At 39.6% G+C, this 101,057-nt stretch overlaps 3 protein-coding genes across 4 annotated transcripts; 2 read left to right on the forward strand and 1 right to left on the reverse strand.

The window, feature by feature from the left end:
* The first annotated feature begins 7,764 nt into the window (after window positions 1-7,764).
* Window positions 7,765-64,907, forward strand: LOC137284597 (galanin receptor 2a-like). Of its 2 annotated transcripts, none has more exons than XM_067816478.1 (2): window positions 7,765-7,804; window positions 63,415-64,907. In XM_067816478.1, exon 2 carries the CDS (start codon window positions 63,469-63,471, stop codon window positions 64,570-64,572), a length of 1,104 nt encoding a protein of 367 aa, XP_067672579.1. In that variant the 5' UTR covers window positions 7,765-7,804; window positions 63,415-63,468; the 3' UTR covers window positions 64,573-64,907. The 2 variants fall into 2 exon arrangements, with proteins under 2 accessions (XP_067672579.1, XP_067672578.1); XM_067816477.1 differs by lacking the exon at window positions 7,765-7,804 and adding an exon at window positions 55,321-55,410.
* A 10,864-nt stretch (window positions 64,908-75,771) lies between these two features.
* LOC137284596 (E3 ubiquitin-protein ligase ZNF598-like) lies at window positions 75,772-85,238 on the reverse strand. Its single transcript, XM_067816476.1, has 6 exons — window positions 84,886-85,238; window positions 82,768-83,010; window positions 82,157-82,365; window positions 81,249-81,478; window positions 80,939-81,038; window positions 75,772-80,027 (listed from the first exon to the last, which is right to left on the reverse strand). The coding sequence occupies exons 1-6, from the start codon at window positions 85,042-85,044 to the stop codon at window positions 78,026-78,028; spliced, it is 2,943 nt and encodes a 980-aa protein (XP_067672577.1). The 5' UTR covers window positions 85,045-85,238; the 3' UTR covers window positions 75,772-78,025.
* A 189-nt stretch (window positions 85,239-85,427) lies between these two features.
* On the forward strand, window positions 85,428-99,063 carry LOC137284598 (synaptogyrin-2-like). The gene is made up of 4 exons (XM_067816480.1): window positions 85,428-85,561; window positions 89,210-89,429; window positions 90,200-90,357; window positions 92,084-99,063. Exons 1-4 carry the CDS (start codon window positions 85,439-85,441, stop codon window positions 92,276-92,278), a joined length of 696 nt encoding a protein of 231 aa, XP_067672581.1. The 5' UTR covers window positions 85,428-85,438; the 3' UTR covers window positions 92,279-99,063.
* The last annotated feature ends 1,994 nt before the right edge of the window (window positions 99,064-101,057 follow it).

Consider the following 101,057-nt stretch of genomic DNA (forward strand, 5'->3'; position numbering starts at 1 on the left):
TCCGTCAGGCTTATGCAATGGCGTGACGGCGACAGTACTAGGCATGGCGCTGTTCCCAGTTCGCTTCAAACTATTTTGGTTATTTACTGTATTTTGTTTCTTTGAAAATGGGCCGTGTTTTTACCATGAGGATATAAATAATTTTGAGTCTGAATCTTTGTAATTTGCATGACTGTTCGAATAGACTGATCAGGTACAGTCGGAAGGTTTCTGTTGACCATTTTACATAAGATCTCTTATATTAGCTTACTCACCATCGCAATTACCAACAATGCTTCAACACTTCAAGGACAGTAAATAATTAGAGATGAAAACGCGTACATGTAACCATTTTTCATAAAAAGCTCAGGTGAACAGAATCAAAGGTTTTGGATCGAATGCTGTAGTTCATTTTGAATACCATCAATGACTGCCCCCGAAGGTAATTTTAAAAGCAACATTTACAATTATTTGACGAATGTATAACGAACTGACCGATATATCGAACATGACCCCTGCTACGTGCAGTGTATTGTAGTCGAAGTTGTTATCACGAACTTTGGTGATGAAGAACTAAAATTTGTGAGTCCGTTTTAGTCTTAGTCGATTTTACTGAATTTGGTTTGTGAGAGTAGATCATTCATGCAGATCATGGATTCTGTGATAGCTAATAGGCGCTGACTACATAAGAGTCATGACCTGAATAATTCCACATGAACTCCCCTAAGTGTAATGAGTCAATACATTATCTAACATTCAAACACAATGACTCTCCCCCCCCCCCCCCCCCCCCCCTATGCATTTGTATGAAAATATAATCCCGTGGAGTATTGATAAAATCTAAAATTAAACATGATCCTTAATGTCCTTGATATGCTATCACTGATGTGGGAAGAACTTAATTTTATACCAATACACCAGATACAGACAGAACAGATACAGAGTGAGTTGTTCACCAATCAGCAGGTGTTAGTCTTTGCCTCTTATATCTAAACCTCTACTGTCCCAGCTCCATGTACATAATACAGTCAAGTATTAACTGGTAAACAAGGAAATACGCTTTAATGTTTAATAATGTGACACAAATGTGAAGGTACTTGGCAGCTCCCATTGATACGAATCCAGGCGCGTTGCAAGACATTTTATGCGTGTAGGACCGACAGGTTGCAAAGCACATATTTAGATGGTATTAAGGGCTAGCTCAACCTTTTCAACAACAATCATGTGTAAACCCTGACTTTGATGATGATAGCTGCGCCCCTGGAATCATCGCTGTATTTCACAGCTACTCTGATAATACACGGTGTCAAAATTACGCTGACGTGTGTGTGTTTTGGTTGAAAGCACAATAGCTGCAAATTTAAGAACCCTCTTCATGACAGTCCTATTTTTGTTTAAAAGATACTTTGTGCAAATATATTCCATTTCATACAATGACATGGGCATTGCTTCTGTCAGTGATGTCATTAACAATACTCTTTTTGCGAATTATCTCTATTTCCAGTGTGGGAAAATAGTCTACTTCTGTCAAACATATACACTGATTGAACACTTGATGGCATGCTGCGCCACGGGGATTATTTTCACACAAATCTCTCAGTGTTGGCAGCAATTTATCGATTTTCACCCGGAAACAGACATTTTTGCGCACCAAGTAATGTTAGTAAAATCTCAAGTTTCTGAGACACAGTGGGGTCTAGATTAAAATATTTTTCATGAAGGAAATGAGCTGTCATCGTGTTGAAGCTAGAAATGTCTACTTCCTATGACTGTAAATCGCTTTTTATGGTTGCTGTTTGAACACCATACAATTTTAAATCACAGAGCTATCTAGGTATTATGGAAATTCGAAAGGATCGAATCAGTTCTTTTTTTTTGACTCTCGTCGCTAATGGTGTACGTGAATATATGTTTTTCATGATGGCTGACTTTGAAACTGAAAATACATGAATGTCATACATCACATACATAACTAGAAAACCCCATATAAATATTGCGACAGCTGCAAATTACTTCCAAACATATGCTTCGATTCAGATTCACTGGTTTTCTGTTTAGACCTCAGACGACACGAGCACAAAGTCACTGTGACATGAATATGCACAAGCACAAGATCAATCATTGTGTGCGTGATCCTGGGTTTCTGAAGGACACTCCTTCCTCGAGCCCAAAACAGGAACCTAATCACATTATCAGTTTTATCACTGTTAGTCTTGTAATACGTAGACGCTGTCGACACAAACTCAGATGAACCACTACAAGGTGATTGCCCAATGTATAACCCACGGCCTCCACTTCCTTGCTGCATCGGTAGATATGGCACTAGTTGTTTGTCTTCAGCGGCAATATCGAATTAGTGCATTATTACACGATATGAATATTGACAGGGGAGATTATGTAAACACACCTTGCAGCTCTTGATCATTTCTACCCATGTATGCCAAGCAACATCGGAAACAATAGATGGCATGATCTAATCCTTTAGAGGTCTTCGCCAGCTGCCCAAAGGGAGTGTCCGATATTGATAGCCGAGTCGCTGGCTGCCACTCTACGTATTTTATACTGGCATAAGATCATAAAACGGAGATTCCGATGGATAGCAGTTTCTAGGAAGAGAGTTATGATAACACGAATCACACCGGATTATTGGATGATATTGCAGTTCCAAGAATAGGCTGATTACCACACAACAAGGATGGACGTTCTTGATAAGAGGTCTCGGCGGACCCGGTGACATTTGACGATGATGGCTGCAACAGAGATGATAAAGCTGCTGGATCCCCGAGGATGTGAATCTGACGAAGGTCGGCGATAGATGAAGGTTCTTGCCTTCTTGTCGGGAAGGAGATATACTGTTACAGGCAGAAGAAGCTGCGTTAAGAGTTTCATGAAAAAGTATTACTTAAACAGGTCACGTTTCCAAACCTTGATTTTCAGTGCGCGTTTATGTCGATGTTATATTTTTTCCATGTCGGAGATTAGCAGCTCAACACCAACTTAACAATATATGTAGCTGCCCGTTTTTTGTCAAGCTTCATGCACGTTATGATATCAAAGTGCCACCAAGACACACACACAGACGCACATAACTCACATACATGCACATATCTCACACACACATCCCTCACACACGCGCACATTCACGCGCTGTCACACGTGTCAGATACACTATGGGGTTTCATGCGTTCCTGTAAAAAGAAACAATGGTAATGGACTATGTTATTTTGGTTTAGAGGAATCTCAATACTACATATTTATTGAAGGGTAGTTTACCCTTGTTTGGACACAGGGTTCCTTTACTTTGTGGATAGGGAATTGAATTAGGAGCTGAAGGTGTGACGGCAATGCTGCCACGCCCCTTTACCTTGTGCACGTCACACAAAATTAGTGTAATATTTCTTCTTCTTCTTCTTCTTCTTCTTCTTCTTCTTCTTCATCCAGACACCCTCGACTCCGTCAAGCACGCGTATCTCGTAAGCATAGCACTAAATGACATTGCATGCTGAATTCAATATGAACGTTAACAATGATTCAGAAACTACAATAAATGTCCTTATGTCAAGTCACCTTCCAGACTAATATCACGATAATCTCCGTCCTTGCTGCCAGCATCTTAGGAGATGGCTGCATAATAGGCTTATCTGCCTGCAAACTCCCGCAGACAATTGTGAAGTCATATTGTGACACAGCCTGAATGTGTCTGGCAGTCAGTGGTGGTTTATTTCCATTGCAGTGATCTATGACGATTAAGCGATAGTGACTTTGTCTAGCAGATCCAGCCTTCCGTACAGACCCGTGAACAAATATATCGCATACAGTCCATGCACATACAGATAGTTCCCAAGTCTAGACTACTGCTCTTTCAGGAAAGTTATAAATGGTTCTTATCCCCATTTCCTAGTTTCATAAGATAATTGAAAAACGCCCCTTTCTGTATAAAACACTTCGAGATTAGATTTTCGACTATCTCAGAGCCAATAGCCAAATTAGACGTTAATAATGAGGGAGAAAGTTGGTAACCTACGTTCAAAGTTTATAGCATCGCTTGTTCTTTGGTGATATAACCGTGAATCAGAGATGCTGGCACAAACAAGGGACACAACTCCAACGTTAATTCGTTGTAAAAAAATACCCTCGTCTATAAAACGGTAAACAGCTGTACAAAATACATAAAAGGGTGACATATATCCTCTTTTGTGTCTTCATGAGCACTAATTTCACTTTGAATACTTATGCCCCAAAGTTTCAAATTTCCGCAAACAAAAAAATCCAAACCTTTTAAAGGTTCGTGTTTCATGTTTTATAACTGTGAGGTGGCCGAGAGTGCGCATCCAGTCATCCCACAAGAAACTGTTGAAGCGCCACGAAATGTGATTACAATGTACATTATTCATCATTATTTGCATGGTGCTGCTCTGAGACAGCGCTCCTTGCTTCTAGCACAACCACACTCTGGTTTCTCTATGATGTTCTTATCTTATTACGACCGAAACAATCATTTGCATCTACGGCTTATCAAGTGACCGTTCGATTTTAACAGAAGATAGATTCATATAATGTACATTTCTTTTAATAGGGCATGATTTTCTGTTTTATTTTGAATTCATTTTACGTGTTTTTAATGGTTATTTGCAGCTGGCCAAATGTGTGGGTTTTTTTACAAATTTGTATAAAAAATGAAATAAGAGTGATATTCTTTCAGCTATCTGTTAACGAATTTCGACAATCTGACAGTGAAATAGAAAATTACCTCAAAATGTATCCGGTGGTATTTCATACCAACGATGCATGTATTTTCGAGAGAAATCTCAATGTTGTTTACATAAATGTTCTAAAAGCGATATTTGGGGTTCTCTTCACAACATGCTCTTTTGAAATATATTTTTGTTGTTTGTTGTTTATCTGAGACACTTTTGCCCCGGGCGCCGTACGATGAATTAGACGAATTTCCGTATGGTTTTTAGCCATCATGGATGACCGGTGGTTACGACGGAACTGGAGCTATGGACAGTTTACGGACGCCGTAGACCCATCGCAGTGACATGTGATACAGTCATTAACATCGCACTCATCATACCAGTTCCGTGAAGGTGGCCTTCAGTTAATGGAATCTGAACCCGACAATCCAGTCACTGTCAATATCAATATGGGAAATGTGGATACGATGATATCATTTATCAGAGCTGCTGAACTGTCAGTCGCCTCTCGTAGCAGGCATGTGTTGCTGGAGATAAATTCTGACCCGGATCTTGACAAAAGTATTGAAACATGTAATGATGAAGGCACCAAAGAGTAACTGTAACATTCTAACTGATTCATTTTGTTACAGATTCTAGGGTCTGTATATCTATTGTTTTTCAAACGCTGTTACTAAACGAGACACGCCCCTATATGGATGGAATAGTGCGAAATGCGTCGTAAAACTAAACTCATTCACTCTTTCAGATTCCTAAGCTTGTCAACTGTGTGTTCCTGAGAAAACGCACGCCTGGAGGGAACTACAATAAAAGTCTCAAGAAAGCATTGTTCCACTGATAAGTATGACTTACATCTAAGCTTTTGATGGGTTTATCAAATTCATAATTAAGTCCTTCCTAGGTGGGGTATGGTATTGTAACGACGAATGTATTTTAAATGGCATGCTTGCCGCTTATTCTTCTTTCTTCTTTGATCTGTGGTGAAGTAGGTTGATAACACTGAGTCGTAGCTGCGCTCACAATATCGATCACTGGACTGCCTGGTATTGCTTGTAGGCGTACGCCAAGGAGGGCATGTAGGCGCACGTCTATGGAGCTATAATGTAAGGAGTACAGCCAACATCGATGTCGGTCATCTCACACTGATTGTTACCATGAAAACGTGAGAGACTGGATTCAAGATCAAGTCTGTTGTTCCTGGAGCTTATCTGACTAACAAACACACTGAAAATTTGGCACCACCTGTATATTCGCAACACGTACATAAAACTTCTCGTGGTGACCACGGTGAAAGTGTTTTTTTCTGACCTGCATGATCCTTTGTTTATATGATTTGAATTGTGCAATTAAAACAAACCACTGTTTTTCATTTGCCAACACGTTTGTACAAGCATGGCCCTGGAGTGTTTAATATGGAATTTATTGGTGATTGTAAAAATTTTAAAATATCATCTTGCGTGTCTTATACGATTCAAAGTCAATACCGAGTGCAACCTGCATGTTGCTGTATGACAGCTAGCACCCTCCTCCTCATGCCCCTTGTTAGCCTCCTAATCCTCCGAAGGGCCAGTCTACGGACTTCGCCGTGTAAAGCAGCTTCCAAATGGGCCAGGTTCTATACAAGAGCATCCGTTTGATGCACACGATCATGTCCATGGTATGCTCAAGAGGGTTGAGATGAGGCTCATTCGCGAGAGAGTGCTAAACTTTATGTTCTTTGTATATAGACTGTATGCGTGACTCTTTTCCCTGCGATCGTAGCTCGGTGACTCGTTTCCATGATTTCCGATTATATTGGACCCGTAGTGTTACATATGACATGCTTTTTAACGGGACGCTGGACAACATTCACTCACTCACTCAATAGTTACATATAAGTACGAGTACATCCTAATCTGTTCTGACGGAACATTGCATCTTAACAGGAAAAGCTAACTTCATACACCAGACAGATGGCACGTTCTCGACAATCACAGTGTCACCATGACGGCACCACATACTCGTATCTGTTTCCGATGATTCTCAGAAGCCGCCAATTCTTGTCTGTAAACAGGACACTACATGTTGCAAAGAATAAATAAAAAAAACATTTAACAACAATGGAAACAATGGGAAACAAAATAATGCAAACTCACGTGCTCACCACAAACACATAGTACCTGCAACAGGCTAATCAGGTAAACTGCATAGTTTTGGTTGTATATCACGTATCCTCAAGGTCGACGTCGTTTTGATGGTAGTAGTAGTAGTAGCAGTAGTAGTAGTAGTAAAAGTAGTAGTAGGGCAGTAGGCAGTGCTAGTAGTAATAGTAGTAAAAGTAGTAGGGCAGTAGGCAGTGCTAGTAGTAGTAGTAAAAGTAGTAGTAGGGCAGTAGGCAGTGCTAGTAGTAGTAGTAGTAGTAGTAGTAGTAGAAGTAGCAGTAGTGCTAGTAGTAGTAGAGTAGCAGCAGCAGCAGCAGCAGCAGCAGCAGTAGTAGTAGTAGTAGTAATGGTAAAAGTAGTAAAGGCAGTAGTAGTAGTAGTAGTAGTAGCAGCAGCAGCAGCAGCAGCAGCAGCAGCAGCAGCAGCAGTAGTAGCAGCAGCAGTAGTAGTAGTCCAGCTGTGTGACACTAGCAGTAATTTTCGAATTTGCACCAAACCATCCAGTGACTGACATTATGAGCATCGGTTGATAATTGTCATACAGTCAGTTAAGTCCCTGTCGCACACGGCCGCTATATCGTTTGTTCACTAACACCAGTTAGTAACAAACGATTAATCATTACGACAAGCGACATTGGAACAGTTTGAAAAAAAAACAATAAAATAACCAATTTAATAAAATATGTCTTATTATATTTTTCTCCACCCACCAACCATGGTTTTTCACACATAAAACATGAAGGGCAAACATATATATTTTAGAACATATGACGTAACAAACAGAATTACTCACACGAATAGTAGTTAAAAAACCGGCCGTGCCTTCGGATAATGAGAGCTTGTACCCGGAAGGGCAACAATCGATGTCAGTTGTAAATGGTTACAGTGCGTCAGGCAGCGGCTAACTACGCCAGCTGTCTCATACAGCCCAAGTAATTCGGACAGTGTGGAGATCGAAGCTGGTAGATAGCGGCTCGGTACCAACTGGTGAGTAGTCATGTTCAATTTGTTACTTTAATTCCTCAACATTGAAATTCAGCACACAGTTCTGACCAGCCGAACATTCTGTATAATTTACAGAGCTGTGTATAATGACGATACGGAAGGTATTGGATATTTTTAACATCCTGACTAGACGTGTATGAAATCAACCAACTGGCACCTCGCGGGACTGTACACATTATATAGATGAACACTTTAGTGCTGTCTTCACAGGAGCAATGAGTTTGTTTGGATGTTATGATATGCTGATGTTTGTTTCTGTTTTGTTATGGGAAATGTTGTTTTTTAAAAAAAGAATTCTATGTGTTATTTTGAGGTGCTATTTTTAGCAATTCTTTCTGAAACAAGGGTAAGTTCCTGAAACAGTTAATTATTTACATTGAAAACATCTTTTCGTTACAGATTCATACACTTGTGTCACGCTGTTGTGAACGTTGTTCTATTCTGGGCTGAAATACTTAATTGGAACAAGTTGACTTGTGTAACTGCAGATGTTACTTCCGTTTAGAATTGTCAAGCACGAAATACGATACATTTGTTCACTAACGCACATATATTGAAAATCAATGTGACATGACCAAGGCATAGTTAGCATTAACTGCGACTGCGTGCACACGCACACACACGCACACACACACTTTTCACAAGCTCTTTAGCTGGATTGAAGGTTGAAGCCACAATTAGCCGTAAGACATTTTTATGGACGTAATACTGTTCAAACTGTCGTTTACATGTATGTTTGGGCAGTGTATACCTGCTGAATGATTACCCACTGTCAAGTAAGTTAGTAGTAATCAATTAGGCAATGCAAAACAGATAAGGTCAACGCAATGTGATGAAGATATTAAATAACGTGAGTCGATATATAGCATGAGATATTACTACTTTATATTGAAGAGACTAACAAATATTGTTGTTGCAACATGTAAAGAATTTATGCCAAGATGAGTAAGAATACTTTGATGATATTTGAGACCTTGATCATGAGGTGAAATACTTCGATACAATTCGGATTACTGAGATCCATTGGATCTATGATATTGATCTATTGATCTATGAATCCTTGATTGAGTTATCAGTACCGGAGGTAATTCCAAGGTATCGTTAGTCGGTACCGGAAGTGCTGTCAAGGTATTATTAGTCGGTACTAGAGGTACTCCCAAGGTATCACTGGCAGTACAGGAAGAACGCACTTCCGAGGTATCATTAGTCGGTACAGCAAGTACATCACTGCCATCACTGCCTGGATAAAAAGCCTTGGTGCGTGGCGTGAGCTTACCTCACAACGCCTTTTTTTAGTCTTTTTAGCAAATTGTGTAAATGGCAGGTGCTACCGGTCGAGTTGGACAAGTTTTTCGCAGGCACCTGGTGTCGTCAGTGTTTTTCAGTGATCCATATATATAGCCCACTTTTTGGACTTCGACACTTAATGGAACCAGTTTTGGCAGATACTCTCCGCCATCCTCTTGTGTCCGTTATTGAGAGACCATATGTGGGTAATTAGAAAATAGTTATTACTTCAATAATGATAGACATATTCCAGAAAGGACTTTGGGCAATACGTGGGTACTTGTGGGACATAGCACTCGTGTATGGCGGCCACCATACTAGTGCGGGTACTGCCTTAAAAAAGTAAAACAGGCAATCTACTTACAAAATTATTGAAACTGTACACAACGATTTGAATCAGTGAAACATCAGTTTCACTCTGGTGTGGAGTTCTGTTCTGTCATTTGTTGCTATATCATTATAACAGAGGAACTGTATGTATATGTAAACATATAACGAGGTGAAGTATATACAGCGCGTGATGTGTTATATCATTAATTTAACAGTCAGTGTTTTGGATCAATTGTTTCAAATCTCATGTTTTGCTTTTCTGATGCAATACTGAACGGTAAAAGAACTCAGGCCTTTTTGGTCAAGTTTTTATATAAAAAGACATAAACATGAACGCTTAGTTTTGTGAGATTTCATTTATCCGAAACTAGCGTTTCTTTGATGTTCAATATACTATTATATGTACTAATTAACACAAATAATTGCTAAAATTGTTGCACATTTAACACAGGCCTTCGTGAAAAACTTCGATTTCCAATGAACTTGCAATCAAATTTCTCGTCATGACGTCCTCGAGAAGTGTCACCGTATATGTTCGAACAATGCAGCAATAATGGCATGGCTTCCTGAGAAGCTGTGATGTGTAATTACCAGTGGTCATGGCTGTCAACACATGGGTAACCCAACAATAAGGACGTGAGAGGTTGTCATTTGTCTTTCCGGCATGTTACAGAAACACGACAACATACGGGCACCTGACTGTTTCTACGACGTGAGGTATTTCAGTTGTGAGTTTGATGCTCATGGTATTAGAATTTGTCTTCAGCAACCCATGCTTGTCGTTAAAGGCGACTAACGGGATCTCAGACTTGGTTGACACATGTCATCGTATCCCAGTTGCGCACATCGCTGCTGATGGTGTTGATCAATGGATTGTCCAGACTCGATTATTCACATGAAGGTGGAATATTGCTGAGTGCGGCGTTAAACAACAATCACAATACATAATGAAGATCACGAAACACTATAAGCGAAAACCGTGCATTATTGCCATTGTTAAACATTGTTAATCAATGCTTTGCCGGATTAGTGAGTGAGTACGAGTATGGTTTTACGCCGCTTTTAGCAACATTCCTACAATATCACTGCGGGCTTCACACATTGTATCCATGGGTGGATTCGAGCCCAGGTCTTTGGTGTGACGCTTTAACCACTAGGCTACCCCACCGCTCCTTTACAGGGTTACATGTGATTAACATTACTCGCAACCTATCAGTCAACAAAAGCACTTTTGTTTTTAACTTGCACCATGTGTTCCCGACTGTGTGTTGCTTCGGGGCGCTAATTTATTTATCTGTGCATGTGGTGGGACAGACCTCTCACCTCTCCTCCACGCGAGCACCTGGTGCCGTCCGTATTTGATAGTGATTCATACACAGATTGTCATGATACATGCATATTTGAAATCACACAACTGATAGAACTGAAACTCATTTACCCTATTTTAACGGGATCCTTATGAGTGAGTGAGTGAGTGAGTGAGTTAGTTTAGTTTTACGCCGCACTCAGCAATATTCCAGCTATATGGCGGCGGTCTGTAAATAATCGAGTCTGGACCAGACAATTCAGTGATCAACAACATGAGCATCGATCTGCGCAATTGGGAACCGATGACATGTGTCAACCAAGTCAGCGAGCCTGACCACCCGATCCCGTTAGTCGCCTCTTACGACAAGCATGATCGCCTTTCATGACAATCATGGGTTGCTAAAGGCCTGTTCTACCCCAGGAACTTCACGGATCGGGTTCCTTATGCACAAGGAAATGGTTTTGTTGGTCTATTTACTACGGACGTTTGTTTGGAACTGGGCGCTAGTCTGAGTGTGTTAGTGAGTATGGTTTTACGTTGCTTTCAGCAACAATCTAGCTATATCCACCACCAACAGCCTTCCCACATACCAATGTGAGCAAGACTGCTTGTCTGACACAGCACAGGATAGGTGTATTATGCGTCCTTAACTTTTCGACACATTTAGAATGCTTAGTTACTAGATATGCTAACATCGATTGGTAGCATATGTGTGAAACGAAACAAAATCATTAAAAAGAATTCCGAGAAACTAATAACAAATGTTTCGGAGAACATTACTCTCTCGCGTGTGAGCAGCATACATCATTGGAAGAGGGTTGAGTTTTCGTGGCATGGGTGGCAGATGCAAATGGCCAGGCGTGTCTGTTGCTAATGGAATGGTGGACTTCCATGACAATGGCCATAACATGTTCTAGTACTGACTGTGACTATATTTCCCACGGATATGTCGAATAAGGTCGCCAGGCTTACAGATATTTCGTGTCGTCATTTTACATTAGTTCCGGATAGCACCAGTTTAGGCCAGATCTCTTACTGAGAATTTTGTATGGTGTTCTAGGATTTTGAGTGTCAATAACCCAACTTGCCAAACCCAGTACAGGATACTTTCAGCCTAGATAAAGTGAGCTTCTGTTTGAGTTTCAAATAAGGTGTTAAATACAAATCTGTGGTATCCTTACAAATCGTTGACCTACTTGTCCCCTTCCGGTAACGATGGTGTGGTTGGGTTGATGACACCTGACCGTGACAATGCAGAAAATGGCTGATTCATACAACCCCCAGTTTGAAATATTTCACTACCTTCACAAGTCAACTGTTGGTTACGTGCCATTCTTTCCACCGCCGTTAATATTGAGAAAGCTAACAGGAACCCTAGATAAACCTACAGAAAGTTGCTCTGCAACCTGACACCCAAATCAAGACCTGGCAATAAAACATTCTCCAGTCGGCAACACTGACGCCAGTCCCCTATAATAATCATCATCATTGTAGAGGTTTCCAAGACACCCACATCCCACCGTTCTCATTTCCTCAGATTTGTTAAAAAAATAACGCCAACTGGTATGAAGGAGAGGGCCCAGACGCGACCCTTTAACCATTAGCCTTCAGAATAATTACATTAGTGCTGCCCATTTCACTTAGCCTCCAGCCATCACTGCTCTAGATAAAGGTACCACAGCTCGAGGTGGTCCATCTGCCTCATCTCATGTCTTTATGCCATTAGACGATAAACTATCCCCTTGTAGGTGTCAATGGCGGATGGGAAACCATAGTTCTTGAAATGATACTGGGTCGCGAATTCTGATATGATATTGAACGTAGAGGCTGGTCACGATCATGTTCTGACGATTGGATTACCAACAATCATTCATCATCGCCTCATATATCCCCTAGGAATATGTTGTACAAATTCCATGAATTCCGAACTATATCAAATGACAAATCGTAATTATATCATAAAACCAGTTATCTTCGATCTGTCAGTTTTTAAAACGTAGCTTGTGCAATCGCGAACGTCATAATCCCTTCTTTTTTCTTTTAGATTTAGATCTTTTGTCTCCATACATTTGTGTTAGTCTTCTTGACTTAGACATCGGATGAGGTGGTAGAATTCTCTTCTATTTCTGTACGTGTCATGTTTCTGTGGATTGATACAAGCATCGTAAGCTTCTTCAGGACAGCAGCTCATTGGTCATCTGCACATTTTTTTTTATTTTAAACACACATATCCATATCCTTACGAATTAAGGCAAGTCATCCTTTACAAACTATAACGAATGTTAAATTTACAGTTTGTGATGGTTTGATATTATCTGTTTCTACATAACGTGTACCAATGCAGCTCTTTAAACATGCATATATTCTGCGACACTTTAGCGCAATGTTTCTATCTCCATGATAATGACTTTTGAAAAAAACATCATAGAATATCCAGCACTCGTGCTTCCTGTGCTCCTACGTTGCTAAACATATGGTATTTCTGTACAGAGAAACGTGATAGTCGTTTGATGAAATATATATGTAATTCCAATAGAAATAATGTCATTAAGCTCTGAATTCGGAGCTCATAGTTATTGTGATACTGTCACATCTACTAATGAACGCGTGGGACTGATTTAGTCCATTGTTCACGTTTGCAAATTGGAAAGCCTTGCTTTGATAGTGGACGTGAACCACGTGTGATTCGTGCGAGGTGGCAACATCATTAGAGACACAGTCCTCTCAATCAGCGTTGCCCAAGGGCGAGGTAGAATATTGCTTTTATTGATTCGATCAGAGCGTAACGATTGCAATAACACTGTATATCCACAACCGCGTGTGTTTCAAGAAAGCCATTAGATACTCATAAACATTAGATAGGGCCAATGCATGGCTAGGTTTAGAGAAGTGAGTGATTTAATTGTTACTGGTTTATTAGCGGTGAATGGCATATCCCGTTAGCAACAACCCTGACCTTTCGTTATCGTCCTTGACCTTCCGTCACTGGCCTTGACCACATAATCTCAGAGAGTAATTTGTGGTAATTACTTTTGCTTGTCAATGGTGTTGACACTGAAATCATGTATGCTTGATATGATCGTCATACTGTATGATAATGGTATGGAAGGCCAACCATTAAGGACATCAACATGAATATTCAAACAAGCTTCCCATTTAAAATTGGTCTTCAGCAACCAGTGCTATGAGGCGACTTACGGATGGTTACTCTCGATGACCAAGTTAATGCATGTCAGACTGCCATTTGCGTTTGTCTATGCTTGTGCTGTCAGTCAGTACATTGCATGTCCCAGACTCGATTATTACAGATCTTTGTCGTATAACTGAAATACTGCTGAGTCAAAACAGACAAATAGGAGCAAACGTATAATTCTACGTTCGCTTGTATTCTCTTACTGTGGCATTCAAAATACATGGTTATATCTGAATGTTTTTGGTATTTTCATGTTAGGTACTTTTAGTGTTATCATGCATAACACCTTAGGTATTACCAAACATGCTTCTGTTAGTATTATCATGCATGGCACCTTTGGTATTACCAAACATTATCATGCATGGCGCTTTTGGTATTACAGTGCATGACACTATTGGTATTGTTTTATTCAAATTACGTTGGTATTATCAAGCATAGCATTTTTGATATTATCAAGCTTGTTAGGTTTGGTATTTTTAGGCATGGTACCTCTGCCACTTTCCAGTATGGTACATTTGGCAGTATCATTAGACATGCATGGTTTATATGAAAATACTGTAAAAGAGAGATGTAAAACCACGTCCGCTAAAGAACGTTTTCATACAGTTATGTTACGACTGTTTGGATGCAGGACAAACAAGAGACGGAACATTATACCCAATGAAATTCACATCCATTCACGTTTTGTTCATCCACCAGGCAAACACCAGCCTGAAGGGCAGTCTTTTAATACGTAACATCAATAGAAACACGAAAGTCATACAAAATTAAAATGATGGGAGATTCAGGATCTGAACCTCAGACAAATCAAGACTTTATTTATTCAGGGGATTCGCTTTACAGATAGGGTTTAGCAGAAGGGGAGATAATATGGTTAGGTGGACTGGGAGACAGACATGACAACCACTAAATACCGGATATCTCCACTCCTGCTCTGATGATTGACCTGAGTGCATTTCCCTATTGACTTCCGGTGTCAATATTTGCTCCATGAGGATGACAGGGCAGCAGCCTGACGCTGTCCTTATTGTTTTTGCCATGAAACTGCCCAGAGAAGTCAAACGTTAGACAGTGATATTCTCATTTCAAACCATTGCAAACCGTGTTGAGCGGCTGGTATCCCATCATCACAGCTCTGCAGTGGTCTATAAATACATGCTCTTGATATAGTTGGAATCGTTGAATCAACTCTTATGAATATGGAATTGTTTTTGTCGCATTGGATTACATTTGCAGCAAGATTTTAAACAGGAATGATTTCGACCATATTTCATTTCAGATGTATTTAATTTCAGTGTATTTGTTGCGTATCTGTAACGCCCGAAAAATTAAGATCACATTAAAATGTATTTCAACTTATCCTAACAAAGATAAAAAAGGAAATTGCAGTAAAACCAAAACTTCAAAACCATAATCATCATATAACTCAAGTGAAGCCAAAACATATAGTTATACTTTCTGGTAGCTACCGGGAAATAGATCTGGCTTATTCTTTCAAGGTTTAAATACTTCATTCCCAGCTCAGTGGTGTTTACATTTCTAAAAACAATCTCTTGATGTGTTGATGAGGTGTCAACGTAAGTGAAGTCGGAGTTCAGCTGCCAGCTATCAACTTTGCTTGTACTCATTGCCCTTCCCGGCCGATGGAAATTATTGATGGCGTTAGAGATTTCGCATGCACGTATAAATACTCTAATTTTACTGTTCACAAATTGAAATGAAGAATCAGACATATTAAGAGAGTAATCATCTCAGTTTCAAATGATCTTTAGCTGAACAAATGTCTCCGTTGACATCAAAGAGCAGATCAGACTATTCATTAAAAGCAACCCGTCCCTTTGTCAGCCGAACCTCAATCATAGAGACAATGATGGTTGCCTGTGTCCGCATCCATCTTGCGATCACAGCAGAAAAAAGGTTTTGTGACTCTCAGAATGTATTGTAACCAGATGGACGTGAAATACCTTTTTTGTTAGGTGGTTGCAATCTCCATCCTAATTTCACAGTGTGACAACACACTCTGGAAGAATGTCAAAAATCACAAAAGCTCTCAAAGTCGCAGATGCTCAAAGCTGTTAAATCGCGACGTGCACACATGGAACGCGTAGAAGATTGCCGTCAGACATTAGAGCGTGAGTAGTCTTTTTATCCATCCCCTTGAAACAGTCAGATGCAGTCGCACACCCATTTGTAACGGCATATTTTCTAGGTGAAATGTCAATTTCATAAAATCTTAGTCAGTTCTTGGATCACTAGCCCTAAAACTAAGGCGCAACAGTCGGGCTTCTGTTGTAGACGAGTCTTGGCCGTTATATCTTATAACACCGCACTCAGCAATACTCAAGTCGTAAGAAGGCGGCCTGAATATATTCGAGTCGGTACTAATGACTGACATTAAGAGCACTAATATTTGATGACGTATAAGACGGCCTGATCCCGTTTCACGCCTTTTTCAAACAGGATGGGTAGCTTTAAATCGATTTTATATGGAATCCTCTTGTCATAATAGGTGTAGCCGCACACTACGTGTCTGACTCTTTTGTTTATGCGAAGTTGGCTGAGGTGTACGATCCTATAAATGCTTCCTATAACTGTTGTTCACTGGTCCCTCGATGTTCATGGCCATGGGCCGATGTACCGTCGATGTTTGTTTATGTTCATTCATGAACATAACAGACATCGGCTCTACATCAGCCCGTGCTGTGGCCAGTATACTTAAATTGTATGTTGTGTGTCTCAATGGATCATCATAATCCTCAGGCAGAGGTAGTTAGTATCCACATATTCAACGTAATACTGTAGGGCTGCTTCCATGTTCTTGGGAACATCCTGGTCATTTGGTAGCAAACATACTTCCGGAATCGCTCTTCATTCACATTATGCGTTGATCTACTAGATTATGTAACTCCCGACGTTAATACAACTTGACCCTTACTCTACTCTAATAAGAGAAAGTCATTTCATAATCATGTTTACAAAGATATTTTTGTAGTACATGTATGTTACAAAGGTAATGGCCAGAGTCAGCAAGCAGTGCCTGAAGGGGATTGGATTTTTTGTTGACGATATCATTGTGTCCTAATTCGTAGGCAGATGCGCCTGATTTTAATCACTGGATCGTTTACTCCAGACAGTCTACCGACCGCCGCCGTAAAATTGGAATACTACGGTATATAAAGCATGAAACACAGAAACCCATTACCATAAGACGTAATATCGTATTTCTGATTTGAAGCCAATTACCTCACCTTTTAATAATCAGTATGCAATAGCCCCAATAGGTTATGCTTTTCCCCAGAGGTGAAAGGACCTATCTGTATCCATCTCTTGACAATTTTCCAAGCTGAACTGGGAACAGTTCAAGGCTGCTTCAGTTCCTGTTGCTGTCGCTACTGCAAATTAATGCTGGGAGCTTTAATGGCTACCTCATCAATAACTCCGACTGAATGGTGCATTGTAATCTGATTCTGTTAAATGTTGTTAATAATACATTATTCCTTTATCAAAACACTGGGCTTTCTTTCTGTGGAACTCAAAACATGTTATCCATCCTTGTTTTATAGTGACTGTCGCTTCAGAGATTCCACATTGATGTTTCTCTCAATCATGCCATATTATATTATGCACTGTCAGACAGAAATAAATGTAATTTCAATATTAAATACTTTAGAGGACATACTTTTTACTGATCTAATTGGAACTGACAACGCAAGTTCACGCTCAGAGTCCTGAATGCCTCCACATGTCAAGTCCCCTTCAGGAGATGCTAATATGTTCCTAAAATATCGATATTTTAATGTTGCTGGCACGAATGCAGTTCGTGGAAGGAGAATGTTACCTCGAGAATCAAGAGACATCAATACATGTTGAGAACACTTTCAACAGCATTCAAGCAATTTGCCGGAATCTTGGAAATATTCCTTCACTCGCTTATCAACACTGTTGCCGGGAATGTACGCGTGATGTCTGTGTAACCAATATTTATATTTTTATATGTTCCTATCATCTAATTTGTCCAATTTCTGTACAATATTGTAACTTTCCTGTACACGAAAATATATACAAAACGAAAACATTACCGAAGTACTTATTTAGTGGGAACTGAACATCCTAATTTTAACAACCTAATCCTGTACTTTCCACATTGATTAAAACGAGCACTAGTGCGTGCGCATGTGTGTGTGCGTATGTGCGTATGTGCGCATGTGCGTATGTGCGTGTGTATGGTTTGTTTACAAGCGGTGCGGTATAAGGCAAAAGAGACTTCCATTTTGAGGTAAAGTGTGTTGCCGGTGGGGCAGGAGATGTTTACCCTTTCCGCGACCACCTGGTGTCATCGCTGATTTTCAGTGATCCATATCATTTTCAGAGTTATATACCCTTTACACCAAACGCAATTCGTTCCTGTGGATGTTGAAGACTAGGTATCCAGGTGTACTGACGTTTTGTATGTATTAGTGCAGCAAAAACGGGCAAAACTGACCTCTGCTAAAATTGTGTGGATTCGTGAGTAATTGAGTACGTTTTACGCCGCGTTTAGCAATATTTCCGCAATATCTCGGCTGGGGACACCAGAAATAGGCTTCACACTGTGTGGGTTAGTAAGTATGGAGGCAGAACAACAGTCTCTTTAAATGAAAAAAACATTTCAAGATTTCTGGTGTGCATGTATCAGCTACGTCACCCAGCCTATAATTATACTAGTGCAGAAAAGTCGCATCTTGGACGACAGCAAGTTTTTCAAAAGCATTCATTGCCTACTTTAGTGTCTATTTTGATGTAACAAAAACAGCAGTCTGAAATGCTCGTAACGAAATTTATACGGAATTTTACAATTATTTCCGCTTGTCATAAATAACCACGCGTTTACATCATTTGTTAGTGTGCAGTTAGTATTTGGATGTTTTGCCAACTATAATTTCGTAAATTTTTACATTAAAATATAAAAAAAATCCAAAGCAACAAGTCAGTAATTACACAGTTCATGCTCTTGTCTAAAATCAACTTCTTCAGCCTTGGACGCAATGAATATATATGATTTTCGAGATGAATCAAGTTTGTAATTTCACTTCTGTCATATGTCTCCAGAGAAAATTATTCGAGAAAAAGTACAGAAGAAAAGGAGGTGTTTGCGGCGCCAAGTGTTAATTATTTGTTCAATATTTACAAGTATTGCTATTCTGAAATGAAGAATTTGAAAACGCAATATTTTCTGCACGACGCTGGGGGCAGGTAGTTTGGGGAAAATGACATCTAAAAAGGGAAACTGTTATGGAATCTAAAGTGGAATGACTCCACCAGTTTCAAGTTCATATCAAGTGCACTTTAGGGAAGAGCCATGACGCCACCAGTTTCAAGGTCATGTCTAATGCACTTTAGTGAAGAGCCATGACGTCACCGGTTTCAAGGTCATATTTAATACACTTTCGTCAAATGAAACCCAGTGGACACGTCCACAAAAAACCTTTAAATTCAAGAAATTTAACATTTCGTTCATTTTTGGTGAACAGTGTAGCCGACGTGTCTTATAACAATAATTTCTATGATCGATTTCAAGGACGTCAATGAAAAGTGGACAGAAAAGTGGAGTTTTGAAACACGTGTAACGTTTGATCTGTGTTTAGCTTGAGATTATTGCAACAATATTTTCCCAAGAATCGACATCTTACTTTTGAACAGAGAACAGACTGAAACTAAGTAGGGTAATTCATAAAGGGCATATTATTGTCTTGCGCGGAAAGTGGAACACTACTTACTGTATTATTGGTTTACTGACACATCGATCTTACGGAATCCTAGATCAGGCCGTTTTGTTTGCTGTTTAACGTCGCCACACTCCAATATTCCAGCCATATGCCGGCGAGCTGTAAATGACCGAGTCTGCACCAGACAATTCCGTGATGAACAGCATGAGCATCTACCTACTGTTACGAGAGTGTATTTTCTGTAAATTGTAATATTGATTAAGTGATAATTATTATTGGATCACGTTTACTGTTTTGAGTGATAGTTATTATGGGTCATATTTCGTTTCATAAATGTTCAGTGCTTTTCATACTTTGACAGCAGGCTTTAAAGTTGCTCTTTAGAGATACCTCCCTTTGACTGAGTGTTTTGATTAGTTGTGCGTACTTCCGGGAAACTACCAGAAGTTTCTTCTTTGATGGCCATATCACAATGATAGTGACTTTGTATATAAATACTGGTTGTCGTGTTGAAATGGATTAACTGGAGTACATATATCTGCCTGCCTCGCCCTGAACGCTTGACCTACATAACCGCTGCCCAGCCGCTTGCTATGTTACATTCTGTAAAACTGTTTCTCACTCTCACACCAAAACTTCGGTGAGTTGACATTATATTGTGACCCATTACCTTAGATCTGACTTAGTTATATTGTACATGAAACCTCTCTTGTGAATCTTTGTATTCTAGCCTTTGTTTGCCCAATATAAAGTTATTGACTTACCTTTTTATAAACCTTTTTGTCACGGCAAATTATTCACCGTAACATCACGTAATCAGGACAGGTGTCAACCAAGTCCGCGATCCTGACCACCCGATCCCTTAAGATCCCTTATGACAAGCACTGGTTACTGAAGACCAATTTTAACCCGGATCTTCACGGCTAGACGTAATCAAGCTGTAAACATTTGTGTACAGTTGTGTACTATTACTTTGTACAGTATACCATATCCCAATAGAGTGTAATGAGAAGAGGTAAGATCCCAAAACTGACAGTCTCCGGGTGACGTAATTAGGGAGGCGTTATAATCCTCTGTCAGAAATCGGACAACTCGCTGGACTAGCTAATAGGTGTGATAATCTAACTGCCAGAAATGGGACTGCCAGAAATGACAGTCTGCCGACTGCCAGACACTTCGCTCGAGAATACCAGCATTTAGGCATTCGTGTCGTAAACATAATATGACATGGGCACATGTATAATATCCCCTATTTATCTAAATACGAAATAGATGAGGGGTTCTTTCTGGTGTTGTTTTTCAAGTTCCAGTTGAAAAACCACTGGACAGGACTTGTTTTGTAATGGTTAGAGAACGATGTAAGTCAGATCATTGATATCCCGAAGCTAATATTTGACTTCTAAGCAAAATTACCCGCTGCAGACTTTGCCGAGGAGATATTCCGATTTCTGTGCATAAAGAAACAGAGCTTCATTGTGCCTTAATGTCTTTCCTACTGCTGTTGTATGGATGATCAATAACGATGTCTGGTATTTCACATATTGTTCTCTCAGTAAACTTCTGATGGCATTCGCTTTCAGTTTTCACAATTTGCTGTCAACCTTTGAATGTCAGGAAAGCCTAATAAAATGGCGAAATTATTTCACATCTCCACTACGAAATGTCACAATCTAGTGAGGAGACCAATCACATTACCCAGTCTTCGGTACAAGCTGCATATATTCGCCATGCCAATGATCCTGTGTCAGACGCTTGCACATAAATTGTGACATCACCAGACGCACAATCGTCCTGTTTGCTCACAAATCAAGATACAAACAGTTCCACAAGACCATACATAACTAAAGGTCATCATACAAGTATCGCTTTAAGTGGTGTTCTATAGACTGTCACATATGCATTAGCAAGATATTCCTTTAAAGGCATTTCTTACAGTTTATATCCTGTCCAATCTCCGCAATCACGCTACGTTCATGGTATCATAAAGAAAAAATGGCTATTGTGTGTCATTCTGAATGGATACCCGTCCCTATTATAGGTAAATGGTTCAGCGATGATCATTGCCAGTATCTTCCATAATCCTTGAATATATAAGCCATCAACGAGATAATGGGCCGTCTGACCTTTACATGTAATGGATATTGGAAGGAGATCTAACCGCACACACGAGGGTAACAAATACTATTGGTCATCACATATCATATGGTATTATTCAGTTAGCAGGCGTCCATTCTGTAATGACTGATACCCTGGGTACCGTTTGATAAAGACGTGCGTGCTATTCTGTCGTGCCATGGACATACTGATATTTCACAATAGCCACCACAGATTCATTTCTACTTCCACTGATGATATCAGTAACTAAGCATAGAAGTTCTGTGGCTCAAAAGAGTAATTTGATTGCACATATGTTTTAGTGTGGGTCTGATATATGTTTTAGTGCTGATAACAAACTGGTGAAAGGATTTATCACAGGATTTGAATATATTACATTGGATAAGTGATGGTGAAGCCATTACATGTCTAGATAATGTTTTTCCTCATCTTGGCAGAGGTCCAAGTGTGTCAAGTCACAAATCTATCACGCTTGGATTCATCTGTTTTGGATACGTCGAAAACATTTATTAAAGTTGAACTTGTTTTCGCCGGATTGTTCACGACCTAAGTGCAGTTGGTGCCACATATGCGTTCCATTGCATTTCCTTATCAAAATATGTCCCAGTGACCTACTACCTAATGGATCATCATCATCATCATAATCGATTTTTCGAGGGAATATAGTCCCAGCGACCTGTTTCAATAGGTAATTTATGGTTTGCAGTTTTAAATTTGATAAAAATATTACAAGGCTTTGTTCCTAGTTTACGTTCCTGTAAAGAAATGTCGTAATGAGACTTCATGCATTCCATGATAACAGCTTTAGAGGAAGATGCTGTGGTGCTATTAAGCAGTTGAAACGTTTTATCTGAAATTCTACGTTGGACAACATTTTTGAACTATGATAAGGAAACTACATCTTGAGATTGCCATATATTGGATATACCAATATTGTCCAATATGTTTTTAATTGAACTATTTATAGTTGTGGTTGTATTGTATTGAGTCTGTTAATGATATTTAATATAGCGCTGATAACACAGAATTGCATTTTCCTGGTACTATTCTGGACCAGAAGTACAGCATGCGGAGTCTGATTTTATCAGCAAGAGGTGATCTCCAAGTACACTATACAACATAAATGTTGGGGTACATGCTGACGTATTAGCTTTAAAATATATCTAATAAAATCAGTTTCTTTCAATTGCTTTTACATTTTCTTATGCCCATATTTTGTTCCCGTAGAGCAAAATAGGGCAGGTAGTACAATCAAATAAATAGTGTTTACATTCTATTGACAATTCAGTATTTCGTAATCGCGTGTACAACAAATGCATTGCTTTAGTGGCCTGAGTAATATTAGATTTACTGGTATTTGCATAGGAACGATTGCTATTGAAAACAACGCCAGGGTATTTACATTTGTTTAGAAGCATGATGTCATCTTTTCCTTGTCATGTAAATTATAATGTCCTGTCTTCTTACCAAACATTACAATTATGGTCTTTTATGTATTTATGGATAATTTGTTTTCTAAACAATAGTTGTAGAAAAGTCTAACGAAGTTTGTAATTTTTTGAATCATCTGATAATATGACAGTATAGTCACAAACAGTCGAAGAAATATGTACAATTATGTTATTCTCATCAAGTGCTACTGTTACACCGTCAACATTATCTCTGAAAACTGAATTTAAAGTCATTTAAGTACAGTGCAAGTAGTATGGGGGATACATGTTCTCCTTGTCGTACACCATTATTGCAAAGAAAGTGCTGGAAGTCATGGCCATTGTGTTCTGTTTATTGATTTTATACCTTGGTACATCGATTATATAACATTGAATATATTACCACTGATATTGCAGTTTAGGATTTTCTTCCAAAGAATTGGTCTACTAATCTACTAATATTCTCAAATGCCTTACTAAAATCTATGAAGGAGCGAAATAGTTTACGCTTACTTTTCTGGCTGAATACCTCGGGTGGTGGGAGTGTGCATCCGAAAAGAAGGGGGTAAAGTTGCAAGTTTTAATAGGTCACTACTGCATACAAAATAATCCACAGTAGTACAGTTTTTCTAGGTAAACTTGCTTTTCTCCGTGTCATTGTAGAGTCTTCCGTTTACAATGAATAAATTATTACCTATGCACAGTTTGATAAGTCTATGTCCAGAGTTGTTAGAGACTCACTGTTAACCATGGCAAGTCGGGATACCGTTCTGTTGTAGTGTAAGTGCTTCATTCGTAGAAAGGTCCAGGCCTTCATCCATTTCCGTTCCATCAGGTGTATCATATGTTACACAGTTTAGGTATTGCCTTAGCACGAGCACTAACATCTCCAAACATTGGTGGAATTCTCTCTGTTCACAAAGAGTTCTCAAACTCAATCCCACGTCATATGTATGAATAATATAAAGCGAATTGAGAACGTCTTCCATGTGTATTTTGTTACCAACACTAATTTTATAAATGACGTTACCATTACATTTGTATATTTATATCTCATAATTACTTGCTGTTTCCCTTATTTTCAATTATTTTGTGTTCGGGTTCGCCTATTTCGATTCTGAGAGAGAGACACGTTTACCTCCCGGGTTTCCGTATAAGGACACTTACTCTACGTCAAGGATCAAAGGGAAAGAGCCGCAGTTATGGAACAATATCAACTTGAGAAAATGGCTTGTAGATGTCTCAAAGGTAAGGTATTGTCTGATCTATACACAGGTCTACATTATTTATGTAAGGTAAATGAAAGTGCCATTTTGCAACTGATCCTGAAAGCCTGGTTTTGGTAATCTTCGACTTGTTATGGTTGCACATAGGCGTAGTGGACATTGTCACGGAGCAGCGATTTACGTCACGAACATCTCAGAATAGCCCTTGACCAAATACAATGTCTTATCTCTGTCTCTGACTGGTCAAGCGGTGTTGAGAGAGGTGTTGTCAACACACGACCTCATCAAGAGGCCTTAAGCAACAAGAAGGATGGTTTCTGGCTCAGACATCTGGCTGCTTACAGAGGTCTATCAACTTCCTTGCAATAACTGGGCCAGCTGTCAATGACCTGTTACCACATCGAGACTCCTAGAGGACTCTAGCTCTTCACTCATTACTCAACCCATGCCAGGATCCGCTAACATTTGGTTCGAAAACGGATTACTGTCATTTTTGCTTAAGCAACGAACACCCCAGCACTTAACACGTGGCGTTTTCTATGACTCATGCGTACGTTTCCTCCGCCATAAAACTTATACTTTCTCCGGACATGTATGAAAACAATTCCCGCATTTTGATGATCATTACATATAGTATCAGACCTATTAGTACACGTGTACCGGTAATATCGACTAAACTTTCCATGTAATGCACAACTGGTACTAATAACCCTCTGTTTATTTCCATAATAATATTTATTAACTATCAAGTTAGAAATAATCCAGTTCATAAAAATTGAATGTTCATTTGATCAAATACAAAATCCATGCACATCCGTGCAATCAGTTTTTACTCTCACTGGTGTCATCCGGACTGGTCATTCAAATTTTATTGCGTCGTATGGTCGAATGCGAAAAATGTCATAACTGATTACTGTTGACATCATTCGACATTCGCGGGTTTTCTTAAAGATGGCAATTGTTAATTTTTCTATAGACTTGCAAATTAACGGGTGACATACAAATTATGCACTCCCACTATAACAAAACTCGTGTAAAAACTCCTATACTTCTATTGCCCTCAATGTACAAGAATTCTTATATTCGTTTCGTAAAATCTGACTCATACTATGTTATCTCTGTCACAAGACAAACCATAATTTGGCAGTTTAGCCGTTCCAATATGAGAGGGCAGACATGATATCAACCCATAAGTGTACGTCCCAGAGTCACAACACACCAAGAGGATCGCTATTTGCAGATTATTGACCTATGCAAGCGAAGTTGACGATTCCGTCATAGCCACGTCATTGGGTCATCACGTAGGGCGATTCAGAGCGACAAGACGAATTCATGCTGCTGCCAATCGGGCCCGCCGACCGCTGCGTGGAATGGCCTTGACCTTGCAACATCGTAGGAACCGTCTGCGGAGGTCTTCACTACGTCGCTGTTTATCGTTACAATGTCATTTTAGTGATAAAACACATGTTCTTCAGTGTGCTTCAACATAGATTTTCCATTTCATCAAACGGTGGTGTTAGTATCATCTTACTGGAAGGAACACAACCGGTGTACTTTCTTTTGCTCCTCAGTTTATATGAAGCGTTATGTGATACTGGATAACGTACCAGCTGATCCAACTATGTAAGGCTGTATAAAAAAATAATATTTCTCGGGCACATTTTTTTCAAAAGTGACGACAGCGGTAGAACTTTTTTTTTAAAAATTGAGCTAAAAAGTGACGAGGGGCGAGCACAGTTATTTTATAACAGAAATACAGCTTGTAAATTTTAGCACGTGTTAATGAGTTGTAGATTCAGTCACACTCGTTCTTACAGGCATTGAGTCTTAAAGTGGACAAATTGGTTCGACCGGGACGCGGCAAAGTCAACATTATGTTTTTTAAATGGCAATAAAAAAAAATGTTATACGCACGAATAAAGGTGACGCGCCGATGCCCGTGAGACATTTCACTTTTTTATTTAGCCTAACGTAACTCACCAACCATGCTCCGGGGACCACTGCCGACATGGAACCAGGTTTTGACCATAAAATAACGTTTTCCACGAATGTATCGATCATTGTCGGTTGCCCCCGGTGTTGACAAACGCATAAATAATTTAAATGACAATATATTAAACGACACAAATGACTCTCTAACTCCTGCTCATGGCATTGCACAATTCTCTCCCACTCACTGAAAGTAGACCTTAATTATGCAACATCTAATGGGTCCGTCAGAGCATGCACGGTAACTGAATATATTACGGTGTTCATTATTGGCTGACAGTCCAGTGATTGGTTGGAGAGATTTAAATAAAAATAAATTTGAATTTATTTGTTAGATTTAACGCTCCAGCCAATTGCTAGCCGCAATCTAGCCATTGAAAAATGTACTATTTCTTTAAACAATTCAAATGGCTTTACGCATATCAATGATAGACAGTTAATAGCTTACACGGTTACACTAGTCATGTATTATTGCTATGGTGCGGTTGTCTTAAGATTGTATTCTAGATTGTATTATATATCTTTTTATTTATCCTTATCTTAAAACCCCTTTAAAATCAGCATCCCTTACTCCCAACAACTACAACATACCAACTCACTCTCACCCCATCCACCTATCCCGTACTCACACACTAACGACTCCCCAATAATACATGGACAATCCCGAATTGAGCCTTGATTAAAAATGAGCTAGCGGTATCAACGAGAGTGTGCCTTGAAGTATTTTTAGATAGTCCATCCGTCAGAGTATCTTCAGTCGACAGTACTACATTGTGAAGACCCGGTATCTATCCCATTTGAACTCCATCCAAAGCGGCTTTGATCGCGATCACATGAAACGGCTTTATACCTTGGAGGTTAAGATCAAACCAATTTGAAAAAAATGTTTGCCTGAAAGAGCAGTGCTTTGAAGACCAAACTTGAACTATAGACACATTGCCAATGACAAAGAAGGAGGCAAATGCTTATACTGATTAAATCGTGTTTGTTACTGTCTTCCCAATAGCTAAAAGCAATACATGCTTGTGAGTAAAATTACACGATGAAACTACATTTAGTGCGTTTAAGATGTATATCCTCAGAGAGAGTAGTGACAGTGCAGCGTGTATTATGTTTAGTCGTGTGTAGTGTTGATATAGACCGTATCACGGTAATTCTCAGCATTCAAATGTTTAGTTGATTATTGTTGTATTGATGAACACTATAGACGATCCCGTTAGTTTTTTCATCGCTAAAGACTTATTTTCAGATGTTTAACCTGTTTTCTTCCTATGAGCTTCTGGCACTAATCTTTTTTGAACTGGAAACGCTTTCGCTTTTCGCCCAAATGGAAAATGAAAAAAATATTAATAAATCTCCTTTTCCGACCCATGTTTCAGAAGACCATTGGTTAATAACATCGCTTCGAAAGAAATACCATCAGTCCAAATATGTTATATTAGTACGGTAATATACCCACTCTACAGCTCATTGGCTTTCTGATTACCTCTTAGTAGATAAAACCTTTAATAAAGCATAATAAAGATAAAATCAATGAGATGTTGACATTACATTATTCGGTTCAGCGGTTGGCCAGCCTGATGTCACTATTGATGAAGATTAAGTGGTGCCTGACAAGTTGGCTAGAACAGCCCTGCTTATTAATGCCATGCGATAATGTTTCAAATACTAGTTTGGCAGAGTGGCAAGGATGGAAGTCAACATAAATACTAGTAAGAACGGCTTCTATAGAATACTGTCACAATAGCCTGTTTCCGTTGATGGCTATGGGCATCTCAGCATCGACTCCCATTAATATATTTCCATGATGGAAGGATTGGAGCCTATATTCACCTCTCGTTCAGAGTCAGCAGTCTCTGTTTGGACACATGTCCACTATGTTTTGTCATAAACCTAATGGGCACGATTTTCATCATGGTAACCAGTGGGTGTGTTGATCCGCGATGAGAGGATGATTGTAATAATGGACGTGGTGCTAAATCGTACAGTGTCTTCCGTTTAGCGGTGTTTTTACTTCAGATTGTCAAAATGCATTAGCGTTGTGTGTGTCTCATGACCAAGCTCATTGGCGTAAATATTGGTTGGACCCTAGACTGCTAGGGACCAGGAGACCCCTACGATCTTAAAAGCATTTTAGTTGTGCTTGAGTATTTTTATTTTTGTTGTTGCTTTTTTGGAAGCCTTGGCGACGTTTGAAGACAGAAAGCTGGTCAACTATTCTGAGACGGGCTTCTCTTCTAAATGAGCTGGGGAGGTGGGGTAGCCTTGTGGTTCGCTCGTCACGCTGAAGACCCAGGTTCGATTCCACACATGGGTATAATGTTTGAAGTCCATTTCTGGTGTCACCGCGATATTGCTGGAATCTTGCTAAAAGCGGCGTAATCTAGACTCACTCTAAGTGAGCTGAAGATACTACCAGGCCTCAACTTGGGAAATGACCCATTGGAAGCTAGCCGTGAAACAAGAGAGGAGAGGGTTGCTGGTTCTTTATGTTTATTCAAGCAAATGTCTCAGATTGAAAAATCAAGGACTTTATACCCCACAACTCTACTTCTTTAACATTAACACCTCTTCTGGTGTTATTTCAAAAAGCAAGATCTACTTTATGCTGTCCAAATTTACTATACCAAAGTTTAGATGATAAGAATATAATTTCGATGTTACAAGTATTGATTTTCATGAAGGTGTAGCCACGGTCAAGCAGGCGCCAGTTGGTCATAAATATCTATGATTGTGGCATTTACGACAGGAGAAAGGTAAAATGGTGATTTCAATATTGTTCAACAAAAGCTAATTTTAATTTCGTCGATGGTAAAACATGCACCTGCTGGTAAAAGGGATATCTTTGAAATCTGCACTTGAACTGATCTACGGATGCGGCCATTCATCAAGACACAAGTCGAGGTTGACACTTTAATATACTGACACAGCCGCATGAACGAGGCACTGTTGAGCTCTCACGTGCAAATATACAAGAATAAGGCGTGGAATAAAATAGGATTTTCGTCAAACACAGTGTTACAGTGCAACGTTTTAACACTCTCTCTCTCTCTCTCCCACATGTTGAGTACGTCGTGTGCCGAAACCATACTACAGTCGTCCCTGAAACTAATAGACGTTGATTAACCATCAAACGGCCCGCACCACGGCTACTCAGTTTGGTGGCTTCGTTACAATTCCGATGATACTGGTATCGCCTTCCCACCCGTCGTGGTGTTTCACAAGGTGCTTGTTTGTTTCCGTTGTTATGTAGTAATGGTGTAACAAAAAGATCCAAAATGACTGTTTCTTCGGAGAAAACACAAACACTCTTTTTTATCGTAGGTTGCAGAATGATGTGAACCCATAAAATCGAACTATTCGCTTTAAAAGGGAAAGATCCCTAGAAGACAATATCAAGTGCAGTATTGTTACCATGTATGGTAATGCTCGTTTTGTGTAGCAGTATCTCCACGTCTTAGACAAATGAGTGTCATTATGTTTTTACGATACTTTGTCAATATTCCAGCTATATCATATCTGGGGACACATCGTGCCCATGTGGTGAAGGGCTTCGGCGTAACGATCGTGCAGTTCAAACTCTCGAGCACTACACTACATAGCCAGACCAACGTGGACGCCTCAATGCAATGTGATAAAACATCGTTATTAACTCATCCACTTAAGCCCGCAGTGGTATCCTGTTACCATAAAAGCAATACAGTGATTTCTGGTCACGTTTAATAAATCACTTGAAACTCTAATATGTGTGCAGCTGGCGGTGTACTGGTTTAAAAAGTGTATTCAGTGTTATCCAGTTATTTGCTGGAAAACTGAGTCAAGAACAACATGCCCTGATCGCAATGGTGATTGAATCAGGCCTTTCGTCTTACACCCTGTTTACCCACTTGTAGGACTTTAGTTGTACAGACCCGTGAAGATCCGGGTTTTAATTGATCTTCAGTTACCCGTGTTTCTCGTGAGAGACGACTGACGGGATCGGGTGGTTAGACTCGCTGACTTGTTTGATACATGTCATCGGTTCCCAATTGCGCAGATCGATGCTCATGCTGTTGATCACTGACTCGATTATTTACAAAACGCCGCCGTATAGCTGGAATATTGTTGGGTGAAGTGTAAAACTAAACTCACTAACTCCGTCCTGGTCAGTACTAACCCCTGTTGGTCAGTTGCTTTAAACTGACCGACATCTCTTCTAAGGATTCTGCACTGTGGGATAAGGAATGGACCACTGGTCGCCATGGCCTTGTCATTTCCAAAATGTATGTTTTCGCACACAGAAAATTGGTAATGTTATCAACTATACGTCAATCTCTGTACTATAATATAACGCCCTGGTGCACCAAAATATATGAGCCATCCCATTATTAAGTCAGTTTGCAACCTCACAACTTTAAAAACAGACAGAACACAATGAACCTTAAACAGAAAGGAATGCTAATCGTTTCAAAAGGAACGTTTCAAGATACGCCAACATTAAATTCTTGATGACGAATAAACTGTGGAGACAATCAACATTGTCATAAGTGTTTGAAAAAAATGAAAAATAACAGAATTACTTGTCAAAAGATAAACATGTCACATATTGTCGAATACATGATTACATGAAATAGTACATTATTTCACTCCTACTTATTTATGTTCTCTGTGGCGAATAAATTGTTGATATGGTTAATATTGTGAACAGTGTTAAACAATAACAGAGTTATCTGTTGAAAAAGAAACTTGTGACATGTTTTTTGGTGAATGTACATATTAAAGTTCTAAAGTAAAGGTTTAAGTGACATTACTTACTCCTATAGGTTTAAAGGAACATATGATACTAAGAACTGAACCAGGTGTTCCTAAACCCATCAAGGAATAGCAGTCAGATCCTTGCTGTTCTACGTAAATGCCAATTAGCTCAATACTCTCCACTGCGAACTGGCCCCTGGGATGAAAAAGCACTCTTAAACTCCACCTTGTTATTACTTTTCCGCTTATTTACATCACGTGGTAATCTCGTAGGGCGCGTGACCTCGAGATGTCTGATATCGTCTGCCCATCAACGAGCAGACGATAGAATCCGCCTTTCATTCGGGCAAACAGAAACGGTCACAATAGCCTTTTAGTAGACGGGGAGCGGTTCGAGCACATTGTGAAAGGTAGGCAAGTTTTCTGTATGCGTTTGTAGAGTTAATTGTGGATATATGGTTTGATCATCTGCTGACTTTAGGTTTGTCAAACGAAAACAGGCAGACGAGTATCAATGCTTGTTCTACAGGACCTCTCATGTTTACTGAGGTTTTGAGGAATTGTTTGAACGTCTGCTCTGGTGTATCTTTAGATATAGCAATTGACCAATTTCTTAATGGCACATTCATTTATAAGATGCGTTGAAAGTATTCACATTTATAGACGGGCGTGGTTACGATTTAAACTATGCTGAATCACAAACGTATGTTGTGGGTCCACCCAGCAACAAATATACAAAGTTCTTGTCCAAATCATGTTGAATCAATGACCTGTGTAGACTATACGGCACCTGATAGTCTCCCTTCCATAAACATTGGTCATATTTTAAACTGCTGGTCAACAGTCCCCGTCCCATTCCTCTTGGACATCACTCGTGACTCACCCAGGGAAATGTCTCCGACACTTGAGACTTGGAGCGTTGTAACTGTGCTGGGACAACTTGTGACTGAGGCTCGTAGAAACAGCATGCACGATCGTATGTTGAATACCGTGAAATGTAGGCGCCAGTGTAGGCTGTTGGAATAATGCTTGATCAGCGATATACTTGAAGTTTTAGCTAAGGTCTAGGTCAAATTACTACGGATTTTGAAAATTCGATTCACGTGCATAAGGAAGAAGGAAATTCCAGAAGGAATTTCAGTAATCTTTCAATTTATACTTTCATTCTTGACTAATTGTTCTTGGTGCCGTTGCACGTACGTAGCTACGACTGGCGTCTTTAATTAAAGCTTTGACGTCTTTAATTAAGGCATGGCAGTTGTAGACACCTTAAGGCTAGCGTCGCTTTGTACAACGGCACACTACACCTCTGAATAGATGTGTAGATATGTAACTTTACTGAAGGAAAATACACACACACACACACACACACACACACACACACACACACACACACATACATACATACATGCATACATATTAGTTGTTCACTGGTCGCGAGACAGTTGGGGGCCTTCGGGCCTTAAGTGTCACATGCTTATAAAATACGGGTATAACATATAAAATAAGACATTAAAATGGAGCATCCGACCTTGTAGGCCAATGAGACACGAATAGGACATTAAAATACGAAAGTTAAAATGATCAATATTAAAGGGCGATTATCACAAAGGGGAGTGCTGGTGTCTACGTCTGAATATTTTTGTAGTTAGGCAACTTAGCGGATTATAAATATCCTTATCGGTCATAAGTGTGATGAACTGGTCTGCTGGGGTTGATTGGATGAAACGATTGTGTTTGGAGATCATAGTAACCCAAAGTTCATATCTCAAATCGGAATACACGGGGCAAGTTGTTAGGAAATGAACTTCGTCTTCAACTACGTTTATATTACAAAATTGACAGATTCTATCTTCTAGGAGAACTTTGGGTCGGGCGAATCTACCAAGTTCAACTTGCAAGGGAACATACTTGTCCGGTCAGGTAATCCGATGTAATCTAGTTTAAGTCTTGCGCTTGGGTTGCTGGCCCGTTATAGTCAGTTTCATTTAACTCAGTTCAGTTGTCAGTCAATTACTGGCACTTACCCACTGAGCCAACACTGTTCCACTGATAAAGTGACATGTCTTTTTCCTTAAGGTGGAGTGTAAGTAAGAGATGGGTTTGCTTTATGTCATTGCAGTTATTGTAAATGCACAAGTTCCTTGTTTCTTTCCTAACTGTCTTAGAGGTCACTATTAACTTTACTTTGGTTACCAAATTTGTAATAACAGTGACAGAGTCCACAGAGACCAATCCTCTCTGTACAGAGCCAGAACCGAGAAAAGACCTGCTCTACCACGACACTGATCTTCCATAACTGATCTTCCTCCTAACATCGGACGGCAACTGAGACTAGATGCTCATTTTCACGACCCACTCCATCGAGTTATTGCAATTTAGCACATCCCACAGAGAGAAACCCTTTACATAGAAACACGATTCGTATCGAATGCTGTCATATTTAGGACACATAAAAAATAGTGGAATACATCCTCTGGACCTTGTGAGCAGGAGCAAGTAGCATTATCTGAGAGGAGACGATTATATCTGTTATTGCATCCCAATCGAAGGTGGCAGTGAAATTATTTGACAGAATCAGCTACCAAAATTTAGATCGAACGTTATGTTGGTATTAACTTATGGTTTGATTAGATTCTTACACTGTCCAACAGAGGAAGCATTTTCCGCATTTATAGGTAGTTCATTCCTCAGTTAAATTGTGTCCGGCGAAAACGGTTTGGCATAATTAGTAGATTTGCATCTTATAGTCTTATAGTTGTTATTATTCCTAAGATTGTAGTCACTGTTATCAGAAACATTCCCTGGAGGAAGATCACTAAGATAGTCAGGAACCGTATGGTTTACCATTTTGTAAAGCAGATATATTGATATGAATGTCAAGTTATGAAGCATTGTTAATTAATGCAGTTAAAAAGTGATGTAACTTTATATTGCTCCCCTTGTCCAGTACTCGACTTTCCAATACAGGTTATAGTCGGTACATCAAAGACAAGACGTCAATCCCCGATACAGGATTATCTGTCGACATATGAAACAAACCGGACAGGTGGAACTAACCCAAACAAACATCGAGGGTACCTCAACCCATGGTACCCGAGGGACCAGTGACCAACGTATTTATCTTACCGAACATAAGTAATACACTTCAGCCATTCTGTGTGAATCAAACGATTCCAATCTTGCATCTTGCTGTATTTTTCACGTAGGTATTGTCTCAATAAAGTAATTCCCCATCTTAATATTCTGCATTTGAACAATTTGTGAAGTTTTATTAGAAACAGCGTCAAATGTTTTCATAGCCATCATAGATTTTGCGGACGACACAAGAACAACAGATTTAGAGTTATCTTCTTCCATCGATTTCTATTCGCAAAACATCGGTGATTTCCGTGCATCATACGTCATTTAATGTTATTCGAGATGAAAAAGTAACTACCACGAAGTACTGAAAGAGCTGCTATTGGCAGCGGTGTATGTTGCAATGTACCACGCTTGTAAGCGGGGTACATTGAAAATAACTGAAGAGCGCTCAGCCAATCTGAAAGCGACATTTATGTGTGAGGTACATATACATATGTATGTATACATATATTGAACCAATTTCCTTGATCAAACAATCAACGTAGTGGTGATTACGTATCATTGGTATGTATTTAAGACCTTGTCAATGGGGATAACTTCAGTTTCATGTAGGTTGAGAACTGGCCGCCCCAGAATGGATTCATTCAAGTTCTGCAGTCTGTTCAATACAAAAACAAAAAGGAAACATCTTCTTTCTACTGCAATCAATATTTATAAATCTTAAATGTTGTAAATCAACAATAGCACTACTTTGTTCCAAAGCTAAACCAGATCACACTGTATTGCTTCAGTGTCTAATAACTTAACTCTCTAATCATTTATTCCAAATGTATACATCAGGATGAGAAACTAGGGCTTTTAACAGATCGATGTACACGCGATCTACAAATAAACCTGAAGGCTGTAATCGGAACAGCGACAAGAATCTCACAATTGATTTGTGTTTTCGCGTGTCCATAATTACATTTATGCATCCAACAAAAGCTGTGTCTAAAGAAAATATTGTTTTGTGTTGATTTATGCAGTTATTTGATGTCTACAACAATGTACAGCGGATGGAAGACGAGTTGTTAAAACAGTAAAGGAATTATGTGTCATTTTGATTTTTGTAAGAGTAGAAAGAAAATTTTTAAATACTTCTTTCTACGTTATCATGCGCATATGCAAACCAACGTCTGGTTTGGCACATATGTTAATGCCGTACTTCGTGTCATAACTGATTTTCACTGTTTCGTTTACATGGTACTCATTTTTTGCCTTTAAAGCCCAATGGAATCGGTTTTTGAGTCGTTGGCATTCCCGCAGTCTCTTGTCAGGAGTACTACTGTACGACGTCGACAGGTAATCAATATTTTAGGCAAATCGTGGAAAGGCGAGTGCCACCTACAGTACAAAATACAGCAATACTCTTTTCTTTCCCCGAACACCTTTTCTCATCAAAGAATGTTTTTGGTCATATAATATGCACAGCAATTTTTACCTTAAACTAAATGTAATCATTCTGAGGACGGTCTAAATTGTATGTTATTTTGCCTTGTCTTTACATACATTTAACACCATAAATAATTCAATTTGTAAATTGTGTTTTTACGGTTCAATCACTTTCAATGAATATCAGGTTTTAGGTGTTGCGGAATTCAGGAAATGACACCAAGGGAAATATGATTTACACAAAAAGCGAGTATATGTATTTCGCCTGTGTGTATTCATTGCGCCATCGACACAGGGCTTTCTTGAACTCATTATTGGCTGGTCTTGGTGATTATGACTACGCATTCGATCACTTGATAAATATTACTCGACACTGCACAGAAAACACGAGAAAATGGGAGTATACGATAATGTAATCCAATCCACTCTTTGTACCGACTATTTTTGGAGCAATACCTCGAAGTGGTCTGCGAGTTCTACTAACTTGCTAATGAAAATTGCCCCCACTCATGAAAATCCAGAGATCGATTCCTGATTATTTCCAATCAACGATCAAATCCGCTGCCTCCGGGTTCCGTGTGGTCTTTCACCTATAACTATTCTCCGTCAGCTTAGTAGATAGGAGAGTAAACTACAGATCTGAACCTCATTGGATACGGATAAATAATAGAGTAACATTCTCACTTTATCAAAGTTCCAAACGTGACAGCATTTTCAATCTAAGGCAGTTTACCCTTCCACGTGGAGTGACTTCTGGACGCGATTGGCGTGTGTGGGTTGGTGGTAATGAGGCAATCTGCTATAGTATGTTGAATTACCCTACGATCAGTGTTACAGTCTGAGCATGCTGTATGAACAGTGCACCTTGATCTAATGAGGATGTTGGGGAATATTTACCCAATCATTGATCACATTTCGACGATTTATTACATGCCAAACGAGGGTTAAGTGTTAATAGTTATTTACGCGGGGTAGTTACTGGTCGTGTATGACTACCGTGTGAAGTTCTTTCCATGATATCTTTAATCTTGATTGCTTTGTACAGCTGGTTTATTGGTCCCTGGTAAATGTACTTTGCTAAGGTTGGCAGCAGTAGATGGAGGTGTGTGGTGTGGATAGCAGCATGCCCTATTTCGAGGGTAGAATTGACGCTCGGAGACTGCAACAGACACTAATACAACAGAGGCTAATGTGTGGCTAGAATAGACAGTCGGAGACTGCAACAGACACTAATACAACAGAGGCTAATGTGTGGCTAGAATTGAGGCTCGGAGACTGCAACAGACACTAATACAACAGAGGCTAATGTGTGGCTAGAATAGACAGTCGGAGACAGCAACAGACTCTAATACAACAGAGGCTAATGTGTGGCTAGAATAGACAGTCGGAGACAGCAACAGACTTTAATATGTGGCTAGAATAGACACTGAGAGATAGCAACAGACGCTAATGTGCGGCTAGACTAGACACTGGGAGACAACAACAGACGCTAATACAAGAGACGCTAATATGTGGCTATATCATCAAAAGGTCATACGTGGCCACAATAACATTTTGGAGTCAACACAGACGCTAACACTGACCACTGATGACGGTAAGAGACGATGACAGGCGAAATATAGCCCTACAGCGACTATAACTGAGAAACGCCAATCAGAAGACTATGAGCGAAGTATAGATGTAAATATTACTCTGAGAAATATCAGCGTGCACTCGATGACCCAACCGCATAATGATTAAACGTAATTTAGCAACGGCCATAAGTCAAACGTCTTTGAGTTCATCCCAGCTTCAAATGATAAGAACGTAAAAGCAGAAATCAAAACACCTGTCTGCGTAATGAAGTTAAACGTGCAGGAAACCAACCAGGTGTAATTCTGATCCGCTCCTTGGGGTCTTGTTTAGCATTTAACCGTTAAATCGTGAGAACATGGTCGGATAAATGATGTGAAATGCACCGAAACACCTCCCTGTGGTACGAAACGTTGCCCTTAGTCAGGGTCAAACACAACATTCATCAAACAATGAAACGTCTTAGTGGATCATATCAAAGGGCGATCCCCCAAACATCTACAGTTGGTAATTTAAAGAGGACCTCTGGCCCACCAAGACTGGCCTGCTCCATCTCATCGCGATGCGTATCACACACGAACTTGTAGCCCGTCTCACACCCCCGAAGGAACTCTTCCGCCAGACTTCTTTGCAACCTATAATATGATGAACAAAGTCTATCTGGTTTTCAGAATATCCGAGCTCATTGGAGGACCTTTTCATTTCAAGAGGAGTTCTTTGGGTCTATCAAAATTTAATTCTTCAGAGACTAGGGGTGAGTCTAGTGAACCTGGTGCCTCTATCCCTATGCGTCAGCGATGCAGACACGTGGCTCATTTTCATTATGTACTAGGCCTGTTTGTATCTCCAATAAACACAGCCCTGGTACTTAGTCAGCGAACCACCAAACTCCCCTTGTCGTGGGCTTCACAACACATTTGTTGCCAATTTAAACCTATCGTTTCTGCTGTGATGATTTGTTTATACTTTAAATCAACTCTTGAAGCGTCTTGCGAAGCAGTTAAGAAAATCGTTAGTGTTTCATCGTGACGAAGTGGAAACTTTGGGGGCGTAATTCAGTTTGTTTGACTAACTTGCCCCCTATATACTTCAGCTTCAGAAGCGTCTGGATGGACACCTTCGATCTGCACATGGAACAGTTGTTTCGATGATATTCCTTGTGAATGTGGCTTGGATTGATATGTATTCTGTATGTATACTGCGGAAAGGCCGGCATATTTCTGCATATTTTAAACGCTTCCTTGTGTCGTAGGGCCTGTTAACCGAAACTTGTGTGTTGGTCCAGTGAGTGACGGCTTGTGAAATATACACGCGTTGATTGTAGAAGGATATACAGGTGACGTAGGCGGTAAGTTGACATGATGTTTTACAATCGTATTTCAGGTGTATTTATTCAGTCTTTGATATGTCACACAATGGTGTAATTGTTTTCTACAAACATGTAAATTCACATTGCTATGAAAATAGAGATAAAGATGGTGTTTTGTCCTTTCTGCCAAGGGGAATCTCTTTCGCAAGAAAATTGAGACTGGTAAGAAGTCTCACAGTTACTAGTTTGGAATTAACGCCTGAAACGGGGGTCTATTTGTAGCGATATGTTTGAGGCCGCGTTTGGCAACATCTCATCAGAATGACGCCGGGAGACACCAGAAATGGCTCCTCACAAAGTACTCATCCCTTTGACCATGTGGCTACCATGTCGTCTCGTCACTGCAGGAGATCATTTGATGAAGGCATGGGGACTTCACAGCCGTTAACTGGCACTTACTCAGATGGCCGGTCATTGAGTATGACACGGAGTGAATGACCAAACTGTGTGTAGCAGATGCCCAAAGTTACCTTGTTTCAAATTGCAGGACAGTTTTCAGTAAAGATAACGCAGCATACCATTGACCATGGCAATGTTTTAGACGAGTTGTATACACAGTCTAAGGTGTGGGTTAGTTAGATAACCATAGAGAATTCACTAATATCCGATCCATTGGACTTCAGACCATGAAGTAGGAACTTATGGCCAAGTCAGGTGAAGCTCCTCATTATGCCAGGAAACTGTGATTGAGGGTTCGAATCCTAGGTCGCCCCGATTATGCTTCATGGTTTGCAAGTACCAAAGTGGTAAACGTCTCAGGTAAGCATTACTTCGGTCTTTCCCATCATCTTTCAGCAATATTCCAGGGTGCTGTTGTACAAGCAATCTTAGTACTAAGATCACTTTGTACATCGACATCCTGGAAGCTCTCTTGGCGCTAAAATAAACGTAAGTTAATGTTAATGTATGGCACTTACGACTATCGTAGTGCTAAGAGAGCTTCGAAAATCTAGGTCCTGAATATAACCGCAGAGGACAGCAGAAATGGGCTTCACACATTCTACCCATGTGGGGAATCTAACCCGGGTCTTCTGCGTGACGAGGGGACGCTCATTAGGTTACCCCACCCCTTACGATATAACCGGAACAGTCCCTGTGACCCCCTTCTGTGACCATGAACTATGTTCAACACGTTAACAGTCTCCAACATCTGGGCCAATCGGTATTGTCCCGTGCAGTATATCACAATGAAAAGTGACAGCCGAATTAATCATTCTCTCGAATTATACAGAAGGTCCCACGATAGTATTGTAGGGCGATGTGACAGCTTCAACTCCATGACACGAGAATGTAGACACTTCAACTTGATCACAACTGACGTCCACATCAGTGAAACGTGAATAGAACTAATACCGATACGTGAACCGATGTCCGCAATAGGACTCGGATCCGCCAATGTTCCAGCAGATATTACCACTATGTTTAGAACTCCCGTTTTTTGTCCACGGCACAATGCCAATGGTATTAAAACTGCGATACATCCTCATCTGTCTACATCAGAACGGGTTGGATAACGTTTCATGGGGGAGTCTACCAAGGGAATCAATACGGGCTTTTGTTTGAATCTGAACCAGATTGAATCGTGAGCATTATTTTTCGAGATAGATGGAAATATCGTGCAGATTGCAATCATCAAACTTCGTGTCTTTTTTCCCATGTCGATCTTGCTGTCGTGTCAACTGCAAGGGTTAGCTGGCTTAGTGTCATACCGTTGTATAATTTAGTCAAACACGTTTCCTTCTTTAATTTTTGTTTTGGGAACTTTTAACCTATTTTGTTAACGTGTTAAAGATTCGTAAAACACCTTAAGAGTTACAACTGACACCAAAGTTTACGAAGATTTTATTACCCCGACTGACAGGATGTGACATTTTAGCCTAATCATAGTTCGAGGTCGTAAAATTTGTAAACGACAGATTCGTACACAGACGGATTGCAACTTTTGCTATCCCTTCAAGTAAGATATGCATTCCTCATATTTCATTGCACAATTGTATTATTCGAACACCCGGTGTTATGTAAATACCATCTTGGCCGCTTGATTCGGTAACAGGGGCTTATTTTTGTGTCGAAATTTCTCCAATTAATAAATCGTCATTACAGGAGTTTGTTAAACAAAACAACTGGAGTCTAGGTATATGTTGTCAGCGACGGGGTGTTAGCCCCGTATAAAAGGAAAGGGGTGCAAGCAGGACGCATTCAACAATGCGACCTTGAAAATCCGGGTTCGACTTGGTCCTCAACAACAAATGCTTATTTTAAGAAAAGACTAACGGGATCGGGTGGCCAGGCTTGCTGACTTGGTTTACATATGTCATCGTATCACAAATGTGTAGAGCAAGACTTATGCTGTTGGTCAGTAGATTTACTGGTCCGGAGTCGAGTTCTTACAGACCGCTGCAGTATAGTGAAGGTATTGCTGAGTGCCGCGTTTAACAACCTACCAGTCTACCAGCAATGGAAAATATATCCCCTCTCCCTGTAGCTCCTTTTTAATTGAAGTAGAGTGTAGGATCTATCAAACTTGTCAGAAACTGATTCCAACAAGTCTGGTTGATCACGATAGCCGCGTCTAGCTATGCTGCCTTCCTTTGGCATTAGAGAGAGGCTTTTGTGAATAGGTGTTCAATCCATCCCTCCGACACCGACACATGCATTATATAGTCTCTCTTATCGTAATAGCTGTGCGGAATTGCATAACAAGAGCTGACGTTAGTTGATTAGTACCTTAAGCTCTAATACTGGCCTCCGACACATGAAGGGAGATTGTGTCGGGAACACTGCCCACTCCAGTTACACGGCTGATCCCCCGTGACGGGAGGTGGGAAGACGTAGCGTGATGGGATTGTTTCTTCATCCTTCACGTCCAAAACAAACCGGAAGTCTAGTCAGAGCTGTGTATCGGGGTCCTTAAAGCCGGTGTTGATACGTACCTCAAGACAAACGGTAGACCAGGACGTGTTTCACGATTAAGTGATTTCCTTGCAGTCTTTTTGACTGGATTAATCACACTGTTTATTCAGACAGCTTTCCCTCATCGTAATGTGATTACTGATTCGGTTCAGGGCTTTAGTTACGCATTTCGTTAACACTCGATGGTGGTAGGAATGAACGCGTTCCAGTATAAAGGGATTGTCTAGCAGACTGTTATTGCTGGTATAGTCTTGTAAACTCATGTGTGATGGAGCGTGTGTGTTGTTCAGGGTGTGAAATGCAATTACTATAGGGATCAGATAGGTACATGAGTCAGAATGATAGTGCGTTTTGTAAACCAAGTTGACCACGTGTATCAGAATCCATTCGGTCACAGTATGAGTTTTTAGGTAGCTTAGTGGTGAAAGTGTTCGTTCGTCACACCGAATACCCGGGTTCGATTCCCCACAAGGGCACAATGTATGAAGCCCATTTCTGGTGTCCTGTGCAGTGATATTCAGGACCTAGATTTTCGAAGCTCTCTTAGCTCTACGATAGTCTGTAATATTGCTAATGTGGCATAAAAATTGGCTTCATTCACTTAGGTAAGGCCACACGGCGACATTTATTCCTATGTCATTTTATTTCCCCATATTTTGTACTAGCATTGCGTGTCCGGTAATACCCAGATGTTTCCTTTTGAGTAAGAATATGAATGCACCATATGTACTATTTTCAGACTGAAAACCTTGTTTATTTCTACGTAACAACAGGTAAATATGAACATACATACGTTGAAAGAAGGTTTACGTCCAGTTTTATTGATAGCTAAGAGAGCTTGAGAATAGAGTGTTCAGTACGTGAAGTGTCTTATTCAAGCTTTGAAACTTGAAGATGTATAAATTTACTATTAAATACATGAATCATATTCATATATCTTGAGGAAACTCAGTTTATTTACCTTCGGACTCTTTGCAATTTGCTCTGAAGAAATTTCTATCTATCAGCATGCTTACCTAATGCATATAATAGCTACAATATAACCTACATATGGATCTTCACATCTTCCTGGCAGCTGGTCAGAACATCAACAATGTGGACCCTGTGAAGGGCCTTTACAAACAATAGTGTCAGAGACGGGAGTCAGTAAGGGACAGATCTGCGGATATCTGCCTTCACAAACAATAGTGTCACAGACGGAAGCCAATAAGGGACAGATCAGCGGCCATCAGCCTGCACAAACAACATAGTCTCAGAGACGGGAGCCAGTAAGGGGGAGATCTGCGGAAATCAGCCTTCACAAACAAGATAGTCTCAGAGACGGGAGCCAGTAAGGGGGAGATCTGCGGAAATCAGCCTTCACAAAAAAGATAGTCTCAGAGACGGGAGCTAATAAGGAACGTCTAAGCCATTGGTCACCCATCACTTCCAGTCGAAAATGTTCATGACGTCGGATGGGTGAGACGAATGGGGAAGCCTATCACGTATTCTGTTAGCGATGCCACTGTTGGAAGTGTCGTTACATCACTGTCACTTAAGACCGATGTAGTCGTTACCTAAACTGTTATTAAGGACTTGTTTTCTTCAGTGAAGTGCGTGGAATGAAGGCTCCTTCAGTGGTAATTAACAAGGAATCAGGGTTTGTTTAGACATGCTGACCTTTACACATAGAGATTACGAAGGCCCTGTGACATATCTGTGGTAAGAATACAAATCGCGAAACTTTTGAAGAACATTGCGCATCTGCTCATAAGGACGCACAGTACACATCACATTCTACTTCAACATACTAAGGCCATGCTGATTATTCAGGCTTTCCGACAACTCAGTGACGATAATTGGACACCCAACACTAAATCCTCACGTTGCACATTGCTCATTGAGCTCTCAGTTTCATCAGGACCTTATATCATTTATAAAAACTTATTAGCTATAGAGTTCTATGCAGTGTACAGAAAATACATATATCTTCATTATACCGCCGCATGTCGTAAATATCACAGGGGATGCCGACATGAGTCGCATAGGGGATATTCAATTTACTTTTCTTCCCATCACCCTAGACAAATGTGATGAAATATAACCTCGAGTCAGCTCTTTCCGGAAACTTTGCAAGCTCCTAGTTTTGCATGTTTATGTAAATATTTTTCATCTAATATAGAGATATAGGATGGTGACGACGCATGCGTGGAGACTTATCAATCATTCATATATGGGACCGTGCATAGAATATTGTAATCACGTTGCCGAAGTAGACAGGTCGGTTGCGTTGATGTCAACCTTTCTCTTGCTGATTCAATTACGTCGCGTTTTCTGATGACAGACTTGGCATATAAACTGCTTGCGGAATGTTTCAGTGCGACTGAGAATCCACAGCCACCCACAAATTAGATTTCGATATTAATTCAGTAGTTCACTGATTGCAGTCTCTGACAGAGTTCTGCAGACTCGGATACGCCGCTGATGTCAAACGTCATCGCCAGCACACTTGGGATGTTTGATACCGGAGATGTAACTGCCTATATACTGGAGTGATATACACAGTGATATAATGTGTGTGTGATAGATTATGGTGTCTCTGGTATATACGGGTAGATGCAAATTGGGTGAATACGAGCCAGTACAGGACATATCGCCAGAGAACGTGCAAAGCGGGAAGGACATAAAAGTAGATAAGGGAATGCGAAGGGAGAACAGGTATTAACCTGGGGACGCGTTTGGGGGACAGCATGTTGTGGAATAATACCATAGGGAGTAGCATGAAGAAGGACATAAAAGTAGATAAGGGAATGCGAAAGGGAGAACAGGTATTAACCTGGGGACGCGTTAAGGGGACAGCGTGTTGTGGAACAATACTATAGGAAGTAGCGGGAATAATGAATGAAGATAAGCAAACGAATTTGAAGGGTGTAGCAGTAGGTTGAGTAGCAGAAATGAAATCTATGTAGGCAATGTAAAGTACGACACCTACGTGGGAGAAGACCCAAGGTAAACGTCACGGTGAAGAGACTACCTACTTGTAGGAGGAGGTACATGTGGAGGCTCAATGAGTCTGAAGAGGGAGATAGGTATACAACAATGTGAGTTAATATTTCAACGTCACTTTCAGTAACCCCATGATGCATTTTGCTTATTTGATTATAAAGCTACTTACACCAACTCCTGATTGTTTATTATGTGTTTGTAGCTTGTTTCAGTCACAATATGACTGAGATATTAGCTAATCGTAACTTATTCATTCACTTCTCCTGGTTGGCCCTTCAGCTGTAACTTTCAGACTTTCAGCATCTTGACACTGAACATCCCGAAAAGAGGTTTTCAATTTTTTAAGAAGGAAATAGAATCACTACGACTGCTATTAGACAGGTGGTTAAGATGCTCGAAACAAGAGTTGCGGACCTTCAACATCCGACTGGTGCTCTGTCAGGAGCTACAGCACGTCATTTGTTCACATGTCTCTACCTGCTCCCTTTTTCTATTTTGTTTCACAACATTAATATGATTGTAGATAAGGAGGAATACAGCCAAGCATAAGAACTCTTGTATCTTCAAGACCGCCAACGCTGACCTAGATAACTCGGCTCCGTGTTACAACCTTCTTCATAGTTTGAGATTGACAGGTTTACTGTTACAGACGTCTTGTCAATATTGGAAAAGGAAACTTAATATTGATAGGTCATCGGTGTGAAAGAACACGCTTTCCCATCAATAAATACTTGGAAAGGAGGCAGAGAACGTATGTAGGACATTTAATTAGGAAGATATTTTTCACGATCTCGTTATACATCCTGTATGAACTCAAACGGACCAAACTAGATTTGGATCGAGGAATAGCAAAGAATTTACTGATCGATAAAGGCGTGTAACTGAAACATATCAGCTGTTACGCTTGGAAAATACTTTGAGACAATCTTCATCCGTTAAAATGTGTATGATCTCATTTCAAGATGTCAGCCATCTCATATATAACATTTTGCATTCAACAAGGGAAAAAATGTCACGTTTACAAAGGATAAAGATTCCAACCATCAAGACTATATCAGCTGCTTCCCATCTCCGTGACAGATGCCAGATGAAATGTTTTTCGTTTAACAACAAAAACGTTCGAAAACATTTCTCAATTTCCCTAACTCAATTTATTCCTTAAAACGGTTTCCAAGAGTTATCGAAAATTGAAATCGTCTTAGATTCCTGATGAAGCTACTAAAGGCATTAATCAATACGAGTCCAAATAATGGAAGCGCCCTACAACCACACATCATTAACCTTTAGCCTGCTGAATTAATTTCAGCATAAGGCGCTAATAAGAGGGTGCTTGATTTCAAACACTCAGTGCGTCACTAAATAAGGGACAACTGAAAAAATATTCAGCTCATTAATACTACATACAAAAATAAACATTATTATCAAAAAATATCCAGATAATTTCAAACGTACAGATATTAATTACAAGACAAACATAAATAGAGTAAAGTTTCCTGAATTTACCTGAATTACTCGATTGGTAGCCGGATGCGTTTTATACTAGGAACCGTATAAATTGTCCAATTATCGCAAACCGATTTCAATATTCTTACTACTGATATTTCATAAGTATCTGACTTTAATTTCGTATATTTGTATCGGCAAATATCCGCGCGACGACAAATTAAAAAATAATTCTGAAAAAAAATAATCGAAAACGTTCGTCGTAAACAAATAATATTTTCGATGTCATGACAGGTCTTACTGAAATGGCACTATTACGTTTATTTAAACGTGTCATGTAATGAAAATAGCAGAATAAAATACATGATTCATAAGCATTCATGAGTGCAAATATCAAGTGTTATGGTTCATTAATTTTTGCACAAACCCACAAAAAGACGGTGTTAAATCGTGTTACGCATACGAAAAAACAAACATGGCGCGCTTCGTCGAACTCCTACATAAAATATAGCTTTTTTGGTCAGAAGAAAGATTACAGAACTCTTCTGTGTAAGACCTGGTGAAAGAGGGAGAATTTCTCATTCTACAAGTGTTCCATGTATCATTTTCCGTTTAGTATGACGAAAGACGGACGAAAATTAAGATTGTGAAATCTAACTTGTTTTCTAGTAAGTGCAAAGGTCACCGGATGTGATGTCACAGACGGGGATTGCTTGATGAAATTCATTCGCAATTGAATATGAACAGAAAAGTTGGAGATATTTCGCCTGAATTTAGCACAAATAACTGTTTAAAGTGATTAATCAGAGCTCATAGAATTTTCTTGGTGTATTTTTGACTATATAATTCGCACATAGCCGAACCAGTTTGACCTTGTATGCTCCCGTGACCCAGAAACAGTAGTCGATCAACACTGCCGATGCAAGTTTTTCAGTATCTTTTATTTGAATTTTTGTTCATATTAGGCACATTACTTTATTGTCCACTGAATATAAAGATAGCAAAGATATAATTGTGATGCATGTTGATCCCAGCTTATTCTTTTTTTCACATGGTCCAACACAGAAACGTGTACAAAGATCATTCTCAACAACAGGTGCGCGGATATGGGCGTGGCATTTGTGTTTCAAAATAACATTCATGCTTTTCTTTTTATGACGATGTAGTGTAGTAAGAACTGCAGTATACATGTTTTATAAACAAAAATATATTTTCAGTTATAGTTTCACATGAAATCGGAGATGATTTGATAAAAATTGCGTTCATATTACATGATTGGGAAAATTATATGTCTCACTTTAGAACAAGTTGAATTACATTCATAATTTTATGCAATGAATTAACGTTCTTGATGAATAATTACGATAGATTTGTCAATGCTTTATGTTTCATACCTGGTTACAACTTTAAATCTTTACATACACTTTAATATGTTAAATGATATTAATATTATGGCAATTATTTTTCTCTCTCAAATAGACAAAGGCAAAGACACTTAAAATCTGTCAATGCATTAGCAACGTGTAAATAACCAAATTTTAATTAATGTCTTTCAGTAATGTGGAAAGCTGACAGTTTTGCACAATTTTTTATTACAACTACATGTATGCCATGAAATATATGGATAGATGTTACAAATTATTTTGTGTATTTTATTTCTTCATAATATCGTGCCAAAATGTACATCAAATACAAATGGGTGATGAGTTATTTTTGTTTTCAGCAGTACCACTTTGTTTGGTGAATTATTTTGAATCGCACATGACAAATAATGTCATTTATGTTGTTGAAGTAACAGTACATGCAAATTTATCGGAAAATGTTATCATTTGATAAAAAAGAAACCATATACATATAAGAAGTTATATTGTCTCTGGTGAAAGTAAACATGCTTCATATTCTGTAAATATATATTATTCTACCTTATTGTCTTTTCATGGGTTTTGGAGCAATGTCACAATATGAAATGGGTCTAATGAACTTTCAAGGATTGTTTCTGTTTGCTGAAGTGTCTGATGGTGATATACTCCAATTATTTAGTGTTCAATAGCCTAAACCATCATGAAACAAGAAACATGAAGAACAGTCTTCCTTGAATAACAAAGTGCTAAGGACTGAGCAGTCTTCCGTTAAAGATCTGGAAGCATTTGATATATATGTCTTTGCCATATACACATGGCAATGAAAAAAAATCCAAATTGAAATCTTAAAGAATAGCTCCAAACTGGACAACAAAAACCACTCACTGCTGAGCTCAGTATTAGGAAAAAAGAAATTTACTTGCCACCACATGATTACCTTGATGCCAAAGACTAACATAGGTTGCACCTCCTACTCAACACTTAATTATCTGTCACTTGTAGTTTTGATATTCCATATTCAAAACATCACTACGACAAAATTATTCTAGATCTGGTATGATAATTTCACATTACTTCATGAAATTTCATCACAAGAAAAAAATGAGTCTGTCTTTCGATCACTGTCAGTGTAATCACTGCTCCAAGAGTTTGGATCATCAGTCTGTTTCCCAGATGAAGTCTGTTTTAACAGTAAAATATGAACATAGACAGTGTGCAAGTAGGTAAAAAGTATGGCCATAAACATGAGGTACATTTTGCAGTTCAGATTGCACTAGTGCAATATCTAAAAGCTGTATGGAACCACGGACTGAGCCACATGACATGATTTTTTTATACAAATATGCACACACGTCAAACAATTTGATCTGAAACATTACCTGCATTATACTAGGAAGAATTAACTCCGAAAGCTCTGCTGTTTGGAGTAACAAAATAATTTCAATTTTGCTCCAAATTCGTGAACAAAAGATGTGATGTTTAGCTGTTTTAATGTCTAAAATAAATACTGATTCACAAAGACGATGACAGTTGTTTTCTAAGCAGTAATTAATTTCTATGAAATACATTTACTGTACGTTACATTCTCACACTAGCTCTGGTTTCGTTCGTTTCTGCAAAAGGAAAAATGATTTTTTTTCATGAGATCTTCAATCATCAAAATTGTTCTTCTTGTAACGATATACACAGAAGAATATTCTGTTATTGTTACGACACACTGACAATTTATATGTCTCCCCGTGTCAGAACATTCTTTGAAAAAAATAGACCGCGAAAATCATCGACTTCGGATTTGCTAAACTAAAGATCAACACATCGACGGCTAACTTCAGGAGAAATACTACAACACAAGCAACAAATGACAACTGCTATTGAACACAACTAATAGTAAATGACTGAGGATGACTGAAAGGTAATTCTGGTGTGTAGTATGGATCTTACGGGAATTTGAATCAGTTTAGAAAATGTATCAATGGTCGTTTTCCAACTCGTTCACATTTTACTTCCACGAGTGCCATGCCGTGTACGTGCTTCCGGTTTCATCAAGGGTGGGTACAATTACAAATATTGTGATATTGTTTCATGATCTGCATTATATAGGTATTGAGTCGTTTTCTTTCAATGTATATGTGTTCAGATTCTGCTTATGAACACATATTTTCAACATCCTTCGTATCTTGTCACTTAGTAAGACCGCGAGTTTGGCCACGCCCTTTCGGGTCACCAACGGCTGTCAACTTTGTGAATGTTGGAAGGTTTATCAAACCAAATCAAAATAAAATCGCTAAATCTGGTAATTTCTGTGCAGAGGCAATAACATTTACCTATTCACACCGTGTAATTAATTCCAGATAAAATAATTGAATATGTCAAAAGGATGGCACATTTTCTTCGGCATCACGATACATGTGGAGTTGTTTGTTTACCGCCGTTGCCATGATCGTTCCTGTTCGTCCAGTCGATGATATAACATTGAGATTGGTTTTGTTTATATTTATTTGAGCCGAAAGTTACTAATTTTTAGAAAATGGGAAACTTATGAGCTTTCTCTTCGTCAAGGAACAAAAAATATCGACTAAACTATCAAAAAATATTTCATTATGAAGAAAATATTAGACTGGGTACCACACGGCGTGGTGCGCTGGAAGTCAACAATGGCCGTTATTTTCGACTGCGTGCCGAGAAATTCGGCGATCTCATTTTTATTTCGCGGGCGTTTCGTTTTAAGGTATATAAACGTATTGAACATTACATATTTAAAAAGGTGAGAATTAGTGCATTCCATACATAATTCATATGACACGTAAATCCGACTCGTTGAATAATTATTGCAAGTTTTATTTGGAGATGTCATTATCCTGCACTCCTGTCGAATGGGTTCGACGATAGCATTGAGAGGATTAACACACATTGAACACATTTGGGGTTTATGTGTGAATGAGATTGGAAAACATTAGATTTTTGGTCAATCAGTGCTTTCCAGGATTAGAACTAAAATCAGTGTGCCCTTATTTAACGAACTTGGTATTTAATAACATTTCTTTTAAATAATCAGTGTTCAATTCAATTATTTTGGGTCTGGCGTTTGTTTGCTGTTTATGTGTAGGTCGGAGGTTTGAACTTTCTCCAAAAAGTTCTATAATGTTAAAAAAAGACATACATTGTAGAAATTTCTTACTGAATGGAATTCTCCTTTGACAACTCGTTTTGGGTGTCATTTGCAGATATGGCAAGTCTACAAAATACAATAGAACCTGTTCAAATGTTCAAACTCCTCATAAGATAATGGGAAATGGCGACACGCTTTGGGACCTCAATTATCACAGCATCACGGTTAGTTTACCCTTCCTCATCAATCAACACATCTTGCCCCAAGTGCGGTAGAACGTTTACTGACGAAAGGAGAAACACACATTTTAAGATCAATGTGTGTACTCCCAAACGTGACAAAATAAAGATGCCAAAACGCATTTCATCCCATTTCATTTGAATACACCCTTTCAATGAGCACCCCCCGAACAATGACCCATATACAGAGCTATGGTGTTGGAACACCGGGGTATGTACACACATCACACGTACCTGTTGGGTTTCAGTTACATCCATAAAATGTAAGACATTATGGTTGTTGCATGTAAATTTCAGAAAATCTGCACCTGCAACCTTTCACAACCATGAACACCGCCTTTGTAATGCATTAATCCATCGTTATGCCACTAATAATTTTGGGTAGAGCGTTGTCCGACGTAAAGCGAATAAAACGTATTGATTTTGTCTTGTCAGCGTTGTTTTTCTCATGGACTGACCTGAAAAGTAAATGTTTAGCAAACTGTGAAGCACAGGTGAAATATGTAAATATATATCGTTTACGGTCTTAGTTGCGTTATTTGTTCTGTTGTTTGTTTAGATGACGTTAGCATGCGTCACATGAAACAGTTCGCTCGAAGTTAGTCCTCATTGCGCCGACATAGTAATAACCAGTAACAACTTAATAAATACAACATCAATGCTATTAACACAGCACGCCTCTAACGCTATTTCCACATCCCTCTAGCGGAACAAAACCTTTCTGAATTATTTCACATGAATTGTCAGCCTAATTCAAGGTTGCTTTATAGATACAATTTCTGGTACGGTGTTCTTTGGAACAACAGATGAATTGCCTACTTGAACATAGAACATACGCATCCATTCCCTATGGTGCCGTTCGCCAGCGTTAACGCCGTTTGTTTTAACCATGTAACGTTTACTCAATGACCCAGACAGAATCGAGAAGGTTACTCTATTGACGCCTAGAACATTACAGGTAGACCGGCTGAATGGTGTAATGGGTTTGCACGCTGTGTTGTATTGCATTTTATGCCCCACAGGGCCACTGAAAGCTTGGTGATTTTTAGATAATAAAATTAACACAAGCCGGAATTACAACGTATGCTTTATGAATTGTTGGAGAGGAACGTACGTGTGAATGTAACAACTGTACCGCTTTGTTACACAGAAACCTGACTCGTCAAGCTCACTGTACCAATATTTGTGTGAACATATGTGAAATGATATTTATTTTGAAAGGATCCTGTGTGCGAGGTGGTTTAGTGCTAAAAGAACTGACGTCTGGCAACGTTGTAATACTGTTTGTCAGAGAGCTCAATGTCATGTAAGACGGCATATGTGTAATGTCATCAAGTACCATGATGTCATGAACACTGGCGTCCCATTGTCGTTGGTGACGTTGCAGAGGATGCTGGTGTGGTTGTTTCGATGCCGGGGAAGAAATGCTTACTTTTCTGTGTATAGTATGTGGGACGGAAATGCTTGCCATTCATGCATGCACCTAATGGCGTCTGACTCCAGATGGTCCGGTCTCTCGTGGCTTCAGTTCAACATTAATTTGTTAACTTTTTACGACATCTTAATTTGGTGTCGTTATATCACAATGCTCATGGACTTCGTGCATAATATCAACCATTGGTTTGTCTTGTCTGCACGATAAGTTGCAGATAATGTTAGAGTAATGCCAGCTACTGGTGAAACAGTTTTCACCAACAATCGATACTCTGGATTTTGCAATAATTGCGTTCCAAACGTTTTGCATTCTTTGCGTATCAATGACTTTTTATTTACCTATACAGATCAGCCCTGACTTCCAAGAGATGCCCATGACCTAGATTTTGATTACCCCAGTATTAGTGGACTCGACAACTTCCGTCTCTTTTTGTGAGAACACGAGTGGAAATGGAACGAAATTGTTCAGTCTGTTTGTCATCGGGTTGTAGGTTCTGTCGTTCTTGACGTCACTACCGGCACGACCGGAAGCTAGTGTCGTACAGGGCATTACGGTAGAAGCCACTAGTACACTCCTTTATCAGGTTCCATAAGGATGTTCCACGGGATCAGGCCAACAGTAAGCATCATTTTAGCAGCTAATGACAATCAAATGGTACTTCCGCGCTGTTTCGGCTTTCACGTGATGTATGTCCGGCACTGAGAAAAGTATTCGATCTTTTCAGCGTCGAATAACATGTGGTGTATTACTAAAGTATATCACCTGATTGGATGATTTTGGGGTTAGCACTTTCGTGACTGAATTTACATCGTGTACAGAAATAGAGCCATCACCACCAAGAATAATCCCGTGTTACTCGACTTTGGTTCTGTTGTTATTGTTCCTGTGTGCCTTTGTTCCTTATTGTTTTGTCATGTTTGTTTTGTTCTTGTTGGGTGATACGGGATGGACGTTTGGTCCATCTATTTTTCATGTCTTATTTTTTTTAGGGTTTTCCTAATTTGGACATACGTGCTCTTGTTTCTCAATATCTGCCACAGAAGCATTTCATCAGATGAAAGAATAACTGAATCTACTCATCAGAGGAATAGACCTATAAGAGTTTTGTTTTAACATCGTATCGTGGCAAAGTAGGATTGCTGTAACTGAGTGGGTGATGATGAAGCATGTATGTCTGGAGAATAGGACGATATGATATCCAACGCTTCATGTTCGAAATGCTTCCTGCTTGTTGTTAAAGAAATAAAGAAGGTATCTGATGTCACTTACTACTGATCATATATTTAATACTGGGATAATGGACCACACAGGCTTGTCACCGTTTGACCTGTATCCAGTAATATGTCATTTTTTAATGAATGAGTATTTCATGTTTGGAAATGGAACTGATCCCTTAATGTTTTTAATCCGTAATGCGAAGCAAGGAGTATTTGATAGATATTGGTGGTGCTATCGTTTCTTTCATGTTACGTAAACGGTTCCTTTTGGCGATGTAATTACTTGTGATTTATGTTAAGGCGAGTCAGTGTGTTGGGTGCAAATAGTCTTCTTAATGGTCTACGTTGCCTTAAAACTATAATATCAACCCACCAAAACTGCATGTTGTTTTACGACACAGACATCAGTACTACTGATTCAAATGGAAGGCGGTAAATACTGGATTAGAAGTAGTGATATTATTACAGCATACTTATATAGTGCACATATCCATGCAACTATTGCTTGCGCTGATATTTGTTTCTCTCGATCACTGGTTGCCACTTTAAGCGTTACATCGTATTATCAATCTTAACTATCTTGCCACTAGGCGCACCGCGTTTATTCTGGCTCTCTCAACCTAACGAGGTGCCCAATTCACAACTGGGTGGATTGGGACACATAGTCACAGCGCTTTGTCCAAGTTTACTGCACATTGCTGTACCCTATTCATGTGACCACCATCTAATGACCATCATATACCAACGGGTCTTTAAAGTGCACAGGGTTGTGAACTGCACACTAGGGGTTGTGACAACACGGAGAGAGGCTGCAAACAAAGTTGACTCCAAGGTTTTTACACCCGGTCACAGGTGGGCTTGATCCCGACAACTCAGCCTCGCTGGATCACTAGACCGGCACCTTAGCCAGCTCGCCCACCTCGCCCTGATAAACAAGGGCTTGATTCACGCCCAGCTGTCAGATAACTACGACACAGTTTATGAGAGAACATGTTCCTCATGAACTCATGATGTGAAACCACACGTGTGATCCCCTATCTACATCGTTGAATTACTGCTAAAATTTGGCCTTTGAGTCAGCAGATTTAAGATAATCATTCCTGCGAGAGTGTGTCGTCTCCATTGACCACACAGGCCGTGTTTCATTGGATTGTTCCTGAACAACCTATATTCCCTTCTTTTGTTAAAAACGGATAATTATGGTCATAATGCTTCCATTAACATTTAATCAGTGCCACAATGTGAGATTCCGTCCCCTCCAGTTCCCACATAATTAGTCCAAATGTGGACATTGTGTTATATGTATGCTTCACAAACCGTTCGTACAACTTGATGACAAGACAGTTTGTGAAATCAGCCATTAGGACATATTTCAGCATCATTAAATACAATTACACGTTGGGTGAATGTGCTTTAAGCATTCAACCAGGAAAGTCGGAGTCTTTCAAGGCAGAAATATGTTTCCTGTCCAGTTCCGTACCGGGCTTCCACCCATCAATAACAGACCTAAGTCTCTGTCTTAAATGTCGGTCAAAACACGGAGTCTCTCCGTCATTACACACACCGAGGAACACAGCCAGTCCGTGAATCAGGTCTTTTGTCAGGTTTGTCAATATTCAGTTTGAGGAAGGTCCCTTTTTACCAATTTCTCCTTCATTCTCAGAGGCTTCGCAAGATTAAGGTTTACGTTGAAAAGTTAACTGGTGCGAAAAGTTGAAAAAAGTTGCTCATATTTGCGAGCTTAATCGCATTGAAAGTGTCGAGTGATGGATGTAATTCTTGAATTTGACATGATGCATGTGGTTTAAAGAACCAGCAATAACAAGCATGGATCTGTGGAGTGTGAACTGAAAGCACGTGATCAATCTTATTATACCCCGTATAATCGATCAGTATAATCAATGCAAATGACTAATCGATCCCAGGCTGTTACGGATGAATGTTAAGTTATTGAAGCATCCAGTGGCATGATGAGGCAGTTCATAGCATAACCTGTGTCATCTTCAGTTCCACAGTTCATTGATCGGTGTGGATCTGCAGCAGTCGGACATACGTTTAGATGGAGCTCACACCGGCTGTGATTTCATGTATAGGATAGTGTCCTTGTAGTAGGTAAGTTACTGTTTTCATATCATTGTGTCATCGTTTTAATATGGTAGTGTATTTGGTTTTGTCGTTATGATACTTTCAGCTGGATGGTGATGTGTGCAGGACATACTGAAGAAAGGTAATGTAGAAGAGATCAGAGATGTTTGTATATAGTGTGTTGTGTTGTATGCAGTGTGTTGTTGGGTGTGTTACGGTCGTGTTCTGGGTGGCTGTTCTGAACATTGAGTAAACAGAGGGATGAACAGATCGTACGTAAACACCATTAAAACAGGAGGTAGTGTGTGTGTGCGTGTGTGTGTGTCTGTCTGTCTGTGGATGTTTACGGGGAGTGGGTGTGTTACGGTCGTGTTCTGGGTGGTTGTTCTGGGCATTGAGTAAACAGGGGAATGAATAGATCGTACGTCCACAACATTAAGACAGGATGTTGTGTGTGTGTGTGTGCGTGTGCGTGCGTGCGTGCGTGCGTGCGTGCGTGTGAATGTTTACGTGGAGTGTGTGTCTGTCTGTCTGTCTGTGTGGAGGCACTCTCATTCTGACTGCTTTATATAGGTGCCATCATTTTGAGTACCAGTGTGTGTAAGGCAGAAAATCCTCTAGTTCCTGGGTTACATTAGTTTCTGGGTCAAGATCCCAGTTTTTCCAGGTTTACACGATGTTTACTCATTCATTAACAGTAAATTGAAATGATATCATTGTCGAGATTGTTTAAGTTCAATTGAATCATCAATGGCACACCTAAATTACCTGTCTAAAATTGCGTTTCTATCCCTGGTAGATACACCAATTACCATCATGGAATATCTCCCTGCCTCAGTGACAATGTGCATGTTAGACTAACTGTGTCATGACAATACTTGCCATGTCATGTCAAAACCTGCCATGCCTTGTCAATCATTAATGTACATGCCGCTCACTGTGAAATCAGAGTACAATGACGCACTGTGGTTTTGAATGATTGATGCTTTTAGCACCAATATACACACAATCACTAGTTTATTAATCGAAGCCAGTGATAGATAGTATGAACCGCCTTCTACGCAGATGTCATGCGATAACAGGCAAAACGCTCGTAGCCTAAGATCTCGTAATTTTTCTCGTAGCCATTGTACCTCCTATATTGTAACACAGGAGCTATGGATGCTACGAGAAAACTTACGAGATCTTAGGCTTACGAGAGTTTCGTGAAACGGGCCCCTGGTCAGCGAGTCTGACCACTCCTTCCCTTGAGTCGTTTCTCATAATAACCATGTTGTAACCCATATCTTCAGGGGATGGCTGCACTATGGTAATACTACATGCTGGAACACGGCATGTAGTTTTATCCCCGGTTTTAGCAATATACCAGTAGTAACAAGAAACCAGATAATGGCTACACTCATTCTACCCATCTGGGGAGTTCGAGCCCGGGTCTTCTGCGTGACGAGGGAACTCTCATTAGGCTACCCCACCGACCTCCATGATATAACCCCCATTGCTGTGACCATGAACTATGTTCAACACATTAACAGCTTCCAACATCTGGGACAATCGGTATTGTCCCGTGTAGTATATCACAATGGAAAGTGACAGCCGAATTAATCATTCATTTAACCACTAGGCCACCCAGCTGCCCTGCAATGTGGCAGACAACTACTGTGAAATCCTGACAGGCTTGTTCCATGAGGTAATGGTCTGCAATGAGGTTCTATATCACGGGAACCGGACTTGCAGTGTTTAACTGTATACAGTAGAATTGTGGTCTCATTGCTTGAAAGATCCGTACATCAAAAGTTAAACGGTGCAATGAAGAACCTATCCTCACTAACTGTATGCATGTGTACACAGATCCTTAGCAATAGATGATAGGCCATTGTTGTAAATGACTAGTATATCAACATAACGATCAGGTGCATCCAGGCGTAGAAGGCTTCACTGTGTTCAATGAACTCCCTGAACTCGGAACAATTACAATAGACACAGTGAAGCACTACAAATCAATCATATGTTATTTGAACAGTTTGGGCATCTGGCGTTTCCAGTTAGTTGTAATCATATCCCTCACACGTGAAGGTTATTAGGACTGTTGGTACTAAGTGGTCCTAGTCTGTGCTACAGGGTTGGTATTAAGTGATTCTAGTCAATGCTACAGGGTTGGTATTTTATGGCCCTAGTCTGTGCTACAGGGTTGGTATTAAGTGGCTCTACTCAGTGCTACAGGGTGGGTATTAAGTGACCCCAGTCAATGCTACAGGATTGGTATTAAGTGACCCCAGTCAGTGGTACTTGATTGATATTAAGTTGCCCTAGTCTGTGCTACAGGGTTGGCATTACGTGACCCTAGGCTGTGCTACAGGTTTCGTATTAAGTGGCCTTGTCTGTGGTACCGGATTGGTATTAAGTGGCTCCAGTCAACGCTACAGGGTTTTTATTAAGTGGTTCTAGTCTGTGCTACAGGACTGGTATTAAGTGCCCCCAATCAATTCTACGGGGTTGGTATTAAGTGGTTCTAGTCTGTGCTACAGGACTGGTATTAAATGGCCCCAGTCAATGCTACAGGGTTGGTATTTAGTGGTCCTAGTCTGTGCTACAGGCTTGGTATTAGGTGTCCCTAGTCTGTGCTACAAGATTGGTATTGAGTGACCCGGTGAAAGCTTGAGTATAGATACACATATGCTGTTGTAATTGCGTTCGCACGTGTATGAATCCCAAGTGTATCTGGGACAATACCGGTTAACGAGGTCGAAAGTTCAGGTCATCATATACCAGTTTCTTTGATCGATGCTTACCTTGTCAACCGGCCTCATAAAGATAAACTATCGCTACGTTACAAAACAGGCAAAATTATATCGAGACACCCGAGATATCGAGTTATCAGAGTTCTACACAGCGGTACTCGAGTGTATATACATACGGTGTTGATGCAGGCAAATGAGATGGATACTCATTTGCTCAGAGACCGACAGAAACAATATGCATGGTTCCGGGTGACCCCTCCTTCATGCATATAGATTAATAGAAGACCGAAACACAAATGTGTGGACGTCGTCTTGTGTCTCAGGGTATAGAGAGGACAGTAAACGCCTTTAAATGCACCACGCATGTGTAGGTTAGCACATGTTAAATGAGACTTCTGGAGATTCGCGTTAGAAGCCGCCCATACTGATCGGAAGAGGACTAACGGGATCGTGTGGTCAGGCTCGCTGTCTTGGCTGACACGTGCCATAGTATTCCGATAGTTGATCACTCGATTGTCTATGTACAAACCGCCGCGGACCCGTGAACGTCCAGGGTAGAATAGGCCTTCAGCAACCCATATATAGCTGTATTATTGTTGAGTGCGAAGTTAAACAACAAACCAACCATGAACCAATATGTTAATTGAATTGAAATGGCTTGCTAAAACGATTGTCCAAACCGAATGTTAATGCAGTATTTCCTCTACAATGCAAGATCGCACTAAATCTACAAACCAAGGCCTAGATTTTCGAGGCCCTCTTAGCGCTAGGATAGTCGTAAGTGCCATTCATTAACATTAACTTGCGACTGTCGCTAAGAAAGCTTCGAAAATCTAGGCCCTGGGTCCCGATCCACAAAGGTTTCGTTACGTTACGACCTGTCGTAACTCTATAGTTTATCACAGGATTACGAATGTCGAAGTGCTACGCATGTTTTTATGGATCAGGTCCTTGTATCTGTCTCGAGGGAAATGTGGTTTACCCAGAACAACATCCCCGAAACAAACTGGAGGATTTATATCCTGAACACACGCATGTAATCACTGCATGTAGAGGTTTCCAAACTGTAACTGATATTTAAGGATTCAATTCAATTGTATAAAGGAAGTTGACAGAACAGCGATCGCTGTGACAGGCAATCTGGTCATGGCTTTAATGGTTTTCAGATTAGATTCTTCTTCCAATGCATCATTTTGATCAAGTGATACAAACTAAAACACACTGATCTCACTTTTTATTGGCACTAATGTCAGTGTTTAGATTACCCTGGTTAGCTGCAATCTCTTGACTGTATTTGTTCCTGGTCGCTCTGTGCTGCCCCTGTGTTTGGGTCAAGTAAACTGATTTCATCCAAAGCTGGGTTGTTTGTTGTTTAACGCCGCACGCAGCACTATTCCAGATACACGGCGCTGGTCTGTAAATAATCGAGTCGGGACCAGACAATCCAGTGTTCAGCATCATGAGTATCGATCTCAGCAGTTGGAATACGTAGGCATGTGGCAACCAAGTCAACGAGCCGACCACCAAACCCCTTAGTCGCCTTTTATGACAAGCATGTGTTACTGAAGACCATTTCCAACAAGGATCTTCACTGGTCGAGGGAAAGCTGGGAGAGCTGATATCTTCATTAAGATCCCCCGACACTTTCAAGGTTTCCTCGTTTTATCGAAGTGCCAAATGTTCTAAGACAAGCAACTCTTGTTAATCCCTACCCACTCTAGGAATTTTCCCCCACCCCATCCCTCGTCTAGCTTACTGCACGACCATAACACATAACACCAGGGGCTCCGATTCTCATCTGGTCTCGTTCGAAATAAAACGGACTGTAGAAGTGTGAAATGTTGAAAAAATGTTGAGCACAATAAATTAAGCCATTTGTAAAATTGCGTCGATTCGTTTAAACGTAATTCCTTAAGAAGTGTGGTTCATTCAGTAAGGTATTGAAACTTACTGACTCACCGTCTGGCCCGGTGTAGTTTGTCTGCACTCTTTCGCCTTTATTAACTAGACAGGGGGCGAATTGGCAATTATGTCAAAGAACCTGATGACAGAAATACAATATAACCGAATAATATGTAAACGATGAATCAATACTCGACTTAACAGACAAGGTAAACCTGACATTAACAACTCTCGACCTTGACCTGCGATGACTCCTTGTTGCCGTTACAGACAGGCAGATGGAATTGTCCCCAAAGAATTCTTTGTCTTCCCAAATTAAAGGCACTACACTTGCTGAAAGTAGCGACTCAATCACTCCAATTTCCGAGCTTGAAAGACAAGCAATGACTTTGTAATTGGCAATAAATTGGGTTAGACAGCAAGCCGTCGAGGTGGTGTCGAAGATCACAAGACAGAGACGATAACCCGGAAATACAAATGCTGATAGAGGGTAATGAAAGACTCAGTAGTAGTCACCAGGGGGTTATTCGTGCGGCCGATCCCCTTTAGTATAGAACTAAGAAAGAACATAAAGGAATTTCTTTTTAATGCATAACATACCACCGTAATATTTTTCCAGTGGTTTATAGGTCATGCCATTAGATAAGGTTATCATTTAGGCATTTATCATTGTGTTTTTACTGATTTTCAGTGATCCTTTACTTACAATTTTTGGAATATGTTTTGGCAATATAACGAGACTGAACTTTTTTTTTTGTATAGGTAGGTTTTGTTGTAGGACATGGACCTGTGCATAGAGCTCAGGGCACAAATCATTTGACCTTAAGCAAATTCGAGCTCGGAGAGTCTTTGATGAGTGACCGTGTTTAGCAGTTTGGCCACTGGGAGTTTCTTGGACTTCCGTCTTGCCCACAATGAAACAAATAGGATACATGTGTCTCACCTTCGGCATGTGAGTTTCTTCAAAATTGCCTCTGTTCACCCAGCTGAAAATGGGTACCCAGTGCCCAGTGGGATAAGTCATGAGAACATAACCTAGCGCCTCACAGACAGAAGACTTAACCGGTATATTAATAATCATACTGTAACAAAGCATGCACTACCACATGGAGTCTAGCGCTCTACAAATACTTTGTATTATTATCTAATTATTCTGCTGTCGGCCCAGTTTATCGTAAATTCTAACTGACAGGGCATTACTCAACATATACTCACAATCTCGCCTAGTGTTTAACTGTGCACAATAACGTGATGTGGTATATCTCATGTATAGCATATATCTTCATGTATTATATGGAATACTTGTGGTTGACGTTCAATAGCATACTATTGACTTCAGCACAGATGGTGTTTCATACAGTAAGATACTAAAGTATATTTTTCACATGTACTAGGGACATATTACCAATTTATCTATTCGGGATTTTCAGTGTTTAGTCATCTTTTGTCCTGTTTATACAACTCTTGTGGATGGCGTTTGACGTCGTTATGACATGGTACGATGAGGTATGTTTAAATCACTTCCCTTACAAATGCTCCAAAATATCTATTCAGAATTTTCAATGTGTTCACCTAATGTTTGCAATCGTAGGATCGTGTGGATGGCGTTTAATACAGTTGCACTGAATTGATTTTATATCTTCACTGTCATCTGATGCGTATGAACATTTTGTACAGGAATTGAACCATAGCCTCAGACAAGAGGAGCAAACATGTTAACCAACCTTGCTAGCTCGTCTCCTTATCTAGCTGTCGCGAAAGAATATTTAACGTCATTAGATCAGTACACGGAAAATATTTCAAAAACAACCGCTATTTCCTGCAAATGCCCTCACACTCTGAAATGTCATTGATATCTTACCCTGCAGGCCTCGAACACTTCCTTACAGCAGCGTTTCCTCCATGTTCAGTAAAACCGGTCACTTAAGAACTCAATGTTTGACAACATGGAAAACGTAAGATATATCATATCTGTCTCAGCTGTCTCAGTGGATGAGTGAGTTTAGTTTTACGCCGCTTTAGCAACATTCAGCAATATCACGACGGGGAACACCAGAAATGGGCTTCACACATTGTACCCATGTTTGAATGAAACACGGGTCTATGGCATGATGAGCGAACGCCTTGACCACTCGGCTACTCCGTCGCCCTCAGTCGTCTCAGAAATATATTAGCGCTACTGGTTCAGCTGTAGTATGTCTGTAGGAAGTGTAGTAACCGTACAAAACAAGTGAAGCACTGCGGGTATTGTTTAGGTACCGGGGTACAGAGGCAACAGTCACATACTTAAAGCTGTCCACAATAACCTGCGTATGTTATGTGCTGTCCAGAGACTCGTGAAGGCATAGGGTAGAATCGGCCTTCAGCAACCCATGCTTTCCATAAGAGGCGGCTATGCTTGACGTAAGAGGCAACAAATGGGATCGGGTGGTCAGGTTCGCTGACTTGGTTGACACATGTCACCGGTTCCTAATTGCGCAGATAGATGCTCATTCTGCTGGTCAGTGGATTGTCTGGTCCAGAGTCCATTATTTACAGACCGCCGCCATATAGCTGGAATATTGCTGAGTGCGGCGTAAAACTAAACTCACTCGCTCCTGCCCAGACAGTATGATCTGCCTGTACGCCATCGGCTTGACGTATTGTTACATTGCCACTGAACCTATGGCAACTGACAAAAGTGTTTTCATGTATTTATTGTACAGTGTCTGGGATTTGATGCAGGGGTAAGCTTGGTGAACTCAGTGGCCTTGAGACGGTTTGAATTGCGTAGCGTGAAGCCGGAACTATCTTATAAAGTAATGGATTTAATTTCCAGGTACTTACATAACGAAACTGTATCCATCGATCTATGTAGACCAGGCTCAGTATCATTAGTTAGCAGTGTAAAGAATTATGCTGACCTTACGTATAACGAGACTGACTTCAGAACTAATGGCACTGTCGTCTAAGGTGTTTCGGTGTTCGTACATTACATTTTCATCTTACCTCACACATGAATGTCGCTTTCTCATTGGCTATGCGCTATTCTATTATTTTCAATGTACCCCGCTTACAGGCGATGTATTATTTTCAATGTACATCGCTGGGAATTCCGAACTCTTCTGGTGCTTTATGGTAGTACTTTTTGAACCTCGAATAACATAAAATCACGCATCCAGCACGGATGCGGGCTCGGGGAACATTAACAAACGTCGAGGGTACATGAGCCCATGGCCCCCTCGCGACCAGTGAACAACTTATAATGTTTAAGAGGTTGAAACACGCACTGACGTTCCGAGATTATAATCTGAGCTGTTATTAATCACGGCTATTAATAACAGACAAAGACTGTTCATAATGAAGCTACGAAAATAACAATTATCTGAATGACGTTTTCTTTTTGTTTCAGACGCGTCCATAATACTATGATGAAGAGGATGATAGTACGTTACCAAGGAGTGATATGAAGATGCATAGTACTGTAACAACGAGCGTGGCCATCACAGCCGTCGAGCCTCTTGCTTTGCACATGATGGACACCTCCGTGAACGACACGTATACAACGTCAAATCCAGCGGACATCAACACCACAACGGAGTACAGTTTGACGCAAAATCCACGTCTTTTCAATGGAATCGTCGTCAGTCTGTTCATGACGATGGGCATCATTGGAAATACCCTTGTGTTTTGTATTCAACACTTTAAGTGTAAACCAACCACGTTCTCGTTCTTTGTGAAGGTTCTAGCAGTTCTGGATCTGATGAGCTGCGTTGTGACGATGCCGATCGACGTTGTGGTTAAAACGGTTCCTAACCTGTCAACGATTGACATGTTCACGGCGTGCAAAGCCGCCCATTATTTTGCATACGCCACAAGCGTGTCATCAGGAACAGTCCTGCTTCTGATAGCTGTGGAACGATACAGGAAGATTTGTCAGCCTCTTGGTCGAGCAATAGAACCTCGTTTAGCTAGAATATTGTGTGCAATAGCCATCACTATAGCCCTTAGCGTTAGTTCCTTGACCACTATGGTGACCGGTCCGGAGACCATTGAAATCAACTGGAACAATCGTATCATCAACCTGACCGTTTGCAGAGCGGAGGAAGAACTTAAGGCCTCGCCTTCTGCCATAGCTTTAAATGTTTCTCTCTTTTCCGCCTTTGCACTGATACTCGTATTCCTCATTATATTCTACACCATGATCTGTAGGAAACTTCGCATTCAAACAGAGAAACGCCGCAGTTTTGATGATCGAATATTGGACGAACAGGGTGAGAAAAGATCATTCGCACCAAGTGAACATGTCACCAAAATATTTTTCATCGTCACCATGGTTTTCATCGTCAGTTATTTGCCGCACCTCATAATGTTACTAATACGGGCGGTTCAAACCAAAAAACGTATTTATGAATCCTGGGAAAGGAAGTTATATGAACTGGCGTACAATAGCCCTTACGTAAACAACATTGCAAATCCTATCATATATAGTTTTCTCTCTAGTCATTTCCGACAGCAGTGTAAAGAAACCTTCGGGTTCCGCACTGTCACCTGCAATAACGCCATTTGATGATACAACTGGAAATTCATTATCATTTGTCTCTGTCCCTAATAGGTTTGGCTGTCGGCAATGGCGTGGTTGTCGCAATTGATGGCTCATGTCAGACTCGCAACAGTTGAACATACGTCACCAGTCACACCCTCCTTAACCACTGCGTACATAACGTTCAATGTTTGAAAGGGTATTCCTACTATGAAATAGTATAGTATCCCTGGCACAAATGGGTAGCATATGTTGTGAAAACTTTGCGGTTGGTCTGTGGGTGACTTTCACTGAAGGTCGTGGTTGTCGCAATTGATGGCTCATGTCAGACTCGCAACAGTTGAACATACGTTACCATTCACACCCTCCTTAACCACTGCGTACATAACGTTCAATGTTTGAAAGGGTATTCCTACTATGAAATAGTATAGTATCCCTGGCACAAATGGGTAGCATATGTTGTGAAAACTTTGCGGTTGGTCTGTGGGTGACTTTCACTGAAGGTCGTGGTTGTCGCAATTGATGGCTCATGTCAGACTCGCAACAGTTGAACATACGTTACCATTCACACCCTCCTTAACCACTGCGTACATACCGTTCAATGTTTGAAAGGGTATTCCTACTATGAAATAGTATAGTATCCCTGGCACAAATGGGTAGCATATGTTGTGAAAACTTTGCGGTTGGTCTTCACGGAAAAGGTCACTCAGATCAGCTAGTCAACAAAGCTTAGATGTTCCATTTGTCCGAACCACAACATACGGGCACAGAACATTCAGCAGAGCGGGTGCTGTACTGTGGATTGGTTTACGTGAGAAAATCGGAAAATATCAACCGTTTCCGGTCTTATCTCAAAACCATCCTCTCCAAACGAGCATTCGACTGAGCACGACTCTGCATATGTAGCGCTATACAAACGTCTAATTTCATTGATTGGTTTGATTTGATTGAAAAAAGAAAACAATTTTGGCTCCCAGTGTGTTGTTCAAAGCGATCGTCCATTGTTCCAGACTTTTTTACACGAAAATGTGTCTCTGTACCGTTGGTCAGAGGATGACGGGACTTGTGGATCATATATAGCCCTGTGTTCCGAGGATGTTACAGACGCAGCGTGGTTGCTACGGGCAACGACTGTCGAAATGCATGTATGTCTAAAATTGAGAATTAGATGTTCAGAAGCCTTGTGTCAGCTATCTTCGATTCCTTAAATGCTCATCCACGGTTATCAAGTATGCTATGTCTGCATAATATCATGACACATACCCTTGTCTGTTTGCTGCTGCTGTGAGAGGTGATGCCGTTTTCTTCCTCATTCGCATCATTGCATAAGAGATTCCTCTAATGTGATTATGTGGGCTAGTTTTGGAACGATTGAACGAATAACTGATTGATCGTGCGATTTCGCTGGCGTCAGCGATTATCGGTGGTCTCGTGAAACTAACTGAGAGTCATGAAAAATAAACATCAAATTAAACTTGAAAATGTATATTTCGAATATTCTTAAATTAGGTGAGTGAGTTTAGTTTTGTGCCGCTTTTAGCAGTATTCCAGCACTAGATAACGGCGGAGAACACTAGAAACAGGCATCACACAATGTACCAATGTGGGGATAAACCCTGGATTTTCGATGTGACGAGCGAACGCTTTAACCACAGGGCTACCTCACCGCCCCTCTTAAATTAGGACAAAAATAACTGATGCCGTTTCCTGGGTCCCGTTTCACAAAGTTTTCTTAAGCCCAATATCTCGTAACTTTCCTCATAGCATTGGTACCTCCTATATTGTAACATAGGAGGTACGGGCGCTTCGAGAAAAGTTAGATCTTGGGCTTACAAGAGCTTTGTAAAACGGGGCCCTGGCTCTTAAAACTGCAATATTTTCTTCATACTCAAAAGGAAGTACCCTTCATCGTCTTGATCGTGGAATCGGTGCCTGTTTCCTTTGAACAGTGTTATGATTGTGTCCCATTCTCGCCAACCTGAGATTTGTGGTTGGGTTTCGAATACTGATCCCCGATCGATCTGCGTGAGCGATAATCTTACTGCATAGGGCTATCTACCGAGGGCTGTCTACTGAGGTTGTGTTAAGGAAAGAGTCAAGGGTATTTATCATATTATGGAGACATAATATCCTCGGTTACGGAAAGATGACACGCTCTCTGTTGTCCGCTCGTGTGAGATTTATGAATACTGACTTCATCGTAAATATTTGATAGCTGCAAATATGTCGAGCTGTTATGAGCTTCTAAGGTAATTTGCCGGATCAATACGTCAACGATTGTGAGCTGCAATATATGTGATATACATTTCATGTACTTAAATGGATTAAAATATGTATTTTCGTATCAATCCAGACCTCTCTTGTCATCTATCATTTCTGTTTGTTGACAGATCAGAGCAAACTTCAGGCTCGTTTGTTTATCATGATGGAAGTCTGGGTTCGATTTTCAACATGGTTTCATTAGGACGGCATCTGCTTGCTTGTGAAATCTAGACTATCACTTTTTGGAACAGGCACAGAATAACAAGCAGGAAACGATACACGAAGGTGATTTCCTGCATGTTATCGTTTGTTGGTTAAAGCCGGACGCAGCAATAGTCAAGCCATACAGCGTCGGTCTGTAAATAATCGAGTCTGGAACAGACAATCCAGTGATCAACAGCATGAATATCGTTCTACCCAAATGGTATACGATGTCATCTTTCTCTATGAGTGTAATCGACATCAGCAACAGATAACTGGTAATCTGTACACATAAATTAAGCACAACTAACGGTGTTTTATAAGTACTTTATAATGTTGCATATGCTTTGAAAACGGAATTCCGCTAATCAAACTGGTAGATATAACAATGACTGAGACGAAAGTGACCAACAGTGACTGAGACGAAAGCAAAACTGGGTCTGAAATTTGGTAACAGTTTACGTGCAGTATGAGGATTACACAACAACGTGACTATCAGCAATGTTGGAGAGGATGGTCACTTATACTGTGCCAACAACCTGACTGTCAAACAAGTCTCAAATAATGACTGTTCTGATTGCATGAAGCAAACGTGGCACACCAATGGAGTCCCATAGCACATGGCAGCACATGAAGAAATTCTGTGAAGTATGTGATTAAAAAGTGCATTACAGTATGCTATGGCATGACCAAAACAAATAATGGGACACAGGGATCTCTTTCAACCTGGAGTTAACACGGCTGGACACGAGTCAGTTGCAGACAAACGTATCACCCTGCCTTTGAGTTTAAGACATCTATTTCCTAGAATAGTCGTTCTATAGTAGCGCCCAAGAGTGACATAAACATCCAACCAATACAAATCAGAACTGAAGTCACACAATGTTACTATTCCTGTTCGAGCAGACGAGACAACATACCGTTAAAAAGCTGAATGCGTCAGCAGAACTGATTGAGTGCAGCCATCTATCAAGCACCCCAAGTCAGTAAGGGTTATTCAAGATGACAATGTAAGGATGTCAGCTTCCTTATTATGAGGAACATGGCGTTTCCATGTAATTCTTCCTCCTTCATCGTGTGAATGTAGAACTGATAGCTATGTAAGTTAATGTAAAGCAACAACAGTGATAAACTAAACAACTGTGGACATTCAAATCCAGTAGTAATTAAGTTGGCTCTGACTGGTAATGGCAATGAAGCAATAGATTTCTGGATAAAGTAATCCTCATATATTGATTCACTGACATTACAAATCAGCGCTAATTAACCTGTTGCCTCCCTTGTTAAGAACCCAACATTGCAATCTTATATCATGAACTTATATAGATAATTAATTAACTTGCCTCCTATGTTTTTCATTCACAAGGTAAAGTGGTAAACATTGCGTTCCTCACAAAAGGGACTTTACATCCACCTTTTATCTGTATCACTTCTGTTCAAATATTTCAAAATTAGCTAAGTGTACCCAATTCATATTACAACACTTTATCCGTCATTGATAAACGTAAAGGGCGTGAAAGAACCGGATGTTCATTTGAGTAACATGCAAAGCTTTAAACAGCCAGGTAAAAACTGAGTGAGTGAGTGAGTGAGTGAGTGAGATTGTGCCCTCTTTTAGAAACACACTGACTACATCACGGCGGTGCTATTAGAAACATATTTATGTTACCACTGTGCGGACAATGTTAGGAATCGAACCAGGTCTTCGGCCCGTAGGGCAGTGTGTACCATAAACTTACAATGCACCTAAAAACAGAATGCTTTTACTGGAGGAAGTCTATGTTCCCATGAAAAAGTTGAAAAAAATAGTAATAAAAGCTTAGATATTGCATGCCACAGTGTGTTTACGATGCAGTGATACCTACTGTAGACAGTGACGGCTACCACATACCAATACCTCTACTACAGACATTCATGAATAACACTGAGAGAGAAACCAAAAATTACCAAGTAGTTACAGATACTCAGAACCCTCCAGGGAACTAGCCTGCCGGAAACAGCGCTCAGCTACTTTTCTTGTCTCCCGTCCTGCACATAGAGAATGAAAAAGACGCCCAAGTATAGCATAATTGGCTGTGACTATTGCCTTTACTGGGCGTTGCTAGGCAACACTATTTAACCGTGACACATAGTCGTTGTTAAGGAACGTAATACGAATGTATCGAGTGAGAACATGAAGTAACTGTAATGAATGGGTGAGCATGGCGAGTTGATATGATGACGAACGTGTGATTCCATTTCTGGGCAGTAGCCCAAAAGGGTTACAATAGGAAAGAGAGGGGACGGGGCTATAAGGTTGTTTAACGCGGCACTGTGCAGTATTTTAGCGGACTGTAAATAATCAGGCCAGCCGCCATACAGCTGGGAATATTGCTGAGAGCGACGTAAAACAACAAACAAATAAAAACGAAAGACAACCCTATAGCCCAGTCTCATATAACAGCCAATGGCACAAACATGGAATATTCACGAGAGACACGTTAAAGTTCATAAATGCAAGACACCTGTATGATAGTTGAAATATATGCCAACCCTGGTCCTTCAGGAAAAGTCGTATGTGTGCGTGTGTGCGTGTGTGAGTGCGCGAGCATGCGTGCCTGTGTCTGTGATATTACGGGCTGGTAACTCCGTATGGGAGAAAACATCAGTTAGCCATAGATATGGAACATTCGGGAGGAATCTTAGATTAGAACGACAGTCAGAGACGCCTATCTGCCAACCGTCCATAGGGAAATGGGAAGCGTTCTGTGGAGAGATCCTTGTGCAACGATGATGGTAAGTTAGCAGGTAAGTCAATGCTGACACGTGATAGTTACGATCACCTTAGCACTGTAGAACGGTGCCTAGAAGCTTCTGCCAACTGGGCTATCCGAGCATCAAGTCCCATACACAGTTGTGCATGTGTGTCAGGAAGACGTGTGTAAGTGTGTAAGTGTGTAAGTGTGTAAGAATTCTTGTTTCTCCCGAGCAAGAACAAGGATGATACATGACACTTTATCCGGTTTTTCATTGATCTTGGACAACTCAGGCCTGTTCCAAGAGGTGACGATTGGGATCGGGTGGTCAGTTTCGTTCACTTGTGTTGCTGATCGCTGGATTGTCTGTTCCAGGCTCGATTATTTACTGTATCATTCCCTGTGAGTTGAGACTGAAGACTGTTATGTGCCGTGAGACTGACCCCCAATGATCGAGGGGAAAACAAAGCGCCTTTGAGCAGCTGAGCTGAGCTGGATATTAACGCCATGTACATACAGTGAAATCCCGATGAGTCGAATGCCGGTGTCTCGAATATTATGCATAACTCGAACTACCTGTTGTTCCCGACCATTCCCTGTTATAGTTGTCATCACTTGATTTTCGGTCACACGAATAAATATGAATGTATATACTCTTCAAAAAAGAACAAGAAACTTGGCATAAGATTTTTGTTTGTTTTTTTAAACAAGAGACGTTGAAGAAAACATAACGTTACACTCACAGCTGTAGTGAATCGCTAAAACGCACCCTACATGAAATGCACGTGCATCATGAAATTGTGCATCGCCTGAGCTGAAGCCTGAAGGTACTTCAGCGTGTCCAGACAGACCATCTCAAACCTATGCACCCGATACATTAATACTGGGAGTGTTGTTGACAGACCGAGGTCGACTACACCCGCCCAGGATCGCTATATCCGGCTGAGACATCTTCGTTCAAACATCACGGCCGCATCATCCACACCAATCCAAATCTCTGCACAGCACCGAATCTCCAACCAGACATTTCGCAGTTGGCTATGGGAAGCCAGACTTCATTCTAGACGACAGCTTCGACGTCACGTCGTTCCCTTCATCAACGATTGATCTTTGGAGCATGACAATACTCGCACTCAATTTGCACGTGTTTAACAGGCCTCCAGCTAAACAATGGTCAGATGCTACATTGGCCGTTCACCCGTTGTGGGATACTCTTGATCAACGCCAGCATACCCCGCCACCTCAGACACTGCACACATAACTTCAAAATATCAAAACATTCTTTGAGATACCGGCATTTCCTTTCGTCTATGGGTCACTGCTGCCAATCTGTTATTGATGTTCATGGTAGTCACACCAGATACTAACACTGTACTCTGACCACGTGGCGTCTGTGGGGTTAACAGTCTCTGGATAATCAAGTTTCGGTGAGGTGATGAGTTTACTGTAATTGAGCAAGGTTGTCATGTTTGAATCAGTTATGTGCATTCAGTAAATAAAATCCAAAAGAGCCTGTAAAGTTTCTTTTCTTGTCAACTTCGTTAAACTGATCACGACCAACGGTGGTAGAAGTCTACAGTGACGTCAACAATCTTCAGTTCTCCGGATGACATTAACAAGAAACTAACGTGCGAGGAGTGATCTTTGCATTTATGCAATCCAGTTTCTATTTTTTAATGGTTGATGATCATGTTGCTGTAGGGATGTGACCAACACCATCCTTAAAGCCGTGATCGAGGCACAGAAACGTGAGTTCCATGACAAACCCTTAACATTGTCAAGAATCATATTACTAAAATTCATTTGGAGTGAAATAACCTTGGCTCGCTGTGATTAGCTTATTAATGAATCGCTACACGGCCAACTGTGGTCATGAACTGGTCTAGATGTCTTGTTCTCGGTCTCGTAGATCATATTTCTGGAGACGTTTAGCAGATTTTATGTGCGGTCCAACTTCCCTCAACAAACATTTGGAATCGTATTCGCCATTAAGTATACAGTAAATCCATATACACTTCAAGTATACACTAAGTATACACTTCAGTACCATATTTCCAGTATACAGACTATGCACGTGGAACTGCAAATGTCAAGGCCAAAGATCCACCATCCTAGTCAAATGCCAGATAGCAGGAAATCATCGGTCCGACATCGGTTCATCCTCGATATCTCCAGGGTATACGTTCCAATAAGTCTCCACTATACCCTGGACGCATCTACGGCTCTGCCAGATAAATTTATTACCTCCCTTGACTGTCTTTTGATCCAGTCAGGTGTCTACGCTGGGAAGTTGAGCGAACCAATCACAACTCACTTTCGCTTTTTGAATTATCTAACCGATTGTACTTGGCAACAGAAACCATGCAGAGGTTCTCTGGAAGAGGTAGAAGGCGTTCTTTCATATGTTGTTTTAAAGTTTCGGACCTTTCAATTTGTTTGTATGATTTCCCTAAAATCTTAGACGCACTGCGAGCAAACCTTCGCAGTTGCGACCGCTACCTTTGTTGACACTGGCAAGCTCAGTTATAACGGCGGCCTAGCTGATTGGCTACAGTGAGAAGGCGGAGCCAGCAAAGGGAGGTAATAAATTTATCGGGCAGAGCCGTAGATGCGTCCAGGGTATAGTGGAGACTTATCGGAACGTATACCCTGGAGATATCGAGGATGACATCGGTTAAACATTGAAATCACCTCAGTCGATGAGTTTTGCTCATCGGATCGATATCGGGCCCAAAATTAAATCTTAGGATCGCCAACCATCTGATACTTCTGTTTCTAACGGCTCAACAGCAGTCAGAAGCCGGCCAAGCATCGACTGTTCATATGGGCTCAACATCTGAATGACCTTGTCCCTAAGATAAGAAGAAGAATAGAATATGGCAAATCAGACTCCTCAAGACCTATCAAACTTCACCAGCGTTTTTTCAGACTTCATCATCTTTTTTGTTCTATCCCGATTCATGATGGCAACTTGGGTGTTCGGTATTTTCATCAAATCACTAGTTTTATTGGACTTTTGTGTCCTTGCAGCATTTCTTCTATGTAGCCTCCTGCCTCAAAAGTCATCCTATCACCATGCTGATACGACCTTGCTGGTGCCATGGATTTTATGAGCTCGGTTGCAAATCTTTTTACTATTAGTAGTATAAATACAGTAGTAGTTGTAGTAGTAGTAGTAGTAGTAGTAGTAATAGTAGTAGCAGCAGCAGCAGTTGTTGTAGTACTACATGTAGTAGTAGTAGTAGTTGTGATAGTAGTTGTAGTAAGCAGTAGTAGCAGCAGTAGTATGATTCTAGTAGTAGTAGTAGTAGTAGTAGTGGTAGCTGTGATAGTAGTTGTAGCAAGCAGTAGTAGTAGCAGCAGCAGCAGTAGTAGTAGCAGTAGTAGTAGTAATAGTAGCTGTTGTGATAGTAGTTGTAGGAAGTGGCAGCAGCAGCAGCAGTAGTAGTAGTAGTGTTTCGGCGTTTTCTTTGCTGAAGTAATTATGATTTTTACAGCCGTGTAAGGAAATGACATTGTAATACATATTACATAGTTTATACCTGTTCACAAGCACCATCCATTCATGTAAAAAATTATCAAACATTTGGGAATATTACTCTATTTCGCCAGTAGAACGTACCCTGACTGTTGCGGCTTTTGGTATCTAGCATGCATCTGTACGCAGTCGGAGACTCGTTCACGTCATCTTAGCACTGAATCCTTGTGTTAGTGGAAGTATGGGAGGTGAAGGCGTCAGGTCTACGATCGCTTTGTGCACACGCCCCTTGGAGAGATTTTGAGTGTCTGAACCATTCGTAACTACTCGTCTCTTTCCGTGACCTATACGTCATCCGGCTTGCCGGAATGACACGAGTAGTTACGAATGTGTCTGAACATTATTGTTGTTACGTCAGCGCGCACTTGCACAAAGCGATCTTAGCGCTACAATGATTGTAACTCCCATTCTCCAACATAGATTCTCCAACATAGATTTCCGATAGTCGTAGCTCTAAGATTGTTTTGCGCCACTGGTCCCGTGACACTGCACGTTTTTGTGCGAGGTCCAACATGGTCGTCATGAACGTCATCGTTAGTAACAGCTGCACCAGAGTTGTTCTATTAAAGGTGGAGATGTTCCCCTACACTAAAATAATGGTATTGCTAAATCTGTAGAACTGTTCTGTGCTGTTTGCCAGAAACACGTTCATTGCTACTTTGTGAAACCTGTATTCCCGCATCACTCTCAGGCAGCATTGACTTACATTCTGTGCCAGTTTCCGGTGGTTACAATATACTCTGGTTGCCGGGTATAGTTGTACGTGCGTCAAAATAACATCGGTAGCTCTAAGACCTGATTAGACCAGGTTTCTCTTTATCATTGGGTCACTCGAGTTTGGTTTACTGATACCAACATCTCTTGGCTACATCGCGTGTGTCCTAGCTACAAAAGACCGAGTTCATCTTGATTTCAATCTCCTGGCGATGATCTATCCTATTCCACAGTGCAAGTGTAGGTACGACTTCGCTATTAAACAGTTGCAGGAGACGTTTCGGCAAGTGAGTCAATTCCTGTTGCGTGGGTCTATTCATGCTTCTTTCATGCACATTGTCTTCACTGTATTTGTAACACAAATAGAATTATTCTGATGCCAAATGACAATCAAGTCTAACTTGTTAATTGTTATATATCATTCTTTACAACTAAAACATTATGATGTTGCACTTGTAACCAAATTCGGCACTTCTTGAAATGGTGGAATATTATTCAAAACACATAATTTCCCATTGGAAACTGAAATAAATAAAATAACACCAAGTTTCGAAAAAAACTAACGAGACGGAAACTAATGAGCCTTACTGAAAACAGAACGATGAGACCGCCTCAGGTTTCTAAAAGACTTGACCTCTGAATTGACATGGGAAGGAGTTTGATCTTTGTTTCGTCATACCAAAAAGTGCTCAGCCTTTCTGGATCCTCTTTTAAGTACGATAAAAGAGACTCTTTAGACTAGGAGTCATAACACTGTGTGCGGCAGCCGTGTTAAAGTAGTATCACAGTGGCCTAGCACTAGAAAACCGGCATAAGTCAGGAAGATTACAAGCAAGCATTCACGCGCGAAACACCGTGGTCTCTCAACAGGGTGGAAGGACATCGCAGAGGTATTTTACGTGCGCTTCTATTCCCAAAATGACGGTTTTAGAAGTCATTGATATGACGATGAAAATAACGAAAACTGACAAAAGCAAAACGGATTAACGACTGGAGGGACACGACGATCTACACACGTATAAGTTATACTTTTAGTGTTTGTATATGGTATATTCTCCCCTCAAAATTTACGAAGGCAATGACCAAGCACAAACCCCAGGGCTCCGAACTTCAGTTTGTTCAAAAAGTGCATAATTCCTTTATATAGCGCCAAATATCCATCTGACTAGTTGTTCACTGGTCGCTGTGATCAGAATCTGTTTATTATAACCCCGGATAACCCAAGCTGTCTGTTAAACGCGAGGGAGTTGGTAACTGTATTATAAATATATGTTATTTCACAGTAATCACAGGACATGTATCACAAGGTACCCATTTTCTGCTGGGAGAACAAAGGCAATTTTCAACACTCATTTGATCAAGATGGGACCACATGAACAAAATCTGCTTTCTTGTGGGGCAGGACTAAGTCAAGGAAATTCTTAGGAGTCAAGCGCCCAAACATAGTCACGCATCCCGTGGACTCTCCAAGCTCCAAGTTGCTTAACTTCATCTGATTTATGAGCTCAGCTGCATGCACATGACCACACACCAACATCTCAGTCATCTGTAGTCATAACTGAATGGCTCAAGATACAACCTGGTCACCAAGATCCCACAGAGGAAGCAAGATGATCTGCAGACAATTATTTAACGAGCACAGAATTTCTTTCTAGTGAGGTTCACATTGGAAACATCTTTTTCATAATCTGAGATGTGTCCAATCAATTTTGATGTTCCTGACATCTAACTTGAAAGAAGTTTCATGTGACATTTAATGACAGAGAACAAAATATATATTAGTTTATGTTTATTCTTGTGAGAAGCATGAAGCCACCACATCAAAGTTTTTCAAAACTTAACAACAATTTCATGGAAATGTACTTCCCAACCATAATGAAACTAAAACCATGCATGACTTACCTTGGAAATAGAACAGTTTCATTTAAGATGATCAGTAGCCTTTGCAACAACCATAAAATACATTATTTCAGAGTATACACGTCTCATAGGCCTCTTAAAACCTTTACCAGCTATGTCCAGTGTTTTGTGTACAACAATATAAGATGCTGACAAATACCTCATTTCTGAGGTGACACAGTATCTTATGGATCACACCAGGTTGTAACGGGTACTCCACTTTTTCTGTACAGCAGATGAAAGTCAAATCACTTCTTGAATGGATATATTTTGACATTTTCCAGTACACTCCAATAGCCTGCAACTGGTCAACTTGATTCAACCAAACTACCATCATCTTTACGAACATGTATTGTATAAAACTACTCCAAAGAAAACTGAGGATGCAATGAATGAACAGGATGAAAAACAGTGTAAAACATCTACTGAACATATCGTGTATGCCACTCTACCTTTTACCATGGTTACTTTAAGTCTGGTATGCATTAAGTATCTACTTACATATCCCTCTATACTCATGTTCTTAACTCAATGTGATAAAGTGCAGCCTACTGTTTTTTCTCTATTATATCCTCTACCATATTCACCTCAAAAAGTTTCAGCCATGATGATTTCTGACATAAAACTTGAACTTCCTTTTATTCTGATTGCATGGAGGTGTTTCCATGATTTCATGTTAACACTAATAATCATAATTGCTCTAACAGTTAAATAACAATGACAACAACCATCTGGATAGGATGGCAGATCATAAACTGACAAAATAAACTTGCATATCACTGAATGTGATTATGATAGCTAATTAAATATATTAAGCCATCACAACTGCCCGTCAAAGTACTGAATGTTACAATTATACTATCACCAGATATTCATATCCAATCATTATTTCACAGTACAGAACTTCCATCTCTTTCATTAATTTACAGGTGGAGTAAATGGATTAAGATTTCCTCACCAACTGACCTAATGATTTCCCATCAAATTCTTTCCTGACTATCTCATATTTTTTATATGATGGTTTAAAAGATATTCCACCTAAAACTTATACTAGGTGGTTTTAAAAACATACACGATAAGCACAAAACACTGCAAGATCCTGAAAGATAACTTATTTTGTATTCAGATCTGCATGTTTATGATACACCATTTGTGAAAATTTCTTAAATTGTATTTGAATCTTGGGCATGTTGTCTGTTTGTGAAATGTGTGCATGTATATCTGATAAATTCATGACAACATCATGAACAGAACTCCACACTGTTATCACACTTATCACATAATATATTGACATAGGAACTCTACATAACTAAAGACCAAAGCAGCTTTGCTTCATACAGGCTGGCATTGTAATATCAAGGTTAAGGCTAAGTAAATGAGTGTGAACTTCATGCCACTTCAGAATTTGAGACATGGCAGCTTGATGTGAGAGCAAAACTTGAATTGATGGAGGTCCAAGATGGTAACCCTGGAGAACCCATAAGCACAGTGTTGGTGCTGAAAACCTAGAAACACAAACATGGAAACACACCAATGCAGTATCACAGGTCTGTGGCATTGCAAGAGATGCACCTCTGAACATGGTGACAAGGTGAGCACTAATGAAGAACATGAGGATGTTTGATGTCCTGTCCCCCAAATAACCATGATTACAGAACCTAACCACACTTTGTATTACTCTTCTGAGTCCACACAATCAGAATATCGTTGTCTTCTTGAGAGCAAATACCAAATCAGGAAAAATGGCACAAGTCAGGATAAAATATCAACTTGAAGCAGGATGATTTGTACAAGAAACTGAACATTGCAGCTCACAATGTTGTACATAAAATAGATACATTCTCTTTAAAGAAGTTGTGTTCATCATAACAATTATCTTTCATCTGCATAGCATGTTTTCATTCGGTCAGGGAATATAAAATCCTCCTTCACGTCAAAAATTCACATTCCGCCTATTCTGCAAGAACCACTGGAGAAGAGGTTCTGTTCTGATTGGTAGGCTGTTATTATACCCAAACCCCAGTACACACCTGACCATCATTGTACACCAGAGCATATCTCTAAGCTGTAGTATACAAGCAAGCTGGACTTGCATTAACTGGAACCAATTCCTTCAACCTGATGTCACTGATCACTTTGCCTTAATGTACGATCCTTGACCAAGGAAGCTTCGGTGAGGTGGTCCACCTCCAAGAGATGGAAAATCCCCTTGGGCATCATGTTCTGTAAGGTGCAAATCAAAGTCTTTCTGAAGCAGGACTTGTCGGCATGTTGGGCAAGTTTTGAACTCAGAGGTACTACTCCATGGTGCTTTTGTGCTCTTTCCAGTGATCTTGAGAACACTGGACGTGGTTTTGGAGGCTTCCCTGTGAACAGACAGCAGCTCCTGCTGCTTGTTGATGTCAGGCAGAAGAGCAATAAGTTCAGGGATGATCGTGTCAAAATGTTCCTGAAGAAGCAAGTCCTGACAATTCTTGTAGTACTCCGCAGCAGTCATAGACCCTTGGCGGAAGCTCCCAGAGTAGGCCTTGAACTTGTTAAACTTGTCCTGATCATTGCACAACAAGTTGGACACATTCTGAACAAGCTCCTTGTTTCGTACAGAGAAATTTTGAGGTTTCGAAAATACATAGTTGTTTGCCTCTTCTGAAAAGGGAGCATTCTTCTTCTTGCTACTGTAATCGTTGGACTGAGAAGAAAAGCCAGGCGGAGGTCTGGCAACTGACGTCTTGCCACCGAACCCTGGAGGGACGGCACTTGTGAAGCCTGGAGGGGGAGCAGCTAAGGAGGAAGGAGAATTGAGAGCTGGGAAATCATCTAGAACAGGTAGTTTCTGATTAGTGTTGAAGCCATTTGAGACAGTCCCTGAAGCACCAGCAGCCATGTTCCCACCCAGCAAACCAACAGCAATGCCTTCCAAGGAACCACTTGTTGCTCCAGTGTTGGAAGAACAGGATGGTGTTGATGCAAGTTGGACTATGTCTGCAGCCGCAGTTGTGACCACTTCAGTTTTCCTAACTGAACCTCTCACATATTCATCTGCCTTGAATACTGCCGACGCATCCACTGACCCACTGGAGGACTCAATCCCTGAATCTCGATCATTCTGTTCACTGAACATTTTAGCCACAGGATCAGAATCCTTGGACTTCTTGGACTTTTTGTCCTTTCCCGAATCAGCAGAGGCAGGTTTAGCCAAAGTCTGTTCTTTCAGATCATTCTGCTTTTTCTTTTTCTTACTTTTCTTTGATGAAACATCTTCTTTAGATCCAGCACTTGCAAGAGGGGGCTCTTTATCCCTAGTTTTAGGAGGAGGCACTTTCACTGTGCTCTGAGATTGTGAGCTACTGTTACTACCCGTTTTAGATTTTGCACTATTAGATTTTTGCACCTTAACAAAAGGACGATCACATAAACTAAATCCAACAGATGCAAGTGAAGTAGGAACACTCTGTTGTGGTTTACTATTTGCATTAGTGTCCATCTGAATCTCATTTTTCTTAGATTTACCAGACCATACACCTAAACTCATTAAACTAACATTACTCTCATTCTTCGGTCGACTATGCCCACCACCTAGTGATGGAAAGTCATCAGAAGTCTTCATGGGCATTCGTTTTTGCACAATATGGTCACTTTTCTTGATAGAGTCCATGACACTCTGAGGAACAGTCTGAATATTACTTGAAGGAACAACACTTGACTGGACAGGGTTCTGTACTGGTGAGTCCCTGCCAGAGGAATTAGAATGTGACATTTTCTGAGACGAAGAACTAGATGATCCAGCACCCAGGGAAGGATACTCTGTGGAGTTGAGACGACCTGGGGCTTTTATTCTTTGGGACATAGTTTGTGATTTGGAGTCTTTGGGGTGTGACTGTTTTTTGTTAGTTTTGCCTACATTTGCTGGGACAATGGAGGGAACTGGACCATTGCCAGACAAGGACGGGAAGTCTCTTTCGATAGATTTCAGCTCCATCTTCAACCGCTCCTCCTCCTGTTTTGCCATCTCTTTTTCTTGAGCTTCAAGGCGTCGCCTCTCCACCTCTCTCATCTCCTTCTCTGTTGCCCTCAACGCCTCCTGCATTGAGGCTTCCCTGGCTCTCTCTATCTGTGCCCTCTCCTCACGATCCCTGAAACATATGTACCAGCATCAGCCAGGTGTTTTCCTTCCCTAACCCAATGTTGAAATGGACCCCACTTAGCCCTAAGCATATAGACCTAACATAACAATAGCCATCAGAAGATGACATTTACCCCGACTCCCATATATTTGAAAGGACAAATCATCTGACAGTTACTTAATGTCTTTTTAGATGAAGAATGAATTGTTTCCATGGAATTGATGAAAAATATAAATGCCATATATCTGTAAACAGCAAAAGGCACCACTTTGGGGTCTGCCACACATGTCTACCAATTTTTGCTGACAGATATTAGGAAGGATTTGAGTTCTGCTCTGGAAACGATGCCTATCCCTTCATTTTGAGACCAAGTCCGAAATGTTTCCATGGAAAACGAGAAAATAAGAAATCACAAGAACCTTTAAACAGCAAAAGGCACCACTTTAGGTTCTGACTGATATATCTACCAAGTTTTTGCAGGAAAATATTGAACGGTTTTTGAGTTGTGCTCCAGAAATGAAGAGCAACCTTCCATTTTGAGATTAAGTCCTGAACGTTTCCATGGAAACCAAGAAAATGATAAATCACATAAACCTGTAAATAGCAAAAGGCACCACTTTGGGGTCTACCACACATATCTATCAAGTTCTGCTAAAAGATATTAAACACTTTTTGAGTTCTGCTCATGAAACTAAGCCCGCCCTACCATCAGATTAAGACCAAAATGTTCCATGGAAAAACAAACAAAATAAAAATGCCAAAAATCTGTAAATAGCAAAAGGCACAACCATAGGTTCAGATTATTATATCTATCAATTTTGGTCTAAAAATATTGAACGGTTTCTGAGTTATGCTCCGGAAACAAAACGATTACGGGTGGACAGACGGACAAAAGAGGTAGACAACATGGGGCAACTAACCTCCCTGAATCATGGCCACGATAACCTCGTCCCCTGTACCCACGACCTTGACCTCTGCTGGAGGTATCTTCATAGTCATCACTTGTAACATTAGCACTTCCTGCAAGACATATACAATCAGACATCAGTGGCTCATAAAATATTGCATATTTTACAGAAAAACTGTTACATTCACTGCATGTCTAGTGAAAGACCATATATTTATCTTACACACCAAATATTTTAAACTATTTCCTTGGGTGTCAAACTTTTATTACACTGCAGTGTACATGCTGCTTGCTATGTTCCCAAAAAGGAAAGATGTTTCTACCTCTGCCTCTGTCCCGTCCTCTGGCCCGTGGTGGCAGTTGGAAGTTGACGTCAAGAGTGCGAGTCTCCTTGTATTGGGCCTTATTGAGCCGCTGGTGATGTTCCTTGGCAATGTGGGCCTTCATGTCAATTTCGGAGCGGAACACATTGGTGAACTGTACACCAACACAGTGGTCCATCTCACACATGTAGTGTCTCTCTCGGAAATGTTGCTTCAGGTCTTCGTAATCGCTGTAGGTACCAAATGACATTAAATAAGAATACCAATAAAACATTTGCACTAATTTAAGTATCAACCTTTTGAATTGTTACTACATGAAAAGACAAGACGTATCGCAAACAGCCATTAGTATGGCCAGATGATGACAGTGATGTCCTGAAATATGAGGGTTTGTAATTAGCAATGATTAGTGAGAGAAGAGTTGGGTTTTATGCCACTTTTAGCAATATTCCAGCAAATTCATAGCAGGGGCCACCTGAAATGGACTTCACACATAGTATGCAGGGAATCAAACTTAGTTCTTCAGTATGATGAGTAAACACTTCGAACACTGAGTAACTCTACTACTGACCTCAGGTTTGTAATTAGAGCAAGACCTATCATCTGAGACTACATCACTGCTGCACTAACAATGACAAACTCTATCAATCACAGTGAACAAATTTAATTGCCAATGAATACTGGTCAGAACTTATGAAACAATAACAGTAGCATTACTTGTAAATATATTAGACACTATTAGACACGTCAGGAGACATTCTTAATCTTAAAGAAGCAGAAATGTATCTGAGGTACTTGTTAATTTCAACTTAAAAAGATACTTGATATCTACGACAAGAGACATACATTTATAAACACGCAACTTCATATGATTGCAACAGTATATCAATTCATTGCTTGCTGCTTACTTGTAGTATTCATTGGACTGTTCATCACAGAAGTGGCAGAAGTAGTGGTCTTTCCTCAAGTGTCGATGAAGTTCATCTTTATCCATGTATCGCTCATCACAAAAGTGACAAAGAGGATGACCCTTGTAGGACCTGTCATCTTCATCCCCTGTTCGTCGGTGGGTTGCCAGATCACGACGGTTATAAAATTTCCTCTCAAAGGAGAAAAGCTGAAAGCAATAAGGCTGCTTTTCAGGATTTGTTACCTAACAAGGTACATAAGGCCCCATTAACTTGAGTTGCCATGCAAGGATTTGCCTTGAGGTAGTAAATGAAGGGGATATTCACCCTTTCAGATTCAGAATAGTGAAACTTCCCTCCACTTGACTCAGTGGTTGAATGTATGAAAGTCATAGCTAAGATCACAAGTGTGTAATTACATAGAGTCTGTTTGTATAAATTCTCAAACTGGAGTGAGCGAGTTAGTGAGTGAGATTTTACACCCCTTTTAGCAAGTGACTACAATCACCATGGTATATTAGTGTGAATCCTGCAATCACAAGTCTTGAATAAATACTTGGTAAAATTTACAAGCATTATTAGATGCAAGGTTTTTTCTCTGACTGCCTTACCTTGAGGTGTTTCAAACAAAGGTCACAACAAAACAGTGTGTGCTCCTTCCTCATGTGATCCTTGAGGGCATGGAACGTCTTTTCAGAAGGGCGATCAGTACACACTTTACACTTGTGCTCTTGCAACTGACGGTAGGTTTTCTCCACATTTTCATCTTCAAACAGGATCTTATACTTTGATTGACGGATAAATTTACTCCGAACAATGCTGGAAAACTTGGCTTGTTTCTTCACAAAGAGAACCTGAAAAGTGGAAGAAGGTTAATTCATAGGAAGATTGTGAAATCTGTACCACTATATATTATGACATGACAAACTATGAAGACCATTATGGTCGAGTGTGTGATGATACCGATATTGACACTTCACTAAACATCCAAGTCACTCAAAATTTTCAGCTCTTAACCAACACTGTCTTCAACGTGAGCAGATGATCCAATTTGCTACTTTTCTGCTTCCTCCTTTGCGAACATACATCTATAGTTGTAACTTAACCATTGGCATGAGTTGTCCTTCACCAAATAGCAGCATAATGTATATGTATATGTATATGCTAGATGTCATTAGAACAAATGGGGTTGAAGATTACTGTACTTCAATGACAACAAGCATGAACTTACACTAGTCAGTCCATGGCTAGTACAAATCCATGTAGACAAGTATAAATGTCCAAATTTTACCAGTATGTAAATCATTACAAAGGCACTCATAAAAGTTTTTAAAACTAACAGGGATATACATTTGTGTAGCTGCTTGTACTAGTCCAGACTAGTTTAACACTGGTTATACAGAGCTGGCCTACTAGGCATACTGAAATACATTGCCCCAGTTTCAAAGTATACACCAGTCTCAGACCCCTTACCATGAATATGCTGAGTCCAATCTCAGAAGACCCTGTTTTATACACATGACATACCTAATGCTGAGAGTGAAAGCTAAACATGTACCATCTTCTCATATCTTTTGGAATCACATAACCTGTTGATAAAACTACTGACCTGTCTCTCTCTTGACAATATATGCATAAGAAATATGATAAAATTCCAAATCTTGTCACCAAGGGAACTCAGTTTGGTAAGCCTTCCATCCGTATCTCCTCTTGTATTTCATGGACAAGGAACACTTTCCCTGAGTGGAACGTTTTTATAAGTAGAATGGGTCTTCTAATATGTTCAGATACAATTAATGTAACCTGTTAAGATAATTCTTATCAGGTGAGGAACATATATTCAGGTGATAAGATTTGATTAGAATGAAATTTAAGGGGGATACAAGCTGAAGTCTTTCCCTTAGTTTCAAAGCCAACATACATGTAAATCCCAAGAAAGTGTGACGAGTTTATATTAGCATCACTAATGCCAAGTTGAACAGCCTTCATGTGATGCATGTCTCTGGCATTGATTATCTGGTGAAACTAATCATGCTAATGAACACAGGAATATGTATGCACAAACATAACATGAATCAGAGTGAACAAAGTTTTGAAGCCACAAAGTGCGGTGCCCAAAGATATGCAATGCCTCCAACATGGCCAATTCTGTCTCACTTCATTTATCTCAAAACTTACAACAATTCAATGATAAATTCAGCTTGGATTACAATCCCTATATACAGCATATATCTTTCACAAGACACCTTACACCATGTATTGTATACGAGTTAACAAAATCATTTCTGCAACATACATAGATTTCCTTGGTTCAATAATAACTAACAGAACTGGTGATACACTGTTTTTCAAAAACTTTACTATCGCTTTAAAAACGAAAGTATATTTCTGGGAATGATGATGCAATATGGTCAATATGTCTGGCCTTTACTCAAAACGTCACATTAACAAGTATACATTTTGGTGCCAAAGCTGGTTAATACTAAATGGATAAAATATATTTGTTTGAGCAATTGACACATGGTGCTGGTGTAATGTGAGTGATCTGATCTGTCTTTATAAACAGGAGAAAATGTTGTATAAATGACATGTATATGCCACGTTTATAAATCAAAATTTTGCTGGAAGGAAAGGGTGTATCAAAATTCTGAAATCGGCTAAGCAGACGGGTTATACAACTCAAAGGCTGTGTCATACATGATACAAGATAGAACGCTCATTATATTTACCTCTGGTAGATCTGTTCTACAAATTGCACAGTACATTTGCTCACACAGCACCCTCATTCTCGTGGAACACTTGAAACACACAGGATGATCACATAACCCAATGGCGTAAACACAAATCTTCTCGTGGCAAACCGAACATGTGTTGTCTTGAGTATCCATCTTCTTTTCACACACTTCCCAAAATCTGTTGCTAAAATAAATAAGAACGCGTTACAAGGTACGTAGTGAAGAAGTTTGAGTCAAATTTTGGCCTCTAGAAATCCTGACGTGTGAGTTACAGAATCATCTGACAAACTTTTTATAGGTTGCCTCTACGGTCCCTGTCTTGGAGTTGTGCAATGTGTGTGAAACGTCATCAATGTATGTGGCAGATAATATGAGAAGTTTGTTAATTCTTTTTAAATCATGACAGACATTACTGTGATATTCTGATAAATCAATAATTGATCAAAATATGATAATAAATCAATTTATAGATAGATTACGTTTAGTAGCAGGTACGCGTACTTTGTGACGTCATCAGTTCATGTATGCGCATTATTTTGAGAGCAACATGTCGGACAACCAACAAGCAGGAGGGATTGGAACTGCGTACGGGGCAGGAAAGGCCGGTGCGCCTTTCGATCCGTTAGTGTACATTAAAAAGCCTCAAGTAATTCTCAGGCTAGTTAGTTTGGTGAGTGTTGCAAATTATCATGCTCGTGGACAGGGCGTTTTTACCGAAATGTTCATTGCCTTAAGTTTATTGATCGAATCCAGAAATGGGAAAAGCTCAGCACACGTCGCTGTGGCTGCTTAAAGTTCTGCATTCGTTGTAACCTTGCCTTTTCAGAGTAAATTAGGAATGTTACATTGAAAAGGACTGTTGTCATCTGCGTCAAGCTTCAAGTGTTCGTTTTGGACTGTCATTTTTTTCTGATACTAGGACCAAATCGAGTCGATAGGCTTCCATGTTTCAACCTGAATGATTAAGGTTAATGAACTACGGTGCCTAAGACGATGTTAGCTATCAAAATATTATTATAGTCTTGTATATGTGTCAGTGGTTAAACTTTATGATATATTTGTATATGTACTCGTTTATGTTCCAAATATTAACCCCCAAAATGCTCTGTGGGAACAAAACTGATGATCTCCTCTAGTTTCACCTGGTCATATGATAATGAGTCACATTTATTTTTGAAAGGAGCACCTTCCAAAAATAACTGTATTACATACATTGTAAGTCTGTTACATTTAGACAATGGAACTAAACATATTTCATTGCAAATGTTTGTGTCAGCGTCAGTGTTTAATTATCTTGGCTATGGTGCAATAACAACATGGTAACCAGAGTATTATTTGTCCAGCTGTGATTATCTCCCCTGCTCTTTATTTCCTTGTAAGAGAAGTGCACAATATCTTGAATCGAGTGTGGAAATTACATTGTTACATGATACATTTCTTATGACATTTTCTGTGTATGTTAAATTAGATGAACTGTTTCTTAGCAGTCTCCTCATATCTGTTCATAACCAGATTATGTTATAGTGTAGGCAGCAAGTAGCTATGTACGTCACAGATGTCAGAGCTTGTAAAGATGTGATGTAATTACTTTCAAACGCCATGGGTTCTGTCTCCTGGCTCATCAATGAAACATGCATTTACACAAGAATACATAACTTCAGCAATCTAGGGTGTACAACAGAAAATCACATAAACATTGTATTGTTTGTCCAGATGAAGAGCATAATGGCTGTGCAATGACCCATACTCACTAAACATGAAAAAGTAGATCATTTTCCATTGTAACTGTTTGAACTTTGAAAAGACTTCATGATCTAGAGTCCCTTCACTGTTTAAAGAATTAGTGCTGATAGTACCAAGTACATAATGTGGAACAAAGGCCAAGTAAGATTATATTTTCCAAGTACATAAAAAACCTGCTATTTTGTGAATTGTGCCCTGTCAAAAATATATCGTATCATTGAAGGTGAAAATAAACACACTTTGAAAATGAAAATGAAAAATCACTTGACATGATAATTTAATTGTTGTTCCTGTTATGCTACCTGTTATCAAAGACGTATATTCACATGAATATACATCTTTGCTGTTATTCAACTAAGCCAGAAATAGCGATCAGCTGTGCACAGATGTTTTGGTTTAACGTACTGGTGATTCAGGTAAAAACGATCCCATAATATTACATCAAAGAACTTCTATTCCATTATCAGAATATTTTACATATTAAGCAGTTATTGTAACAGATTATTTTACTTTGCTATCTTACTAGTATATGATGCATGTTTTCTGTTACCATATTTAATATAACAATGAACACAAGCCGTTACCAGTCAGGATACAAGTCACCGCTGACTTCCCGTGGTACTTGCAACCCTGATTTTAAAAAAATAACAAAATGTAGGCCATTTAGTTGTTGAAGATGATTTCAATGATTAAATAACGCAGGTCCCGGAGTCCATGGATTACGAGACTGTAATCTGTTCGTTATTGCTATGAATAACTTGAAATTTTTGCTATCGCAGTAGGCGCGAAAAATGATCCCTCAAGAATGTGGTAAGCGGAAGTTGTACGCGTATGGAATGAGGTTTTGCCATTCTCTTATGGTGTTTCGATTTTTTCTGTCAACAGTTTTAATAGATAAAATTAGGATTGAATTTAATCAAATAAAATGTGGTTTCTGACACAATACCTTCTAGGATGAATGTGATTTACCATGCTAGAACGCAGTGTGTTGTATCACAGTAAACATTGTAAGTACTCGTCGTAACTCAACTGATAGCATGTCTTGTCTTTCATAAGTTACTACTACAATGTTGTTATGATTATTTTTGAGAAAACCCTTCATGTTTTAAGCAACTGAAACACATTGGATATGTACGATAAACACTGTCAGTTGCCATCCGCACTCAATTCACTAGTTCCCGGAAATTTATAAGAGCACAGCAGCGGATTTGTTGATGAGCTAATTTCGTGAAGGGGTGTGATCGCAGTTCAATTTTTTTTATGGGAGCCACGGATTACCCCATGGTTTAACTGAATCTACGGTTTCGTGAAGTGCGTTATTGTGAGGGGTGACTATAGTTCTTTTGGGGTTTGTTTTGGTCCAAATATTAAATACAGCAATGATGGGCATTTCACTTACTGCTCAAGGTCATTCTGTGTATAAAGAATGGTTATGATTTTATGACCATGGTGTAAGTCAATGCCTTTTAATGTCAACACAGTAATGGGTAGGATTATTAATATTAGTATATGAACCAATAATCTCTGTGTATGTGCTATTGTTTACCTTACTGAAACTTTATTTATGATTATTTTCATTTGGTATTATTTTAGTTCTGAACATGTGGCTTTAAGTTAGATATAGTATCACTTTCAGTGTAAACATGCAGAAAGTCCATATGATTTTCTTTATCTGAACAGAAATGATGCCAAGAGACAATTTGTCTTGGCAGTCGCCAACATTCTGTACATGTTGTTAAGAACACACTGTTTCCATTATGTTCATTGTTTGTGAAATATCAAGCCACTTTAAGTAGTTACTCATATGCTGTGGGATAGCCTTGTGATTAAACTGTTCTCTTATCACTATGAAAATGCGGGTTCATTTCCTCAGGAGTGTATGATAAGGTCACTAATAAGGTTGTGCTGATAGCTCACTGGTGTTTTAAGTATTAGTCTTATTAACAGACACTCTGAAGATGTCAACATGATAAAGATATGTTAGTTCATTGAATCACAAAGCTAGTCCTGACATCAGATTGCAATTTAATTGCAAGGAACAATGAATATTAAAATTGTAAGCAATATTAAAATTGTAATTTTAAGGTTATGTAAAATATCTGAGGACAGGCTTGTGACATTATGTCTTAGATGGGAAAAATTATGTATGATTTCCATTACAGTGAACTAAAGTAAACATGCTAGTTTAATGTACAGAAAGAAGTTTTTAGATGTGTGCTGTGTAAGTGTTTTAATGTTTTAATCATTATGTAATGCTTAGAGTTGTTGATCAATTCTACCAGATTAACAGGGATTGGGAAAGAGAACTTTGACAATGGGCCATTTTCAGGATTATTAGCCATTTTCTGAATTTTGAATGGGCCACTGCCCTTGTATCAACAGTAAACTTAGTAAACTGTAATCATGGTAATGGGCCATTTTTCATTCCATTATGCAAAATGGCCCATGGCCCCTGCCTTTCCCAATCACTGAGATTTCCAAGACCATTTACTCCTCACTCACTGAGACACCCATTCAAACTTTTCTGCATCCGGCGCATCATCTGTATGTAATTCTTTCTTTCTTTCATTTTCAGTTGTTTTCAATCATCGTCTTTGGGTGTATTTCATCTCTAGGATATTACAACGACCAATGTATCATAAACAGTGATGCCAATGCGTGTGGCTATGGAGTTGGCATTGGAGTGATAGCTTTCTTGCTCTGTATAGCTTTCCTGGTACTTGATGCCATCTTTGACAATCTTAGCAGTGTGCAGCATAGGAAGTATGCTGTAATTGCCGATCTCACAGCCTCAGGTCAGTATATATGTTAGTTACAATGAGTCCCCACTTATTCATACTTCAAAATTATATAGTGTTTCCTGAGGGTCCAAAAAGGGCAAGGCGACAGGATTTCAAAAGGGCCACATCTATTTCACATGATTCATAAGGGTCTAAAGTGCATAGTAGTTTCACTTAACTTAAGCATAAAATACAGAATAGAAACCACCAGGTTTTATCAGTTTCAACACTGGAAGAGGTTTGTCTTATATTCTGTACTTCTTAGATGGGAATTTTGCAACAACTTCGTCAGTAGGGAGGGCACAAAATGAAAAAGGCAAGTCTGTGAAGTGCTAACATACCTCAGAGAAATACTAGAATGTTAAGAACTTTAACCTTCTTGATGATATTTATTTTGAACTGTTGATGATTGATGGATGTCTAATACCATAGGCAAGATCAAAGGACTCTGATTTGTTAATTGTGGATTTGGATTTTGACAGTGAACCTGACCCCCTGGGCCAAATATAAATGTCTTCTGGAGTTGTATGTCTTATAAAGCTAGTGTTTATGCAGTGAAATATAGTCTTTTCATTCTTGTCCAAAATTTATCTTGCTGTGAACTTAATGTGTTTGAAACTGACAAATAAGATGAGTGTCAAATTTTGTCTAAGGAATATAATTTACTCTTTTTCATCATAATAGTAATCAATCTATGGCATGATTTACGTTGTGTAGTTGAGATGCAGTCTTTATCATTCACAAGCATTTCATGAAGTTTATATGTTTTTCCTTTTTCATTGCAGGGTTGTGGACCTTTTTGTGGTTTGTAGGTTTCTGCTATTTGACAGATGGATGGCGCCGAACTGACACTTCTAATCCCAAAACTTACCCAATCCATGGCCGGGGCCGTGACAATGTCCAGGCTGCAATAGCCTTCTCCTTCTTCTCAATCTTTACATGGGTGAGTTTATGAAGCTGGCACACCGGTTACATGTACGTCGTCTCTACTTTGTATTTTCATATATGGAAATCATCTGTTGTTTTTTTTTTTAAAATATTAGTGCATTTTGCCCTAAGAAGCCTGCCAGGAAATATATGAGAGAGCATTATGTTGGGTACTTTTCATAAGATGATGACATGATCAGTCATTAATCGGGGCAGTGAGTGCTTTGTCAGAGCTTTTTTGTTGTTCTTGTTGTTGTTCTTCTTGTTGTTCTTATTATTATTGTTCTTGTTCTTGTTTTTAATCAGTCACAACTCATGCTAGATAGACTAATGACAGGATCTCGAACTTTGGTGATGCATGTCCCCATTGGGTAGCATGTCAGTCACATGATTGTCATGTCCAGATTTGAGTACATGTATTTACAAACCAAGATGCTGAGCACAGTGTTCAAGAATAAACATTTTGATCATGTTGTTAGAAATGAAAATTGTTCATTCATTATTGAATTGTCATCACCATGGAGGAAGTACATTGGCCTGTTGTGGTGTATTTGGTGATTTGGAGGGGCTGACGACAAGGTTTTGTTTGATTGTTATGTTTTGGTGCTTTTTTAAATATGTTCAGAAAATGCTCTGTTGCTAGGGAATATGGCATCACATAATATCATTTTAAATCATAAAGTTTCAATCTTGCAGCCATCTGTAATCTTAAATATTTCCTTGCCAATATACAGCCTCATAAATTAGAGACACTGTTCATGCTTGGAAAAGCCATCTTCAAAAACATTGTACAACCGGTTGTACTTCAGAACAAGTAAACTATTATTACGTCAAAACCAAACAAGCATTTAAGCATCAAACTCATCACAAGTCTTCATCAATGTGTAGACAACAGTTAAATTTGTTTTGTGGTAAAACCTCTATCCAGAAAAGGGATGCTTGGCAACACTGAGGCACGTGTCTGAATAGGTGACTGGTCTAGATACACCATTGCCATCCTTAAAACGTCCTGTAAATCATAGTTATTTGGGTGTCTATCATAATTAATAGATTTACAATTTTCCACATAAACAATAAAGGAATCAAAGGTATGTGTTAAAGATCTGCCACTAAAGTTATTCCCAACATTTTCTGTTTCAGAGGTGGGTGTTTCAGGGCTGAGTAATTGTCACTTGTAAAGGTTTTTCTTATTCAAATGCAAGTCTGTTAAAAAGAACACCACAAATTCAAAGACCAAGTAGACTATTCGGTACAATTGCTGCCGAGTGTTAAAAGTGGAGTATGCCATTATTGACAACAGCGAGTAAGCAGTTGTTGAAAATGGAGATTGTGTCAATATTCCAGGATGTCATCTTAAGGAAACATAAGCTAAAAGTAATCATGTCTTCAGAAACCCTAAGCGCTTACTGTTTTACACAAGTTTTTGTTTGTTGAGAGATCAGTCTTAGCAACTGGGGAAGAAGAAACCCATTTTGTAAGTCCTGCTGAACCCTGAGTAGTAGCCATTGTCTGATTTGTCAGTCATAGGTTATATGTCGCTCAAAGATTAGCTGATGTGACCTTCTTATGGGGTTTGTTAGACTCAGTATATCAGTAATAATACTGAGTCGCGGATGCTATAACTCCTGGGCATGATCCATGGTTTGTGAGCAATCAACTTGTATTAAGAAAGCATGTGTGACTTTGATTAACTGATATGCAGGTTTAAACACTCTTTCATTGTGTGCTAATTGTCTTTTCAGGGTGCAATCACCTTCTTTGCTGTGCGTCGCTACCGTCAAGGTGCTCAAGATGCCTTTACAACTGGATATGACCCTGACCCCAATGCCTCCTCCCCCTACTCCTCCTTCCCTGGTAGTGACACAGGCGACCCCTACCAGCAACCCCCCTTCAGTCAGCAGAAAGAAGTCCCTGACTACCAGGCCCCAACCTACTGAGGCAGATGGCAACATGGCATCAGCCAAGGCTACCTATACTTCAGCTTTCAAGTAATGCTTTAGGTGATTATTTGGAGCCTACATTTGGATGAAATATGTTCTTAGGTTAAAAGACTGATTGCAGAAATCTTTTGGAATTAATCGTTATTGCTAATTATGTAGTTACTTACAAATTGAAAAGATATGTTCTATTTGAAAGGCCATGTTGAGTGATTACTCATGTTTACTCTGTAGATACAATTAATAGTTCATCTAAATATATCGCTGACTTGTTCAGTTTTGTTTAGTACCTTTCATAAAGAAAACGGATTTACAGCAATTGCCTGAAATATTTCTTAGAAGCTGTGGTTGACCTTGTATTGTGATGGACTCAGTTGAGCCATGTTTGAGCTAGTGTATGAGAAAAGCATGAGATGGGGATAAATAGAGGTGCCAGTAAACTTGATGAAGGTGAAATTTGAGCAGTTAGATGTCTTTATTCTTGCTCATATTTCAGTTGACTTGCAAAGAAGAAAGAGTGGCTTGACAATGTCTAGACTGTCAGCTTGAGTGTTGCTAGTAGTTCAAGTCAGTGATGGATTAGAATGTTACACTTAGCTTTCGGTAGTGTCAAGCACCAATTGAATTGCTTGAATTGATTTAAATCTATTTTTTGTTCCATGCATTATCAATTACAAAAGAATTCGGAGGGTATTTAGAGCATTGAGTTAACTAATATTTTCTGGTACTTCCTTTATGGATGATAAATGTATGCATGAAGAATTCCCTGATAACTTCAATACTCAGGGTGCACACCATCACGATGTCATTGGTCAAATGTGAATTGAGTAAAATGTTTATATTGCCACTACAGCAAAGATTGCTTAAGGGATCTAGTTTGAGGTTTGAATTGTATAATACTTTTGTTTTATACTCTTTTTTTTTTTATTTGTAGTGGTAGTTATGGTAACATATTTATTGTAAATCTATCATTATGCCAGATTTGTAGATGCTATTCATTAGCTGAACGATCAAATTGTTTGATGGCAGATTTGCATCAATCTTATTTCAAGTAAGTGAGAGAACAGGTGTAGATTACACCAAACAACTCTAATCATCAAAGCACCAGACTCGGGTCAAACAAGCAAAATCTTTGGACTTGAACCAGCTACTTAAGCAAAGTGACTTGATCCATGTACAAGTGAACTTGACTTCAAGCCAATGCAGATATTAGCTTGATTCAAGCCCAGATAAACATGTGACTTAATTCAGGCCATTTAAGTTACTCATTGAGATGTCATAAGTTTCAGGGTGTGTTGTTTTGAAACATGTCACTGTTAAGAGCATCCTTGTATTACTCCATTACAGTTGGAGTCAGATGCCAAATCTGTCAATGGTAGAATGGACATCAACTGATAAACTCTTAAATTTGTACGAACATGTGAATTGTCACTAGCCACTCGACATGCAAGAACGTAGGTGAAACATGAATTTGTCAGTTTGTGCTCCAAATCTTGCCCAGAACTAGATGGACAGATCTCTGAAACTTTTGTAAGATTAACTTGAAGGAGATCATGGAAGTGTTATGTTGAAAAATTCTGTTTTCATCATTCCGTTTGGTCGGCTTTTTTTTGGTTTTTTTTTTTTGGTTTTTTTTGTCCGTCCATGCTCCAACAGGCTGTTCACCAGGACAGCTGTTGTTGTTGAGTTGTTCTCATCTGCTGAAAAATAAATGTAAACATTAGCTGGTGACCTTTGAGTTGGTGATCATGTTTTTACATTAGTTGTTTTGATGCATGGTAGTGTAAGAGCATAAAGTACAAGCATGTACAGATATGTATTGCCAGTTTTGAAAATTATGGATTTAAGATCTTTATTCAGATATTTTATTATTTTTTTTTTTTTTTTTTCAATCATTTATTTGCAAAGGACATTTTCTGTTATTTCCCTTACAAAACCACTTCTTGAAACCATGACATGAAAACGGATTTTCATGCATTCAGATCTGGTATACAGCTTAATTAAAGGTATTAATAGTAGCTGTTTTATCTGAATATTGTGGTATGTTTCATACAATACATACAAGTTATCGGGGGAATGATTATTCCTTATCCAAGCAATTACAGTCCACACTATGTTATATTATGTCTGAGGATGTCATATGCTGGAAATGCCATAGTTGATCATTTAATATCATTCATTCCTTTAAGATAATGTCATAGATAACTTCCATTAATTCAAATCTCCGACATGTAACAAAATATTTTAAAGTATTATGTCATACATGATTTATATTTTTTGCATTTAAAATTTTTTCAGAAAGAATTGGAGTTTCTTGAACTTGTTTTGATTAGTATATTTTCCCTATTTGTTTTACCTGAAACTGTTTATATTGCCACAACCAGATTTAGCTGTTAACTCACATTTTTTTCAATTGACAATTCCTGGAAACACTACAGATAATCACAAACCATACACGAATCCATGATTTGGTTATCTCATTATGCTGCTTTCCAGGGTATATGTATTCATTCCTTACCATTAACAGTCCTGAAGAGGAAATTCATCTATCATAGATATGTTGTACTATAGGTCAGATTCTTGCTTTAAACATGTAGATAGAATATGTAGTGGTAACTATCTTTTTATTAAAACATTAATGCTGTGAGTATGTATTAGAGATATGCCTTGGTTATATAAATATATATATATGGGCTGTATTAGAATTTTGTTTTTCACAGTTCTATCCATTGTGATGCAATAAATTACCATTCCACGTTGATCATGTTCATTTGTACAGGTGTGTCAATGCAGGGTGCACAGATAGTCAAACTACTTCAGCAAATATTCAACAGTCTCATAATGTTGTTTGTCAGATTTAACAATGGTATTTACTGTAATAAGTGTGGGGTGATCATTACATTGTTACTCAAGTGAGGTTTCTTGTTGATCCAAAATTGCTTATAATGCACCCCCTCTAAACCACTGTCTTTTCTGTGAAAATATCTCCAACATACAGACTGTCATGTAATTTTTAAGGTTATTATTGGATAATGATACCTACCGATCAAAGGGTTCTTGTGAAGTAACCTGGTACGTACTCTTTCTTGAAACACTTTGAGTATTTTTTTTTTCTAGCTAGTTCTATTTCCATGAGGAGAGTAAATTGTTGATTCTAGTTTTGTTGTGTGCTGTCCCTTTTTCTTTCATTTTTTTTTTTTTTTTCCCAGTTCTGAAAACTTGGCTGTTTATTGAGCATTTGTGCATCACTGTGCAATGGTTTTACCACTTTTATTTCTGTTATATGTTTCTGATATTTACTTCGGAGTGCTTGAAGGTGAGAGTGACTAGACAGTATGTGAAACTTGCATAGTATTTTTATTTATGTTATGATCTCAGAGCATGATCATAATTCCTTTGATATTTTATTTTATTTTTTTTTTTAGCTGTTTAATTTGTCCTTTTGAAGCTGTTGCAATGATCCTTAAGTCTGATTGCAGCAAAGTTGGGATTCAGTGTTTCCTTTGATACTGCGGGGAATCATATGAAAAGGAAATATTACTTTGAACTGGGTCACATTACATTTTCATATTTGGAACGTTTCCTAATTCCTACTGTGTGTGGTTTTGGGGGGGTCTAAGTTAATTTTGGTGTCCTGTATATTTTTATTTTTCTTTGTTTTTTTTTCTTTATTGTTTTATTTATATTTGTTTTACAACAAGATGATTCCAACAATTTAACCCTAAAACAATTATGTAGATAGAACCCATTTCTGCAGAATTACTATAGACTGTTGGTATGGAGATATATATGTATATTAGAATCTTATTGTAAATTGAGAATGAATGTATCTCATCTGGATATGTTAATAGCTTCCTGTAACTATGGTGTGATGTTAGACTACAATCCATCATGGAAATGTATGATTACTAGAGACAGCGTTGTTGTATAATGTCATGTGATATGATGTATGAAACAGTATTGTGTAAGTAGTCTCACTTGAGAACTGTGAATTATTAAGCGTTGTTTTGACTCTAGCTAGACATAGTTGCATAGATTCAGGGATTGAAATTAAATCTTGCTTGAGGAATTACAGTTTTGGTACATTTTGGATGTATATATGCTTTACAACAACTTCAAATTTTAATTTCTCTCTGTGATCCATTGTGGTGTTTACGAGTTGTTAAATATCAAAATAGCATACACAATTTCATACACAATTATGCAAATTTTCTTGAATGAAATCCATATCAGTCATCTTTTGATCTTGATCCCTGCATAGTGAAACTTATCATCAATAATCCTGGTACACAGCGATCTACTGTCAATATTACAGATGGGTCAAGCATTCCTTCATCCATGGGATTGTGGGGTAACCAAGTGGTTAAAACATTTGCTTGTCACACTTAAGTTCGCAGTTTGATTTCCTGGATGGGTACAGTGTGTGAAGCCGATTTCTGGTTTCCCCAGCCGTGATGTTGCTGAATATTGCTAAAAGCAGCAAGAAACAGAACTCACTAACCCTTCGTCTGCATGTGAGATAACACAACAGGAATCAGATTCTTATGTCCCTCAGATCAGTACGCTTTAAGCTCTTATTTTAAGAGCTCAATTTGAAGGTGTCAGCAGATTATGCAACCAGATTTATAGCTACGCATGACTGAATGTATATGAAGAGATTTTGATAAATTTTGAACATGTGATGACAGTATGATTTTCACCACAAGCTGGATGAGCAACATCAGTAAAAATGTACCTGAAAATAATTAAATACCACTCAGTTACTGAAAATGATGCTGAGAGGCAAATTCGGGCCAGACAACAATTAATTTTCTAATAATGGTAAATGGCACAACCCACTCATACTGGATGAAATGCAAAGTAGAAAATATTTGATTCCTTAGCTCTTCCCTTCTTTGCTACGTGATGTGTCATGTTAAACATGTTTTCATATACACTTGAGACCCCAATGGAGCTTCTCATATTCTTCATAGGTACAAACTGATCCATCTGTAATAGCTGCTAACAGTGCTTCTAAATTAGTCCATAAAATTTGTGTACTAAATGTTCCTCCCTTATATAAAGATGTAAGATTGCTTGACCTAGTTTGGGCCCTCAGTCTGAAGTGAATGTGCTTTTGAACGTGTTTGTAGTGTCTTAATTTCATCAATTTTGAATTCCTCTACATATATCATGATCTATTCTTAAACTGTGTATTTGCTTTGCAACTGTATGATATCTATGCTGTGAAGAATTACTCCAGTTTTCACTTGTGTGGCAGATGCTCTGTGGCAACAGGCATACCCAGTCAGTCCAGTTGATAAAATTTGTGTCTTCCCAGATAGCCAGATCTTCACAAAACACCCAGTGTGGTGTTGAGTTTACATAGGATGCTTTTGCCTTGTTTGTTGTGAGATAACTTTGTCATTTTGCAGAGGTTGCGGATTATTTCGTTTTAGTTGGTGACAAATGTACATTTACTTTTATTGGAGGCCTATGTTGTTCCAGATGTATGTGTATTGGGGAATTTCTAGACCTACCAATGTTGTTTAAGCCCTCCCTTGCTTGTTGACCCTTACTGATGTTTCTTGTTGCTGGTGTATATATTTATGAAAGATCGAGAAAGTAGCAAGCATAATGAATAGATACTACAAATCCCCTGTGTTGTATATGGCAGAAACATCCTAATTCCAGTGATGAATATTTGTTAAGGTTAAATGCTTCAGACATAATATCCTACACAATTTGTGAATTCTGTGGATGAAAGATCATGGAAGAATACACCATGTGTTCTTCATCATCGTGTATTGTGTATGACATCATCACTTTCTGAGTATGACATCATCAGTAATAGTGTTGTACGGTTCTAGGTTAGGTGGACGTCTTCATATCTGTGACAAGATTGTGTGAGGTACTCGTCAAACTAGATCTGCTTTAATACATGGCATGTTTTACTGCTTTGCCTGTACACGGCTATTAAAAAAAGAAAATACTTACTGGAAGAATTATGCTTTTTTACTCTAATTCTAATCTTAATACAACAGAATAACCTTCCTATTCTTTCTTGGATTTCACTCATATTTTGGAATTTAGGAATGGTCTCTGTGCTTCTGCTAGAACCTTCTGCGGATATAAGATATAGCCACCCAGGTTGTTAACCATGCAATATAACTGGGTTTCTTAAAGGGGACTCATCGCTGAAATGAACCTGGAATGCCAATTACTTCCTTGAGCCAATGAACCAACTGACTGGCAGACCTGCAGCTACCAGGCCCAGCATATCGTGATGCCTGGTTTCAGGGGTGAGTCTGTCTGTAAGGGCTTCAAAGTTATGATCAAGCCAAAATGGACCCTAGAGCTTGTATTAGGAAAGGGCTGAACTTGTCATGTGATGTGAAATAGAACACTGCAAGGCGCGATGTAGCTGTCAGAATCTATGTACCAGGACACCAAACTTGAGGAAAGATTCACAACCAGATTGCGCATTGTTCTGAAGTTGAGTGTGATTGTGAAATTATGACCTCTAGAACCAGACAAGGCACAAGGTATTGTTTTACAGTGCATATTACTTCTGGAGTACAGCGCGGAAATACTGCATTTCCCACTGTTGTATTTGATCTGTTGTAAACATCCGCATATGGTGTAGGAGTGTGCACTGTGGTGTAGGGTGTTGTGACCGTCTGTTTCTGCCCATGGCATCAAGAAGGGTAGTGCCTGGTTGTGTGCACAGACAAGTAGAAATGTTTTTGTTGTCGTGGTTATTTATTGTGATAACACCATTACATCAATAAATTATTATAAGTTTATCCATGAGTTGTTATATGTCATAGGTATTGTTTACTTGGCGCTTGATCAGGTTTAAGGCCATAGACTGAATGGGGGTTGCCAGAATGTTGAAACATCCGCTCATCACGCTTGAAGACCAGGTATGATTCCCCTTATAGGAACATTTCTGGTGCCCCCAACCATAATATTCTTGGAATATTGCTGAAAGCAACACCCCCCATGAATGTTAGATTATTGACCTTCGGTAACTCATGCATGTCTTAAGAGGTGAATATAACAGGATACGGATGGTGAGGCTTGCTGACTTGGTTGACATGTGTCATTGGTTCCCAGTTATGCAGATCAATCCCCATACTGTTGGTGACTGTATTGTCTGATCTAGATTCAGTTATTTACAGCCCACCGCCTTCTAGCTGGAATATTGCTGAGTGTGGCGTAAAATGTAACTCACTCACTCACTCAAAACAACAAAACCATGCTCGCACACCCACACACCAAATAATTGTGACTGATATTTCAGTCCATCATAACATGAGGTGGGTAGATCAGATTGTTTTTGAGTTTTCAGTATTCACTTCATTGTTTGAAAAATAGCAGACAACTAATAAATGATCCGCTTCAATGTTTAGTGGAATACAACAAATTTCAGCTAGAATTACATTGTATGGACAAAGCTAGAATGATAACACCCAAGACCCAACAAGGGGGGGAAAAAAGGTTTTTATTGTCTGGATTCCTGATTGGGGTCAGTCCGAAAACTGGAAACTTAAGTATTCATGTGTTGACACTGACTCTTCAAGGAGGAAAACATTCATAAAATCTGCCCGCTTACATGTACTAGTCTTGATGACAAAGAGATACAGCACCTAAGACTTACTGGAGTATGTTCAAAGTTAGCAAATTCCACATCCATGAGTATCTGACTTTCGAGCAATTTTGTAAAGCAAGGTCACGGGGATAGCCGTGTGGTTAATGTGCTTACTTATAATCACAGAGACACCTGACTAACTCCCTATTTCAAAGGTATTATGGCAAATGATATATTAGCATTTGTGAGTGTTCCTGCTTTCAACTTAAAGCGACCATACTTGTGATGTGATGCACTACTGCTGGCTGTAGCTGGAATATTGCTAGCTGCTATGTTAAGCTAATTTCCCTCCCTGACTTATGATATTGATAGTCAATAGATCAGGTCTAGACAGGTATTGGTTATATCTCAAATCGCATCAGTCTGCAGTGTGTGCCATCAGGTCTTGACGGGCAGTGGCGATAGCTCATATTGACCATGCAGTAGTACTCCCTCTGCGGACGATCAGAGATGACTACATAAATGATGGGTACCACTATGTCAACTTGACCTGGATTCAAACCCCACATGATGTGTTTCATCCACTGGTTGAACCCATATCTAGGCCTAATGGTTTGTTGTTTGTTGTTTAATATTGCACTCTGCAATATTCCACCTAAATGGCAGCGGTCTGTAAATAATCACATTTGATCCAGTGATCAACAACATGAGCACATATTTGCTATCAAGAGTAACCCTTCTGTCTCATGTCAGGATCTGATGTTCACACAGCCTCCTATGACAAATTTGCCCACCAAAGAGGAAAACAATTCCGAACCATAAGTTAACTGTAAGCTAACACCATAACAACTTATCAGCTTTTAACAACATGCATTAGAATGAATACATCCTGGTTATTTGAACATTATCTTCAAACCACAGTCATGCTTAAAGGTAGGAAATAGCCGTCCAATGAAACAAGCCGGATGAAGTGTCAGTAGAGATTCACAACAAGGATGTAAGTACAGTTTTCAAACTGATTGTAATACTAATGTGAGTCTTGGGCCAGCCCATCAGGAGCACTGGGTGCAGGAAATAACTGTAAGACTCTTGTGGTTTACATTGTGGCAATGAGGTTCTATTTCAGGCAGTGTCCGGAGATGATATGGACAACCTCTGTCCAGGAGCCTCTTTCACTTTTCAGCAGCGACAGCTCTTAAACACACA

Source organism: Haliotis asinina, chromosome 5 (genome assembly GCF_037392515.1).
Source record: "Haliotis asinina isolate JCU_RB_2024 chromosome 5, JCU_Hal_asi_v2, whole genome shotgun sequence".
Taxonomy (NCBI): Eukaryota; Metazoa; Mollusca; class Gastropoda; order Lepetellida; family Haliotidae; genus Haliotis; species Haliotis asinina.

Coding starts and splice junctions, on each gene's coding strand:
- LOC137284598 (XM_067816480.1), top strand. CDS start 85,439: ATGTCGGACAACCAACAAGCAGGAGGGATTGGAACTGCGTACGGGGCA. Junction 85,562..89,209: donor TTCTCAGGCTAGTTAGTTTG/GTGAGTGTTGCA, acceptor TTTCATTTTCAG/TTGTTTTCAATCATCGTCTT. Junction 90,358..92,083: donor TCTTCTCAATCTTTACATGG/GTGAGTTTATGA, acceptor TTGTCTTTTCAG/GGTGCAATCACCTTCTTTGC.
- LOC137284597 (XM_067816478.1), top strand. CDS start 63,469: ATGAAGATGCATAGTACTGTAACAACGAGCGTGGCCATCACAGCCGTC.
- LOC137284596 (XM_067816476.1), bottom strand. CDS start 85,044: ATGGATACTCAAGACAACACATGTTCGGTTTGCCACGAGAAGATTTGT. Junction 81,479..82,156: donor CAGTCCAATGAATACTACAA/GTAAGCAGCAAG, acceptor TGGTACCTACAG/CGATTACGAAGACCTGAAGC. Junction 81,039..81,248: donor AGGACGGGACAGAGGCAGAG/GTAGAAACATCT, acceptor TATGTCTTGCAG/GAAGTGCTAATGTTACAAGT.